Source organism: Kogia breviceps, chromosome 7 (genome assembly GCF_026419965.1).
Source record: "Kogia breviceps isolate mKogBre1 chromosome 7, mKogBre1 haplotype 1, whole genome shotgun sequence".
NCBI lineage: Eukaryota > Metazoa > Chordata > Mammalia > Artiodactyla > Physeteridae > Kogia > Kogia breviceps.
The window spans coordinates 12,570,299-12,708,195 of record NC_081316.1 but is presented as its reverse complement, the minus strand read 5'-3'; the positions used below and the strand labels follow the sequence as shown (position 1 = coordinate 12,708,195).

General features: G+C 52.0%; 6 protein-coding genes and 1 long non-coding RNA gene across 13 annotated transcripts in view; 2 read left to right on the top strand and 5 right to left on the bottom strand.

Moving 5' to 3' along the window:
* The window catches only part of LOC131760485 (pepsin A-like), a 9,467-nt gene extending 4,176 nt beyond the window's left edge, over positions 1-5,291 (bottom strand). The window contains exons 1-5 of the mRNA XM_059070510.2: positions 5,113-5,291; positions 4,505-4,664; positions 2,117-2,234; positions 1,536-1,654; positions 632-831 (exon numbers count right to left, since the gene is read on the bottom strand). Coding sequence (XP_058926493.1) covers positions 632-831; positions 1,536-1,654; positions 2,117-2,234; positions 4,505-4,664; positions 5,113-5,168 — 653 coding nt within the window. The 5' untranslated portion in view covers positions 5,169-5,291. The remainder of the gene's footprint in view (positions 1-631; positions 832-1,535; positions 1,655-2,116; positions 2,235-4,504; positions 4,665-5,112) is intronic.
* Positions 5,292-28,026: 22,735 nt separating this feature from the next.
* LOC136794467 (uncharacterized) lies at positions 28,027-76,720 on the top strand. Of its 2 annotated transcripts, XR_010841259.1 has the most exons (9): positions 28,027-28,103; positions 38,796-38,881; positions 42,284-42,393; positions 54,411-54,496; positions 57,435-57,544; positions 69,609-69,694; positions 70,714-70,886; positions 72,451-72,571; positions 76,093-76,720. It is a non-coding gene; the product is annotated as an uncharacterized lncRNA (long non-coding RNA). The 2 variants fall into 2 exon arrangements; XR_010841258.1 differs by lacking the exons at positions 28,027-28,103; positions 38,796-38,881; positions 42,284-42,393 and adding an exon at positions 43,555-43,762.
* On the bottom strand, positions 28,231-43,373 carry LOC131760481 (pregnancy-associated glycoprotein 2-like). Of its 2 annotated transcripts, XM_067037347.1 has the most exons (10): positions 43,275-43,373; positions 39,204-39,314; positions 36,029-36,179; positions 34,483-34,600; positions 34,269-34,387; positions 32,841-33,034; positions 32,034-32,150; positions 30,401-30,542; positions 30,211-30,309; positions 28,231-28,540 (listed from the first exon to the last, which is right to left on the bottom strand). In XM_067037347.1, the coding sequence occupies exons 3-10, from the start codon at positions 36,152-36,154 to the stop codon at positions 28,388-28,390; spliced, it is 1,068 nt and encodes a 355-aa protein (XP_066893448.1). In that variant the 5' UTR covers positions 36,155-36,179; positions 39,204-39,314; positions 43,275-43,373; the 3' UTR covers positions 28,231-28,387. The 2 variants fall into 2 exon arrangements, with proteins under 2 accessions (XP_066893448.1, XP_066893449.1); XM_067037348.1 differs by lacking the exons at positions 39,204-39,314; positions 43,275-43,373 and adding an exon at positions 38,738-38,981.
* On the bottom strand, positions 43,899-54,784 carry LOC131760482 (pregnancy-associated glycoprotein 2-like). 2 transcript variants are annotated; one of them, XM_067037346.1, is made up of 9 exons: positions 54,353-54,490; positions 51,261-51,411; positions 49,949-50,066; positions 49,735-49,853; positions 48,301-48,494; positions 47,476-47,592; positions 45,845-45,986; positions 45,659-45,757; positions 43,899-44,199 (listed from the first exon to the last, which is right to left on the bottom strand). In XM_067037346.1, the coding sequence occupies exons 2-9, from the start codon at positions 51,384-51,386 to the stop codon at positions 44,047-44,049; spliced, it is 1,068 nt and encodes a 355-aa protein (XP_066893447.1). In that variant the 5' UTR covers positions 51,387-51,411; positions 54,353-54,490; the 3' UTR covers positions 43,899-44,046. The 2 variants fall into 2 exon arrangements, with proteins under 2 accessions (XP_066893447.1, XP_066893446.1); XM_067037345.1 differs by lacking the exon at positions 54,353-54,490 and adding an exon at positions 54,747-54,784 and having other exon boundaries at positions 43,937-44,199.
* Positions 59,046-73,222, bottom strand: LOC131760514 (pregnancy-associated glycoprotein 2-like). The gene is made up of 10 exons (XM_067037344.1): positions 73,178-73,222; positions 69,945-70,055; positions 66,447-66,597; positions 65,134-65,251; positions 64,920-65,038; positions 63,476-63,669; positions 62,651-62,767; positions 60,995-61,136; positions 60,809-60,907; positions 59,046-59,346 (listed from the first exon to the last, which is right to left on the bottom strand). Exons 3-10 carry the CDS (start codon positions 66,570-66,572, stop codon positions 59,194-59,196), a joined length of 1,068 nt encoding a protein of 355 aa, XP_066893445.1. The 5' UTR covers positions 66,573-66,597; positions 69,945-70,055; positions 73,178-73,222; the 3' UTR covers positions 59,046-59,193.
* Positions 76,721-84,001: 7,281 nt separating the features above from the next.
* Positions 84,002-114,281, top strand: VPS37C (VPS37C subunit of ESCRT-I). Of its 3 annotated transcripts, XM_067037342.1 has the most exons (6): positions 84,045-84,333; positions 92,537-92,717; positions 106,467-106,565; positions 110,153-110,324; positions 111,070-111,152; positions 111,957-114,281. In XM_067037342.1, the coding sequence occupies exons 2-6, from the start codon at positions 92,706-92,708 to the stop codon at positions 112,644-112,646; spliced, it is 1,056 nt and encodes a 351-aa protein (XP_066893443.1). In that variant the 5' UTR covers positions 84,045-84,333; positions 92,537-92,705; the 3' UTR covers positions 112,647-114,281. The 3 variants fall into 3 exon arrangements, with proteins under 3 accessions (XP_058926486.1, XP_066893443.1, XP_066893444.1); XM_059070503.2 differs by lacking the exon at positions 92,537-92,717 and having other exon boundaries at positions 84,002-84,333; XM_067037343.1 differs by lacking the exon at positions 92,537-92,717 and having other exon boundaries at positions 84,296-84,333; positions 106,467-107,207; positions 107,315-110,324.
* A 4,877-nt stretch (positions 114,282-119,158) lies between these two features.
* The window catches only part of CD5 (CD5 molecule), a 21,910-nt gene continuing 3,171 nt past the window's right edge, over positions 119,159-137,897 (bottom strand). Inside the window, exons 2-11 of one of the 2 annotated variants that reach the window (XM_067037341.1) lie at positions 128,981-129,028; positions 126,719-127,030; positions 126,177-126,239; positions 125,625-125,957; positions 123,302-123,595; positions 122,519-122,644; positions 121,744-121,797; positions 120,860-120,979; positions 120,234-120,325; positions 119,159-119,634 (exon numbers count right to left, since the gene is read on the bottom strand). In XM_067037341.1, coding sequence (XP_066893442.1) covers positions 120,237-120,325; positions 120,860-120,979; positions 121,744-121,797; positions 122,519-122,644; positions 123,302-123,595; positions 125,625-125,957; positions 126,177-126,239; positions 126,719-127,030; positions 128,981-129,028 — 1,439 coding nt within the window. In that variant the 3' untranslated portion in view covers positions 119,159-119,634; positions 120,234-120,236. Of the gene's footprint in view, positions 119,792-120,233; positions 120,326-120,859; positions 120,980-121,743; positions 121,798-122,518; positions 122,645-123,301; positions 123,596-125,624; positions 125,958-126,176; positions 126,240-126,718; positions 127,031-128,980; positions 129,029-137,897 lie in introns of both variants that reach the window. The other variant, XM_059070479.2, reaches the window with a different exon arrangement.

Here is a 137,897-nt window from a genome sequence, read left to right as displayed (position 1 = left end):
GTCCGGAGCCTGTGCTCCGCAACGGGAGAGGCCACAGCAGTGAGAGGCCCGCGTACCGCAAAAAAAAAAAAAAAAAAAAAAGAGAAGGATGTGAATGTCAGAGGAAAATTGAGTGTCTTGGGAAAGTCGAGGACACACCCTCAGACATTCTGGCATAAACTTCTACTCAGCCAAAATCAAGACTTTGTTATTCCTTATTCTTAGAATTAACTCATAGTCACACCTGGAACCTAGATTTTGTTAACTAATGAAAGAAACTTGCTTTCATCATTTAAAAGTTTCACTGTTCAAGATGTAAGTCCCAATCAAATCTTCTTTTCAGTTTTTGCTACGGACTTTTGGCCCCAATTTTAAGTGGCTTCACGTTAAATGGTGGTCTTCAGGAGAGCAAATGGCTAATGATATTTGACTTGGGTAAGGCAAGGAGACGAAGACTCTCGCTAGTAAAATAAGACGAATGAGGATGGTTCATCAGAGAGGAATTCGGCACCGTTCTCTCCAAAGATATACCTTAGAGAGCCTTAGACATTGACCTTTCCAATTCCCGCCTTGCCAAGACTCTCTCCAGCCCACCCAGCCTTCGACAGCCCCCCGCTGGACCAGGTGACCGCAACTTCCTTGCCTAACTTACTTGCTCAGGTAGACGGAGAAGAGGTCTTGGGAAACCAGACCCTGGTTCCACATGTTGTCAAAAACAGGGGTGGCCCCGGAGGAGGAGATGCTGGGGTAGGCCAGACCCAGGATGCCGTCGAAGGCAGCGTAGTACAGGGAGGAGCCGGGCTCTGTCTCGCTCAGGCCAAAGATCTGGTTGGTGTCGGAGAGGCCTGCAACCTGGGTGGGGAAACCAAGATGTTCGTGATCGGCTTGTGCTGGCTGAGCAGTGCGGGGTGCCGGCCCCGGGCCCAGAGCATCCCTGGTTCATTTCGTGTAGGACTTGGCTTCCGGGGCATCAGGCTGGAAGGAGAGGGGAGGGATCATCCCTGGGAATGCTTGTCATTCCACTGGAGGTAACAGTCGAGGCTGATCTCCAGATGGGCTCCGTCTGCCGCTTGGTGTGAGAATTTGCTGCCGAACAGATGGTCACCGTGTGTTTGTGTTTCTGAAGATCGGATGCAAAGCAGACCCCAGGCAAATCAGAGCCCTTGACCCCTGCTGTGCCCTGGAAAATGGGGGTGCTTGTGGAGATTTTGTGACTCGAGGGGGCTCTGGGTTGGGGGGAAGGAGGAAGAAGAGGAGGTGCTAAACGAGAACTGAGGCATTTTCTCCCTTCTCGCTGCCCCCTCCATAGCATTCAACTTGGGTGACTCTGAGGGTGGCTTCTGGCTCCAGGCACCCACCCCCTTACCACCGCTGCGTCTCCGTTAGAAATGTCTGTGGTGTCTCTGCCACTTTCCGCATGCCCCAGTCAGGTTCCTTTTGGGATCACCGAGACCCGTATTGCTCGAATGAGCTGGTGCGGGGGCGGGGCGTGTGCCGTCCCTGGAAGCTGGCCCCAGGGCCGGGCAGGATGAGGCGCTGGCCAGCGGGTGGCTCACCTGGACGGTGTCGTATCCAAGGACGCCTGTCATGCTGCCTGTGCCATAGGCGATGGAGACCGTATTGTTGGTGCCCTTGAAGGTGGAGGACTTCTGAGGGTTGAAGCGGTTGTGGTTGCCTGTGGGCAAGAAGAGACATTGTCAAACTTCAAAAGCTGAGCCAGAGTCACGGGCTGGGGGCGTCTTCCCCGGTGGGTGTCTTGGTTCTGGGCGGGGCTTTGGAGGAGAAAGTTAACTCATCTGGCTGACCATCGCACTGACTGAAGGCCCTCCTGAGGACCCCCCAGCTTAACGCCGAGTGGAGCAGGCCCACAGCTGCCCACGGTGACGTGCAGCTTCACGCTCTCTCTGCCGTTGGACTGAAGTTTCTGAGGCCTGGAACCTCATGTGATTCACCCCTTCACCTCCCAGGGCACCTAAGCCTAGTGCTTGGCACATAGTAAGTGCTCAGTGAGTGCCTGTTGAGTGGATCCCTGAGGGACTCCAGCAGGCTTGAAATCGGACCTAGTTGAGGCCCCTGAGTGTTCAGGGCTCCTAGGTGACTTGGTGCTGGGGGCCCAGAGAGGGCAGGGGGCACTCACTGCAGGCACGGCTGGAGCAGTAGATGGAGGGCACCCACAGGTTGGAGGAGCCGGTGTCAAAAATGACGGTGAAGTGCTGGGGGGGGGTCCCGATGCCGATGGTGCCGAAGTACTCCATCTGCCAGGGTGGGGACAGCATAGCTCAGGGACTGGGGACTCCACAGCCTGGCCTCCCCAGGGACTGTCTCTGGGTCATCTCGGCCACCTCCCCCCTTCCCCTTCACTGGCCTCCTTGCCTTTGTCTCTCCCTCCAGTGTCTCCATCCTTTAAGGCCCAGCCTGGTCTCCCCTCCTCCTTGAAGTCTTCCCCTATTGCTCTCCCGTCACCCACTGACTATTCTCTCCCAAGCCGCGTTAACACCCAATAATCATCTGCTGTCCCCTCTTGCCTGGAGTGTCTTAGTCTTGCCGTCCTAGAGAATGTACCCTCTCGGACAGCAGTGGAACCTTACAGCACCCAGCCGAGTAAATGCTTGAGCGCTTTTTCGTTAAGTTGTTGAAGGGGAGATAAACAAGTCACCCACCTAAAGGTGGAGACCCCTTGAGGTATCTTATTCCTAAATCTAGGTGCGTACAATGGGTTTCAAGAAAGGGTGTCCTCAGGCTTTTTATTCTTAGTGGCAGCATTTCTCCCTTGCCAGCGCTGTCCCAGCCACTTTGATGACCAGTTCATTCCCATCTCAGGGCCTTTGCACTTGCTATTCCTTGTGCTAGGAAAATGTTTATTCTAGATCTTCTCATCAATCCTTCTGTGCTCTAGTGAAATGTCACCTGCACCAGGAGGCCCTCCCTGACTACTATATCTGAATTGGCCCCTGCCCCATTCTTCTTCTTCCCCTTACTCGAATTAATTGTTTTTTCTTTGTGGCACTTGTCATTACCTGGAATTATCTTACATGCTTATTCGTCTTCCCCTCTAGAATATAAGCTCCAGGATCTTTGCTCAGTCACCACTGTTTCCCCAGCTCCTGGCAGAGAGCCTCTGACACAGGGTAGGCACTTCATAAATATTTGTTAAGTGAATAAAGGGGCTAACATTATCAAGCTTTGAACAAGCTCTTACCAAGGGCCAGGCCCTGTGCTAAGCACTCCACAAACAAACAAACAAACGAAAAAACCCCAAGCCTATGTTATCGCGTGAATTACTTGAAACAAGCCTCTGATGGTAGATAGTAATGGTTCTGTCTTACAGACGAGGCAGCTGAGTCTCACTCAGAGAATTTAAATGACTTGCCCAAGGTCCCATGGCTCAGAAGCCTTAGACCCTAGATTTGCTCCAGGTCTGGCAAATTTCACAGGCTAAGCTCTTAACGAGAGGCAGCGTTGCTTCCTAACCTTGGCCTTCACACAGGGGTCACACTCTCTACTGAAGGGATTTGCGCCCCAAACAGAAGAGTCCAAGTGATCTTCCTGAAATTCCCTAGTTCAAAGGATGGCGGTGGCACTTAGATGCAGACCCTTATCCCAGACTCTGGTCTGGCTCCGCCCACTGACCCCCGCAGACCTCGCTTTGAAAATGGACACTGGGGGCTTCCCTGGTGGCTCAGTGGGTAAGAGTCCGCCTGCCGATTCAGGGGACACGGGTTCGAGGCCCGGTCCGGGAGGATCCCACACACCGCAGAGCAACTAAGCCTGTGCGCCACAACTACTGAGCCTGTGCTCTAGAGCCCGCGAGCCACAACTACTGAAGCCTGCATGCCTAGAGCCTGTGCTCCGCGACAAGAGAAGCCACCACAATGAGAAGCCCCTGCTCGCCAACACCCGGAGAAAAGACTGCACGCAGCAACGAAGACCCAATGAAGCCAAAAATAAAAAAATAATAAATTAAAAAAAAAAAAAATGAAAAGAAAATGGACACTGGCTTCCTTTCCTCAAATACACTCTGCTCCCCAGCGTCACAGGGTCCAGTGCAAGGTGTCCCACTCTCTGGGGCCCTCTCCTGTCCTCTTGGAACCCCCGGTGTCTCTTCATTGCTCCAAAGAGGTGTCCCTGCCCACCACCTGCAATACACTCAGTGTGTCACATTCACTGCGCGGCCTCAGCCTGCTTGTCCTTGTTATGCTTTGTGAGGCTCTCCTGCTAGACTGTGGGCTCCCCGAGGTTCATTCACGGCTGCTTCTCTGGGCCCAGCACAGTGCCTGACACACAAAAGGTGCTCCATCCTTGTAAGCACCGGATGAATGAATGAATGAATGAATGAATGAGAGCACCAACTCTGACCGTGAGTTTTCCTGCCCTCCCTGTGCCTCTGAGATCCAGGGAGCAGATCCCCGGGTTACTGCTGCCTGGGGGCTTGGAGCGCTGGCCCATCTTCCCAGACCCCTGGGACACCCCTTCTCTCCACTGGCCCAAGTCCTTGGAGCCGGCCCACTGCCTGCCATGCACTCACATCCAGGTAGTTCTGAAGGGGCTGGTCGGACATCAAGGTGGTGGCCTCCGAGGGGAAGTACTTGCTGCCTATGTTGTACTGGTGATGCCGCAGGAAGTCCTTCAGCTGGCCGTTCTCGATCAGGTTCTGCCTCAAGGACTTCTTTCTGGTGAGCGAGACCCTGTGGCAGAGCATTTGCAAACAGGTGGGTTGGAGGAAGAAGAGTAATTAGCCAAGGGGCCTGCTCGTAGGGTGCCGTGGAAGGCCTGGAAGGAAAAGAAAGCCGGCTCAAGAGCCGAAGAAGGGAGTCGCGAGGGGAGTTGCTCCCGTTGGGGGCACAGTAATGCAGAGAGGGTACGCGGTTGCCCAAAGTTACCTGGCCCAGTGCTGGAGCTGCGGACCCAGCCCGGGCTGGACTGGAGGGTCTGGGCTGTTAACCACGTCTGCCGTGTTGTGTCCCCCCCAGGTGAGCAGAGAAAGGAGGCTTGGGACGGTTGGAGAGAGAGGAGGAAGGGAAGAGGAGAAACACGGGGGTGGGGAGGGGGGGGAAGAAAAAGGCAGTGGGAAGGGCGGCAAAGGGAAATAGCCCCGGGGAGCTGCTCTTGGTGCAGCGCGTCCCCCAGACTCACTTGTAGGAGGTGCACTCGGAGAGCACCGTCAAGGTGAGCAGCAGCAGCCACTTCATGGTTCTTCCTGGCTCCCAAGACTCCGGAGAAGGGAAGATGGGAAGGGGTACAGCAGCAGGAAGGAGCCGCTCTTTATATACAGCTCAAGTGCTCAGGCATGGCCTTATCAGCCGCTAAACGTCACTCTTTACCCTCGCCCCAAACAGAAAGTTTCCTGATAAGATTGTCCCTGCCCTGAGCCATGTTCTGGGAAGTTTCCAGTTGAGTAGCTTTCCACTGTAACCACATCCTGGGTTGGGATGGCCCTGCAGAAAGCAAGAGGCGAAGTGGCGGCTTATTTCTTAAATAACAGAATGCATCCAAATTTGACAAGTTGAATATTTTGACGAAATTGGTCCCAAGTGCACTTAACATTGAACAGATGTCAAAGGAGCTCCAGCCACCCTGATTTGTCCTGATGGGACAGACAGCTGGGATTCGCGGAGAGCAGCAGTCGTTTCAGTGACAGGCTGTGTCCCTGGAGCTGCTTTCCTCAAGCATGTTCATAGGTCCGTAGTTTGGGACTCGGGACACATCTCCCCATGGAAATGTCATTATATGGGGTTGCTGGATGTCTAACTAGCTTATGGGCCTTATTTTGCTCTTGCTTCTCATGGCTGTTGGGCTGAGTCTTGGGAAAGTGGTGTGTACAGTACAGAGGAAGGGATGGAGTGGAGAGGGAACGGAAGAATGCTTCTTTTCCTGGAGGAAGCAAACTTGAAACAGGCCGCGTTCGTCTTTGGAATCTGTGCCCCTCACTTTCTGCGCCCCCTTCTTCTACCCTCTACTGCTCCTCTCCTACACTCTCAGTTACTCAAAGCCTCGTCCTTTGAGACCCCATCTGGGTCTGACTCCCAAGTGCTCCGTGCTTAACTGGGCTGAATGAATCAGCTGCAGTGAGCAAAGCGATCTGGGAAAATTCATACTAGGGTGTGAATGACTTAGAAAAGTTTTCTCTCTCTCTCTCTCTCTCTCTTTTATTTTTGGCTGTGGCACGTGGCATGTGGGATCTTAGTTCCCTGATCAGAGATCGAACCCATCCTCCCTGCTTTCCAACCCAATGGATTCTTCCCTTTTGTGGGGTTTATTCAGTGGACAAAGTGGAGTGAGAACTTCTATTCAGGAATTGTGGCGGAGGGGGGTATGCAGGAGGGAGGTCGCCAGTAGGTGGCGAGACCTGCCTGCAGATTTTGTTCTGAGATCGTATTCCCTGGGCCACCCCTGGTTTTTCCAACATTGGGAGACACAGATTCTATAAAAGCTCCAAATTTCTCCCAGTGCTTCTGGATGAGTACGGAGGGGTGGAGAGTGTGGATCAAGTTTGGGACCAGTGGTGGTTAGTACAAAGCATCTTTGCATTTCAAACTCACCCATTAAGACGTCTTTGTGCCCCAAATGCGGATCCTTGACCCGTGTTTTCCATTTTCACATCTTTTCATGCCTGATGGTCCTAAAGACGCCTGCCTAGGTCCTGGGAGCCGCAGATGGAAAGCCTGGCTCAAGGGTCCCTCCTGGAGGGTGGAGGGAGGGGCATGTGCTGGGGGCTCTCCGGGGCCTTCAAAGGTACGTGGTGTCTCACGCTGGGCATTGGATACATGGGCGCTCATCATGATTCTTTACACTTTATATATATATGTTATGCATATATGAAATTGTCCATGATACTTAAAAAAAAATAAAGGTGGATCTGCATACTTTCCAACCTAGAAATGGAGGCATCTGAGGTTGGGTGGAGTAGGGAGGGTCAAGGAACCCTCCGGATTGAGATGGGGGGCATGAACCATGAAGAACATTACGTGTGTTTTATTCATCTTTCATCTCCCTCAGTGAGTTATCTGGTGCGTCAAGTGTTCAACATAGTGTTTTAATTAATCCCATGTAAACTCGGCTCAGTTAAGAGCGACTTGGGTCCCCATTTTACAGATGAGGAAAGTGAGGGCCAGAGAAGTTGCCCCACTCGCCTGAGGTGACACAGGTAAGAAGTGGTTGAACGGGGGCTTGGATCCGGGTCTCTGTCACTCCCTGTGCCTGCTCCCTTATGTACCCATGGACTGAGATGTACTGGAGGCTGTGGAAGAATCTCAGGAAGAACCCTGGCTCCAGCGGGTTCTGGGTTTGAATCCCAGCACTGCCTCTGAATAGCTGCAAGACCCAGGACTGGTGACCCAGTCTCCGAGGGACTCAGTTTTCTCATCAGTAAAAGGGAGATAAATAGTACCATCAATTCCATGGAATTGTTGTGAGGATTAAACACAGAGCGCTCACCAGCCGTACACATACAGCGGCTAAAATGAAGGGTACTGATGAGGGAGCTGAGCAAGTAGAACTTTTCTCTACTGCAGGTGGGAAGGCGAGGTGGTACGGCCACTTTGGAGAACAGTTTAGCAGTTTATTTAATTTCATTAATTAATTAATTAATTTATTTATTTTTGGCTGTGTTGGGTCTTCGTTTCTGTGCGAGGGCTTTCTCTAGTTGCGCCGAGCGGGGGCCACTCTTTATCGCGGTGCGCGGGCCTCTCACTGTCGCGGCCTCTCCTGTCGCGGAGCACAGGCTCCGGACGCGCAGGCGCAGTAGTTGCGGCGCACGGGCCCAGTTGCTCCGCGGCACGTGGGATCTTCCCGGACCAGGGCTCGAACCCGTGTCCCCTGCGTCGGCGGGCGGATTCTCAACCACTGCGCCACCAGGGAAGCCCCAGCAGTTTCTTTTTAAAAATATTTTTATTTTTCAAATGTTTTATTTATTTATTTAAAACATTATTTATTTATTTATTTGCTTTTTAGCAGTTTCTTATTAAGTCAACATGTACCTACCATGTGGCCCAGAAACTCCCCCTCTTTGGTATTTACTGAAAAGAAATGAAGAACGTATGTCCCCACGAAGACCTGGACCCAAATGTTGATAACGGCTTTTTTCATAATTGCCCCAAACTGGAAACAACTGGATGTCAGTCCGCTGGTCCGGGGATAAGTGAACAGTGTGTGGCCAACGATGGAGGACCATCGGCCATAGAAACAGATGAACTACGGGATGAATCTCACGGGTGTTTTGCTGAGTGAAAGAGGCCAGACGCAAAGGCTACATGTGTAGGATTCTATTTATATGCCATTCTGGAAAAGGCAAAGTAATGGGAACAGAAAACAGGTCAGTGGTTTCTAGGGGCCGGGGTCAGAGTAGGAGACTGACGACAGGGGGGGATGGGGGAACTTTGTGGGGGGATAAAAATAGTCTCTCTCTAGATTGAACACCTGAAGAGGTAAATGTCACTCAGTGACAATAGCCCAGACACCCCTGGCTTTACAGCAGGTGAAATGCTCAGCCACTGATGGCCACACAGTAGGAGCGAAGGCAAAATTGTGTGCTAGGCTCTGCCCAAGGCTGTGGAGGCCTCGGAGGGGACACACTGGATTCATTTCAAGTGAAATGATGTAATCTGACTAAAGAGAACGAAAAAGAAAAGAACAACCAGTCATCATTGCTGCTTGCATTTTGGTCCTTTGAACCATGACTAAAAGCTGTCCACGCTCCGTGTCTCGTGGCAGGGGTGACAAGGTTGGCAGGCGGAGGAGAAGCTCCAAGAAGCTGGGTGGGGACTGTGAACGTTTCTCAGAGCCCTGGGTGCTGGGCCATCCAGATGGGCTCTTTCATTCTATCCCGGCGGTAAGGGTGGGGTGACCAGAGTCCATCTAGGAGGGGTGCTCCCCTGGGCATCCTGGAGCTGGCTAGCGGTGCTTGGAGCCCCAAATTAGGCATCAGTTTGTGGGGGGCTGCTTGTCTGTGGGACCCACACGGGAATTTTGGATAGAGGAGAAGCAGACTCCCAAGCAGACTCCTCAGGCAGTAACCTGCAGGACGCATGCACACATTCATTCAACACCTGTTTATTTTGTACCTGCTCTGTTCTGGGTACGCATGTTCTAGTTGCTGGGGGTGCATCCATGAGGAAGATGGAGCTAGGTAGGCCCTGCCCTCGAGGAGTTTGTGGTCAGCTCAGGAGAGGACAGAGGGGGAGGCCCCTTTCCTTTCCACCTGGAGAGGCCTTTGGGTCACACTAATGGGAAGCCCTAATGGGACTGGTGAAGATTCTGAAGTTTGGGGAGAACTTCATAAGTGGGAGGCTGACTCGCTTGATGTCACCAATTCCCAGTATATGGCCGACTCTATGGTGGCCCCCAATTATCCTCACCTCCTGGTATTCATGCCTCTTGTAAGCCCCTCCCCTTGAACGTATGCAAGACCTGTGACTTGCTTCTCATCAATAAAATATGGCCAAGCAGATGGGGTGTCACTTTTGGGATTGCATTATGTGAGATTGTTACTTGGGTCTTGCCCACAGACTCTTTGTGTAGACTTTCTCCCTTGCTGGCTCTGAATAAGCAAGCTGCCCTATGAGGAGGCCCACATGGCAAGGAACAGAGGGTGACCTCCAGCCTCCAGCCAGCGAGGAACCGACGGCCCCAGTCTGACCACCCCCAAGAAACTGAACCCTGCCAATGACCCTGTGAGCCTAGAAGATGACCTTCTCGAGCTTCAGATGAGACCACATCCCTGGCCGACACCTTGACTGCAGCCTTATCAGAGGCCCTGAAACAGAGGACCCAGCCAAACAAGGCCTGGATCCCTGACTCACAAAGACGCTGAGATAATAAATGTGAGTTGGATTCCTGACCCACAAAAATGCTGAGATAATACATGTGAGGTGTTTAAAGTTGCTAACTTTGTGTTAATTTGTCACCAGCAATGGAAAGCGAATACAGGACTAGAAACCTCCTAGAAAACTCCACAAAGAGCCACCTGGCTGCCTCATGCTCTTCTCCATTTGGGGGCCATTTCACTGTTCTGCAAGGTGGTTTTCTGCTCAGGCAATACAAGTGACCTGAGAAGGAGGGAGTTGACATCGTTGGTCTGCTTTTCTGAGTGCTTTGAGATACATGATCTTTTGAAAATGTATTATTCCTGCACTATCCCCATTGACACAGTTCAGAAGAGTAAGTGATCAGTGGAGGTTCACATAACTAAGTAGTGACACAGGCAGGACTAGAACCCGGGTCTTAGAAGGCTCTGGTCTTGGGAGGCTCTTGTCCCGGGCCGGGCTCTGTAGCCACACGCACCCACCTGGTTTCTGTCCGTTGGTTAGAGTGTACAATTCTGTGACGGCCGCTGCCCATCACAGCTCAGGGGCACTCAGAGAAGCCATCCTATCCAGTCCCCAGAGGAACTCTTGGGAGGGAAGTTGGAATCCTGGCTCTGGGACTCTAGGAGAATTCTTCATGAGGTCTGATGCCAGCCGGGGCTGATCCGTGACTGCCAGCAGGGAAACCACATAATCTCATTGTACCAGACTGGCTTGGCAGAGAGATTAGATAGCAACATTGACTTTGCCATTAGCCTTACCTGGCACTTGGCTTTGAGGGGCCTTGGGAACTGCACTGCTAATGCATGGTACCCCCCGCCAAGGGCACAGGTGTTCAGAAATGTTCCGTGAACATATCAAATCAAGCAGTGGAAGGAAATCTAAAGAAGTGAATCATGGCAAGGCTGGGATGGAACATTAAGCAAGATAAGTGTTACTGAGCGGGTCTGAGAGGCCTTGCGACGGCTGGTCCCCTGCGAGCTTTCAGTCAGGGTCTCACTCCAGGCAGGTGGTCCTCCAACAACACAGAGAACATTTTGTCACTCCCCAGTCCCAGATCTGTGGAGTTTCTCCAGGTTTTAAAAATTAAAATTTTAATTAAGGACATTTGGGGGCCCAGTTATTGCAAATAATGTATGTTCACTGCAGATATTTATAGGTTAATAAAAGTTTTTAAATGACTCAACTCCACTACCCAGAGCTGTCCACCATTAATGTCGTAAGTGAATATATTTACTTCCTTACAAAAATGAGGCCATACTATACCGTATACATTGTTTTACAACCTGATGTTTATTTATTTATATTCCAGTTTTATTGAGATGTAATTGACATAGAGCCCTGCCTAAGTGTAAGGTGTACAGCATAATGATTTGACGTACATGCATCATTAAATGATGACCACCGTAAATTTAATGAACATCCATCTTCTCATATAGATAGAAAATTCAAGAAATAGAAAAAAACTTTTTTCTTGTGATGAGAACTCTTGGGATTTACTCTCTTAACAGCTTTCATACATAACATACAGCAGTGCTAATTAAATTGATCAAGTTGTACATTACATCCTTAGTACTTATTTATCTTATAACTGGAAGTTTGTACCTTTTGACTGCATTCATCCAAGTCTCCTTTCCCCTAATCCCACCTCTGGAAACCACAAATCTGATCTCTTTTTCTATGAGTTTGTTTCTTTGTTTTTGAAGTATAATTGATCTACAGCACTATGTTATTTCCTGTTACACACGGTGCTTCGGTATTTCTATACATTTCAAAATGATCAGCACAATAAGTCTGGTTACAGTATGTCACCATACAAATATATTATATAATTATTGACTGTATTTCCCACACTGCACATTTCACACCTGTGACTCATTTATTTTGTAACTGGAAGTTTGTACCTCTTAATCTCTCTCACCTATATCTTTCCTTCTCCCACCCTGCTCTTGTCTCATGACTACCTGTTTGTTCTCTGTATCTATGACTCTCCCTCTGTTTTGTTACGTTTGTTCATTTGTTTCATTTTTTAGATTCCACATATAAATGAAATCATACAATATTTGTCTTTCTCTGTTTCACTTATTTCACTAAGCATAATACCCTCTAGGTCTGTCCATGTTGTTGCAGATGGCAAGAATTCCTTCTTTTTTATAGTGGAGTAATATTCCATTGTGTGTGTGTGTGTGTAAATATATATATGTCACATCTTTTTTTTTTTTTTTTTTTTTTTGCGTTACGCGGGCCTCTCACTGCTGCGGCCTCTCCCGTTGCGGAGCACAGGCTCCGGACGCGCAGGCCCAGCGGCCATGGCTCACGGGCCCAGCCGCTCCGCGGCACGTGGGATCTTCCCGGACCGGGGCACGAACCCGTGTCCCCTGCATCGGCAGGCGGACTCTCAACCACCGCGCCACCAGGGAAGCCCCTGTCACATCTTCTTTATCCATTCACCTATTGATGGGCCCTTAGGTTGCTTCCGTATCTTGGTGATTGTAAATAATGCTGAAGTGAACATAGGGGTGCATATATTTACTGATTTCTTAAGTTCAAATGCATTTTAGCAGCCATGCATTTTACTCCCCACCACATGTCTACTGTTTTTGACATCATATTTTACATCTTTTTGTTTTGCGTATCCCTTAATTACTTATTGCAGCTATAGATGATTTTATTACTTTTGTCTTTTAACCTTCCTACTAGTTTTAAATGTGATTGATTTACTACCTTTACTGTATAATTGCCTTTACTAATGAGATTTTTCCTTGTGTAATTCTCATGTTTCTAGTTGTGGCCTTTTCTTTTTCGCTTAGAGAAGTCCCCTTAACATTTCTTATAAAGCTGGTTTCGTGGTGCTGAACTCTCTTGGCTCTTGTTTGTCTGTAAAACTTTTGATCTCTCCATCAAATCTGAATGAAAGCCTTGCCAAGTAGAATATTCTTGGTTGTAGGTTTTCCCCTTTCATCACTTTAAATATATTATAGCACTCCCTTCTGCCGCAGAGTTTCTGCTGAAATGTCAGTTGATAGCCCTATGGGCGTTCCCTTGTATATTAAGTTGTTGCTTTTCCTTTGCTGCTTTTAATATTCTCTCTTTATCTTCAATCTTTGCCATTTTAATTACAGTGTGTATTGGTGTGGTCCTCTTTGGGTTGATTCTGTTTGGGACTCTGTGCTTCCTGGACTTGGATGACTTTCCTTTGCCAGGTGAAGGAAGTTTTCAGCTATTATGCCTTTTTTTTTGTTTGTTTGTTTTGTTTTTTTTTTTGTCTGCGTTGGGTCTTCGGCGCTGTGCACAGGCTTCCTCTAGTTGCAGCAAGCGGGGGCTACTCTTTGTTGTGGTGAGTGGGCTTCTCATTGCGGTGGCTTCTCTTGTTGCGGAGTATGGGCTATAGGCGTGCGGGCTTCAGTAGTTGCAGCACACAGGCTCAGTAGTTCCAACAAGTGGGCCCTAGAGTGCGCAGGCTTCAGTAGTTGTGGTATATGGGCTCAGTCGTCATGGCACGTGGGCTCTAGGGCATGCAGGCTTCAGTAGCTGTGGTGTGCGGGCTCAGTAGTTGTGGCACACAGGCTTAATTTCTCCGTGGCGTGTGGGATCTTCCAGAACCAGGGATCAAACCGGTGTCCTCTGCATTGGCAGGCAGATTATTGACCACTACCCACCAGGGAAGTCCCTATTATGTCTTTATATATGTTCTCTGCCCCCTTCTCTCTCTCTTCTCCTTCTGAGACCCCTATAATGGGAATATTAGTGTGCTCGATATTGTCCCTTGAACTCTCCTTATTTGTTTATTTATTTAAAATTTTATATTTTATATTTATTTATTTATTTTTGGCTGCATTGGGTCTTTGTTGCTGCGTGTGTATCTCTAGTTGCAGCAAGCAGGGGCTACTCTTTGTTGCAGTGTGTGGGCTTCTCACTGCGGTGGCTTCTCTTGTTGCGGAGCACAGGCTCTAGGTGCGCGGGCTTAGTTGCTCTGCAGCATGTGGGATCTTCCTGGACCAGGGCTTGAACCTGTGTCCCTTGCATTGGCAGGTGGATTTTTTTTTTTTTTTTTTTTTTTTTTTTTTTTTTTTTTTTTCGGTACGCAGGCCTCTCACTGTTGTGGCCTCTCCCGTTGTGGAGCGCAGGCTCCGGATGCACAGGCTCAGCGGCCATGGCTCACGGGCCCAGCCGCTCCGCGGCACGTGGGATCTTCCCGGACCGGGGCACGAACCCGTGTCCCCTGCATCGGCAGGCGGACTCTCAACCACTGCGCCACCAGGGAAGTCCCTCCTCATTTCTTTTCATTCTTTTTTCTGTTAAGCTTCAGTCATTTCCACTACTCTCTCTTCCAGCTCACTGATCTACTCCTCTGTATCATTTACTCTACGGTTGATTCCTTCTCGTGTAGTTTTCATTTCAGTTATTGAATTCTTCATCTCTGTTTGGTGCTTCTTTATATTTTCTAACTCTTTGTTACAAACGTCTAACTTCTCAGTCTGTTCATCCAATCTTCTCTCAGTTTCTTGGATTATCATTATGATCATTACTTTGAACTCTTTATTGGGTAGGTTGCCTATCTACTCTTCACTTAGTTCTTCTTCTGGGGCTTCATCTTGTTCCTTCATCTGGAATGTATTCTTCTGTCTCTTCATTTGGCCTAATTTGTTATTTTTATTTCTATGTATTTGGTAGGTTGGGTACATTTTCCAACGTTGGAGAAGTGACCCTCTGTAGAGGACGTCCTATGCGTCCCAGCAGTGCCCTGCCCTATAGTCCCAGAGTTATATGCTCTAGGGGTGCCCTCTATTTGGGCTGCGTGGGTCCTTCTGTTGTGGTGAGCTGACTACTGTGGGTGATCTGGTAGGTGTGGATGACCCCCAGTCTAGTTGGCTGCCTGGCTCTGCCTTGTGCAGAGACTGCTGGCCCCTGGTAGGCGGGGCCAGGTCACAAGGCTGCTGGCTGCAGGGCCCTGGAGGTCCCAGGGCTAATGCTGGCCTGCTGGTGGTCAGAGCCAGGTTCCTGGGTCTCTGGTGGCAGGGGCCTGGGGGTCCCAGAGCTGATATCAGCCCACTGGTGGGTGGGGCTGGATCCTGCGGCAGCTGGTTGAGGGACCCAAGGTGTCCTAGAGCTGGTGGGCGGGGCCAAGGCCCAGGGGATCCTAGGGCTGGTACCCACCCACTGGTAGGTGAGGCTGGGGCCTGGGGCTAATGCCAGCCCAGTGGTGGGTGAAGCTGGGTCTTGGAGTTTCTGCCTACAAGGTCAGGGGGTTCCAGGGCTGGCGTCAGCCTGCTGGTGGGTGGAGCTGAGGCCCAGGGGGTCCAGGGGTCAATGCTGGCTCACTGGTGGGCAAAGCTGGGTCCCAGGGTCTGGCTGCAGGGCCCTGGGGGTCCTGGGGCTAGTGCTAGCATACTGGTGTGCAGGGCCAGGTCTTGGACTATCTGGTGGACAGGGCTGTGTCCCAGGGTGGCTGTAGCCTCAGAGGGTCTCAAGGCAGCATGCCTGCTGGTGGGTGGGGGTGTGTCTCCAACTGGCTAGTGCAACCTGATTTTAAAAGAAAAACGAAGTGTTCATGTATTTTCCAAGTGATTCCTTAAAAGTTTACATCATCATTTTTTAAACTTAAAATATAATAGGCACACAGAACAATGCATGTCATAGGGAATAGCCTGATGAATTTTCACAAATCTATCCATGTAACCGCTATACAGATCAGGAAACAGAATGTTACAAGTACAAAAAGCTCCCCCAGGCTCCCTTCCAGTTACAAACCCAGCCCCCAGAACCAAGTGTAATCACTGCTCTAACTTCAAACAGCAAAGATTACTTTGGCCTATTTTTGTACTTTAGATAAACGGCACCATGTAGCAAGCATGCTCGTGTGTCCAGCTTCTTTGCTCAATATTATGTTTGTGGGATTCACGCCAGTATTGTGTATAGGTACAGATCGGTTATTTTCACTGCTGTATATATTTTTCCATTGTGTAAATATACATTATATTTTCTCTCTTCTCTGGTTGATGGGCATTTGGGTAGCTTCCAGTGTGGAGTTCTTAGGAATAGTGCTGCTAAGAGCATTCTAGTACATGCCTTTTGGTGAACATATGCATGCATTTCTGTTGGGTATAGACCCAGGAGTGGAACTGTTGGAGCACAGGGTAGGCAGATGTTTAGCTTTAGCAGAAACTGCTAAACAGTTTTCCAAAGTGCTGTCATTTTGTACTCCCACCAGCAGCGTATGAAAGTCCCACTCGCTCCACGTCCTCAGCAATACTTGGTACGTTGGTCATTTTAATATTAGCTGTTCTAGTGGGTATAAGGACGTAGCCTCTTGTAGTTTTTTTTTTGTGTGTGTGGTACGCGGGCCTCTCACTGCTGCGGCCTCTCCCGTTGAGGAGCACAGGCTCCGGACGTGCAGGCTCAGCGGCCATGGCTCACGGGCCCAGCCGCTGCACGGCACGTGGCATCTTCCTGGACTGGGGCACGAACCCGTGTCCCCTGCATCGGCAGGCGGACTCTCAACCACTGCGCCACCAGGGAAGCCCTCTCTTATAGTTTTTGTGTGTGTGTGTGTGTGTGTTTACGCGGGCCTCTCACTGTTGTGGCCTCTCCCGTTGCGGAGCACAGGCTCCGGACGCGCAGGCTCAGCGGCCATGGCTCACGGGCCCAGCCGCTCCGCGGCACGTGGGATCTTCCCGGATCGGGGCACGAACCCGTGTCCCCTGCGTCGGCAGGCGGACTCCCAACCACTGCGCCACCAGGGAAGCCCTCTCTTGTAGTTTTGATCTGCATTTCCTGATGAATAGTAACGTTAAGCACCTTGTCACGTGCTTATCGGCTCTTTGTATGTCTTCTTTTAGGAAGTATCTGCTCAAGTCTTTTGCCCATTGAAAAAAAATTAGGGTGTTTGTCTTTTATTACAATTTGTAGGAGTTTTCAACAGAAATTTAATTTGTTAGGAGAAAAAGATCTTTTCCTAAAACATTACGTGCACGTGATGCCATTAAAGAAAAAGGAGGGCAACTGGGCCGCTCAGGCCGCAGAGGGGATGAAGACCCACCAGCCCCACAAGACGTCTCTGTGGAACCCTTGGGAACCAAAGGAACACAGTTTGAAAACCCCAGCGCAGTCCATCTCCCTGGGGCAGGTGGAACAAAGCCCCTTCCACCCAGACAAGTCACCGGGACAAGGAGGCAGATGAGAGCCAGTGGCAGTAAGGCATAGGTGCCTGGGAGCACGATAGTGGCTAACATCTATAAAGGCACCCGTGTGATGTGAATTAAGTCCCATCTCAACAACGCTAGGGAGTAGGTACTCTGGTTTTAATGATGGGGTCCAGAGAGGTTCAGTAACTTGTTAAAGGGTTACACAGCCGGCAGGGGCAGAGCTGGGGTTCAAACCCAGGCTGTCTGGTTCCTGAGTCCACACTGTGCCTCTTTCGCTGCCTCTTAGAACGTGGCATCCCGGGAAGACACACACACACACACACACACACACACACGCCCAGTTTCAGAGCTCCCAAAGCCCATCGTGGGGTCCAGCCTTGAGCAAATGGAGTTGTTGACCGTGGATGAGGCGACATACAGGTCGTGAGCTCTGCTCCATGAGAGGTATGTAAGCAGAGGCTGAGATGCCATCTAGCAGCTGGTGCAGAATACATATTCCATACAGATTAATTGAGTGAATGAATGAATGAGGTTCCCCCTGGGGACAGCAGGAGGCTGCTCGCCTTCAGGGGCAAGGACCACGGGGAGCGCGGACCCTCCTGAGCTTTGTTAAGCCCAGCTCTGTGGGTCCTTGAGTAGGGGGGCACGGGCCACTGTGGTCCAAGCTCTTGAGGACAGGCAGGAAGCTGAGAGGAAGCAGTAGTTCCTGGGGCAGGAATATACCCACGCAGAGTCCAGGGGAGGGAAAGGCATAGCCAGAGCCTCAACCCCAACCTCCCACGACCAGGCTGCTCGGCCTTCAGAAAGGGTTCTGACACTCGCTTTGGGTAAAATGCAAGAGAAGTCCTTGGGGGAGGCAGAAATTTGAGAGTGGGCCGAGCAAGGGTTAACTGGATGCAGACAAGGAAATGTTTGGAACCTGGGAGTGGGCTGGCGGGGGATGGAGTTATTAACCAGGGTACGGAAAATTCCTGAGAACTGGAGCGTAACCAAGGAATTGGCTTGAAGTCCCACAGCGGGGACAAAGGGATTCCCAGAAGACCCCCGCTGCCCCCCGCAGCCCCTCACTCCTCCTCACTGCGCCTCCTCTGAGCTGGACCTGCCCAGGGCTGCAGCACGAACCCGCTGGAGATGGTGGCCTGGGTGAACCCCACTTGGGGACGGAGGTCAAGGTTCGTCCTGCTGAAAATTGGGCCTCACCCCACCGGCCCCCATCTCCTTTGTTCTCCGTATCTCTAACGCCACATTGCTCCCTGGTGAGCGCAGCTCTGGGACCCGATCCTCTATGCATTTTCTGATCCAATCTGATTTGATGGAGGCCCTGTTCTCTCTCGAGATGACCTGGGTCCTGGCTTCTGACTGGTATCTTTATCATGTTTGGTTACAGCGGAGGGAGCTGGGTGTGACGGGGGCGGGGGGGTGGGGTGGGGGAGGTGGGTATTTAATGCGTTGCTGCTCCAGATGGACAAAGCCATTCTTAAAGCAGCCGGGCGACCCAGCCCTCCCTGCCCAAAGGGCCTGCGGCAGCAGCAGCTTCAGGCGACTTCACGCCTTGGCTGATTTGGGGGATGTGGCCGCAGTTGAAGTGGAAGGCTTTGCCATCTTCTCGCGCCCTCCTGCCTGCCTTGCATCACCCACCGTGGCCGGGTTCCTGAGCACCCAGACGCCTCACGATTCCTTTGCCTTGTTCATCTCTTCATTCATTCATTCATTCATTCATTCCACATGCGAGGCAGTAAGCTCGATAGAGGTGAATCAGCTGTGAACTTTGCCCTTAATGGGTTCACATCTGAATGGGAGGAATAAGACCCATTTGAAAATCATTGTAAGACAGAAAATGACAGTACTAGTTAACTAGAGCAGGATACTGAAAAGAGACAAAGTGCTATGGGTCATTTAGAAAAAGGAGCTCACTTCCAGGGTGCACCCAGGAGGCTGCTGTGGAGGAGGAGGCATTTGATCTATCTTAATAATGTTTGGACTGGAAGTTAAAATCCCCTGGGGGAATCACATTTTCACAGGGATCTGGACTTGGCACACGTTGGGCTAACGGTTGAGCATCAAACACCCCAGCTGACCCTGTGGAAGGAGCTTTGGACCGCTAGGAAATGTAGAGGAGGGCTCTGAGCCTGGCTGGAGGCTCCGAAATCAGATGGCTGGTGTACAAGCGACAGCAGCCCCGCAAGTTTTCGCAGCAGGAGGCGGACCTGTGTTATGGGGAGTGGAGCCCTAGGCCTGCCTCCTCTGGCCCCTTTGCCCCAGGCCACGGCCCCCATGGTTGGCTCAGGTAAGGCTGTAGGCAGACCTCTACCAATGGATCATACGGGCAGGGGTGGTGGATGGAGGGAGGGGAGGTGCCACAGTCCCAGTTCAATGCTGAGAGCTGTGACTTGGGCTGGAACAGCTTGCCTTCCAGTCTTCCCGTAGGTCAGCCTGGGCCATTTGACTTCTAGTGGGCGGCACCCTCCCTGGCCTCTGGGCCTTGACACGTGCTGTTCCCCTCTGAATGCGCTTCTCTCTCCTCACCTGGTAGAGGGGTCAGAGTCCTTGCAGGAAACAGACTGGCCCCCCAGAGGTTTGACTGAAGAGACTTAGGGAGGGGCTGTGTACAGGGGTGGCGAGCAGGGTGACCCCAAAGAGGGATGCTGAGGAGCACAGGAGCCAGCGGCCCTGGGAGCGGGGAGGGGCCAGGGAGGGAACAGCATCACCAGATCCGGGGGTTCTTAAATATCTGTTGATTTATTTGGCTGCGCCGGGGCTTAGTTGCAGCATGCATGTGGGATCTAGTTCCCCGACCAGGGATAAAACCCAGGCCCCCTGCATTGGGAGCGTGGAGTCTTAGCCACTGGACCACCAGGGAAGCCCCAGAACCTGGGGTTCTGAAGGCAGAGGGCTGCAGGCGCTGGGGTCACAGAGCACAGGAGTGAGTGTCTGTGCCCTCCCCACCTTCCGATCTCGATCTCGGCTAGGGCTTCTAGGCCCACCCTAGGGGCCTGTGGGCAGCCTCCTGGGCTCTGAGCAGGGCAGATCCCTGAGAAAGAATCTGGAGGTCAAGGGAAAAAAGGGCCCCTGCTAGCTCCCATCTCCCTTAGGTTTTAGCACCATCCCCCTCTGCTGTCCCGTCCCCCAGCACTACGCACTTGTGGCCTGACCACACGCAGTGGACTGTGAACCCGGGACAGGGACGGGGTCTTCCTAGCCTTTCATGGCAGCACCTGCTCCGGCCTGGCCCAGAGCGTGGAGAATGTAACGACGGAGCTGATAAACAGGGGTCGGGCCTTGGTTCAGCTCCTGCCTCCTTGTCAGTGACCTTGAGCGACCTTTCTGTGAGCCTCACGGCCCTCATTTCTAAAATGGGCATTAAAGCCTAGCCTGGGGCTTCCCTGGCGGCGCAGTGGCTGAGAGTCCACCTGCCGACGCAGGGGACACGGGTTCGTGCCCCCGTCCGGGAGGATCCCACATGCCGCGGAGCGGCTGGGCCCGTGAGCCGTGGCCGCTGCGCCTGCGCGTCCGGAGCCTGTGCTCTGCAACGGGAGAGGCCACAGCGGTGAGAGGCCCGCGCACCGCAAAAACAAAAACAAAAACAAAAACCTAGCCTGTTGGGTCATTGATAGAATGAAATAGGTCCATAGTTGGCAATAGAAAAATGTAGGGCCCTTCTCTCCTCACTTCTGTTGTGGGAAGGGAAGAAATGTGACCTTGTTATGGTCAGAGCACTAGAACTACATTATGAGAGGTGAAATCATTCATAACTTCCCCTTCCTAAGGTCATTTTTCTTTGTTAATTTTTAAATTAAAAAAATTTTCTTGACAAGTAGTTGATTTACAATGTTGTGTTAATTTCTGCTGTACAGCAAAGTGGCCCATATATATATATATATATATTCTTTTTCATATTCTTTTCCATTGTGGTTTATCACAGGTATTGAATAGAGTCCCCTGTGCTCTACAGTAGGACATTGTTCTTTATCCATCCCATATATAATAGTTGGCATCTGCTAATCCCACACTCCCAGTCCTTCCCTCCCCCACCCACCTCCCCCTCGGCAACCACAAGTCTCTATGCCTGTGAGTCCGTTTCTGTTTCGTGGATAAGTTCACTTGTGTTGTCTTTTAGATTCCACATATAAGTGATATCATATGGTATTTGTCTTTCTGTTAAGGTAAATCTTTTCTTTTTTGAATATTCCCTTCATTATCTTTTTGTTGGCAGGAAACATCTAAAATTTTAGAAAAACTTTTTATTTTTTAAAGTTTTTTGTCCATACCACGTGGCATGTGGGATCCTAGTTCCCCGACCAGGGATCGAACCTGTGCCCTCTGCAGTGCAAGTGCGGAGTCTTAACCACTGGACCGCCAGGGAAGTGCCTAAAAAAACCTTTTTGTTTTGAAAATATTTCAAATCTACAGAAAAATTACAAGAATAGGGCCACAAACTCCCGTATATACTTTACCCAGATTCACCCATTATTGACATTTTACCATATTTACTCTCTCTGTGCACGCGCGCGCGTGCACACACACACAGAGAGTTACTACGTTTTGCTCAGATAATCTGAGTCAGTTGTAGACATCATGACCTTTCCTCCTGATCTTTAGTGTGATTCTCCAAAGAACAAAGACATTTGCTTACAGAACCATAGTTTCAGGAAATTTAACACCAATGCAACACTATTATCTAATACATGGCACACATTCAGATTCTGTCAATTGTCCTAAAATTGTCCCTTTTAGTGATTTTTCTGCTCCAGGATTTTACCCAGGGTCACATATGATTTTTGGTTATCTCGTCACTTCACTCCTCTTCAGTCTGGAATGGCTCCTCAGCCTGTATTTGTTCCCGATGCTGACAGTTTTGAAAAGTGCAGGCCACTTTTGTAGAACGTCGCTTGGTTTGGGGTTGTTTGATGTTGTCTTACCATTAGATTCAGGCTATGTGTTTTTTTAGCAGGAATATCATAGAAGCAATGCTGTGTCCTTCTCAGTGCATCATATCAGGAGGCACATGATGTTGATTTGTCCCTTTACTGGTGACATTAACTTTGATTACTTGGTGAAGGTGGTGTCTCCCACCAAACTTCTCCACTGCAGTTATTGGGTTGTAATTATGAAGGTATTGAGCAGGGAGATACTATGAGAATGTATAAGTAACCTGTGGCCCATCTAATGTTCACCCGAAGTTTAAGCAGCCATTGCGGATTTCTGCCTGAATCAATGATTGAAATGATGCTTGTAGAGTTGTAATTTTCTGTTGTTTCTTTTACATTTCAGTTATTTATTTATTTTAGTTTTTGGGCTGTGCCATGCAGGATGCGGGATCTTAGTTCTCTGACCAGGGATCATACCCATGCCCCCTTCAGTGGAAGCATGGAGTCTTAACCACTGGACCGCCAGGGAAGTCCGTACATTTTTCACATTGTCATTCTTTGGTAAGGAAGAGATTTCCTTTCATCTTATTTATTTATTTGTTTATTTATCCGTTTATATTTATTGATCGGTATGGACTCACAGGTTCTTGTTTTAGTCAGTGAGTTATAATCCATTATTATCATTATTTATTTTCATGCTGAAATTTCCCATATCTGGCCCACGGGAGTCCCTTAAGCTGACTCCTGTATTCTCTGGACACGTCTCAGGGTTTTTGTGTGTTTATTGGTGTTATTGGCTGAATCATGTCCCCCACCCCCCAACAAATTCATATGTTGAAGTCCTAACCCCCAGTACTTCTGAATGACTGTATTTGGAGGTAGAGATGATTAAGATTAAATGAGGTCACCAGGGTGGACCCTAATCCAATCTGACAGGTGTCATAAGAAGGGGAGATTAAGACACAGACACCCACAGAGGAAACACCCTATGAAAACACAGGGAGAAGACTGCTGTCTACAGGCCAAGGAGAGAGACCTTAGAAGAGACAACCCTGCAGACACCCTGGTCTCGGACTTCCAGCCTCCAGATCTGTGAGGAAATAAATGTCTGTTGTTTAAGGCACCCAGTCTGTGGTATCTGGTATCGGCCCATGCGGACTGATGCAAAGATAAAGAAATAAATGATATAGTGTGTGAAATGGTAACGTGGGAGGAAAGTGAAAGCAAGGGAGGGGGCAGGGAGGGTTGACATTTTAGATAGAGGAGGGGTCATTTGCCTATTGATCTGAAGGAGGTGAGGAAAGGAGTGTAAGTGTGTTTGTGAACCGAGATTCAGGCTGCAAATCTATGGCCATAGTCCACACTCATCACTTGAAGAGCCAGGAGCTGATTCCTCTGGGTGATAATTTCCCTGATGTTAGACTCTAGGGTGGTTTCCAACTTTTACTGGTATAAATCAAATCCCTGGGACAATATTTATAGCTAAATATATATATTTGGAATCCATTTGTCAGAGTGTGATTATCAGGTCTAAATGTGGGAGAGTTGATGTGACAGTGGTTTCATGTTGCTAAATAGCCTTTACAAGTATCAGTAGTTGGAATCAATGGGCAGGTCCCCCGGCAGAGTGGTAAGAACTTGCGGAATGTGTCTGCAATATCCATCTCGGCCACTAGATGTCAGTGCTTCACCACCCGTTCCAGGATGCTTTTTCTATGGGAATCAATTTGCTCCCTCAGGCAACTCCAGCAAAGAGAAGGTCCTCTCTTTGTCGGAAGCCTCTGTCTTTTATAGAATAATGCTCAGCTTTCCCCTGATCTTAAACGCCATTCCTGAAAAACCTAAGACAAGTATAAGATAAGGGGAAAAACTGCCCATATTGCTACCATCTGTATATAACCACTGTTACACACATGTGGTCCTTCTCTGGTGTACGAGTGAAGGAATAACAGCTCATGATACTGTGTGTCAGGCATTGTCCTAAAGGTTTTCTATAGATATTAACGTAATCCTCACTATAGCTCTAGAAGGGTTAGGGACTATTCTTTCCTGTATATCTATATATCTGTCTGATTGAGTTGTATTTCAAATATCATGATTTTTACCATTTGAGGTGTACAGTTTAGTGGTTTTTCATATATTCATGAAATTGTACATCCATCATCATGATTTAAATTTAGAACATTTTCAGCACCCCAGAAAGAAACCCTGCACATATTGGCAGTCAAACTCTACTCCCTTCCCTCCAATTAGAAAGGACTATTCAGGGCTTCCCTTCCCTGGTGGCGCAGTGGTTAAGAATCCGCCTGCCGATGCAGGGAACACGGGTTCGAGCCCTGGTCCAGGAAGATCCCACATGCCGCGGAGCAACTAAGCCTGTGCGCCACAACTACTGAGCCTGTGCTCTAGAGCCCTCGAGCCACAACGACTGAGCCAGTGTGCCATAACTACTGAAGCCCGTGTGCTTAGGGCCCGTGCTTTGCAACAAGAGAAGCCACCACAATGAGAAGCCCGCGCACCACAACGAAGAATAGTCCCCGCTCACTGCAACTAGAGAAAGCCCACATGCAGCAAGGAAGACCCAACACAGCCATAAATAAATACATAAAGAAATAAATTTATAAAAATAAAATAAATAAATTGCATTTCTCTGATTTAAAAAAAGACTACTCATTTTTTAAAAGGTATTTATGTGTTTATTTATTTGTTGTAGTAATAACATGTAACATGAGATCTACTGTCTTAACAAAATGTCAAGTGCACAATACAGTATTGTTAATGATAGGCACCAAGCTGTACAGCAGATCTCTAGAACTTACTCAGCTTGTGTAACTGAAACTTCAAACCAGATGAATAGCAACTCCACATTTCCCCCATCCCTGACCCCTGACAACCATCATTTTACTCTCTGCTTCTATGAGTTTGACTATTTGAGACACCTTGTATGGGTGGCATCATACTGTACTCCCCCTTCTGTATTTGTCTGCTTATCTCACTGAGCATAACGTCCTCAAGTTTCATCTATGTTGTTGAAAATGGCAAGATTTCCTTCTTTTTTAAAGGCTCAATAATATTCCATTCTATATCTCTACCACATTTCCTTTATCCATTCAACTGTTGATGGAGCTAAGTTGTTTCCACATCTTGGCTATTGTGAATGATGTTGCAACGCACATGACAGGACAAATATCCCCTTGAGATCATGGTGTTAAGTTTTTGGAACACATACCCAGAAGTGGGATTGCTGGATCAAAGAGTAATTCTCTTTTTAAGTTTCTGAGGAACCTCCATTCTGTTTTCCAGCGGCTACACCATTTCACATCCCCGCCAACAGTGTACAGGGTTCCACGTCCTCGACAACACCTGTTATCTTTTGTTTTTTGATAATGACCATCCTGATAGATGGGAGATGGTATGTCATTGTCATTTGATTTGTATTTTCTTGATGATGAGTGAGGGAGGAACTATCCTTACCCCAAACTTACAGGATGGGAAACTGATGTCCAGAGATGAACTGGTAGGTCATCTACCAGTCACATGACTGGTAGGGGTCAGAGGTGGGATTTGAACCCAGGCAGAAAAGCTCCCGGATGTACATGCCTGGCGAGTACGCTGCACTGTCTTCCACGTGGTTAGCAAACCTGGGATCAGGCTGTTTTGTATTCTGTTCTTTTTTCTCAATGTCATACTGGAATGATTTCTCATAACATTAAATATTCTGCTGAAACACAATTTTAAGGCGGTTGGTTGCATGATGGCCTATCTATGCTGTGGACAGTTTATGTTTAATGGGCCTGGGATGCCCCCAATTTTCCCTTTTGTAGGCGACTCTGAGGGCTACACCCCTGCTTATTTATGTTTGAAGGTGCTTCTGATGATCGCTTTAGCATAAACCTTAGATGCAAAATTACTGGGACAAAGACCATACATCTTTTAAGAACAAGTCGTTCCAGAAAGAGTGTTCCAATTTAGACTCTTTCAAGACGGTTCAAGATCTACCTTTTTCCTGTTTTTTCCACCTTTTCTCTCACCGGTGGCTATAAATCTCTTTGGTCTGCATTGGGTAAAGGATAAAAGTGGAAGGTGGGGCAAGATTGTTGCTTTCAAGATCAGACTTTGGGACTTCCCTTGGAGGTCCAGTGGTTAAGAGTCCACAATTCCAAGGCAGGCAATGTGGGTTTGATCCATTGTTGGGGAACTAAGATCCCACATGCTATGCAGCACGGACAAAAAAATATAAATAAAATTAAAAAGTTGATGAAGATCAGAATTTATCCTCATGTTGGTAGCACAGGCTACAAACATAGAGCCTCAGGAACAGTGGGCTCATTAACAGACACAGCTCCAGCCCTGGGCTTAGGCTCATCTAGGGAAGCAGAGCCTGACTTTTTCTGATTCATATTACGGCAGTAAGCCACGCTGACACCATATGTCTCCTGACACGGATGCAGCAGCGCGTTCCAGTGGAAGCATCTACCAATTCATCCATTCATTTATTCAACATGTATTTATTGAGGGCCTACCATGTGCCTGTAACCAGTACTGGAGCCGGAAGATTGGAGGAGACTTCCTTCATCTGTACAATGGGGGTCATGCCCCGCAGGGGCTCATGGGGAGACAGTGAAATGGCATATGTAATTAACCAGAGCTCTTATTCTTACTCTTATTGGTAGTTTCTCGTCAATAGAGACATTGCTTATGGTTCCATGAAAACCACTTGGAAAATGAGTTTGACAAACTGTTCACTTGAGTCTCCATTAAGCCCAGTGCATGATATTTACTGTCTAAAAAAAAAAGCCATTTCTGCTCTCACCTTTTCCCCCTTTATCAGCTCTGCAACCAGTCCTCTTTCACCCACCTCAAGCCGATCATAATCCAGTGCCATCCCAGAGGGACCAGGCACACGTAATCGTGGACCTACGGCAGATCTGCACAGAGAAGGTAACTGCAAGGCTTAGGGGTGTGTTTCAGGGTGGGGAGACAAGACGGAAGTTAATGCCCCGCTCTCGCCCTACTGCATCTGCATCCTTTCCCTGGTCCCTGAAGAGGAAACTCCTCACTCCTCTGGCCCCTACCCACACCTGTGTTGTTTTCTCCGTCTGGCCCTCCCCATCGGGGGTTGTCTCTTTATCTGTCTCCATGAATCGGTGGTGGGTTCCTAACCCAGCCCTCTATCCCTGGGGTCCACCACAGCACCTGGCACATAGTAGGTGCTCAGTAAATCTGTCCCGAATGAAAAGATGAGGAAGGAAGGGAGTCGTCCCTTTCGCTGATTGGTTTTGCCCGAGTAAAGGCCCATAGTGTGCGTTGCGTCGGGTGTGTTTTCCTCCGTGTTTGTTCTTTCCTGCTCCTTCTCTCATGTGGGTCTCCCTCCACCTCTCACCCCTGCTGTCCCCAGCCTGGGCCTCTGCTTCCACGTAGGAAGAAGTGATGCTTCCACTCCAAATGTGCCAAACCATGGCAGCTCGAACCAGTGGTTTGTAGCTCTGCCCCTGGAGGGAGCTCAGAAAGGCCGAAGGCTGAGTGCGTCCTGGGGCCCTTTTACAGGCGTGGCATCCTCCCCAGCAGCCTTGGAGGCCACGGGAAGGAGCCTGCTGGGCCCTCGAGGGGCGGGCATGGCTCGGGGATCCGCACGGCCCGTCACTTGCGAAGTGGGACTGGAAAGGACACTGCAGGTGTGGGTGGCAGAGAGCTGGTGACTGGGGTGGGGGACAAGGGGGAACCATCCAGCTTCAAGGGCCTCACCCAGAACCCCCCTGGAGCAGAAGGCCACTGCCAAAGGTCCTGTGAGATGGGAAGAGTAGAATCTATTTTTATTACCCGTTACCGTCGCTCCGAATGAGGAGGGGGCGGAGTTGGTGGGGGCCGTCACAACTGGTCCGCCGCCTAGAACACCCCCGCCACTTCCTTCGCGGCTGCCTCGCCCCAGCTGCAGTCACGTGTTGCCGGAGGAGACGGTCAGTCACGTTGGGCAGGGCCACGTGATCAAGTAAAGCCAATCATAGTACCCCCAAGCCCCCCGCCAGGATGGTTGGTCCAGGGCTGGACACGTGATCTGAGGTGGACCAATCAGAGGCCTCTTTGGTATCCGGAAGTTTTTCTGAGCTTCTTTCTTTAGGGATTAGACGCGTTAGGGATATATGTGTAGAAGTGTGAGGAAAGAAAGTTGTCAGGCTCAGAGAATCAAACATGAGAGACGGGAAAGAGTGAGGGAGAGGAGGGAGCTGATGGCTGCTGATTTCTTGGGTCCAGTCACTGAGATCTTTGCATCTGCTGTGGTTCCTGTGTCCCGGATCCCGAGCGTCCTTCCCGTAAGTCTCCCCTTTCCGTGAAGCCAGTTGGAGTTTGGCTCCTCTCACTTGTGGTTCTGACTAGGTTCTAGATCCTGCCCGATTATGATGCACCTCCCCGACCCAAACAGAGGCACCCATTTGTATTAGCACCATTGAGAACGGAAACTTTTATTCTTTGCTGAGAATGGGGATTTGCAGAGCACCAAACACAGTCCACCGCCACCCCTGGGTGGGAGTGCCCTACGTGTGAGCGAGTGTGTGTTTGGAGGGGGCCTGATTGATTGCTGAAGCGGCCCCAGCCTTTACACTGCGGGAGCCAGGCCAACCCTGTTGTTTCCCTGATCGTAAGCCGAGAAATACAGCCTCAGGAAGACGTCGCCCAGGATCCAGGTCTCCGACCGGCTTACGTTCTCTGTGCCCCCTGCCAAGCTGCTGAGGCAGAGGCCTTGAAGGCTCTGGGGGAGACGGAAATGCACACCAGTCAGCCTGAGCCCTTACCTGCCACCCTCTCGGCATCCAGAGCCGGCAGCTTCTTAGTTTTATTTCCCTCCTTTGGTAAGAACCAAGTGGCTCTCTCAGCAGCTGCGGAAGTGGGGTGCCCATCCAAGACCAAGAACGGCCAAGACGTGTGGCTGCTGTGAGGGAGGGGGGCTGGGGGAGGGGAGGACTGGGAGTTTGGGATTAGCAGATGCCACGTACTATAGAGAGGATGGATAAACCAAAAGGTCCTACTGTATAGCACAGGGAACTCTATTCAGTATCCCGTGATAAACTGTAGTGGAAAAGAATACAAATACATGTATAACTGAGTCAGTTTGCTGTACAGCAGAAATTCACACCACATTGTCTATCAACTGTACTTGAATACAATTTTAAAGAAGAGAGCAAGAATGGCCTGTAGTTCCCCTCATACTGTGCTGTTTCTTTCCTTCTGACCCATGCTCGCTGTTTTCTCTGCAGGGAATGCCTTTGCTTCTCCCTCTTCCCCAGACCCGTTCTTTTTTTTTTTTTTTTGTGGTATGCGGGCCTCTCACTGCTGTGGCCTCTCCCGTTGCGGAGCACAGGCTCCGGACGCGCAGGCCTAGCGGCCATGGCTCACGGGCTTAGTTGCTTCGCGGCATGTGGGATCTTCCCGGACCAGGGCACGAACCCGTGACCCCTGCATCGGCAGGCGGACCCTCAACCACTGCGCCACCAGGGAAGCCCCAGACCCATTCTTAGAGACTGTGCTCAGCCCCTCTAGGAAGCCTTCCCGGCCCCGCGCTCACCCTCCCTGGCCACTCCAGGCGGGCTTGGGAGACTTACCCTGTGCTCCCCAGTGGAGAGCCAACATCACTCTAATCTGCGCCGGGCAGCCCTTGGCTCCGCCCCCGGGGGTGCCGTTTGCATGGGGTCCAGTGATTTGCCTGGACGCATGCAGGCCTCCTCGGGCCTCCATGAGGCTGGGGGTTTAGAATGACTGAAATTCCCTCTCTTCCTCAAAGCCTTCCTGGAGCCCATCAGCCTCCTCTGAACTCCCATAGGGAGCTGACGTTAAGCCTCAGCCCTGTGTGAGGGCCATGCAGTCACTGTGCACCCTGAATTCCCGCGAGCATGCAGCCTCCCCACAGAGGGGTCTGGTACCCCAACTCACAGAGTGGGAACCGGGGCTTAGCAAGGGGAAGTGGCAGGCGAGGTCTAGGGTAACCATGTCATTTGTCATCCAAACCAGGACACTTTCGAGGTGGGAGGGAGACCGTTAACCATTACGGTGGGACAACACACTGAGACTGTGCCCGCCCCCCCCCCGTCACTGGGCCTATCGAGGGATTGCTCGAGCTGACTTTCCGTGTTCATCCGTGTGAGGGCTCTGGTTGAACGGAAGCTCCTTGAGGGCAGAGGCCCTTAGCATTCCCTTCTCCCTGTGCCTCGCACCAGGCCGGCACGGGGTGGTGTCCCATTGATTTCAGGATGATGGAAGTCCTAGACTGCCCCTTACTCTCAAGTGGTTGGTTTTGTGGGAGGCACTGGCCCAGCCACAGGGGCTCTGCGGCATCTGCAATGGTGTGGCATGGCCTGCACAGGGCCCCCGCCTGCAAGCAGGAGCCCAAGGGTTCCTGCAATTCCACCAGGGTTGGCCCTTCACCTTTCTGATGTAGGCTTGAGGGGGCACTGGGTAGTCCTTGCCGTTGATGGTGAAGACGATACTAGGCAGGCTAGCCACAGAGCTACATGAAACCGCAAACTGTTAGAGAAAGAGGGAGAGAGAGGGGTTGGCCCAGGAGCTCCCTGGTGTGTGGAGAGCCCCGGGGTGACCCTGTGGCAGGACCCTTCACCTCGTGACCGACGGGGCTGGCGCTGATGAGCATCTGGATGGCAGTGATCAGTTTGCTTGGGCCAAGCAAGAACGAGGTCCCAGTATCCAAAATGCCCTCGCAGCCGTGGAGACAACCAAAAACCACACCGTTCATGGTGATGCTGAGAGACAGTGGGACAAAGTGGACACCACGATCACCCTGAAGTCTCCCCCCACCACTTCTCCCCTCCCTGACTGTCTCCCTTCAGCTCATGCCCTGACTCTGTTTTCCTTTGCTCTGGTCACCTAAGCTTCGTTGACTTCCTTTCAGTTCCTGAATGCATCGGGCTCTTTGGTGCCTCAGGGCCTTGGCATGTGCTGGTCGCCCTTCCTAGAAAACCCCCATCCCCTTTGTCTAGCTAATTTCTCCTCATCTTCCAGGTTCCAGCTCACTTGTCACTTTTTCAGGGAATTCTTCCTCCCCAGACTAGATCAGGCTCCTGTCTTGGTCACTCTCTGTAGACTCTTCCTCATTTCTATCATGTACTGAAGTAGAAATTCATTATTATGTGTGTGACTCGTTTCATGTACGTCTGCCTTACTAGATGTAAGGGCAAGTTGTAGCCTCAGTGCCTCTCTCAAGTGCCTAGCACACAGCGGATGCACAATGTATGTTTGTTGAATGAATGAATGAATGAAAAAATGGATGAGGAACAACCAGAGCCCTGTATGTGCTGTGTGGCCAATAATGGGTCCACCCACACAGTGAAGATGGAGGTTCTCTGGGGCAGAGGATGCTGAGAGTAGGGGTGCCCTGGGAGAGGCTGTCTCCCAGCATGGTCCACTCACGCAGCTCAGACACTGAGGCCCCTGGTCAGGCGATGCCTGAGCTAGCCCAGGGGCCTCCAAAGGACACGTAAGCTTTTGTCTGAGGGTATCACTCAGAATCCCGTCAATTATTGTCCCTTGCTCTCAGGCCACTCCTGGATCCCTGCTTCCTGATTATCTCTGTCACAGCCCCTGCCCTACTGTGTGCCCGGGATGGGGGGTGGTGGCTCCGGGTGGTGGGAGTGTGTCTTTGTATGAGTTGCTTTCAGGTCTCAAGAATGCAGCCAACCTCTCTCCACTGCCCGGGAGCTTCTCCCTAAGGAAACCAGTTTTCCTGGCTTGTCCAGGACTTTCCCTGTTTTGAAACTGGTAGTTTTGTGTAGTGAGAACTCCCTCGGTCCCGGGTAACCCTAGACAGTTGGTCAGCTTATCACAACCCTGTTCAGCTGGTGAAATCCTGCCTGATCCTCTTGTCACTGCACTTTGGGGTCTTCAAAGCTTGCTCCCTGCCTCACAGCGTGGTGGCTGCAGCCGTCTCGGGCTGCACACGTCTCTCTGAACCCTGTTCAGGACCCTGGTCAGAGCCCTGGTCAGGGGCCTGGAGTGATTATGAACCAACCCATGGGTGGTGTGTGTACCTGTGTGTCTGTGTGTGTGTCTGTGTGTGTGTGTCTGTGTGTGTGTCTGTGCCTGTTTACATGTGTGCCTAGGTGTGTGTTTATACATGTGTCTTTTGGGGGGGAGCGTATGTCTGTGTGAGTGCGTGTCTGCGTTGTGTGTCTGCACGTGTCCGTGTGCACGTGTGGGAGCGTCGCTTGAGGTGGCCCTCAGAGGGGCAGGCTTACCGGCTCATGGTTATCTGCCAGTAGTGGGTTCGGGACACTGGTATCCACTGGAGCTCTCCTTTGTGGTAGCGGTGGTCCACCCCGCCAAGCATCACCACGCTCCCATTCTCCTTCTGGCTGAGGAGAGAAGGAAGGGTGAGGGCTCCTTGTAGGAGAATAACGGCAGGCACTGTCTGAGGGCTGTGCTTCTCCGCCCGTGCGAGGCACTGCTAGGAGCCCCATGTTACACAGACGGAAATCGAGGCCCGGAGGGATTGAGGACCTGTCCGAGGTCGGTCAGCGACTAATGAGTGTGTGTGACCTGTGCCCGCCACGGGGCCTCCCCCTCAGCAGGTCCCTGCGCCCCTGCTCTCCCTGTCTTGAATTTCCTAACACTCTCTGAACCAGACGCCCCACGTTTTCATTTCGCACTGGCGCCTGCGAATCGTGCAGCCGCTTCTGGGCTCCCGGTGAAATGTTAGGAGGAAAGCTTCCCGCCGTCGCTCTCCTTCCTTCCATATCAGATCCATCAGCACATCCCGTTGCCTTTTCCTCCAACCTGCATCCTGACCCCTCCCACCGCTCCCGCTCCTCCCTTCACACCCCCTGGACCAAGCTGCTGCCCCTGAGCCCTGGGTGAGCATGGCCGCGTTCCCATGAAACTTTTCTTACAAAAACCAGGGGCGGGGCCACATGTGGGGGCGGGGCCACAGTCATCCCGGGCTAGACTGTCTCTCAGGAAACTTCTGGATCAGGTAGACTACAACTTTTCACGCACCTGAAAGCATCTTACAGCTGACGTAGAGCGCTTGTCCCGTTCAGACTTACGTGCTCAAGTAGAAGGCAAAGACAGGCTGAATAATTTGGCCTCGTCTCTTCAGGTTGTCGAAGACGGGGGTGGTCCCTTGGATGGCGAGGCTGCGGTAGCCCAAGCCCAGGATGCCATCGAAGGGTGCGTGTTCCATCCCAAACTGTGACTGGCTCAGGGCAAACGGCTGGACCACATCGACCAGCTTCCCGATCTGTGGGAGAAGAGAATGTCCCCACATAAAGGTTTGGGAAGTGGGGCGGGGGCTGGGTTGGGATGGAGATGCCATGAGCACCACAGAGAGGAACTGAGGCCTGGCCGTGCCCTGGGTTGACCTCAGATGGTTAGACCAAGCTGGGACTGGAATTTGGGTTCCACTGGTGCAGGGCTGTGGCTTTTAACCAACACCTGCCCTTCCTGCAAACAGTATCGGAAGTGAGTCAAATTCGCGTCATGCCTTCTGTGCTGGTGGGGAAACTGAGGCTCAGGACGGGACCAAATGGTTCCCACTTGAGGACCAAGTGAGCAGAGAGCTGGATAGTCTTCTCTTTGGCATCACTATGATCTGATGAGCGAAATGGACTGAGTTCATTGCAGTGCATCATGGTTTTTGCATCTGCCCAGGAAGACAGAAGCCCATTTTACAATGTCGCTGCCAGGGTTCTTATGAATATTCTGCCTGGGAAACACGCTTTGGGGATGTGTTTGCGTGTGCGTGTGTGTGTGTGTGTGTGTGACAGAGAGAGAGAGAGAGAGAGAGAGAGAGAGAGAGAGAACTCAGGCCCTTTGGGGGATGCAGGCCATACTTTTTATTAGACACTCAAAGGCCCCCTCTTACGGCCCCCCCCTTATCAGGCCCCTCCCACATCTGTGGCCCCCTGCTTTCCCTGTCCGGATTCCCGAAGCCCTCAGTTTCCCTCAAGGGCCCAAGATCAGTTTTATCCTCTCCCCAAATACCGCACACCAGCCTGAATCCTGACTGGCCAGCCCAGCTCCACCGTTTTTCTGATGCCTGACCTTGGCGAGGCCCTGGCTTTCTGCACCTCAGTTCCCTCATCTGTATAATGGAGCTAATCATAGCACTGGCTGTGTGGGGTTGCTGCAGGATTAAACGAGTTGTTACCATGAAAGTACCTAGCACGGTCTGAGGATATAAGAGTGGGTGCTTTTTTCCCCTCTCTCCCTGCTCCCAGCCAAACGAACCTGGAGCTGCTCATGGGCAAAGCAGCTGCAAATCCACACCCCAAGCCACTCTCTGGGTCAGCCATTCTGGGAGTTTGTGTGTCAGCAGGGACGCTGTCTCCCAAGGGACACAGCACTGTGGGGTGGGTGGCCAGCCACTCGGGGACTTTGGGAAAGACGGGCCCTGCCAGTTGGCCCTGCATCTGTTTTGTAAGCTGCGGTTGCTCCCAGGGCCAGCCCTGACTCGACTTCTGGTTTCCAGTTACCCGAACAGTGTCGTAGCCAAGAAATCCAACCATCCTCCCGGAGCCGTAGGTGAGGTCGACGGGCATGCCCGAGAGCCGGAAGGTGGTGGACTTGAAAGGATTGAAGACCTTGTGTGTATCTGCGGACACAAGAGATGTGTTCCCGTCGGGTGCCAGGGACGGAGAAGGGGGTGGGAGGGGGAGTACACGATGGGCGGGGGGTGCAGGTACTCACGGCAGGGGGCACTGTCGCAGTAGGTGGAGGGCACCCACAGGTCAGCTGAGCCGGTGTCAAACACGACCTTGAACTGCTGAGGGGGCGTTCCAATGGTGATGTTGCCGACATAGGCTAGCTACAGGGGCCGGGGAGGGGTGCTGTGGTCAGGCCTGGTCGCCCTGGCCGCCCGCGATTCCCAGAATGCTGCTTCCCTCGAGGTGTCCTCTGTCTCCTAAGATCACTTTCTAACCGCCCCACCTCACAGCCTCTGCTCAGACCGGTGCCTTCATTTGATTTTTTTCTTTTTTTTCTCCATGCGAGCTCTTAGATCCCTGACCAGGGATGAAACCCGGTCCTCCTGCAGTGGAAGCGCAGAGTCTTAAGCACTGCACCTCCAGGCGAGTCCTGGTGCGTTCATTTGAGAAGCTCTCCAGTCTCCCCTTTAAGGCCCAGCCTGTTTCTTTCTCCAGTTGACCCTCCTAGGTCACCCCAGGCCACCTCCTCTAAGCTCAGACCATGTCCTATCACCACCACGCTGCTGGCCCTTTTATTTGACATGTATTTACTCTTTGCCTATCACTCAGGCTGTCCTTCCTATGCATTCTTTTCTTTTTTGTGGGGGCGGGGTACGCGGGACTCTCACTGTTGTGGCCTCTCCCATTGCGGAGCACAGGCTCCGGATGCGCAGGCGCAGCGGCCATGGCTAACGAGCCCGGCCGCTCCGCGGCGTGTGGGATCTTCCCGGACCGGGGCACGAACCCGTGTCCCCTGCATCGGCAGGCGGATTCTCAACCACTGCGCCACCAGGGAAGCCCTTGTCCTATGCATTGTTGATGAAGAGATGAGACTTTTTCTTAAAATCAATAACAATAACCATAGTGTTAGATTTTTATGGTGTCACAGGCCATAGGGGCTCAGTAACTTTTTACTGGTGTCCTTCTTGGATCTGCGGAGGCTGACCTTTGTCTGCCTGGGGTTTCATTCTTGATTTGCAGTTGCCTTTATTTTTTTTTATTTTTATTTTTATTTTTTTTGCGGTATGCGGGCCTCTCACTGTTGTGGCCTCTCCCATTGCGGAGCACAGGCTCCGGACGCGCAGGCCCAGCGGCCATGGCTCACGGGCTTAGTTGCTCCGCGGCATGTGGGATCTTCCCGGACCAGGGCACGAACCCGTGTCTCCTGCATCGGCAGGCGGACTCTCAACCACTGCGCCACCAGGGAAGCCCTGCAGTTGGCTTTATGATCAGGCATGGCTCACCTTTCATCTGTAACTCAGTGGCCCACCTGGTTCAGGAGGAACCGTCTCCCTCAAACTAGTGACATATCTTTGGCAAGAAACGGATGTTCACCTGCCACCTGGTCATTGCTGGGCCCAGTTACCACCGACCAAGAGTCGAGGATGAGAGTGCCTTCTTCTCTGGGAATGGGGTCCCTATTCCCCAGTGTTTCTGCTTCCTGCAGGAGCCCTAGCCTCAACACACCGCCTGGTGCCACCAGATGAACCCCAGTGCCCGGCCAGAGCGCCACGGGGCGCTGTAGAGTGCCATCCGCCCAACTCACTCACATCCAGGTAGTTCTTCAGGGGATGAAGAGACAATTTCGGGTCATGAGCGACATTCTGGGACCTGTCGTCATTGTTCATCGCCAGGAAGTTTGTCAGCAAGTTTTTTTCCCTGAGGGTTTCTCTCATGGTCTTGGTCTTTGTTAGAGGGATTCTTTCACCGAGCATTGGGAAAAGGAAACAGAGAAGGGGCAGCAATCAGCTGTGTTATAGTATGACTGTCATTCCTTGCATTGTAATGGCACTGTGTATTTTCCAGGCATTTTTTATGAGTGTCCTCTCATTATCAGGACGCTACGCAAAGGCGATGGCAAATACCTAGATTTGAACACAGGTACTGTTGTGTAAACTTGGGTAAACCATATAACCATTTGGAGTCTCAGTTTCCCCATCGGTAGGTAAAAACGTGGAATATAATAACCCCCATCGCCCGTATAGAATGCTTTGGGTATTAAGTGAGATGATGTATGTAATGTACCTGATACGCAAGAAGTGTCAGCAATGACAGCCATTCCCATTGCTATTGCATCCGAATGTATCTTTTTCAAAGAAGTTCTGGGAAGGAATCTGAAGGGGGATCATTATCCTCTTTTTACAGGCGAGGAATTTTAAATGCAGGGAGTTTGTGACTTGGCTGTGGTCACACTGCCTGTTAGAGGTAAATCCGCCTAGAAGTAGCCTTCCAGATCTTTCTTCAGGGCTCAAGCAGAAGAGAGGGGTGAGAGAGGAAGCCAGGAGATGGGGAAATATTAGGGAAATTAAGAAGCTAGAGAAGCAAGGAAGAGTCAAAGTAGAAAAACAAAACTAAAACAAAAACGAAAACTCAGAGAGTTCTACGTGCACAGAGACATCCAAGGAGGAGGGAGAGATAAAAGAGAGAGATACAGAGATGAATATACAGACACATACACACAGAAATGGAGAGAGAGCAGAGAGAAGACCTAGAAGCAATCACAGGAAAATGCCGTTCATAGGACCACACTTACAGTTGCACAGGTTGTGCACTGAGCAATTCCAAGGAGTGCCATTTTCACATAAGTCACGATGTGACTGGCACCCCCAGAGTTGTGCAGCCCTGCAGGCCTACCCCAAGACCCTTGGGCCCCACGTTGCCCATGGCAAGGTACTCATCAATAAGTGAGAGTTGAACTTCAAGACTGTCAGGGAATGATTACATTCCCTTGTAACCCTGATGGGTGGAAGAATAAGAGGACAAGGAAAACCCCAGAAAGAGAGATGATGCCACTTACGGTCCCCGTACTTACACAACTAGGCACTCAGAGAGGGCCACCAGCCCAAGGATCCCAAGCCACTTCATGCTTCTTTCCTGCGCCCAAGTACTCAGGAAAGAGTGAGTTCTGAGCATGCAGTGGTGGCCAAGGGCTCCTAGTTATATATGCTCTGACATGCCCTAATTGTCCCCTTTAGGCCATTAATGGATCTGATTAGAAATACGAACCAGTCGATAAAATCTTTACCTCCATCAGTGTCTGTGGGGAGTGGAATTGGAAAATTCTCAGAATACAGAGATTTCTACCGTAATCTCTTCCTTGGGGCTTGGCTGAAAAACCAAACTAAACTGCACGGACTAAGAGTGGGGAGACTGTTGCCGACTTGGAGATAAAACACTGCTAATAACGTGATAAAAGTAAATGCTAGGGGCCATGCTTGGGGACATTCACGATCTCATGTGGTTTTCTGAGCAACTTCATGAAGCATGTGTTGCTGTCCTCAGGTGGAGAGGAGATTGCTAGGAGGAAAAGAGTTCAAATGGCAAAGTGAAGACTTTAGGGGCAGCCCAGTGACATACGAATGGCTTTACGTAGTGGGACGGATGGCACAGATCAGGGGCACCTAGGATGTTAATCTGCATCAAAGATCTGGGCTAGAGTAGTATTACAATTGCACAGTTTCACTGTTGAGAGAAATGTGATACATGCATCCACAAGATGCTTTATATCGTCCAACAAACCTACACGGAGGACCCTGTGTGCTTGGGTGTAGATCAGATGCTGGAAAGTCAAAGTCAAGTAAGACACAGGAGGTCCTTATCTTCAGGGAGCTAGCAGTCTTGGGCAGTTCTCACAAACTCATGACCCAGGAGGCAAGAAAAATGAATGGAAGGGCTGGGTGGGCATCAGCGAATCGGGGCAGCCCACGCCCTACCACAGGGGGCAGTCTCTCCTCGGCTCCCACCAGTGGCTGCCATCCTGGAGAGCAGGCTGGTTGGCAAGTTTTCAAGCGAAGTCAGAAGTCTGGATATTTATTTTTAGTCTGGTAAAATTCCCTGATTTTAAATGTTAGCGACTATTTTTTTTGTTTTTTCAAAAAACATAGTGTGAGCCAAACCTCAAACAACTAACTGTGTGCTGGATTCAGCCTGCAGGCTGTGCAGGGTTTTATTTCTGGCCTAGAGGTGGGAGTAGAGAGGGGGTTCAATTCATGTTGTTCGAATGAGTAAGAGACCGAATGCATCTGAACCATGTTAATTTCCCTTCCTTTCGTAAAGAAAGATGACCAGGGTCACATAAACCAATGAATTTAATAATGTCCACTTGCTGAGCATCTGATATAATTCCCCACTGGATCCATGCCTTGAAACATTTTCTCTACGGAACCAAGCATGCAAAGAACTAACTTCTGTCTTATCAGTCAGAGAAGACAAAAAAGACCACTCAGAGCTCCTGCTCAGCCTGAGATGAACAGGGTTACCTGTTAAACTGTTATTCCAGCCGAAGCAAAGATGATGGAGTTTTATGCTTCCTTCCAGGATTCCCAAGACCTGGGTGTTCCTGCGTGAGATCCATCCAGGCCTGTCCCTTGGGTAGAACAACGGGAGGCTGGCCTGGTCACCAGGTGGGTGATAGATTGGGTGCTGCGTCTTCCTACTCATTTCTGCACATTGTTAAAATTCAGTTTTGGTGGTTCAGTCCCTACGGAGGGGATCTGACGGCAACTAGCAAGTGAACACACACTATAGCATTTAGCTCGGCAATTCTACTTCTAGGGATCTATCCCAAAGACACACTGGCAAAAATACAGAAAGACATATGTACAAGCCATTCACTACAACACTGTTTGTAAAAGGAAAAGATTAGAAACTTAGAAAAAATATATATATATAAAAAAAGACAAAGATAAAAAAAGTAAAAAAAAAAAAAAAAGATTAGAAACTTACCTGTAGTGACCATGCACGAGGGGGAGTGTTCAATAAGGCACCGGGCATCTGAACAACCAGGCATAATGCAGATGGAGAGAGGCGTGGAATGGGTGAGATCTTCGGGGTGTACTGTTTAGTTTATAAAAAAGGGGAACCAGAAAAGTGCTTATAGTTTGTTACTTTTACATACACATATATGTCTATTTTCAATAAGAAAGAGTTGAAGAATAAACCAAAAACTAAAAAAAAAATTGTAATTTATGGGGGAGCAGCAGGGACGGAACTGTGATTTTTCATCTTTTAGTTTGACTTTGCAACCACGTAAATGTGTTACAGAATCAAAAAAGAGATAAACAAACACATTTGTCGAAATTGAGAACTAGGACAAATGAGCCAAATTCTATCAAGTTGGTGACCTAGCCGCACAGAAGAAAACATTACTTAAGTGGCTTTAAAATACAGAATTTTGACCTACATTCAGAGTGGGATATCTTCTAAGGACAAAGACAAACAAACAAAAACACCCTCCCTCCAAAACAAAATCAAAACCAAAAAACCAAAGAAATCTGAAACTATATCCAACACCTTATTGTTGGTGATATTGCTACTGTTATTTTGAAAGTATCTTATGTATGTTACAGGTTAAAGCAAGCAAGTAAATAACGCCAATGTTGCTATGAAGCAAGACTTTCAGTGGAAGAGAGAAAACATGTTTATGTATAAAACAAAAAGCTTAAGTAAAACCTTGCAGTCTGAAAACTTGAATTGGAAGTATCAGTTTGTACCGATTAATTATTTTCCTTTTTAAAGAAAATCTGTGCTTCCTGGCGCTGCCCTCGGAAAAGCCTAGAAGCAATGGCAACTTGATAACAGTGACTCACTGACTATCCCGAGGACTAGCTTGTGGCCTCTAAACACCATTTGCCACCAGAGGATCTAGAGATTCTTGAAGAGATGCTTGATTTCAGGGCTGGGCCGAGAAATGCACAAGATAAGCGTGGGAATGTTGCAGGACCAGAAAGGTGAGCGCCTGCACAGATCACCAGGGGCCGCACAAAAAGTTCAGGAATCCAGATAAAGAGGCCAGAGTGGGACAATTTTAGCATCACATCAAATCGACTGAAACAAAATTAAATATATAAAAAACCATGACTGGGACTTCCCTGGTGGCTCAGTGTATAAGACTCCGTGCTCTCAATGCAGGGGGCCTGGGTTTGATCCCTGGTCAGGGAACTAGGTCCCACATACCACAACTAAGAGTTCGCATGCCGCAACTAAAGATCCTGCATGCCGCACTGGGAATCCTGAGTGCCGCAACTAAGGCCCGGCACGGCCAAATAACTAAATATAATTTTTGAAAGGCTGAATAATATTCCATTCTATGTCTCTTCCACATTTCCTTTATCCATTCAACTGTTGATGGAGCTAAGTTGTTTCCACATCTTGGCTATTGTGAATGATGTTGCAACGTACGTGACAGGACAAATATCCCCTTGAGATCATGGTGTTAAGTTTTTGGAACACATACCCAGAAGTGGGATTGCTGGATCAAAGAGTAATTCTCTTTTTAAGTTTCTGAGGAACCTCCATTCTGTTTTCCAGCGGCTACACCATTTCACATCCCCGCCAACAGTGTACAGGGTTCCACGTCCTCGACAACACCTGTTATCTTTTGTTTTTTGATAATGACCATCCTGATAGATGGGAGATGGTATGTCATTGTCATTTGATTTGTATTTTCTTGATGATGAGTGAGGGAGGAACTATCCTTACCCCAAACTTACAGGATGGGAAACTGATGTCCAGAGATGAACTGGTAGGTCATCTACCAGTCACATGACTGGTAGGGGTCAGAGGTGGGATTTGAACCCAGGCAGAAAAGCTCCCGGATGTACATGCCTGGCGAGTACGCTGCACTGTCTTCCACGTGGTTAGCAAACCTGGGATCAGGCTGATTTGTATTCTGTTCTTTTTTCTCAATGTCATACTGGAATGATTTCTCATAACATTAAATATTCTGCTGAAACACAATTTTAAGGCGGTTGGTTGCATGATGGCCTATCTATGCTGTGGACACTTTATGTTTAACGGGCCTGGGATGCCCCCAATTTTCCCTTTTGTAGGCGACTCTGAGGGCTACACCCCTGCTTATTTATGTTTGAAGGTGCTTCTGATCATCGCTTTAGCACAAACCTTAGATGCAAAATTACTGGGACAAAGACCATACATCTTTTAAGAACAACTCGTTCCAAAAAGAGTGTTCCAATTTACACTCTTTCAAGAAGTGTTTAAGATCTATCTTTCCCTGTTTTTTCTCTCACCGGTGGCTATAAATCTCTTTGGTCTGCATTGGGTAAAGGACAAAAGTGGAAGGTCGGGGAAGATTGTTGCTTCGAAGGTCAGACTTTGGGACTTAGCTGGCGGTCCAGTGGTTCAGATTCCACACTTCCAATGCAGGGGACATGGGTATGACCCTGGTTGGGGAATTAAGATCCCACATGCTATGCAGCACCGACAAAAAAATATAAATAAAATTAAAAAGTTGATGAAGATCAGAATTTATCCTCATGTTGGTGGCACAGGCTACAAATATAGAGCCTCAGGAACAGTGGGTTCATTAACACACAGCTCCAGCCCTGGCCTTAGGCTCATCTAGGGAAGCAGAGCCTGACTTTTTCTGATTCATATTACGGCAGTAAGCCATGCTGACACCATATGTCTCCCGACACGGATGCAGCAGCGCGTTCCAGTGGAAGCATCTACCAATTCATCCATTCATTTATTCAACATGTATTTATTGAGGGCCTACCATGTGCCTGTAACCAGTACTGGAGCCGGAAGATTGGAGGAGACTTCCTTCATCTGTACAATGGGGGTCATGCCCCGCAGGGGCTCATGGGGAGACAGTGAAATGGCATATGTAATTAACCAGAGCTCTTATTCTTACTCTTATTGGTAGTTTCTCATCAATAGAGACATTGCTTATGGTTCCATGAAGACCACTTGGAAAATGAGTTTGACAAACTGTTCACTTGAGTCTCCATTACTGTCTAAAAAAAAAAAGCCATTTCTGCTCTCACCTTTTCCCCCTTTATCAGCTCTGCAACCAGTCCTCTTTCACCCACCTCAAGCCGATCATAATCCAGTGCCATCCCAGAGGGACCAGGCACACGTAACCGTGGACATACGGCAGATCTGCACAGAGAAGGTAACTGCGAGGCTTAGGGGTGTGTTTCAGGGTGGGGAGACAAGACGGAAGTTAATGCCCCCCTCTCGCCCTACTGCGCATCTGCATCCTTTCCCTGGTCTCTAAAGAGGACACTCCTCACTCCTCTGGCCCCTACCCACACCTGTGTTGTTTTCTCCGTCTGGCCCTCCCCATCGGGGGTTGTCTCTTTATCTGTCTCCATGAATCGGTGGTGGGTTCCTAACCCAGCCCTCTATCCCTGGGGTCCACCACAGCACCTGGCACATAGTAGGTGCTCAGTAAATCTGTCCCGAATGAAAAGATGAGGAAGGAAGGGAGTCGTCCCTTTCGCTGATTGGTCTTGCCCGAGTAAAGGCCCATAGTGTGCGTTGCGTCGGGTGTGTTTTCCTCCGTGTTTGTTCTTTCCTGCTCCTTCTCTCATGTGGGTCTCCCTCCACCTCTGACCCCTGCTGTCCCCAGCCTGGGCCTCTGCTTCCACGTAGGAAGAAGTGATGCTTCCACTCCAAATGTGCCAAACCATGGCAGCTCGAACCAGTGGTTTGTAGCTCTGCCCCTGGAGGGAGCTCGGAAAGGCTGAAGGCTGAGTGCGCCCTGGGGCCCCTTTACAGGCGTGGCATCCTCCCCAGCAGCCTTGGAGGCCACGGGAAGGAGCCTGCTGGGCCCTCGAGGGGCGGGCATGGCTCGGGGATCCGCACGGCCCGTCACTTGCGAAGTGGGACTGGAAAGGACACTGCAGGTGTGGGTGGCAGAGAGCTGGTGACTGGGGTGGGGAACAAGGGGGAACCATCCAGCTTCAAGGGCCTCACCCAGAACCCCCCTGGAGCAGAAGGCCACTGCCAAAGGTCCTGTGAGATGGGAAGAGTAGAATCTATTTTTATTACCCGTTACCGTCGCTCCGAATGAGGAGGGGGCGGAGTTGGTGGGGGCCGTCACAACTGGTCCGCCGCCTAGAACACCCCCGCCACTTCCTTCGCGGCTGCCTCGCCCCAGCTGCAGTCACGTGTTGCCGGAGGAGACGGTCAGTCACGTTGGGCAGGGCCACGTGATCAAGTAAAGCCAATCATAGTACCCCCAAGCCCCCCGCCAGCATGGTTGGTCCGGGGCTGGACACGTGATCTGAGGTGGACCAATCAGAGGCCTCTTTGGCATCCGGAAGTTTTTCTGTGCTTTCTTTAGGGATTAGACGCGTTAGGGATATATGTGTAGAAGTGTGAGGAAAGAAAGTTGTCAGGCTCAGAGAATCAAAGATGAGAGACGGGAAAGAGTGAGGGAGAGGAGGGAGCTGACGGCTGCTGATTTCTTGGGTCCAGTCACTGAGATCTTTGCATCTGCTGTGGTTCCTGTGTCTCGGATCCCGAGCGTCCTTCCCGTAAGTCTCCCCTTTCCGTGAAGCCAGTTGGAGTTTGGCTCCTCTCACTTGTGGTTCTGACTAGGTTCTAGATCCTGCCCGATTATGATGCACCTCCCCGACCCAAACAGAGGCACCCATTTGTATTAGCACCGTTGAGAACGGAAACTTTTATTCTTTGCTGAGAATGGGGCTTTGCAGAGCACCAAACACAGTCCACCGCCACCCCTGGGTGGGAGTGCCCTACGTGTGAGCGAGTGTGTGTTTGGAGGGGGCCTGATTGATTGCTGAAGCGGCCCCAGCCTTTACACTGCGGGAGCCAGGCCAACCCTGTTGTTTCCCCGATCGTAAACCGAGAAATACAGCCTCAGGAAGACGTCGCCCAGGATCCAGGTCTCCGACTGGCGTAAGTTCTCTGTGCCCCCTGCCAGGGTGCTGAGGCAGAGGCCCCGAGGGCTCTGGGAGAGACGGAAATGCACACCAGTCAGCTTGAGCCCTTACCTGCCACCCTCTCGGCATACAGAGCCGGCAGCTTACTTTTATTTCCCTCCTTTGGTAAAAACCAAGTGGCTCTCTCAGCAGCTGCGGAAGTGGGGTGCCCATCCAAGACCAAGAACGGCCAAGACGTGTGGCTGCCGTGAGGGAGGGGGGCTGGGGGAGGGGAGGACTGGGAGTTTGGGATTAGCAGATGCCACGTACTATAGAGAGGATGGATAAACCAAAAGGTCCTACTGTATAGCACAGGGAACTCTATTCAGTATCCCGTGATAAACTGTAGTGGAAAAGAATAAGGAAAAGAATACAAATACATGTATAACTGAGTCAGTTTGCTGTACAGCAGAAATTCACAGCACATTGTCTATCAACTGTACTTGAATACAATTGTAAAGAAGAGAGCAAGAATGGCCTGTAGTTCCCCTCATACTGTGCTGTTTCTTTCCTTCTGACCCATGCTCTCTGTTTTCTCTGCAGGGAATGCCTTTGCTTCTCCCTCTTCCCCAGACCTGTTCTTAGAGACTGTGCTCAGCCCCTCTAGGAAGCCTTCCCGGCCCCGCGCTCACCCTCCCTGGCCACTCCAGGCGGGGTTGGGAGACTTACCCTGTGCTCCCCAGTGGAGAGCCAACATCACTCTAATCTGCGCCGGGCACCCCTTGGCTCCGCCCCCGGGGGTGCCGTTTGCATGGGGTCCAGTGATTTGCCTGGACGCATGCAGGCCTCCTCGGGCCTCCATGAGGCTGGGGGTTTAGAATGACTGAAATTCCCTCTCTTCCTCAAAGCCTTCCTGGAGCCCATCAGCCTCCTCTGAACTCCCATAGGGAGCTGACGTTAAGCCTCAGCCCTGTGTGAGGGCCATGCAGTCACTGTGCACCCTGAATTCCCGCGAGCATGCAGCCTCCCCACAGAGGGGTCTGGTACCCCAACTCACAGAGTGGGAACCGGGGATTAGCAAGGGGAAGTGGCAGGCGAGGTCTAGGGTAACCATGTCATTTGTCATCCAAACCAGGACACTTTCGAGGTGGGAGGGGGACCGTTAACCATTACGGTGGGACAACACACTGAGACTGTACCCCCCACCCCCCGTCACTGGGCCTATCGAGGGATTGCTCGAGCTGACTTTCCGTGTTCATCCGTGTGAGGGCTCTGGTTGAACGGAAGCTCCTTGAGGGCAGAGGCCCTTAGCGTTCCCTTCTCCCTGTGCCTCGCACCAGGCCGGCACGGGGTGGTGTCCCATTGATTTCAGGATGATGGAAGTCCTAGACTGCTCCTTACTCTCCAGTGGTTGGTTTTGTGGGAGGCACTGGCCCAGCCACAGGGGCTCTGCGGCATCTGCAATGGTGTGGCATGGCCTGCACAGGGCCCCCGCCTGCAAGCAGGAGCCCAAGGGTTCCTGCAATTCCACCAGGGTTGGCCCTTCACCTTTCTGATGTAGGCTTGAGGGGGCACTGGGTAGTCCTTGCCGTTGATGGTGAAGACGATAGTAGGCAGGCGAGCCACAGAGCTACATGAAACCGCATACTGTTAGAGAAAGAGGGAGAGGGGTTGGCCCAGGAGCTCCCTGGTGTGTGGAGAGCCCCGGGGTGACCCTGTGGCAGGACCCTTCACCTCGTGATTGACAAGTCTGGTGCCGATGAGCCTCCGCATGGTGTTGATCAGTCTACTTGGGCCAACTATGTACGAGGTCCCAGTATCCACAATGGCCTGGCAGCCGCGGAAACAACCGAAAACCACTTTGTTCATGGTGATGCTGAAAGATAATTGGACAACGTGGTCACTAGGATCACTTGAAGTCTCCTCGTACGACTGCCCCCCTCCCTGACTGTCTCCCTTCAGCTCATGCCCTGACTCTGTTTTCCTTTGCTCTGGTCACCTAAGCTTCGTTGACTTCCTTTCAGTTCCTGAATGCATCGGGCTCTTTGGTGCCTCAGGGCCTTGGCATGTGCTGGTCACCCTTCCTAGAAAACCCCCATCCCCTTTGTCTAGCTAATTTCTCCTCATCTTCCAGGTTCCAGCTCACTTGTCACTTTTTCAGGGAATTCTTCCTCCCCAGACTAGATCAGGCTCCTGTCTTGGTCACTCTCTGTAGACTCTTCCTCATTTCTATCATGTACTGAGGTGGAAATTCATTATTATGTGTGTGACTCGTTTCATGTACGTCTGCCTTACTAGATGTAAGGGCAAGTTGTAGCCTTAGTGCCTCTCTCAAGTGCCTAGCACACAGCGGATGCACAATGTATGTTTGTTGAATGAATGAATGAATGAAAAAATGGATGAGGAACAACCAGAGCCCTGTATGTGCTGTGTGGCCAATAATGGGTCCACCCACACAGTGAAGATGGAGGTTCTCTGGGGCAGAGGATGCTGAGAGTAGGGGTGTCGGAGACACAGGCTGCCCTGGGAGAGGCTGTCTCCCAGCGTGGTCCACTCACGCAGCTCAGACACTGAGGCCCCTGGTCAGGCGACGCCTGAGCTAGCCCAGGGGCCTCCAAAGGACACGTAAGCTTTTGTCTGAGGGTATCACTCAGAATCCCGTCAATTATTGTCCCTTGCTCTCAGGCCACTCCTGGATCCCGGCTTCCTGATTATCTCTGTCACAACCCCTGCCCTACTGTGTGCCCGGGATGGGGGGTGGTGGCTCCGGGTGGTGGGAGTGTGTCTTTGTATGAGTTGCTTTCAGGTCTCAAGAATGCAGCCAACCTCTCTCCACTGCCCGGGAGCTTCTCCCTAAGGAAACCAGTTTTCCTGGCTTGTCCAGGACTTTCCCTGTTTTGAAACTGGTGGTTTTGTGTAGTGAGAACTCCCTCGGTCCCGGGTAACCCTAGACAGTTGGTCAGCTTATCACAACCCTGTTCAGCTGGTGAAATCCTGCCTGATCCTCTTGTCACTGCACTTTGGGGTCTTCAAAGCTTGCTCCCTGCCTCACAGCGTGGTGGCTGCAGCCGTCTTGGGCTGCACACGTCTCTCTGAACCCTGTTCAGGACCCTGGTCAGAGCCCTGGTCAGGGGCCTGGAGTGATTATGAACCAACCCATGGGTGGTGTGTGTACCTGTGTGTCTGTGTGTGTGTCTGTGCCTGTTTACATGTGTGCCTAGGCGTGTGTTTATACATGTGTCTTTTGGGGGGGAGCGTATGTCTGTGTGTGTGAGTGCGTGTCTGCGTTTAGTTGTGTGTCTGCACGTGTCTGTGTGCACGTGTGGGAGCGTCGCTTGAGGTGGCCCTCAGAGGGGGAGGCTTACCGGCTCATGGTTATCTGCCAGTAGTGGTTTCCGGACACTGGTATCCACTGGAGCTCTCCTTTGTGGTAGCGGTGGTCCACCCCGCCAAGCATCACCACGCTCCCATTCTCCTTCTGGCTGAGGAGAGAAGGAAGGGCGAGGGCTCCTTGTAGGAGAATAACGGCAGGCACTGTCTGAGGGCTGTGCTTCTCCGCCCGTGCGAGGCACTGCTAGGAGCCCCATGTTACACAGACGGAAATCGAGGCCCGGAGGGATTGAGGACCTGTCCGAGGTCGGTCAGCGACTAATGAGTGTGTGTGACCTGTGCCCGCCACGGGGCCTCCCCCTCAGCAGGTCCCTGCGCCCCTGCTCTCCCTGTCTTGAATTTCCTAATACTCTCTGAACCAGAGGCCCCACGTTTTCATTTCGCACTGGCGCCTGCGAATCGTGTAGCCGCTTCTGGGCTCCCGGTGAAATGTTAGGAGGAAAGCTTCCCGCCGTCGCTCTCCTTCCTTCCATATCAGATCCATCAGCACATCCCGTTGCCTTTTCCTCCAACCTGCATCCTGACCCCTCCCACCTCTCTCGCTCCTCCCTTCACACCCCCTGGACCGAGCTGCTGCCCCTGAGCCCTGGGTGAGCATGGCTGCGTTCCCATGAAACTTTTCTTACAAAAACCAGGGGCGGGGCCACATGTGGGGGCGGGGCCACATGTGGGGGCGGGGCCACAGCCATCCCGGGCTAGACTGTCTCTCAGGAAACTTCTGGATCAGGTAGACTACAACTTTTCACGCACCTGAAAGCATCTTACAGCTGACGTAGAGCGCTTGTCCCGTTCAGACTTACGTGCTCAAGTAGAAGGCAAAGACAGGCTGAGGAATGAGGCCTCGTCTCCTCAGGGTGTCGAAGATGGGGGTGGTCCCTTGGATGGCGAGGCTGGGGTAGGCCAAGCCCAGCATGCCATCGAAGGGTGCGTGTTCCATCCCAAACTGTGACTGGCTCAGGGCAAACGGCTGGCCCATATCGATAAGTTTCCCGATCTGTGGGAGAAGAGAATGTCCCCACATAAAGGTTTGGGAAGTGGGGCGGGGGCTGGGTTGAGATGGAGATGCCATGAGCACCACAGAGAGGAACTGAGGCCTGGCTGTGCCCTGGGTTGACCTCAGATGGTTAGACCAAGCTGGGACTGGAATTTGGGTTCCACTGGTGCGGGGCTGTGGCTTTTAACCAACACCTGCCCTTCCTGCAAACAGTATCTGAAGTGAGTCAAATTCGCCTCATGCCTTCTGTGCTGGTGGGGAAACTGAGGCTCAGGACGGGACCAAATGGTTCCCACTTGAGGACCAAGTGAGCAGAGAGCTGGATAGTCTTCTCTTTGGCATCACTATGATCTGATGAGCGAAATGGACTGAGTTCATTGCAGTGCATCATGGTTTCTGCATCTGCCCAGGAAGACAGAAGCCCATTTTACAATGTCGCTGCCAGGGTTCTTATGAATATTCTGCCTGGGAAACACGCTTTGGGGATGTGTTTGCGTGTGCGTGTGTGTGTGTGTGTGACAGAGAGAGAGAGAGAGAGAGAGAGAGAGAGAGAGAGAGAGAGAGAGAACTCAGGCCCTTTGGGGGATGCAGGCCATACTTTTTATTAGATACTCAAAGGCCCCCTCTTACGGCCCCCCCCTTATCAGGCCCCTCCCACATCTGCGGCCCCCTGCTTTCCCTGTCCGGATTCCCGAAGCCCTCAGTTTCCCTCAAGGGCCCAAGATCAGTTTTATCCTCTTCCCAAATACCGCACACCTGCCTGAATCCTGACTGGCCAGCCCAGCTCCACCGTTTTTCTGATGCCTGACCTTGGCGAGGCCCTGGCTTTCTGCACCTCAGTTCCCTCATCTGTATAATGGAGCTAATCATAGCACTGGCTGTGTGGGGTTGCTGCAGGATTAAACGAGTTGTTACCATGAAAGTACCTAGCACGGTCTGAGGATATAAGAGTGGGTGCTTTTTTCCCCTCTCTCCCTGCTCCCAGCCAAACGAACCTGGAGCTGCTCATGGGCAAAGCAGCTGCAAATCCACACCCCAAGCCACTCTCTGGGTCAGCCATTCTGGGAGTTTGTGTGTCCGCAGGGACGCTGTCTCCCAAGGGACACAGCACTGTGGGGTGGGTGGCCAGCCACTCGGGGACTTTGGGAAAGACGGGCCCTGCCAGTTGGCCCTGCATCTGTTTTGTAAGCTGCGGTTGCTCCCAGGGCCAGCCCTGACTCGACTTCTGGTTTCCAGTTACCCGAACAGTGTCGTAGCCAAGAAATCCAACCATCCTCCCGGAGCCGTAGGTGAGGTCGACGTGCTGGGCCGAGGGCCGGAAGGTGGTGGACTTGTGAGGGTTGAAGACCTCGTGTGTACCTGTGGACATAAGAGATGTGTTCCTGTCGGGTGCCAAGGACGGAGAAGGGGGTGGGAGGGGGAGTACAAGATGGGCGGGGGGTGCAGGTACTCACGGCAGGGGGCACTGCTGCAGTAGATGGAGGGCACCCACAGGTTACCCGAGCCAGTGTCAAAGAGGACCTTGAACTGCTGAGGGGGCGTTCCAATGGTGATGTCGCCGAAATAGGCTAGCTACAGGGGCCGGGGAGGGGTGCTGTGGTCAGGCCTGGTCGCCCTGGCCACCCTCGATTCCCAGAATGCTGCTTCCCTTGAGGTGTCCTGTGTCTCCTGAGATCACTTTCCAACCACCCCACCTCACAGCCTCTGCTCAGACCGGTGCCTTCATTTGATTTTTTTCTTTTTTTTTTTTTTCCATGCGAGCTCTTAGTTCCCTGACCGGGGATCGAACCCGGTCCCTCTGCAGTGGAAGCGCAGAGTCTTAAGCACTGCACCTCCAGGCGAGTCCCGGTGCGTTCACTTGAGAAGCTCTCCAGTCTCCCCTTTAAGGCCCAGCCTGTTTCTTTCTCCAGTTGGCCCTCCTAGGTCACCCCAGGCCACCTCCTCTAAGCTCAGACCGTGTCCTATCACCACCACGCTGCTGGCCCTTTTATTTGACATGTATTTACTCTTTGCCTATCACTCAGGCTGTCCTTCCTATGCATTCTTTTCTTTTTTTGGGGGGAGGGGTACGCGGGCCTCTCACTGTTGTGGCCTCTGCCGTTGCGGAGCACAGACTCCGGACGCGCAGGCGCAGCGGCCATGGCTCACGAGCCCAGCCGCTCCGGCGGCACGCGGGATCCTCCCAATCTGGGGCACGAGCCCGTGTTCCCCGCATCGGCAGGCAGACTCCCAACCACTGCGCCACCAGGGAAGCCCTCCTATGCATTCTTGATGAAGAGACGAGACCTTTTCTTAAAATCAATAACAATAACCATAGTGTTAGATTTTTATGGTGTCACAGGCCATAGGGGCTCAGTAACTTTTTACTGGTGTCCTTCTTGGATCTGCGGAGGCTGACCTTTGTCTGCCTGGGGTTTCATTCTTGATTTGCAGTTGGCTTTATGATCAGGCATGGCTCACCTTTCATCTGTAACTCAGTGGCCCACCTGGTTCAGGAGGAACCGTCTCCCTCAAAGTGGTGACATATCTTTGGCAAGAAACGGATGTTCACCTGCCACCTGGTCATTGCTGGGCCCAGTTACCACCGACCAAGAGTCGAGGATGAGAGTGCCTTCTTCTCTGGGAATGGGGTCCCTATTCCCCAGTGTTTCTGCTTCCTGCAGGAGCCCTAGCCTCAACACACCGCCTGGTGCCACCAGATGAACCCCAGTGCCCGGCCAGAGCGCCACGGGGCGCTGTAGAGTGCCATCCGCCCAACTCACTCACATCCAGGTAGTTCCTCAGGGGATGAAGAGACAATTTCCGGACACGAGGGAAATTCTGCAACCTGTAGTCAGTGTTCATCGCCAGGAAGTTTGTCAGCAAGTTTTTTTCCCTGAGGGTTTCTCTCATGGTCTTGGTCTTTGTTAGAGGGATTCTTTCACCGAGCATTGGGAAAAGGAAACAGAGAAGGGGCAGCAATCAGCTGTGTTATAGTATGACTGTCATTCCTTGCATTGTAATGGCACTGTGTATTTTCCAGGCATTTTTTATGAGTGTCCTCTCATTATCAGGATGCTACGCAAAGGCGATGGCAAATACCTAGATTTGAACACAGGTACTGTTGTGTAAACATGGGTAAGCCATATAACCATTTGGAGTCTCAGTTTCCCCATCGGTAGGTAAAAACGTGGAATATAATAACCCCCATCGCCCGTATAGAATGCTTTGGGTATTAAGTGAGATGATGTATGTAATGTACCTGATACGCAAGAAGTGTCAGCAATGACAGCCATTCCCATTGCTATTGCATCCGAATGTATCTTTTTCAAAGAAGTTCTGGGAAGGAATCTGAAGGGGGATCATTATCCTCTTTTTACAGGCGAGGAATTTGAAATGCAGGGAGTTTGTGACTTGGCTGTGGTCACACTGCCTGTTAGAGGTAAATCCGCCTAGAAGTAGCCTTCCAGATCTTTCTCCAAGGCTCAAGCAGAAGAGAGGGGTGAGAGAGGAAGCCAGGAGATGGGGAAATATTAGGGAAATTAAGAAGCTAGAGAAGCAAGGAAGAGTCAAAATAGAAAAACAAAACTAAAACAAAAACGAAAACTCAGAGAGTTCTACGTGCACAGAGACATCCAAGGAGGAGGGAGAGATAAAAGAGAGAGATACAGAGATGAATATACAGACACATACACACAGAAATGGAGAGAGAGCAGAGAGAAGACCTAGAAGCAATCACAGGAAAATGCCGTTCATAGGACCACACTTACAGTTGCACAGGTTGTGCACTGAGCAATTCCAAGGAGTGCCATTTTCACATAAGTCACGATGTGACTGGCACCCCCAGAGTTGTGCAGCCCTGCAGGCCTACCCCAAGACCCTTGGGCCCCACGTTGCCCATGGCAAGGTACTCATCAATAAGTGAGAGTTGAACTTCAAGACTGTCAGGGAATGATTACATTCCCTTGTAACCCTGATGGGTGGAAGAATAAGAGGACAAGGAAAACCCCAGAAAGAGAGATGATGCCACTTACGGTCCCCGTACTTACACGACTAGGCACTCAGAGAGGGCCACCAGCCCAAGGATCCCAAGCCACTTCATGCTTCTTTCCTGCGCCCAAGTACTCAGGAAAGAGTGAGTTCTGAGCATGCAGTGGTGGCCAAGGGCTCCTAGTTATATATGCTCTGACATGCTCTAATTGTCCCCTTTAGGCCACTAATGGATCTGATCAGAAATATGAAGCTCTCGATAAAATCTTTACCTCCATCAGTGTCTGTGGGGAGTGGAATTGGAAAATTCTCAGAATACAGAGATTTCTACTGTAATCTCTGCGGATTGGCTGAAAAACCAAACTGAACTGCACGGACTAACTAAGAGTGGGGAGACTGTTGCCAACTTGGAAAGAAAACACTGTTAATAACGTGATAAAAGTAAATACTACTAGAGGCCATGCTTGACATTCGTGATCTAACGTGGTCTTTCGAGCAACTTCATGAGGTATCATTGCTGTCCTCAGGTGGAGAGGAGATTGCTAGGAGGAAAAGAGTTCAAATGGCAAAGTGAAGACTTTAGGAGCAGTCCAGTGACGTACAAGTGGCTTTAGGTAGTGGGACAGATGGCACAGTTCAGGGGCACCTATGCTGCCAATATGCATTAAAGGTCTGGGCTAGGGGCTTCCATGGTGGCGCAGTGGTTAAGAATCCGCCTGCCGGTGCAGGGGACACAGGTTCGAGCCCTGGTCCGGGAAGATCCCACATGCCGTGGAGCAACTAAGCCTGTGCGCCATAACTACTGAGCCTGTGCTCTAGAGCCCACGAGCCACAACTACTGAGCCCATGTGACACAACTACTGATGCCTGCGTGCCTAGAGCCCGTGCTCCGCAACAAGAGAAGCCAGCACAGTGAGAAGCCCGCGCACCGCAACGAAGAGTAGCCCCTGCTCGCCACAACTAGAGAAAAGCCCGTGCGCAGCAACGAAGACCCAATGCAGCCAAAAATAAATAAATAAAATAAAATAAATTTATAAGCAAAAAAAAAAAAAAGGTCTGGGCTAGAGTAGTGTTACAATTACACAGTTTCCCTATTGGGAGAAATGTGATGCATGCATCCACAAGATACTTTATATCGTCCAACAAACATACACGGAGGACCCTGTGTGCTTGGGTGTAGGTCAGATGCTGGAAAGTCAAAGTCAAGGAAGACACAGGAGGTCCTTATCTTCAGGGAGCTAGCAGTCTTGGGCAGTTCTCACAAACTCATGACCCAGGAGGCAAGAAAAATGAATGGAAGGGCTGGGTGGGCATCAGCGAATCGGGGCAGCCCACGCCCTACCACAGGGGGCAGTCTCTCCTCGGCTCCCACCAGCGGCTGCCATCCTGGAGAGCAGGCTGGTTGGCAAGTTTTCAAGCGAAGTCAGAAGTCTGGATATTTATTTTTAGTCTGGTAAAATTCCCTGATTTTAAATGTTAGCGACTATTTTTTTTTTTGTTTTTTCAAAAAACATAGTGTGAGCCAAACCTCAAACAACTAACTGTGCTGGATTCAGCCTGCAGGCTGTGCAGGGTTTTATTTCTGGCCTAGAGGTGGGAGTAGAGAGGGGGTTCAATTCATGTTGTTCGAATGAGTAAGAGACCGAATGCATCTGAACCATGTTAATTTCCCTTCCTTTCGTAAAGAAAGATGACCAGGGTCACATAAACCAATGAATTTAATAATGTCCACTTGCTGAGCATCTGATATAATTCCCCACTGGATCCATGCCTTGAAACATTTTCTCTACGGAACCAAGCATGCAAAGAACTAACTTCTGTCTTATCAGTCAGAGAAGACAAAAAAGACCACTCAGAGCTCCTGCTCAGCCTGAGATGAACAGGGTTACCTGTTAAACTGTTATTCCAGCCGAAGCAAAGATGATGGAGTTTTATGCTTCCTTCCAGGATTCCCAAGACCTGGGTGTTCCTGCGTGAGATCCATCCAGGCCTGTCCCTTGGGTAGAACAACGGGAGGCTGGCCTGGTCACCAGGTGGGTGATAGATTGGGTGCTGCATCTTCCTACTCATTTCTGCACATTGTTAAAATTCAGTTTTGGTGGTTCAGTCCCTACGGAGGGGATCTGACGGCAACTAGCAAGTGAACACACACTATAGCATTTAGCTCGGCAATTCTACTTCTAGGGATCTATCCCAAAGACACACTGGCAAAAATACAGAAAGACACATGTACGAGCCATTCACTGCAACACTGTTAGTAAAAGCAAAAGATTAGAAACTTACCTGTAGTGACCATCCACGAGGGGGAGTGTTCAATAAGGCACCGGGCATCTGAACCACCAGGCATAATGCAGATGGAGAGAGGCGTGGAATGGGTGAGATCTTCGGGGTGTACTGTTTAGTTTTTAAAAAAGGGGAACCAGAAAAGTGCTTATAGTTTGTTACTTTTACATACACATATATGTCTATTTTCAATAAGAAAGAGTTGAAGAATAAACCAAAAACTACAGGTTAAGGCAAGTAAGTAAATAATGCTAATGTTGCTATGAAGCAAGACTTTCAGTGGAAGAGAGAAAAGATGTTTATGTATAAAAAAAAAAAAGCTTAAGTAAAACCTTGCAGTCTGAAAACTTGAATTGGAAGTATCAGTTTGTACCGATTAATTATTTCCCTTTTAAAAGAAAATCTGTGCTTCCTGGCGCTGCCCTCGGAAAAGCCTAGAAGCAATGGCAACTTGATAACAGTGACTCACTGACTATCCCGAGGACTAGCTTGTGGCCTCTAAACACCATTTCCCACCAGAGGATCTAGAGATTCTTGAAGAGATGTTTGATTTCAGGGCTGGGCCGAGAAATGCACAAGATAAGCGTGGGAATGTTGCAGGACCAGAAAGGTGAGCGCCTGCACACATCACCAGGGGCCGCACAAAAAGTTCAGGAATCCATATAAAGAGGCCAAAGTGGGACAATTTTAGCATCACGTCAAATCGACTGAAACAAAATTAAATATATAAAAAACCATGACTGGGACTTCCCTGGTGGCTCAGTGTATAAGACTCCGTGCTCTCAATGCAGGGGGCCTGGGTTTGATCCCTGGTCAGGGAACTAGGTCCCACATACCACAACTAAGAGTTCGCATGATGCAACTAAAGATCCTGCATGCCGCACTGGGAATCCTGAGTGCCGCAACGAAGGCCCGGCACGGCCAAATAACTAAATATAATTTTTGAAAGGCTGAATAATATTCCATTCTATGTCTCTTCCACATTTCCTTTATCCATTCAACTGTTGATGGAGCTAAGTTGTTTCCACATCTTGGCTATTGTGAATGATGTTGCAACGCACATGACAGGACAAATATCCCCTTGAGATCATGGTGTTAAGTTTTTGGAACACATACCCAGAAGTGGGATTGCTGGATCAAAGAGTAATTCTCTTTTTAAGTTTCTGAGGAACCTCCATTCTGTTTTCCAGCGGCTACACCATTTCACATCCCCGCCAACAGTGTACAGGGTTCCACGTCCTCGACAACACCTGTTATCTTTTGTTTTTTGATAATGACCATCCTGATAGATGGGAGATGGTATGTCATTGTCATTTGATTTGTATTTTCTTGATGATGAGTGAGGGAGGAACTATCCTTACCCCAAACTTACAGGATGGGAAACTGATGTCCAGAGATGAACTGGTAGGTCATCTACCAGTCACATGACTGGTAGGGGTCAGAGGTGGGATTTGAACCCAGGCAGAAAAGCTCCCGGATGTACATGCCTGGCGAGTACGCTGCACTGTCTTCCACGTGGTTAGCAAACCTGGGATCAGGCTGATTTGTATTCTGTTCTTTTTTCTCAATGTCATACTGGAATGATTTCTCATAACATTAAATATTCTGCTGAAACACAATTTTAAGGCGGTTGGTTGCATGATGGCCTATCTATGCTGTGGACACTTTATGTTTAACGGGCCTGGGATGCCCCCAATTTTCCCTTTTGTAGGCGACTCTGAGGGCTACACCCCTGCTTATTTATGTTTGAAGGTGCTTCTGATCATCGCTTTAGCACAAACCTTAGATGCAAAATTACTGGGACAAAGACCATACATCTTTTAAGAACAAGTCGTTCCAAAAAGAGTGTTCCAATTTACACTCTTTCAAGAAGTGTTTAAGATCTATCTTTCCCTGTTTTTTCTCTCACCGGTGGCTATAAATCTCTTTGGTCTGCATTGGGTAAAGGACAAAAGTGGAAGGTCGGGGAAGATTGTTGCTTCGAAGGTCAGACTTTGGGACTTAGCTGGCGGTCCAGTGGTTCAGATTCCACCCTTCCAATGCAGGGGACATGGGTATGACCCTGGTTGGGGAATTAAGATCCCACATGCTATGCAGCACGGACAAAAAAATATAAATAAAATTAAAAAGTTGATGAAGATCAGAATTTATCCTCATGTTGGTAGCACAGGCTACAAACATAGAGCCTCAGGAACAGTGGGCTCATTAACAGACACAGCTCCAGCCCTGGCCTTAGGCTCATCTAGGGAAGCAGAGCCTGACTTTTTCTGATTCATATTACGGCAGTAAGCCATGCTGACACCACATGTCTCCCGACACGGATGCAGCAGCGCGTTCCAGTGGAAGCATCTACCAATTCATCCATTCATTTATTCAACATGTATTTATTGAGGGCCTACCATGTGCCTGTAACCAGTACTGGAGCCGGAAGATTGGAGGAGACTTCCTTCATCTGTACAATGGGGGTCATGCCCCGCAGGGGCTCATGGGGAGACAGTGAAATGGCATATGTAATTAACCAGAGCTCTTATTCTTACTCTTATTGGTAGTTTCTCGCCAATAGAGACATTGCTTATGGTTCCATGAAGACCACTTGGAAAATGAGTTTGACAAACTGTTCACTTGAGTCTCCATTACTGTCTAAAAAAAAAAAGCCATTTCTGCTCTCACCTTTTCCCCCTTTATCAGCTCTGCAACCAGTCCTCTTTCACCCACCTCAAGCCGATCATAATCCAGTGCCATCCCAGAGGGACCAGGCACACGTAACCGTGGACATACGGCAGATCTGCACAGAGAAGGTAACTGCAAGGCTTAGGGGTGTGTTTCAAGGTGGGGAGACAAGACGGAAGTTAATGCCCCCCTCTCGCCCTACTGCATCCTTTCCCTGGTCCCTGAAGAGGACACTCCTCACTCCTCTGGCCCCTACCCACACCTGTGTTGTTTTCTCCGTCTGGCCCTCCCCATTGGGGGTTGTCTCTTTATCTGTCTCCATGAATCGGTGGTGGGTTCCTAACCCAGCCCTCTATCCCTGGGGTCCACCACAGCACCTGGCACATAGTAGGTGCTCAGTAAATCTGTCCCGAATGAAAAGATGAGGAAGGAAGGGAGTCGTCCCTTTCGCTGATTGGTCTTGCCCGAGTAAAGGCCCATTGTGTGCGTTGCGTCGGGTGTGTTTTCCTCCGTGTTTGTTCTTTCCTGCTCCTTCTCTCATGTGGGTCTCCCTCCACCTCTGACCCCTGCTGTCCCCAGCCTGGGCCTCTGCTTCCACGTAGGAAGAAGTGATGCTTCCACTCCAAATGTGCCAAACCATGGCAGCTCTAACCAGTGGTTTGTAGCTCTGCCCCTGGAGGGAGCTCAGAAAGGCTGAAGGCTGAGTGCGCCCTGGGACCCTTTTACAGGCGTGGCATCCTCCCCAGCAGCCTTGGAGGCCACGGGAAGGAGCCTGCTGGGGCCTCGAGGGGTGGGCATGGCTCGGGGATCCGCACGGCCCGTCACTTGCGAAGTGGGACTGGAAAGGACACTGCAGGTGTGCGTGGCAGAGAGCTGGTGACTGGGGTGGGGGACAAGGGGGAACCATCCAGCTTCAAGGGCCTCACCCAGAACCCCCCTGGAGCAGAAGGCCACTGCCAAAGGTCCTGTGAGATGGGAAGAGTAGAATCTATTTTTATTACCCGTTACCGTCGCTCCGAATGAGGAGGGGGCGGAGTTGGTGGGGGCCGTCACAACTGGTCTCCTGCCTAGAACACCCCCGCCACTTCCTTCGCGGCTGCCTCGCCCCAGCTGCAGTCACGTGTTGCCGGAGGAGACGGTCAGTCACGTTGCGCAGGGCCACGTGATCAAGTAAAGCCAATCATAGTACCCCCAAGCCCCCCGCCAGGATGGTTGGTCCAGGGCTGGACACGTGATCTGAGGTGGACCAATCAGAGGCCTCTTTGGTATCCGGAAGTTTTTCTGAGCTTCTTTCTTTAGGGATTAGACGCGTTAGGGATATATGTGTAGAAGTGTGAGGAAAGAAAGTTGTCAGGCTCAGAGAATCAAAGATGAGAGACGGGAAAGAGTGAGGGAGAGGAGGGAGCTGATGGCTGCTGATTTCTTGGGTCCAGTCACTGAGATCTTTGCATCTGCTGTGGTTCCTGTGTCCCGGATCCCGAGCGTCCTTCCCGTTAAGTCTCCCCTTTCCGTGAAGCCAGTTGGAGTTTGGCTCCTCTCACTTGTGGTTCTGACTAGGTTCTAGATCCTGCCCGATTATGATGCACCTCCCCGACCCAAACAGAGGCACCCATTTGTATTAGCACCGTTGAGAACGGAAACTTTTATTCTTTGCTGAGATTGGGGATTTGCAGAGCACCAAACACAGTCCACCGCCACCCCTGGGTGGGAGTGCCCTACGTGTGAGCGAGTGTGTGTTTGGAGGGGGCCTGATTGATTGCTGAAGCGGCCCCAGCCTTTACACTGCGGGAGCCAGGCCAACCCTGTTGTTTCCCCGATCGTAAACCGAGAAATACAGCCTCAGGAAGACGTCGCCCAGGATCCAGGTCTCCGACCGGCTTAAGCTCTCTGTGCCCCCTGCCAAGCTGCTGAGGCAGAAGCCCCGACGGCTCTGGGAGAGACGGAAATGCACACCAGTCAGCCTGAGCCCTTACCTGCCACCCTCTCGGCATCCAGAGCCGGCAGCTTCTTAGTTTTATTTCCCTCCTTTGGTAAGAACCAAGTGGCTCTCTCAGCAGCTGCGGAAGTGGGGTGCCCATCCAAGACCAAGAACGGCCAAGACGTGTGGCTGCCGTGAGGGAGGGGGGCTGGGGGAGGGGAGGACTGGGAGTTTGGGATTAGCAGATGCCACGTACTATAGAGAGGATGGATAAACCAAAAGGTCCTACTGTATAGCACAGGGAACTCTATTCAGTATCCCGTGATAAACTGTAGTGGAAAAGAATAAGGAAAAGAATACAAATGCATGTATAACTGAGTCAGTTTGCTGTACAGCAGAAATTCACAGCACATTGTCTATCAACTGTACTTGAATACAATTGTAAAGAAGAGAGCAAGAATGGCCTGTAGTTCCCCTCATACTGTGCTGTTTCTTTCCTTCTGACCCATGCTCTCTGTTTTCTCTGCAGGGAATGCCTTTGCTTCTCCCTCTTCCCCAGACCTGTTCTTAGAGACTGTGCTCAGCCCCTCTAGGAAGCCTTCCCGGCCCCGCGCTCACCCTCCCTGGCCACTCCAGGCGGGCTTGGGAGACTTACCCTGTGCTCCCCGGTGGAGAGCCAACATCACTCTAATCTGTGCCGGGCACCCCTTGGCTCCGCCCCCGGGGGTGCCGTTTGCATGGGGTCCAGTGATTTGCCTGGACGCATGCAGGCCTCCTCGGGCCTCCATGAGGCTGGGGGTTTAGAATGACTGAAATTCCCTCTCTTCCTCAAAGCCTTCCTGGAGCCCATCAGCCTCCTCTGAACTCCCATAGGGAGCTGACGTTAAGCCTCAGCCCTGTGTGAGGGCCATGCAGTCACTGTGCACCCTGAATTCCCGCGAGCATGCAGCCTCCCCACAGAGGGGTCTGGTACCCCAACTCACAGAGTGGGAACCGGGGCTTAGCAAGGGGAAGTGGCAGGCGAGGTCTAGGGTAACCATGTCATTTGTCATCCAAACCAGGACACTTTCGAGGTGGGAGGGGGACCGTTAACCATTACGGTGGGACAACACACTGAGACTGTGCCCCCCACCCCCCGTCACTGGGCCTATCGAGGGATTGCTCGAGCTGACTTTCCGTGTTCATCCGTGTGAGGGCTCTGGTTGAACGGAAGCTCCTTGAGGGCAGAGGCCCTTAGCGTTCCCTTCTCCCTGTGCCTCGCACCAGGCCGGCACGGGGTGCTGTCCCATTGATTTCAGGATGATGGAAGTCCTAGACTGCCCCTTACTCTCAAGTGGTTGGTTTTGTGGGAGGCACTGGCCCAGCCACAGGGGCTCTGCGGCATCTGCAATGGTGTGGCATGGCCTGCACAGGGCCCCCGCCTGCAAGCAGGAGCCCAAGGGTTCCTGCAATTCCACCAGGGTTGGCCCTTCACCTTTCTGATGTAGGCTTGAGGGGGCACTCGGTAGTCCTTGCCATTGATGGTGAAGACGATAGTAGGCAGGCGAGCCACAGAGCTACATGAAACCGCAAACTGTTAGAGAAAGAGGGAGAGGGGTTGGCCCAGGAGCTCCCTGGTGTGTGGAGAGCCCCGGGGTGACCCTGTGGCAGGACCCTTCACCTCGTGATTGATAAATCTGGCTCCGATGTGCCTCCGCATGACGCTGATCAGTGTACTTGGGCCAAATAGGAACGAGGTCCCGGTATCCACAATGGCCTGGCAGCCGCGGAAACAACCAAAAACCATACCATTCATGGTGATCCTGAAAGATAATTGGACAACGTGGTCACTAGGATCACTTGAAGTCTCCCCGTACGACTGTCCCGCTCCCTGACTGTCTCCCTTCAGCTCATGCCCTGACTCTGTTTTCCTTTGCTCTGGTCACCTAAGCTTCGTTGACTTCCTTTCAGTTCCTGAATGCATCGGGCTCTTTGGTGCCTCAGGGCCTTGGCATGTGCTGGTCGCCCTTCCTAGAAAACCCCCATCCCCTTTGTCTAGCTAATTTCTCCTCATCTTCCAGGTTCCAGCTCACTTGTCACTTTTTCAGGGAATTCTTCCTCCCCAGACTAGATCAGGCTCCTGTCTTGGTCACTCTCTGTAGACTCTTCCTCATTTCTATCATGTACTGAGGTGGAAATTCATTATTATGTGTGTGACTCGTCTCATGTACGTCTGCCTTACTAGATGTAAGGGCAAGTTGTAGCCTCAGTGCCTCTCTCAAGTGCCTAGCACACAGCGGATGCACAATGTATGTTTGTTGAATGAATGAATGAATGAATGAAAAAATGGATGAGGAACAACCAGAGCCCTGTATGTGCTGTGTGGCTAATAATGGGTCCACCCACACAGTGAAGATAGAGGTTCTCTGGGGCAGAGGATGCTGAGAGTAGGGGTGTCGGAGACACAGGCTGCCCTGGGAGAGGCTGTCTCCCAGCGTGGTCCACTCACGCAGCTCAGACACTGAGGCCCCTGGTCAGGCGACGCCTGAGCTAGCCCAGGGGCCTCCAAAGGACACGTAAGCTTTTGTCTGAGGGTATCACTCAGAATCCCGTCAATTATTGTCCCTTGCTCTCAGGCCACTCCTGGATCCCGGCTTCCTGATTATCTCTGTCACAGCCCCTGCCCCACTGTGTGCCCGGGATGGGGGGTGGTGGCTCCGGGTGGTGGGAGTGTGTCTTTGTATGAGTTGCTTTCAGGTCTCAAGAATGCAGCCAACCTCTCTCCACTGCCCGGGAGCTTCTCCCTAAGGAAACCAGTTTTCCTGGCTTGTCCAGGACTTTCCCTGTTTTGAAACTGGTAGTTTTGTGTAGTGAGAACTCCCTCGGTCCCGGGTAACCCTAGACAGTTGGTCAACTTATCACAACCCTGTTCAGCTGGTGAAATCCTGCCTGATCCTCTTGTCATTGCACTTTGGGGTCTTCAAAGCTTGCTCCCTGCCTCACAGCGTGGTGGCTGCAGCCGTCTCGGGCTGCACACGTCTCTCTGAACCCTGTTCAGGACCCTGGTCAGAGCCCTGGTCAGGGGCCTGGAGTGATTATGAACCAACCCATGGGTGGTGTGTGTACCTGTGTGTCTGTGTGTGTGTCTGTGTGTGTGTGTCTGTGTGTGTGTCTGTGCCTGTTTACATGTGTGCCTAGGCGTGTGTTTATACATGTGTCCTTGGGGGTGGAGCGTATGTCTGTGTCTGTGAGTGCGTGTCTGCGTTGTGTGTCTGCACGTGTCCGTGTGCACGTGTGGGAGCGTCGCTTGAGGTGGCCCTCAGAGGGGGAGGCTTACCGGCTCATGGTTATCTGCCAGTAGTGGGTTCGGGACACTGGTATCCACTGGAGCTCTCCTTTGTGGTAGCGGTGGTCCACCCCGCCAAGCATCACCACGCTCCCATTCTCCTTCTGGCTGAGGAGAGAAGGAAGGGCGAGGGCTCCTTGTAGGAGAATAACGGCAGGCACTGTCTGAGGGCTGTGCTTCTCCGCCCGTGCGAGGCACTGCTAGGGGCCCCATGTTACACAGACGGAAATCGAGGCCCGGAGGGATTGAGGACCTGTCCGAGGTCGGTCAGCGACTAATGAGTGTGTGTGACCTGTGCCCGCCATGGGGCCTCCCCCTCAGCAGGTCCCTGCGCCCCTGCTCTCCCTGTCTTGAATTTCCTAATACTCTCTGAACCAGACGCCCCACGTTTTCATTTCGCACTGGCGCCTGCGAATCGTGTAGCCGCTTCTGGGCTCCCGGTGAAATGTTAGGAGGAAAGCTTCGCGCCGTCGCTCTCCTTCCTTCCATATCAGATCCATCAGCACATCCCGTTGCCTTTTCCTCCAACCTCCATCCTGACCCCTCCCACCGCTCTCGCTCCTCCCTTCACACCCCCTGGACCAAGCTGCTGCCCCTGAGCCCTGGGTGAGCATGGCTGCGTTCCCATGAAACTTTTCTTACAAAAACCAGGGGCGGGGCCACATGTGGGGGCGGGGCCACATGTGGGGGCGGGGCCACAGCCATCCCGGGCTAGACTGTCTCTCAGGAAACTTCTGGATCAGGTAGACTACAACTTTTCACGCACCTGAAAGCGTCTTACAGCTGACGTAGAGCGCTTGTCCCGTTCAGACTTACGTGCTCAAGTAGAAGGCAAAGACAGGCTGAGGAATGAGGCCTCGTTTCCTCAGGGTGTCGAAGATGGGGGTGGTCCCTTGGAGGGCGAGGCTGGGGTAGCCCAAGCCCAGCATGCCATCGAAGGGTGCGTGTTCCATCCCAAACTGTAACTGGCTCAGGGCAAACGGCTGGCCCATATCGATAAGTTTCCCGATCTGTGGGAGAAGAGAATGTCCCCACATAAAGGTTTGGGAAGTGGGGCGGGGGCTGGGTTGGGATGGAGATGCCATGAGCACCGCAGAGAGGAACTGAGGCCTGGCCGTGCCCTGGGTTGACCTCAGATGGTTAGACCAAGCTGGGACTGGAATTTGGGTTCCATTGGTGCGGGGCTGTGGCTTTTAACCAACACCTGCCCTTCCTGCAAACAGTATCTGAAGTGAGTCAAATTCGCCTCATGCCTTCTGTGCTGGTGGGGAAACTGAGGCTCAGGACGGGACCAAATGGTTCCCACTTGAGGACCAAGTGAGCAGAGAGCTGGATAGTCTTCTCTTTGGCATCACTATGATCTGATGAGCGAAATGGACTGAGTTCATTGCAGTGCATCATGGTTTCTGCATCTGCCCAGGAAGACAGAAGCCCATTTTACAATGTCGCTGCCAGGGTTCTTATGAATATTCTGCCTGGGAAACACGCTTTGGGGATGTGTTTGCGTGTGCGTGTGTGTGTGTGTGTGTGACAGAGAGAGAGAGAGAGAGAGAGAGAGAGAGAGAGAGAGAGAGAGAGAGGGAGAGAACTCAGGCCCTTTGGGGGATGCAGGCCATACTTTTTATTAGACACTCAAAGGCCCCCTCTTACGGCCCCCCCCTTATCAGGCCCCTCCCACATCTGCGGCCCCCTGCTTTCCCTGTCCGGATTCCCGAAGCCCTCAGTTTCCCTCAAGGGCCGAAGATCAGTTTTATCCTCTCCCCAAATACCGCACACCAGCATGAATCCTGACTGGCCAGCCCAGCTCCACCGTTTTTCTGATGCCTGACCTTGGCGAGGCCCTGGCTTTCTGCACCTCAGTTCCCTCATCTGTATAATGGAGCTAATCATAGCACTTGCTGTGTGGGGTTGCTGCAGGATTAAACGAGTTGTTACCATGAAAGTACCTAGCACGGTCTGAGGATATAAGAGTGGGTGCTTTTTTCCCCCCTCTCCCTGCTCCCAGCCAAACGAACCTGGAGCTGCTCATGGGCAAAGCAGCTGCAAATCCACACCCCAAGCCACTCTCTGGGTCAGCCATTCTGGGAGTTTGTGTGTCAGCAGGGACGCTGTCTCCCAAGGGACACAGCACTGTGGGGTGGGTGGCCAGCCACTCGGGGACTTTGGGAAAGACGGGCCCTCCCAGTTGGCCTTGCATCTGTTTTGTAAGCTGCGGTTGCTCCCAGGGCCAGCCCTGACTCGACTTCTGGTTTCCAGTTACCCGAACAGTGTCGTAGCCAAGAAATCCAACCATCCTCCCGGAGCCGTAGGTGAGGTCGACGTGCCGGCCCGAGGGCCGGAAGGTGGTGGACTTGTGAGGGTTGAATACCTTGTGTGTACCTGTGGACACAAGAGATGTGTTCCCGTCGGGTGCCAGGGACGGAGAAGGGGGTGGTAGGGGGAGTACAAGATGGGCGGGGGGTGCAGGTACTCACGGCAGGAGGCACTGCTGCAGTAGGTGGAGGGCACCCACAGGTCACCTGAGCCGGTGTCAAAGAGGACCTTGAACTGCTGAGGGGGCGTTCCAATGGTGATGTTGCCGACATAGGCTAGCTACAGGGGCCGGGGAGGGGTGCTGTGGTCAGGTCTGGTCGCCCTGGCCACCCTCGATTCCCAGAATGCTGCTTCCCTTGAGGTGTCCTGTGTCTCCTGAGATCACTTTCCAACCACCCCACCTCACAGCCTCTGCTCAGACCGGTGCCTTCATTTGATTTTTTTCTTTTTTTTTTTTTTTCCATGCGAGCTCTTAGTTCTCTGACCGGGGATCGAACCCGGTCCCTCTGCAGTGGAAGCGCAGAGTCTTAAGCACTGCACCTCCAGGCGAGTCCCGGTGCGTTCACTTGGGAAGCTCTCCAGTCTCCCTTTTAAGGCCCAGCCTGTTTCTTTCTCCAGTTGGCCCTCCTAGGTCACCCCAGGCCACCTCCTCTAAGCTCAGACCGTGTCCTATCACCACCACGCTGCTGGCCCTTTTATTTGACATGTATTTACTCTTTGCCTATCACTCAGGCTGTCCTTCCTATGCATTCTTTTCTTTTTTTGGGGGGAGGGGTACGCGGGCCTCTCACTGTTGCGGCCTCTCCCGCCGTGGAGCACAGGCTCCTGACGCGCAGGTGCAGCGGCCATGGCTCACGAGCCCAGCCGCTCCGGCGGCACGCGGGATCCTCCCAGACTGGGGCACGAGCCCGTGTTCCCCGCATCGGCAGGCAGACTCCCAACCACTGCGCCACCAGGGAAGCCCTCCTATGCATTCTTGATGAAGAGACGAGACCTTTTCTTAAAATCAATAACAATAACCATAGTGTTAGATTTTTATGGTGTCACAGGCCATAGGGGCTCAGTAACTTTTTACTGGTGTCCTTCTTGGATCTGCGGAGGCTGACCTTTGTCTGCCTGGGGTTTCATTCTTGATTTGCAGTTGGCTTTATGATCAGGCATGGCTCACCTTTCATCTGTAACTCAGTGGCCCACCTGGTTCAGGAGGAACCGTCTCCCTCAAACTAGTGACATATCTTTGGCAAGAAACGGATGTTCACCTGCCACCTGGTCATTGCTGGGCCCAGTTACCACCGACCAAGAGTCGAGGATGAGAGTGCCTTCTTCTCTGGGAATGGGGTCCCTATTCCCCAGTGTTTCTGCTTCCTGCAGGAGCCCTAGCCTCAACACACCGCCTGGTGCCACCAGATGAACCCCAGTGCCCGGCCAGAGCGCCACGGGGCGCTGTAGAGTGCCATCCACCCAACTCACTCACATCCAGGTAGTTCTTCAGGGGATGAAGAGACAATTTCCGGACACGAGGGAAATTCTGCAACCTGTAGTCAGTGTTCATCGCCAGGAAGTTTGTCAGCAAGTTTTTTTCCCTGAGGGTTTCTCTCATGGTCTTGGTCTTTGTTAGAGGGATTCTTTCACCGAGCATTGGGAAAAGGAAACGGAGAAGGGGCAGCAATCAGCTGTGTTATAGTATGACTGTCATTCCTTGCATTGTAATGGCACTGTGTATTTTCCAGGCATTTTTTATGAGTGTCCTCTCATTATCAGGACGCTACGCAAAGGCGATGGCAAATACCTAGATTTGAACACAGGTACTGTTGTGTAAACATGGGTAAGCCATATAACCATTTGGAGTCTCAGTTTCCCCATCGGTAGGGAAAAAGGTAGCATATAACTCCCATCGCCCGTATAGAATGCTTTGGGTATTAAGTGAGATGATGTATGTAATGTACCTGATACGTAAGAAGTGTCAGAAATGACAGCCATTCCCATTGCTATTGCATCCGAATGTACCTTTTTCAAAGAAGTTCTGGGAAGGAATCTGAAGGGGGATCATTATCCTCTTTTTACAGGCGAGGAATTTGAAATGCAGGGAGTTTGTGACTTGGCTGTGGTCACACTGCCTGTTAGAGGTAAATCCGCCTAGAAGTAGCCTTCCAGATCTTTCTCCAAGGCTCAAGCAGAAGAGAGGGGTGAGAGAGGAAGCCAGGAGATGGGGAAATATTAGGGAAATTAAGAAGCTAGAGAAGCAAGGAAGAGTCAAAATAGAAAAACAAAACTAAAACAAAAACGAAAACTCAGAGAGTTCTACGTGCACAGAGACATCCAAAGAGGATGGAGAGATAAAAGAGAGAGAAACAGAGGTGAATATACAGACACATACACACAGAAATGGAGAGAGAGCAGAGAGAAGACCTAGAAGCAATCACAGGAAAATGCCGTTCATAGGACCACACTTACAGTTGCACAGGTTGTGCACTGAGCAATTCCAAGGAGTGCCATTTTCACATAAGTCACGATGTGACTTTCACCCCCAGAGTTGTGCAGCCCTGCAGGCCTACCCCAAGACCCTTGGGCCCCACGTTGCCCATGGCAAGGTACTCATCAATAAGTGAGAGTTGAACTTCAAGACTGTCAGGGAATGATTACATTCCCTTGTAACCCTGATGGGTGGAAGAATAAGAGGACAAGGAAAACCCCAGAAAGAGAGATGATGCCACTTACGGTCCCCGTACTTACACGACTAGGCACTCAGAGAGGGCCACCAGCCCAAGGATCCCAAGCCACTTCATGCTTCTTTCCTGCGCCCAAGTACTCAGGAAAGAGTGAGTTCTGAGCATGCAGTGGTGGCCAAGGGCTCCTAGTTATATATGCTCTGACATGCTCTAATTGTCCCCTTTAGGCCACTAATGGATCTGATCAGAAATATGAAGCTCTCGATAAAATCTTTACCTCCATCAGTGTCTGTGGGGGAGTGGAATTGGAAAATTCTCAGAATACAGAGATTTCTCCTGTAATCTCTTCTTTGCGGATTGGCTGAAAAACCAAACTGAACTGCACGGACTAACTAAGAGTGGGGAGACTGTTGCCAACTTGGAAAGAAAACACTGTTAATAACGTGATAAAAGTGAATACTACTAGAGGCCATGCTTGACATTCGTGATCTAACGTGGTCTTTCGAGCAACTTCATGAGGTGTGCATTGCTGTCCTCAGGTGGAGAGGAGATTGCTAGGAGGAAAAGAGTTCAAATGGCAAAGTGAAGACTTTAGGAGCAGTCCAGTGACGTACAAGTGGCTTTAGGTAGTGGGACAGATGGCACAGTTCAGGGGCACCTATGCTGCCAATATGCATTAAAGGTCTGGGCTAGGGGCTTCCATGGTGGCACAGTGGTTAAGAATCCGCCTGCCAGTGCAGGGGACACGGGTTCGAGCCCTGGTTTGGGAAGATCCCACATGCCGTGGAGCAACTAAGCCTGTGCGCCATAACTACTGAGCCTGTGCTCTAGAGCCCACGAGCCACAACTACTGAGCCCATGTGCCACAACTACTGATGCCTGCGTGCCTAGAGCCTGTGCTCCGCAACAAGAGAAGCCAGCACAGTGAGAAGCCCGCGCACCGCAACGAAGAGTAGCCCCTGCTCGCCACAACTAGAGAAAAGCCCGTGCGCAGCAACGAAGACCCAATGCAGCCAAAAATAAATAAATAAAATAAAATAAATTTATAAGCAAAAAAAAAAAGGTCTGGGCTGAGTAGTGTTACAATTACACAGTTTCACTATTGGGAGAAATGTGATGCATGCATCCACAAGATACTTTATATCGTCCAACAAACATACACGGAGGACCCTGTGTGCTTGGGTGTAGGTCAGATGCTGGAAAGTCAAAGTCAAGTAAGACACAGGAGGTCCTTATCTTCAGGGAGCTAGCAGTCTTGGGCAGTTCTCACAAACTCATGACCCAGGAGGCAAGAAAAATGAATGGAAGGGCTGGGTGGGCATCAGTGAATCGGGGCAGCCCACGCCCTACCACAGGGGGCAGTCTCTCCTCGGCTCCCACCAGCGGCTGCCATCCTGGAGAGCAGGCTGGTTGGCAAGTTTTCAAGCGAAGTCAGAAGTCTGGATATTTATTTTTAGTCTGGTAAAATTCCCTGATTTTAAATGTTAGCGACTATTTTTTTTTTGTTTTTTCAAAAAACATAGTGTGAGCCAAACCTCAAACAACTAACTGTGTGCTGGATTCAGCCTGCAGGCTGTGCAGGGTTTTATTTCTGGCCTAGAGGTGGGAGTAGAGCGGGGACAGAGAGGGGGTTCAATTCATGTTGTTCGAATGAGTAAGAGACCGAATGCATCTTAACCATGTTAATTTCCCTTCCTTTCGTAAAGAAAGATGACCAGGGTCACATAAACCAATGAATTTAATAATGTCCACTTGCTGAGCATCTGATATAATTCCCCACTGGATCCATGCCTTGAAACATTTTCTCTACGGAACCAAGCATGCAAAGAACTAACTTCTGTCTTATCAGTCAGAGAAGACAAAAAAGACCACTCAGAGCTCCTGCTCAGCCTGAGATGAACAGGGTTACCTGTTAAACTGTTATTCCAGCCGAAGCAAAGATGCTGGAGTTTTATGCTTCCTTCCAGGATTCCCAAGACCTGGGTGTTCCTGCGTGAGATCCATCCAGGCCTGTCCCTTGGGTAGAACAACGGGAGGCTGGCCTGGTCACCAGGTGGGTGATAGATTGGGTGCTGCGTCTTCCTACTCATTTCTGCACATTGTTAAAATTCAGTTTTGGTGGTTCAGTCCCTACGGAGGGGATCTGACGGCAACTAGCAAGTGAACACACACTATAGCATTTAGCTCGGCAATTCTACTTCTAGGGATCTATCCCAAAGACACACTGGCAAAAATACAGAAAGACACATGTACAAGCCATTCACTGCAACACTGTTAGTAAAAGCAAAAGATTAGAAACTTACCTGTAGTGACCATCCACGAGGGGGAGTGTTCAATAAGGCACAGGGCATCTGAACCACCAGGCATAATGCAGATGGAGAGAGGCGTGGAATGGGTGAGATCTTCGGGGTGTACTGTTTAGTTTTTAAAAAAGGAGAACCAGAAAAGTGCTTATAGTTTGTTACTTTTACATACACATATATGTCTATTTTCAATAAAACTAAAAAAAATCGTAATTTATGGGGGAGGGGCAGGGACGGAAGTGAGATTTTTCTTGTTTTATAGTTTGACTTTGCAACCATGTAAATATGTTACAGAATTTAAAAATACATAAATAAACACATCTGTCAAAATTGAGAACTAAGACAAATGAGCCTAATTCTATCGAGTTGCTGACCTAGCTGCACACAACAAAACATTACTTAAGTTGCTTTACAATGCAGAATTTTGACCTACATTCGGAGTGGGATATGTCCTAAGGACAAAGACAAAAAAACAAACAAAAACACCCTCCCTCCAACACCAAACCAAATACAAAAAACCAAAGAAATCTGAAACTATATCCAACACCTTATTGTTGGTGATATTGCTACTGTTATTTTGAAAGTATCTTATGTATGTTACAGGTTAAGTAAATAATGCTAATGTTGTTATGAAGCAAGACTTTCAGTGGAAGAGAGAAAAGATGTTTATGTATAAAACAAAAAAGCTTAAGTAAAACCCTGCGGTCTTAAAACTTGAATTGGAAGTATAAGTTTGTACCAATTAATTGTTTTCCTTTTTTTTTTAAAGAAAATCTCTACTTTCTGGGTCCGACCAGTGAAAAGCCTAGAAGCAATGGCAACTTGATAACCGTGACTATCCTGAGGCCTAGCCTGTGGCCTCTAAACACCATTTCCCACCTTAGGACAGGGAGATTCTTAAGGAGATGGTTAATTTCAGGGCTGGGCCAAGAAATGCACAAGGTAAGCCTGGGAATCTTGAAGGTTCAGAAAGTTGAGGGCCTTCAAAGACCACCAGGGGCCGCACAAAAGTTTAGGAATCCATATGAAGAGGCCAAAAGTGGGATAATTTTAATATCACATCAAATCGATGGAAACAAATTCAATATATAAAAAGCCGTGACTACTGGAGCAGTGGATAAGACTCCATGCTCCCAATGCAGGGGGCCTGGGTTCGATTCCTGGTTAGGGAACTAGATCCCACATGCATGTCACAACTAAGGAGACTGCATGCCGCAACTAAGGATCCCGCCTCCCACAACTAAGACCCTGTGCCACCAAAAAAAAAAAAAAAAAAAAAAAATAGCCATGAGTTCGAAGTAGTAATATACAACATCTAGTTTGTCACTGTGACAGATTGCCAATGCGCTAACTATTGTGAACACTGAAAGAGGAAAATAATCATCCATATGTATGCTATTATTTATTTATTTATATATTTTTTTGTATGCTATTTTTGTATGAAGCATATTTCCTGTAACTACAAGTAGTCGATGAAGGACTATTCATTTTAATTGACGAATTCCAGTAATTAAATTCAGAAGAAATGGTAGAATCAGGAAACCACTGTTTTGGAACATCCTAATGAAACAATGGATCTAGGCAAAGATCATCAATGGATGCTAAAACCATAAGATGAAAGGTCGAAGGGGAAGTTTATAATGGATGGATGAGTTTGGCAACAACAGGACCCACTGATCATCTCAACGTCTATCAAAGTGGGGCAACTAGAAATTATGAGCCTCTTGATGTGATGCCATAAGAAATATATGGAATTTATGTATGAAATACTCGAATAAAAAGTTTTGAACTCAAGTCTAGATTTAACTACCAGTCTTCAGGGAAATACATAGATAAAGGAACAGAGAAGCAATCCTCTAAACCCAATACTTGGGAATTCTATAGGACAAACAACCCCACCTCCTCCCGCTTTTTAAACAAATAAATGGCATAAAAATGGGGCGGGGGAGAGACTTATTTATTAAAAGACTTAAAAGACAACAACCAAATGCAACATGTGTGTCCATTCTCTAGATCCTGATCTGAATAAACAAACTGTTAAAAGGCATTGTTTTGAGAGGATTGGGGAAATTTTAATATGGACTGGATAGTAGACGTTACTTTTGTTTGGAACAAAATAGCATTGTGGTTATGTGTATTTTGTGACATGGTAATCTCTTCCTTAAAATCCTCTGGCAAAAATGAGTAAATAGTAAAAGAAATGTTAAAGTGAAGGTTTAGATTAAAAAAAAAAAAAAAGATTTGTGTAGTTGCTATGGATTGAATTGTGTCTGCCCCCTAATTCATAAGTTGACTCCCTAACTCCCAATGTGATGGAATTAGAAGGTAGGGCCTTTGGGAGGTACTTAGGTTGAGATGGGGTCTTAAGGGTTCGGGCCCTCCTGACGGGATTAGCACCTTTATAAGAAGAGCCACCAGAGAGCTTCCTCTCTCTCTTTCTCTCTCATTCTTCCTCTCCCTCCCTCCTTCCCTTCCTCCCTCTCCCCTACCACATGTGAGGACACAGCAAGAAGAGAAGAGTCTGCTAGCCAAGAAGAGGGTCCCCACCAGGAACCCAATTGGCTGGCACCTTGATCTGGACCTCTAGCCTCCAGTCTACAACAGCCTGGGCTGACTAAGACAGTAAGGTAATTCTTGATGCCGAGTGATGAAACACAGGGTTCATGATACGATCCTTTTTTATTTTTGTTAGGTTTGAAATCTTTTTGTAATAAGTTTAAAAAAACTTCCATTGGGAAGTTTCTGTCTTTAGTGATACGCTGAGGGGCCCAAGAAAAGCAGACTTGGACAGGCCCCCACCGGCTGAGTGGTGGGAGTCCCACCTGCTTATTACCCCAGCTCTTCTTGTGTGATCTGCTTATTACCCCAGCTCTTCTCGTGTGATCTGCTTATTACCCCAGCTCTTCTCGTGTGATCTGATCATCACCAACCCCCCGCCCCACACTCTGGGCCGCTTGGTCATCCAGCTGGACGCTTTGACGAGCCAGGTCAGGGCCTGGAGGTAGAAGGCATGAAGACATTTTTAGAAAAAAGTGGACTGGGCCTCCCCCTCCCTGGGGGGAGTGCCATCTGCAGGTGAAGGATAGCACTTAGGGAGGGAGGGAGCCAAGGAGCGAGGCTGTGGGGATATTTGGAAGGGAAGGAAGGAGGGATTCACAACCGAGTAACCGAGAGGAAGACAGCTTGCTTAGGACCCAGAAAGGAAGAAGCACCGAGAAAAGAATGGTACCTACCAGAGGTCCAGATCCACCTGGGTCTTCCGGTAAGACTTGTTGGAGGTCACGATCTTCCTGCTGGAATTCCTGCTCTGGACATGGAGGTGATAGAGCCATACTCCCTGCTGGCGAGCCCTGGGAAGAAGGACAGCCACACCCAGGGGCCCTTTGATTACACTCTAGCTGTTGGCATCATCCCAAGCTGGACAGCAAAACGGCAGCTCATCCAGAGCATTTAAAATAATGTCTCATTTATCTTAACCTTCCTGGCATGTCTTGTACCCAGAGTTCCTTTAGGAGAGGCGATTCCTCAGCCTAACTTGGGTTTCTGCTGAAGTCTACAACCTTCCCAGTCGGTAACTTTTGCCTTGTCACTAACTGATCTCGCCCCACGGAACCCGAGTGGAGGAACGTTCCAGTGGGCATGGCCCCTAAGGTCCCGCAGCTCACAGCAGCTGTGTGCCAACTGGCCTGCCACCCCCCGTTCTGTCCAGCATTGCCGGACATCGCCGGGCAGTCACGGCACCTTGACTACCAGACGTGGCCTCGGCATCCTGGGCAATGGGCACCTCTCAGCCACTTGTCCACTAGTTGGCGTTGACCTTCAGTCTGGAACAACTGCTCTGGAGCAAGTCTAGTCTCCCCAAACCCAGAGATGGGGAAACAAGCCTGGGGTGTATGACTTACCCAAAGGCTGCAGGCAAGTTAATGAATCGTTGGGACCCAGGGCCTCTGGTTCGCAGGCTGGGAGAGCTCCGAGCAGGGAAAGATCGGAGAAAGCTCAATTACAATCCACTGCCGGGAAGCTCTCAGAAGTCTGCAGGTGCCAGAGCGGAAGTCCTGTCCCCTTCTTCCTCAAGTCTGGCTCCGCTTCTGTCACCAGACCTGCCACTGTAGGAGGAGGAGAGCAGTACTGGGAACTGGCTCTGCTGGGTGCCAGGCAGAGTGGGGGCACCCCCAGCTGCGGTGGCACCGGCAGGCAGTCGTACAAATAACGCCCGACTCACGCCCAGCTCAGCAGCCCTAGGCCTCCTGCTCCTTGTTCACACAACACAGCCCCTCGCGAGATTGGGTAATCTTGACCGCTTTCCCAGGGAGGAGCACTTTCTGCTCAGCCCTTTGGCAACTTAGATGCAACGTCTTACTCCTTCTTCAGGGAACACGTGGCTGAGCGAGGCTGGGCATGCTCAGACAAGCTTGGATTCGAGGGACTTGTCCCCTCTTTGGTGCTCAGAAAGACCTTGGAGCTTCGAAGGCCTCGACGGGGGAATGAAACCACTCCTGTTCTGTGGGGACTTTGCTGTATGGATCTGGTTGGAGAAAAAGGACAGATGCACAGGGCAAGGCTAGGCATCCCTGGGAACCAACTGACTGTGAGTTGAGCTCCAGCCACCAGGCTTCAGGGTCAGGTGCTGATACTGGCCCCCACGGCCACCTCTCGAGAAGGAATGGAGGAAACAGGTTTTGCCCAGAGAGCGGTGTGGTCTGGGGACACCGTGATCACACAGGAGAAGGTTAGACGGGAGCGTTTACTTGCCTCTTGGCTCTATCAGTGCCCTGGGGGTTCCGCCAAGGAGGACAAGCAAACGGAGGGGGTCAGAGTCACTGGTGGTACCCCTGGCACCTGATGCCCCTGGTGATAGCTGTCTCGTCTGCACAGCCCCGGGCCCAGAGCTGACTCAGCCCCATGACAGCTCTGGGGGTTCCCTTCTGGAGAGGAGGGAGAGGGCTCGCTGCTGGTAACTCACAAGTGAAGTGTGTGTGATGAGGTTGTGTTTGGTGACCTGTGGCCTAGGTCCAACCGTGAAGGAAGATTGAGGGTGCAGAAGTAACCATTAATTAAGCTTGGTTACCTTGGGCCTTTGCAATGGCTATTTCCCCCATCTGGAATGTTCTTCTCTCAGCTCTTTTCATGGCTGGCTCCTTCTCAACATCTAGTGTCATTTCATGTGTGTCCCCCCCCCCCTCCCACAGAGAGGCCTTCCCTGACCACTGCATTCTCCCAGGCACAGAGCCTGATCCATTCGAGGAGCTCATAGACACTGACTGCATTTCCCGTGGCTTTTCATGGGCACCTGAGAGCTTGAGAGTGTCCCCAATTTACAGATGAGGAAACTGAGGTTGAGAGCGGTTAAGCATCTCCCTGGGGCACACAGGGCCTGTGAGTGGTAGAGCCAAGATTTGAATCCAGGTCTGTCTGACTGCAAATTCCCGCCGCTCTTTAGTCCTGGGCTTGGGGGACCAGGAAGTGATGCAGAGGAGACGAGAGTGTTGGGGATGGAGGGGGTAACTGGGAAAGGATCTCATCTACTGGGAAATATTCATTCTTTCAGTGAACCCTTCTTCACGGTGCTCTGAGCCAAAGCCAGAAAATGCTCGCTGCGTAGATGGAGCCTGGAGGGCAGGGACAGCGTGTGGACTGTGCCGAGAACACAGATGCTGGGCCCAGGGGGAAGGTGGCCTGAAGCCTAGTTCATGATCTTCTGCCACAAGCCAGTCCCCTTGGGAGATTGTCCATCTGGAGGGCCAGCTTTTTCTGAATGGGCTAGCAGGGGCCTTGTAGTTTAGGAAACAAAACTTCAGAAAAGAAATGCGACCTGGCTGTAACGGAGACATGCTCCTGGCGTCCTGGGAAGTAGATGCCTAATGTTGCCTTGGGTGGAAAGTTAGGAAGCCTTCCTGGTGGAGGTGGCAACTGAGCTGTGTCTCGATGGATAAAAGGACTTTGCTGAGTGGGTGTGGGGAGGAGGGAATGCCCATCAAAGAGGGCAGCACTGGCATTGTACTGGACTCCAGGGATTGTCAGTCACCTGGCAAGCTTAGCCCTAAGGGATACATTACATTAGTCTGGGCAATATGGGCCGTAACAAGCAATGCTCAATTTAAAAATAATTAACGTTTTTCTCTTACTCTCTCTGTCTGTCCATCATAAGTTGTCTGGGGCTCTGATTGGAGACATCTTCTCCCCGGGATGCAGACTGATGGAGACGTCACTGTCTGCAATGTCACTGTTTGTTGCGGCAGGAGGCAGGGAGTGTGACAATTCATGTGCTGACTATCGTGAGTGAAAAGTGTTGCCCGCCATATCAGTAAACGAAGGATGCTGCAGCCATCAAGCCATCACATTACAGCTGCCCCCAATGGTGAGTCTTGAGGGAACTCAGGATGGAAAGAGGTTGCCACCATCGAGCCCTCAGCTACTGCAGCCAGCCTCCAAGGGTGCACCTAGAGGGGACTCAGGAGGAGAAAAAAACAGGATACTTGCCCCTAGATAGCTAAGGTGCAGATCAAAGGAATGATTTCAGTGAGTCCAGACTCTTGCATCTTCCCGTACATCAAAAAGCACAAAATTCCTTAACTTGAGATGTTTGGTTTCCTTTAATGAACAGTAATCCTTTGATGTTCCAACTACCTGGTTTTTGTTGCAAAAACTCCCGTATATCCTGGCTCCTCCTGTACCTCTTCAGAGCGGCCCCTCTGAGACATCTGAGAGGCTGCCTTCTGGGCTTGAAGTCCTCAGAAAGTCTGCCAAATAAAACAGAATTCTCAACTTTTAGGTTATGCTTTTTTTTTTTTTTTTCAGTCGACACAATCAAAGCATTTGCCAGGAGTGACCTGTGTCACTGCTACCTGCATTTCAGGGGTGTAAACAAGCCATATGGCCACACTGAATTTTGAGGGAGTATGGAAGTGTAATCCAGCATGAGTGTAGGACAGAGACCTGAAAATCTGCACAACAGCACTAACAATGCACAGGACAATGTAGACAAGGAGAACCAAGAGCAGGTCCCAGGGTCGGGGTGGGGGCTTGAGTACCATGTTGGAGAGCATGGGCTTTATCCTGTGGACGACGGGGATCTTTGAGTAGGTGAGTGAAATGTTAGACTGCAGAGAATGGAGGAGAAAAAGGGAAAGAGAGGCTAAAACATCAGAAGGATGTAAGAGATGAGAGACATTAAGAGGAAGGAAGTAGATTAAAAAAAAAAAAAAAAAAACCCAGAAGCTGTAGAAATGAGGCAGGGGGAACATTTGGACACTGAGTGAAGGTCATGGCTGCCAGCTGCCAACCCTCCCTTTTGGTGGAAGGAAGGAGGGTGGACAGATATTTTGGAGGGTTGTTTGTGCTGGAGAGTCAAGACTTTGGTGGGGGCAGAAGGAACTACCTCAAGACTCTCAAAGTTTTTCCTGAACACAAAAGACTAACCTTACTCTATGGTGAACTTTCAGAGCAGAACAAGGACAAAGGTTAAATGGGAAGAAGGCAGATTTAACTTTAATTTGATAACAACTTCTGTCTTTAAGTTACCATTGTTATTCCAACTGTTTGCCAAGCACCTTGCAGAGATGTGTGTGTGTGTGTGTGTGTGTGTGTGTGTGTGTGTGTGTGTGTGTGTGTGTGTGATGTTTGGAAATGTTAATTTCCTTCCCGTTCTCCAAGCGGCAGGAAAGAAGGAACGGAAAGGTAATACTCTAGGCCAGGAGGAGGGTGGTAGTTAGAAGCTTTGTGGTGTTCTAGAACTACACTGAAGGAAGCTCCCACCCCTGCTGGAGTTTGGAAGGTGAAGTTAAAAGGGGACATAGGCAGAAAGAGGAAGTACCAGGATGCAAAGGAGGAGGAAGCTCTCTCCAGGGAAAGGGGGGTGATCCACACCGAGGCTCGAGGCTCGTTCTCCTCCTGTCACGTCTGAGTGATGGGGCAGAACTTCTGACCAGAGGTCGGTGGGTACTGTAGTCTGATCACTGAGCATGTGGCCTTCAGAGGAGCTGGTGTGACCCCCCCCTAGGACTGGTCCTTGCTCCAGCCCAGGCCTTGGGAGGGGCACCTCTCTGACCTGCCCAGAGACAGAGGGCACTGGTATGTCATCTGGTGGCTGGGGGTTCTGATGGTGACACCACAGTGTCTGCACAAACACACCCCCCTTCGTTTTTTTCTTTTGACACCACAATAGTCTGGAAATCTCAAAGGATTCTATGGAGGAGTGAAAAGAGTAGGATATAAGTTCTCTCTGGCCTGGAGGGGAGAGAAAATTGAACTTCAGTTAAAGATAAAGGGATATGACGTGGCTTACAAAATAAGGATGAGCAGAGCATAGCACTTAAGAATGCAGTGCTTCGGGGCTTCCCCGGTGGCGCAGTGGTGGAGAGTCCGCCTGCCGATGCAGGGGACGCGGGTTCGAGGCCCCGTCCGGGAGGATCCCACACGCCGCGGAGCGGCTGGGCCCGTGAGCCGTGGCCGCTGAGCCTGCGCGTCTGGAGCCTGTGCTCCGCAACGGGAGAGGCCACGACAGTGAGAGGCCCGCGTACCGAGAAAAAAAAAAAAAAAAGAATGCAGTGCTGGAGCCAGAGGGCCTGGGTTTAAATCCCAGCTTGGCCATCTACTGGCTGTGTGACCTTGACAAGTTACTTACTCTGTTTGTGCCTTACTTCCCCCATATTTAAATAGGGGATAATAACAGAACCAAATGAGTTAATATGTGTAGGGTGCTTCGATTCATGGTAAGTGCTCTATGAGTTTTATATAAAGTTGTCGACTGAACAAAAAAAGCACGATGTGAGAGTTGTGAGTTAAGTTTTATTGGGGGCAAAGTGAGGACTATAGCCTGGGAGACAGCCTCTCAGATAAGCTCTGAGGAACCTTGCCGGAGAGGTGTGTGGGGGGAGGACGTTAGTACGGACGTGATTTTGGTGAAGGGGGTCCGTGCAGCCAAGCGCACATTTTGGCAGAGACCTGCTGCAAGTCAGGAGAAGATTGCTGCAAGTCACGAGGAGCAGGTGTCTCCGTTAATGATTTTAGTGCTTTTCTAGATATGCGAAGAGGCAAGAAATCGGGCTCATAAAATCTTTTCCTAAAAATATTTATCTGAAGGCTTGTTCTGTCAGTTTTCCCAGAGCACAGAGTGCCTCGCTCCTGAGCTCCACCCTGACCTCCTTTCAGGGGGTGTTGAAGGTCAGCGACTTCAGTGGCTAGTGGCGCCATCCTTGTGGTGCCAGATGGCGAGTGACCATTTTTAGGTGGCAGAGGTAAGCATGTATTTTGGACTCAAGTTCGTACCTGTTGCACCTGCTTTATGTGGGGAGCTTGTCCGGGATTTAGGAGCTGCCTCAGTGTCATGTAATGATTTGAGGGCACATCTGGCTCCATCTCTGGCTTTGCAGATGAGGAATCAAGGCCGAGAGAGCAGAAGAAACTTGGCCAAAGTCCCTCTAGGCCAAGGAATTTAGTGACACAACAGGGGCTGGAGCTCAAGCAAGTCGGAGTCATGAGTCAGCCTCTTGCCACCTGTGCGATCGCCGTGCGGGGCTGTCCAGCCCTGGGATGAATGGGCTGCTTTGTGGGCCTCCAGGCCTGAGTGGGAGCCAGCAGAGGCGGTCTGACCTCCAGCTGGTCTGGGGCCTGCTTGGAAGAAAGGCCATTTTTTCCTTCTGACATTTAGCTGTCCTGAGGGCTCGGGGAGCTTTGTTTGACCTCCTGGAGCCTTACCACAGCTGATGCCAAGGTCAATGGGGATGAAAGTGGGGGGCGGCTGCAGTGTGACACCAAAGGGGACCCAAACTAGAGATGGAGCCTGGACTGTCTTCACTAAATGCTTTATCAACAATCACACCAGTTCCTGCATCTTGCTCTTAAAAAACTTGTGCGTGTGTGCATATGCGTGTGTGTGTGTGTGTGTGTGTGTGTGTGTGTGTGTGTTGGGATGGGGTGGGGTGGGGTGGGCAGGGATTTAAATGCCATGGTGAGATGCTCTCCACTGGGGTGAAATGCACCACTGCTCCAGCTGGTGGCTCATCCAGTCTTCGAAAACAAATTTATGGTTACCAAAGAGGAAAGGTGGTGGCAGGGGGAGGGATAAATTGAGAGATTGGGATTAACATATACACACTACTATATATAAAATAGATAATCAACAATGACCTACTGTATAGCACAGGGAACTCTACTCAATATTCTGTAATAACCTATACAGGAAAAGAATCTAAAAAAGAATGGGTACATGTATATGTATAACTGAATCACTTTGCTGTACATCTGAAACTAACACAATATTGTAACTCAACTATACTCCGATATAAAATAAAAATTCAATTTAAAAAAAAAGAAAAGGCTTCCCTGGTGGCGCAGTGGTTAAGAATCCGCCTGCCAATGCAGGGGACACGGGTTCAAGCCCTGGTCTGGGAAGATCCCACATGCCGCTGAGCAACTAAGCCCGTGCGCCACAACTACTGAGCCTGCGCTCTAGAGCCCACGAGCCACAACTACTGAAGTCTGCACGCCCTAGAGCCCGTGCTCTGCAACAAGAGAAGCCACCGCAATGAGAAGCCCGCGCACCGCAGCGAAGAGTAGCCCCCGCTCAGTGCAACTAGAGAAAGCCCCCGCGCAGCAACGAAGACCCAACGCAGCCAAAAATAAACAAAATTAATTAATTAATTTTAAAAAAAGAAAGAAAAAAAATGTAAAGATTTCCTTTAGAGACCAGAGGGGCTCTTTCCCCTCGAGGGATTCCTGATGTGATGCTGGAGAGGGCAGAGCGGGTGCAGAACACCTTGACATTATCTGTGATTGCATTTTCCCCAGCTTTGGTGTGCTTTTGCTTCTAGTGGCCCCTTTGACTTGGAGGAGCTAATACAAGGGCCCCTAGACACTGTGTGGCCGTTAGTTGAAGGCTGAGAGGTAGGGGCCTGTGGGAGTGGGAGAGCCTTGGGTTAGGGCATTTTGAAGCCACAACTTACATTCCAGAGTTTGCTGGGGGAGCAGGCTGGAGCTTCCCTCTCCAAGACTTAAATGAAATCACATCCAGGCTTGGTTTCATCCCTTTTCCTATTCTTGCTTCCTCTGTGCCCTCAATGGTTTCTCTGGGAGCAACTTTGAAATAAATCACTTGTACATGAAAACCTCGCATCATGTGCTACTTCTGGGGAGGCTGACCTAAGATGATCCCTTCTTTAGGCAACCCACTGAGACCCCGACTGATACAGGTTCCCCTCCCAAGTGTTCCTAGAGCACCTTGAAGCTGTCCCTACAATGTGGCTTTGCCCTTGCTTGATTTTCTGAAATCCACACTAGACCACGTGTTCCAGAGGGCAGGAATCGCACGTGACTCACTTTTAAGTCCATGTCAGTAGACCTTGTCTGACTGAATTGGGGGTTATACATACCACATGGCCAAACTTCTTTCGAAAACTGCTTTTCCAACTCAGTTCCCAAATCTCTCTCAATATCTTAGCTTCTTAAATATCTTGTCTTTGTTACCTCACATTCTGACCTACCTGTCTGCCATCCTTACTTTTGTTCACATCACTTCTCCATCCAGTCCACCAGCATAATGAAATCCAGTACTGAGGAGCTAATCAAACACTTTTTAGAAGAAGTGGGTAGAAACACAATGACCATTTCTACTTTAACATTTTTTGTTCCTGATCAAGGTCATCTGAAGGACTGAGATGTCTCGGAATAGTGAGATCCCTTGTTTCCTCTAAAATCCCAACCAAGAATGTAACTTCCTTGATGCTGGAGATGGTGTGTTTACTTTTGTATCCACAGGTCTTAGCAGTACAGGTATTCAGTGAATGTATGTGGAATGGATGAACAAGAGAAGAGAGTAAGGAGCTGCCTTCTCTTTCTCTCTCGTTTTTTGCATGTATGAAAATGAATGGATGACACTGGGTATAATCGAGGCATGGTATATGGGGACATAGGTGCAAGTGATAGGGGACCAGGATCAAAGGGGGTGGGACTATAGCCAGCGGAAGCTGAAAAGAGCCAGAGTGGAAAATAGGGAGAAACAAGGTAGGAAGATCAACTTTTTCTAATGCCACCTGCCTCAGATGACTTGAATCTCCTGGCATGTTCCCCCCACCCCCTCCTTTGCCCTAATTCTCTATCTTTAGTTATTCAGAAGGGCCAGCATCACCCTCCCCCTGCCCCACCCTAAGATGACTTGGCAGTGACCCAGTTGATTCAGAGAGCAGTTTGTCATTTCCTCTCCACACCCTCATGGAATCACTGTGTCTATCACATTCACAAGTTATTACTGTCGTTGTTTTAGGAGTTTCTAGGATCTGCATAAAGAGATGTATAAAATAGTCTTTGCCTGTCCTTATAGAAGTTGCTATCTAGAGGGAGTGAATGTTCAATTACAGAAAAATGTAGTAAATGCTAAGGAAGGAAAAAAATGTTGGGTGTTTGAAGAACATACAAGGGTGGACACTTACCCAGTCTTGTGGGTACAAGAAGGGGCTTTCCAAAAGTGGAGTCTAAGACCTAAAGGATGTGAGTGATAGGAAACCTAAAACAACAGTGGTTTACAAAGGTGGTTTATTTCCCTTTCCTATAAAAATCCAGAGGTGGGCATCCAGCAGTGTCACGGGGCATGGGGTTCCATGGTGTCAGGACTCAAGCTCCTTCTATTTTGTTGTGTGGTCAGGTATGGCCTCTCGTCTCATGGTTGCCTCATGGTTCAAGATGACTACTCTAGCTCCAGCCATTGCACCCACATTCCATGGTCCAACACCATACCAGTAAGTGAAAGGACTGCTGAAAATAAACTCAAGCTAATCCGTCAGTAGGGTCTTCTAATTTTTTACCCACAAATACAGGATTAAAAATTATATAGCACAAAAGGGTTTATAACAAAAGGTTAAGCTCATCTGCCCTGGCCCTCCCCATCCTCTAGAAACAGTTTCAGCCCAGCTTTCTGGCAGCTGCTGTCAATGGGAGCCACTCTGACATTATGTTTAAAGTGAAATGTTTGTAAAACCAGCCATGGCACCCCTCAAGAGTTATTGGTGTCTCAGAAGGGTCAGTACCTTGACACTGCTTTCCTCACTGATCCCTTCCGTGGTCTAACAGGTGACCTCTCGTTGGAGAAGAGTGATCACCTGACCCAGTGGCCGTTAATTCTTAGGAGGCCTGGCAGCCTATGAGGAGGCAAGACAGAGTAAACTCTGCCCAATAGGGGCAACGGTGATTATCTTAGCCAATCAGATCCACTCTCTAGAATTTGAAATAGAAATTTGAGACTACTGGAAGAGTGTTAACACAAAAAAGAACAGAGTCAAATAAAAAGAATGAGACCTAGAATATTGCTGTTCCTGTCACTATCACCAACTGGGATTTTATTGTTATGTGACCCAATAATTTCCATTTTGCAGAAGCTGTTTGAGTTGGGTTTCTGTTACTAGAGACGATGGTCTTAATTCAACATCCAAATAAGGTTTTGAATTTGGGTGGCACGGTTTCCTTGGTCTAAGAAGCTCTCGTTCTGGCGTCCCATTTTTACAAAGCTGCAATTTATGGACGCTGCTGAAAGGCAAACAGGGAATGGGCTTCATCTCCAGGCCTGGTTGTCCAGTACAAACTGCCTAGAGAAGAGAGCGCTAGCATCAGGGCCTTGCTTCCAGGCACCGGCCTCGTGATTCTGCGCAAGTGAGGATGTTTAGGCCATCTGTTATTTTTAAAGCACTAGCCATACAGAATGGACTAAATGTTAACCTAGGGCCTCGGGAAACAGCTTACTTTTCGGGAAGCTACTCAAGTGTTGTTTTGAGGAGCCCGCCAGTCAGTTCCAGACTGACAGCCACTGCTGTCTGCCAGGGGACACTTAGGACTGTGATAACTCCAGTCCCGGCGTGGGAGTTCCGCAGTCTGAGCTCAGACCATCTAGGGAGTCCCTCGGTGCTGGGATTCCATTTGTTTCCTTTTGGGTCCCCTTTGGGCCAGTTTGAGCAGCGCCCCCGAAACCGAGCTCTGTTGGGAAAGGAGACCCTCTCCCGCCCACCAGAAAATCAGCAGACGCTTGCGCAGGCGCACTCGCACAGGGCAGCTTGGGTTCCGCCCAATGGGCGGTGTCCCTTCTTGGGGCGGGGCAATGGCCTGCCGGGGGCGGGCGTCCACCACGCGCTGGAGGGATCTCGTGGGCCTTCCCGTGGGTGTGGTCCCGGGGGGCAGCGAGAGTGTGTGCCGGGGGGACGGGAGGACAGTGTCGGGGTGAATCAGAGGCCCCCGGCGCGCACAACGTGCTGCGGGACGAGTGGCGTGGGCCCCAGCTCCCAGCGCCCGGACGTTGGAGGGGGGGGTCACATCCGGCGGGAGGGGGCGGGCCTCGTGGACCCCGGAAGTGTGGGCTCCGGCTACGGTTTAACCCGCGACGGCGGTGGCGGCGACGGCGGCGGCAGGGGTAGGTGAGAGGGGCCCGGGGAGGGGCAAGGACGAGGATGGGGGCGGCGCTGGTAGTTGCTCCCGGCGCGCCTCCGCCTGCCCGCCTCACCTGGCAGGGGCTGGTGATTGGGCGCGAGGGGCGCGTGACTCCAGAGGAGGGCCGGCGCCCCTGCCCCTCGCAGTGGGAGGGAGGGAAGGAGGGAGGCGTTGCGTGAGCTCCTCGCGCAGGTCGCGCCTCCAGCAACCCCCCACCTTTCACCCTCCACCCCGTACTTGAGCATCCTGCTGGTCACACTTCTGGTGACGTTAGAGCCAGTTTGCCCATTGTATAGGCGGGGAAAGAAGCCTAAGAGTGGGGTCTGACTTGCCAGAGGGAGTCCACCGGCAGAATGGGGTCTGAGGGACGCTCTGGTCTTTTAACTCTCAGGGCTATGCCCTTTCTTCAGGGCAGTGAGGTTGTGGCTTTTCAGCCCTGATTCTGTTCTTATCCTTTATTCTGGACCGGGACTTGGGCTGCCCAGCATCACCGACCACTCCCTAGTTCTGGGCCTGCTGGGTGCAAAGGTCATTGGTGTTTGTGAATCTCCGGCGTGTGCCTGGTTCCTCCTGAATTTAGAGGGCAGTGAGACTAGTCAGTGCTTTTCTCAGCCATACGATGTCTGGGCTCACTCACCCTGGGAATGTCCACTCTTAGCTCTGGAAACTTCAAAAACTCACTTCACTTCAGCAATATCCCAGTAATACTGTTGCTGACTCAGGCCTTTTCCACCCTCTTCATTGGCTCCCTGCCTCTTACCCAGGAGTCCCATTTCCTACTGCTGTACCCAAGATGCTGCCACCTGACTGTCAGGCTGTGACTGTCAGTCCTGGAGGTGGAAGTGGTAGTGACCAAGGGATCTGAAAAGGAAAGACTTTCTTTGGCTGTTGTCCAAAGCTGCGACCCTGTACAGGCCTGAACTCTGGTTTTGGATGAGAGTGAGGACTTGGAGTGAAATACCGGACCCTGAAGTGAGAGTTCTGGGCAGTCATAATGTCCAGAAAAGCTTTTTTCCTAGATTATCTGAGAAATCTGGCATGGTGCCTTTGTAGTTTCCATTAGGTAGAAATTTTTCTTTGTAGATTTCACCTGGGTAGCTTCTGGTGGCTGTGTTTTTTTGTGTTTGTTTGTTTGTTTTTAAGGTAGCAAAAGCTCTGATTTCTTTCTTGGGTGCCATGTGCTATCGGCAGTGTTCTGGGGGCTTTGTGAACATACTGGATTCTGGGAACACTCAAGGTAGGTGGTGAGCCCATTTTGCAGATGAAGTAAGTGGATAGTAGGGATGTTAGGTAGGGTGCTACAGCCAGTAAATGGCCAAGTTGGGATTTTTAACCCGTCAGTCTTATTTCCAAGCTAATGTATTTGCTGGATGTTAAGAATCATCTGTGATGCTTGTTAGAGATACAGAGCCTCACCTCTGGATATTCTTGCTTCGATTCTGGAGAGGGACCCAAGAATTTGTATTTTTGACACTTGCACTGGGTGATCGTACCGTAAGGCAAGTTTGGGAAGCACTGCCTTAAGGTGTTTGTAGATTTGCTGAGCTTGGAAGTGAAATTATTTCTAAGGCTTCTTGTTATTTTTTTGCTTATTGCTGTGTAATTTGCTAATCTGCCGTTAAAGGGGCATCGGGGTAGCTAGCTGTATGAATCATCTCTTGAACACTGTTGGCCAGTCCTAGTAGGGTTTTTCCAGACTGACCTAATCAGGTCAGCAAAGACCTTGTTTTAATCCGATTGGATCTCTGTTCGGAAATTCTTTTAGTTTCTCCTCAGAGTCTGGAGTTTTCAGAAGGTTCCAGTTCGTTCCTGGATAGTGGCCCCTTGACAGAGAGATCTCTGTAAAGGCAAAGGTCTGTGAGGTTTGGGGAGCTTTAAAGGCATGTTTATTTAGCAGGTGTTTCCTCCACTGCATTTCTCTCCCCTTTCACTGGTTTATGTCAAAGGCGTGAGCAAATACCAAACAGCTTTGTTTATTGTGATTTAGCTGGGGCTGACAAGTGGAGTCCCTGGGGCTTAGGATGGGCCAGACAGGGGAGGAGAGGGGACACTGAACCATGGAAGTCAAACAGATAACCCAGGTCAGTTATGCCTAGCATTGAAGACACGTTAAGTACTGCTAATTTATCTGCTCCCTCCTGGGAAGAATTAGAAGTAGTGAAAGAGGCAAAGTCAACATTATGCTGTTACTTTATTCTTCCTCTGTCCAGCGAACATTGATTTCTAGTTTAATTTCTTTGTAAACAAAGGATGTACTTTGTATGCTTTGAATCGTTTTAATTTACTGTTCCATACATAAACATTTTGGGGTGTTATGCTCTTTTGATGAATTGACCTCCTTTATCATGAAATGACCCTTTTAATCTCTGATAGTAATCTTTGCTCTGAAATCTGCTTTGTCTTGTTTTAATATAGCTAATCCAACTTAAAAAAAATTTAGGGCTAATGGATTGATATCCAGAATATTTGAAGAATTCCTACAACTCAACAGTGAAAAAACAAACAACCTGATTAAAGTGGGCAAAGGTCTTGAATAGACATTTCTTCAAAGAAGGTGTACGGATGGCCAGTAAGCACATGAAGATACTCAACATGACTAGTCATTAGGGAAATGTGAACCAAAATGACAATGAAATACCAACCACTCCACACCCATTAGAATAACTCTTGTTAAAAAAACCCAAAACACCAGAGGTATTGGCAAAGATGTGGAGAAATTGGAACCCTTATTTATATTACTGGTGGGAATGTAAAGTGTGCAGCTGCTGTGGAAAACAGTATGGCAATTCCTCAAAAAATTAAAGATAGAATTACAGTATGATCTAGCAATTCCAGTTCTGGGTATACACCCTAAAGAAGTATAAGCAGAGACTCAAACAGATATTTGTACACCAATGTTTCTGGCAGCATTATTCACAGTAACCGAAAGGTAGAAGCAACCCAAGGGTCCACTGACGGATGAATGGGTAAACAAAATGTGATACATGCATACAACAGAATATTATTCAACTTTAAAAAGGAAGGAAATTTTTGACAACATGGATGAAACTTGAAGAAATAATGCCAAGTGGAACAAGTCAGTCACAAAGGCATAAATATTGCATGATTCCTCTTATATAAGGTTCCTAGAGTAGTTAAATTTATAGAGACAGGAAGAAAGATGGTTGCCCAAGGCTGGGGGAAGGGAGGAATGGAAGTTAACGTTTCATGGGTACAAAGTTTCAGTCTGAGATAATGACAAAGTTCTGGAGGTAGATGGTCGTGATGGTTGTGCAACACTGTGAACGTATTTAATGTCACAAAACTGTACACTTAACATGTTTAAAGTGGTAAATTTTATGTATGTTTTACCACAATTTAAAAAAATTGATAGGGATTTTAAAAAATTAGTGTGGTATATCTCTTTACATCTTTTTACTTTTGGACTATTTGTGTCTTTATTTTTAAAGTGGGTTTCTTGTAGGCAGCATATAGATGAGTTTTGCATTTTGTGAAATCCAGTCTTAAAAATTCTGCCTTTTAATTGGGATGTTGAAACCATTTACATTTAATGTGATTATTAGTGTAGTTGGGTTTAACTCTCAAGGTCCTTCTACTCTGCCATCTTGCTCCAGACTGTAAGTTTTAATTTAACACGAGCATGTCCCTTGGGCTGTTTCCTTGCAGTTCCCTCTGACAGCCGTGCTCTGAGCCCAAGATGTGCTCTGAGTCTACTTGTTGGGTAGACATGCTGTCAGAGGGTCCTCGGTGGGGTGCAGTTGCCTGAGGGGCAGGCCTTGAATCTGAGACACATGGGGTGCTGGGCGCTGGGCCCTGGGGCTCCATCTCTGCTCTGGAGTGCAGTGTATTGGGGATCTGCTTGCCTCCAGGGCCCAGGTTACGTCTCCTACCCAGGTTTCCGTCTGAAGGGTTAACAACGCTAGCTGGGTTTAATTTTATCATCTTCCTGCTTGTCTTCAATCTGTTCCATTTTCTTTCTTCCCGTGTCGCTTTTTTCCTGACCTCCCTGGGACTGAGCAGTTTTTATGATTCCATTTAATTTCCTTTGTTAGTTTATTTGCTGTAACCGTAACTGTTTTTTTTTTAAAGTGGTTGCTTGGGAATTCCCTGGTGGTCCAGTGGTTAGGACTTGGCACCTTCACTGCCGTGACTCGGGTTCAATCCCTGGTCGGGGAACTAAGATCTGGCAAGCTGTGTGGTGCAACCAAAAAAAAAATAATAATAAATAAATGAAAAGAAAAGAAAAAGAAAAAGAGTGGTTGCTTTAAGATTCGTAGCGCGCATCTTTTTTTCCCCACTTTATTGTGCTTCACTTTTTTTGCGCTTTGCAGATACTGTGGTTTTTTGTTTTTCTTTTTTAAATAAATTAAAGGTCTGTGGCAATCCCACATCAAACAAATCTTGTTGGCACCGCTTTTCCAACAGCGTTTGCTCACTCCATGTCTCTGTGTCACATTTCGGTAGTTCTCGCAATGTTTCAAAGTTTTCCATTTTTATTATATTGGTCATGGTGATCTGTGCTCAGTGATTTTTGATGTTAGTACTGCAAAAGATTATGACCCACTGAAGGCTCAGATGATGGTTAGCAATTTTTTAGCAATAAAGCATTTTTAATTAAAATTATCTATTTTATATATAATATCGGCCGCTATTCTTGATCACTTCAGGCAGGAGGGGAATTCTTTTTTTTAAACATCTTTATTGAAATATAATTGCTTTACAATGGTGTGTTAGTTTCTGCTGTATAACAAAGTGAATCTGCTATATATATACATATATCCCCATATCTCTTCCCTCTTGTGTCTCCCTCCCACATAGTATGCATCTTTAACCTGTCACAGTCTACCGTCAAGTGATCTTGTACATCACTTTACACTAACAATAGTATACTCTCATTTCCTCCCTCCTGGCCTTTATGCTGTTGTTGTCACACGTTTCACTTCTATGTGTGTTATAAATCCTGCAATACATTATTACTGTTTTTGCTTTAAACAGTGAGTTATTTTGTAAAGAGGTTAAAAAGAAAGGAAAAGCTCTTTTATATTTACTTTTTAATATATATTACATGTTTATCATTTCCAGTGCTCTTTATTCCTCTCTGTAGATCCAGACTTCCACTTCGTTTTACATTCCTTCTGACTTGAGGACTTTTAAAAAACATTTCTTATTCTGCTGGTCTGTTGGTAATGAATTCTTTTAGCTTTTGGATGTCTTGGATGTCTGAGAAAGTCTTTATTTTGTCTTTTTTTTTTTTTTTTTTTTTTTTTGCGGTATGCGGGCCTCTCACTGTTGTGGCCTCTCCCGTTGCGGAGCACAGGCTCCGGACGCGCAGGCCTAGCGGCCATGGCTCACAGGCTTAGCTGCTCCGCGGCATGTGGGATCTTCCCGGACCAGGGCACGAACCCGTGTCTCCTGCATCGGCAGGCGGATTCTCAACCACTGCGCCACCAGGGAAGCCCTGTCTTTGTTTTTGAAAGATATTTTTCCTGGATATAAAATTCTAAGTCAGTTATTTTCCCTTCAACATTCTAAGATGTGGTTCCAGTGTCTTCTGTCTTACAGTGTTCTATGAGTAATCCACTGTTGTTCTTATTTTTTTTTTCTTCTATTCTTATGTGTCTTTTTTCCTTACGGCTACTTTTCTTTTACTACTGGTTTTAAACAATTTAATTATGATGTGCCCTGGTGTAGTTTTCATATTTCTTGTGCTTGGGTTAATTGAGTTTTTGGATCTGTGGGTTTAAAACTTTCATCAAATTTGAAAACTTTTCAGCTAGTAATTCATCAGGTATTTTCTCTATTCTCTTCTCTCTCTCTTCTTTGGGGACTCCAGTTACATGTATTTTAGGATGCTTAAAGTTGTTCCACAGCTCTCTGATTCTCAATTTATTTTTCCCCCATCTTTTTTTTTTTTTAATTTGTGTTTTGTTTTGTGTAGTTTCTATTGCTCTTTATTTAAGTTCACTGATCTTTTCTTCTTTAGTGTCTAATCTGTTGTTATTTCCATCTGGTATACTTTTTATCTCAGACATTTGTAGTTTCCATTTCTAGAAGTTTGATTTGGGTCTTTTGTATATTTTCCATGTCTCAACTTAACATTCTCAATCTTCTTTAGCATCTTGAATATATGGAATACGGTTGTAGTAACCATTTTAGTGTCCTTGTCTGCTAATTTTGTTATCTGTATTTTTTTTAAAATTTATTTATTTAGTTTTGGCTGTGTTGGGTCTCTGTTTCTGTGTGAGGGCTTTCTCCAGTTGTGGCGAGCAGGGGCCACTCTTCATCGTGGTGCACGGGCCTCTCACTGTCATGGCCTCTCATGGAGTGCAGGCTCCAGACGTGCAGGCTCGGTAGTTGTGGCTCACGGGCTTAGTTGCTCCACGGCATGTGGGATCTTCCCAGACCAGGGCTCGAACCCGTGTCCCCTGCATTGGCAGGTGGATTCTCAACCACTGTGCCACCAGGGAAGCCCGTTATCTGTATTTTTGAGTCTGTTTTACTGATTGATTTGTTTCCTCATTATGGATCATATTTTCTTGCTTCTTTGTATGTCTGGTAATTTTTGATTGGATGTCAGATGTTGCGAATTTTACCCTGTTGGGTGCTGAATATTTTTGCATTTTTATAAATATTCTTGGCATTGTTTGGGGACACTGTTAAGTTACTTGGAAACAGTTTGATCCTTTGATGCTTCACTGTTAAGCTTTGTTAGCTGGGACCCGACCAGCCTTTAGACCAGGGTTAATTTTACCCACTACCAAGGCACTACCCTTTTCAGTACTCTGCTGATGTCCCGTGAGTTAGGAGGTATTTCCACTCTGGTGAGTGGGGACACAGATTAGTCTTGGCTCAGTTTGAGGCCCAGGGATTGTTCCCTCTAATCCTGACCAGTGCTGTAAACACTCAGCAGAAAACTGGAGGGGGACCCCCTGCAGATTTCCAGAGTTCACTGGCGGGGCGGCATAGCTCTCTCCTCCCTGGTATTTGACCCTGTGAACTCTGGCTACCTTGGCCTCCCTAGAGTCCCAACTCTCTCTTCCCAACTTGGGGAGACTGTCAGGCTCTGCCTGGGTACCCCCTCCCTGTGCCATGGCCTGAAAACTCTCTCTAGACAGTAAGTTGGGGCAATTGTAGAGCTCACCTCGTTTGTTCCCCGCTCCCATCCCCCGCTCCCACCCAGGAATCCGTCCTCTGCTGCCAGATAGCCAATGTCTGAAAACTGTTGTTTCATTGATCTTTTCTCGTTTGTAGTTGTTTGAGGCAGGAGAGTAAATCTGGTCCCTGTTCCTCTTAGTTTGCCAAAGAGTGGAGGTTCCCGTGCAGTCAGCACTTGCTGAGCACCTTGTGTGTGCTAGGCGTTGACCTCGGTCCTGGGACGCAGACATGAGTGAGATGTGCACTGGGCCCTTGGGGAGCTCCCAGTCTCGCTGGAGAAACATGCAGATTCCTACGCAGCTGCCTGGTACTTACAGGGCACAGTGGGAGGGCAGGACGAAGTCTTTGGGAGAAGGAGCAAGGAATGCTTCCCAGAGAGCTGACAGTGAAGGATCAGCAGGCATTTTCAAACGAGAGAAGGTGCAGGAAGGAAACTTTAGGAAGAGGGAATTGGAAGAGCAAAGGCTGCCGCAGAGCTGGGAGCTCCCAGAGGGCGGGGTCCTTGTTGTATTGATCTTTATAGATGTGGAATATTTGTCAGGTGATTGAAAGCATGTTGTTTGTTCTGGGAATAGGTAGAACAGAGAGAGCCAGGATGAAGTCTGCAGCCTATGGGGGAGAGGAGGGAGGTCTAGCTGGAGGGAGAGGCTCGGGGTCTGCTGGTGCAGGGCCTTGTAGGCCAAGCCAAGGAGCACAAGATTTTGAACATGATCCTAAACACTGGTTTGTTTTGTTTTTTGGCTTCATCAGGTCTTAGTTGCAGCACGTGGGATCTTTCGTTGCGGCATGGGCTCCTCATTGGGGAGCACGGGCTCCTCTCTAGTTGTGGTGCGTGGGCTCCAGAGCACGTAGGCTCTGTAGTTGAGGCATGTGAGCTCAGTTGCGGTGCGTGGGCTTGGTTGCCCGATGGCATGTGGGATCTTAGTTCCCCGACCAGGAATTGAACCCATGTCCCCTGCATTGGAAGGTGGATTCTTAACCACTGGACCACCAGTGAAGTCCCAAACACTGGGTTTTTTTTTTTTTTAAAGTTTTCAGCAGGGTGCAAGAGCTCTGATCGACTGCGTTCTCTGGAGATCACTGGGGGATGTGGAAGAGGGCTGAAGAGGGCTGAGTCTGCTAGAACCAGGCAGGCAGCTGCTGGAGAGGCTGGCTTGTGGTGGACGTTCTGCACCAGGATGGAAGCGAGTCCAGAGCTGAATGCGGCCGCTGGTACGGCATTGCCACCTCTAGCCTGTTTGACGATAGCCTTTGTATAGATTGCTGCCTGAGTCCAGAGTAGATTTGAGGAGGCTCGGGCCTGGTTTCTCCTTTTCTGTGGCTACACTGTTGCCCCCAACACACCTGCCTGCCTCTGCTGGAGCCAGAAGTTCGTAGGGTCAGACATCGCTGGCAGGGGTAGGGTCCGGAGCTGCCCCACTTTATACTAGCCTAGGATGGCCCCAGATCAGCGAGAAAATAGAGTCTCATCATCTCGGACTTGGAACAGACACGCTTGAGTGACCCCATACAGACTCCTGTTATTTGTCCTGAGTGTGTCTTTGGCTTGACCTTAATCTTGATCCTTCCTTAAGGATGCTTGAAGCTATTTGGTCAGCTTGATCTGCCCATTAGAAAGTGTGGGGTGGGGCGGAGGAGGAACAAATGGAAGTTCAGTGGGAAGAAGCTTGGGATGGTCTTCTTTTCAAGTCAGAGCCGGGGACCAGACAATGAGGAGGCTTCTCTAAGTGGCTGGGTTGTGTTTTACCGTCAGGAAGTGTCGGGAGCAGGCTGCTTGTTAGATGACCTGTTTCTTGACCATCGTCTTGATTGAAGCTGAGTGCTGTTGACCAGAGTTATATCCAGCCCTCTGAGTTCCGTCGCTCTGTTGACTGATGTGGTCTCTGGAGGAATCTTAAGTTTTCTCTCCTTAGTGTCCGTGTGGGAAGGGCTTGAGTTGCAGAGGTAGGAATGGGCTGAGTGTGTGAGCTTAGCCACGGTGAGGAGAATCCTGACCCTTTATTGAGCCCAGCCTGAGAGCCGGGCGTTAGACTTCCTGGGCACTAACTCATTTCATCCTTATAAAAGTCCTCTGTTACTGAAGAGACCGATGTATGGAGAGATTAAGTAAGCTGCCTCTGCCCTTTCTTGCTTCGTCTCGCAAAGACTTGCCCTGCCCTGTGCTCTGTGAGTACATGTAGCATTTACTACGCAGAGCCCTCCTTCCCTCCCTCTTTGCCCTGCTGGTGAGGCCTCACAGCTGCTGGTGAGACGTCACTGCTGGAGGAGGGGGGCTTGGGCAGGGGGTGGGGCGGGGGTGTTGGGATTAGCAGAGGTGAGGGGTTAGGGCAGTGGTTTTTCCAGCTGCCTTCTGGCAAGGTGCCTCGGGGGCCCCCTTGAGGTCAAGGGGAAGACTGAGCTGGGAGAGGAGGGCTCTCCCCCTACCCCTTCGCCCAGAGCATGGCCTCTGTGATCTGTTCTGCGCGCTGGGGGTTTGAAAAGTTTCGGAAAACAACAGGAGTGGGTACACCAGGCAAGTGGGAAAAGAGGACGGCGGCGGCAGGTCCTGACAGCACGGCAGGCCAGGCTTAGAGGGCTCCCAGCTGGAGGGTCAGGGTGGGGGGAGACAAGCAGAAGAGGGAGGGAGGGAAGAGATGGCTATAGCTTCAGGGAAGGTTGGAGGGAGTTGGAAGCAGTGTTTTTAAAAAAAATGAATCCAGAGGTGCCTGGCATATTAGAGGGGCGAAGACCCACTTGGAGTTTGTGGAAGGGCCGGGATGGAGGCACCTAAAAGACATTGGAGCAACGACTAGATAAAACCTGGTGGTGGACATCAGAGGTGAGGGAGATGGCCTGGAGAGTTAGAAGTTAGGGTGAGAAGCTTGAGGGTGCTGATGGAAGTGGAGGTTGGGAGGGGAGCCTAGTTTGAGAAGAAAAAAGGTGATGAGTGTGCCCCCTGCACTTGGCTCGGTAAACAGCTCATCATTCCTGGGTCTTTTCACTTGGGGGCCTGCCTCTGGGAAAAGAGGTGTCAGGTGGAGTTATTCAGTGAACGGGAGGAGGATTCGCTCAAGTAAATATCAATGTAAAGATGATACTTTCCTTCCAAAAACCTTGTCCCGAGAGATTGTACAGCCCTCCCGTAGATGGGCCCCCTTATATTTGTGGCCCTTTGTTCAGATTGGTCTGGAGCCCGTTTCAGAAAGCCACACCCTTTGCTTGCCTCTGGGACCTGTTCTTTCAGAGTCTCCCCCCCCACCTCCCCAGGCCTGACTGGGTGCCCGGCAGCATTTTACAACGATAAGTTTTAAAAAGGTGTGAGAATGTACCAATTGATGCTACCTAGCACTTGCTTAGTGGTTTTCCTAGCACCTCCAGAAGGTTTCGTGTTTATTTCTTGTTCAGTCCTCATAACCAGCCCATGAGTTTGGTAGAGTTAGTCCCATTCTACCGATAAGAAGCAGAGTTAGGAGGCTGAATAACTTTCCCAAGGTCATGTAGCTAGTAAAAGGTCAAGCTGGGGTCTGAATCCAGAGTATTGGGCTCTCAAGCCCTGAACTCTTTGCACTGCTTTTCACATTGTCTTAACTGTTCAGCATTGGGGGCTATGGAGGGAGCTCCAACTCCAATCCCAACTCCAGAAATTCCTTAGAAAGAATGAAAGCCAACGAAGCCTCCCTTCTGGAGCATACACACCAACTTTTCAGATTGTTGGGGCAGGTTAATTCAACGGTGTGTTGGGCCAGGTGAGAAGCACATGATGGTTGGTTTGCTTTTATCAACTCCTGTGGGAAGTTCGGTGACTGAAGGCTTGGTTACTTGATCGCGTGGCTGGAATCATCTTGGGAAAAGAAAAAGAGATCAGGTCAACACGTATTTCCTCATTAAGCAGCGGGCTTTGAAAGGTTTCTAAGGCAACCACAGGTGTTTCTGACAAGAGGGGTGGGATGGGGCCAGTTCCCTATAACATGTGCAGATCGAACTGTGCAGGTTGCTATGGTAACAGCTTCTTATGCTACGGGTAGGGAGATGTGGGAAACTTACAAGAAACCAAAGGCCTTGGCAGCTCTCCTTGCAGTGTGATTTCAGGCTTGAAGTAGCTGGCAGGGAAAGGTTGGCTGGTAATGGAGAGGAGGGGAGTGATTGGAGCCAGTGCTTTAGCTCCTGGTGGAGTCAGGAAAACGGAAGCACCTGGCTCAGTCACAGTTCCGTGTCATGGTTCAGCGGGAGCGGTCATTTTGCTTGACTCAGTATTGAGCCCCGGGGGTGTCAGGAGTGGCCTCTAATCATCGGATTGCTCCCCCGCCCAGGAGGCAGAATAATTAATACTTGTTGAGGGCGCAGGAGCTTGCAAAGCCCTCTCAGGGCCGTTTGCTCATCCCAGGCGCACGCGCCATCCTCAGGGTGGGATTGTCACCAAGGTGCCCATTTTCCCGATGAGGAAACTGAAGTTACGGGACTCGCTCAAAGTCACACAGCTAAAAAGCTGAGGAGCCAAAACGCAAACCCAGGGCGTCCGTCCTCAAATTCTGTGTGTTTCTTTTTTTTTTGCGGTACGCGGGCCTCTCACTGTTGTGGCCTCTCCCGCTGCGGAGCACAGGCTCCGGACGCGCAGGCTCAGCGGCCACGGCTCACGGGCCCAGCCGCTCCGCGGCACGTGGGATCTCCCCGGACCGGGGCGCGAACCCGCGTCCCCTGCATCGGCAGGCGGACTCGCAACCACTGCGCCACCAGGGAAGCCTATTCTGTGTGTTTCTACTCTGCGCTCAGCCAGGAGAGAGCTGGCACTCGTTGTTTTAGGCAGAAGCAAGGGACAAGTGGTGCTGCAAGGCATCTCTAGGACCTTAACTCTGACCTGAGCACCCTCACACTGAGAAAATGCTGCCTTTTGCTTTCAGTCTCCACTTTTTTTTTTTTTTTTTTTTTCTGAGTTTATCCTTGCGTAGGATCTGATATCAGTTGAAACTATTTGTTGTTGAGCTGAACAGTCCCGGGATAGATCCCTGTTGAGCAAGAGCCATCAGTGCCTTGCTTTCTTTTCCACCTGTTGAGGTCCGATCTGGGGGGCCGTCCTGAGGTGGGCGCTCGCCAGCATGCTCTCCCCACCGGGACATTCTGCAGCCTCCCCCTCGGGGAGTGGAGAGGGACGGCACGGCTCTGGCCTGGATCCACTAGGGGTGGTGGAGTCACCTCTGGGCCTCACTATCTTCCACTAGATCGTGTTCACCGTGTCCGAGCTATGTGGAGCTTGATTTCATCAAGATAGAGCAGTGGAAAGAAGTCGAGGCCAAGAGACGCAAGCAGCGGGGGCCGGTGGCTGGAGACTTCGCATCCCCTCCCAGTGGTGTGTGGCTTCCCAAGGCCCAGGGGCTGCACCTGGAAACTGCCTCCTTGCTTCTGGCTGGCGCCGCTCTAGCTATGTCAACCCCCCGCACGGTGCTCTGTGACAGAAGGTGGGCCCCAGGACACCTGAGAAATGTCTGTCACCTGCCCCCTCCCCTCCCCCCACCCCTTCTGTGGAATCTCTCCTCCCCGCGTGTGTCTCTCATGGTGGGTATGGTGTTGATTTCAGGTGACAAACCACAGCCCACCCTGTGTTTGCTACAACTTTGAATTGGTTACTGAAATTTAAAAGTGGGGCGATGTCTCAGTGATCTGGATTTTTAGCCTCCCTTGGAGACTCGGCAGGTCTGGCAATGCTGGACCCACCCTCCCACCTGCAGGAGGTGCCTAAGCTGGGCTGGAGCCCGTGCTTTCAGGAGACACGGTGTCTGACATGCCTGCCTGCCTGTGTAGGCATCTGGGTTTGTGACCTCTGTGGAGGTGAAAGCTGCAGAGGAGACAAAAGAAAGGAAGGAAGGAAGGAAGAAAAGACAGAAGAAGAGAAAGAAGGAAAGAAACTAGGAAAAGAAAAGGAAATGGGAAGGAAATCTAAAAAAGAGGGGATACGTGTATATGCATAACTGATTCGCTTTGCTGTACAGCAGAAACTAACAACATTGTAAAGCAACTATACGCCAGTAAAAATTAATGAAAAAAAAAAAAAAAGAAAAGAAAGTTTTTTTCCCAGGGGTTGTTAGTGAGGAAACGGTGATGCGTTTTCTCTTCTTGGTGGAGGGAACGCAGATTAACATCTGCTCGTTTCCCACCTCGGTCCCGGTCTCATCTCCTTAGAGTTGGTGGTGTCGCCCCACAAAGAGCTGTTGTCTCTATACCTGTGAATGCCGTGCAGCTGCCTCCCCCTTCTCAGCCCTCCTCACCCCGCCTCCGGCCTTGAGCATCTGCAGTGGCTCCCACGACGGCGACGGCCCAGCCGTCGCCTGCCCCCGACCTTCTGATTCCTGTCCCAGCACGAATGGCTCCAGCGACGAGGACCTGTGGGCTTCTCACGCTCCCAGCCCTCAGAGTTGACCCCCTCCCCACTTCTCACTCTGCTCTCACCTGGATTCACCATGATTTGCTGTGAAGTGTTTCATTTTTTAAAACCAAACTGAGTTCCTAGAGAGTTAGCATCAGGTTTTTTTTTGGTTTTTTTGCGGTACGCGGGCCTCTCACTGTTGTGGCCTCTCCCGTTGCGGAGCAAAGGCTCCGGACGTGCAGGCCCAGCGGCCATGGCTCACGGGCCCAGCCGCTCCGCGGCATGTGGGATCTTCCCGGACCGAGGCACGAACCCGTGTCCCCTGCATCGGCAGGCGGACTCTCAACCACTGCGCCACCAGGGAAGCCCTAGCATCAGTTTTTCCATAAGGCTGTGTCTGGCACATAGTAAGAAGTCAGTAAATATTTATTTCCATCCCTCTGCTCCTATTTATCCTTCCTCCCTTTATCTGGGGCCTTGCCCTGTTCTTGGTGTATAGTAATTGCTCATTAAATGTTTATTCAGTGAAGCAGGAAGAAATGAATGAAGGCTGAAAAAGTAGAAGCAGCCCCGTCCTCATATCCCTGTGTCTCACCCACCCTCTGACTGCCTGGTTCTCTCCCTGCCTCTGGCTGTTTTTCTGCAAGCATTACCCAGCGCTGCCTGTGTGCCGCCTCCGCCGGGCCCTGGAAATTCAAAGGTGAACGAGAATTCTCCTTGCCTTCAAGGGGCTTGCTTCTCCTCACTTCGACTCTTCTCCCCGGGGGCAGACCCCGGGTGCCACCCGAGAAGTACCCGTCATCCTCCTGGGCACCGTGGTAACTAGGAGGGGATCCAGCTCAGGGCCTGAGTGCCCAGGGCTGAGGTCGTTGGACTTGTCAGGCCTCCAGAAACAAAAGTGTATGGACTCTGCATCCCTAAATAGCTTCGCCGTAACCCCCCAGTTCTCTATACTTGGTGGCATCCCTGGTGGTCGTGGCCACTTTGAGAAGCTCTGGTTTGGACTTTTTTCTGCCACCTCGGATGATCCAGAAGCAGAACACTGACGGCAACAGATGCCCACACTTTGGGGACACCTGCTTTATGGGCCTTGGGCAGAATACTGTCCTGTTCTCACCGCCCCCAGCCCCCCAACCTGTTTTTCACATTATGAGAAGCGCTGTTGCTCACAGCCTCAGGCCTCATCCTTGGGTGACCCAGGATCAGGTGATGTCTGTGGACTTCTGGAAGAAAGGCACCCGTAGCTTCCAGGGGTGGACAGTGCTGTGATAAGACTCGTGAGGTGGAACCTGCCCACTCCTCGGGCCTGAGATGTTGTCAGCGGGCACAGATGTGAGCCACCCCCCCCACCCCCCCCGGAGGCAGGCACCGAGGAGGGCCCAGGTGATCGGTGACTTGCACGGGCCTGTAATCTCTGCATCTTGGATGACCTTATAACTAAACTCTACCCTCATCGCTCCCCTGTGTCGTTTGTGAAATCAAAATGCCCGAGACGGGAAGGGACGCTGGCCTCCGGTGGTTCGACCCCAACAGTTTGTAGGACCTTGGGCAATACCCTTACTGTTTCTCTCTGGCTTTCATTTCATCTCTGAAGTAGGGGTGGTTGTGCCCTGTGTTCACTTCACTTAACTAGGCTGATTATAGAAATTAATGGGAGAGTTTGCAAAGGGCTTTGAGCTGTGGGACCGTCAGGGTCCCATTTGACAAGTCAGGAAGATTGAGTGGGGCGCACTTGGGTGCGGGATCCTGGGCACACCTGTTCCAGAAGAAACGGGGACGTGTGGCTCTTCCACGTGGCAGCAGCCTCTCGTGGGGGCAGCGTGAGTGGAGGCGGCTGGGTGGGCAGAGCCTGAGGGAAGGAGCAGTGGGCCGGGTCAGGGCTCCTGGCTCTGCTGTCCCCTCTCTTGCCTCCGTGGGCAAGTTACATGCCGCTCTACCTTAATTCCACCACCTGTGAAACGGGCATCGTAGAATCGAGAGGGATGTTGAGTTAGAAACCAGAAAAGGTGGAATAAGAAGAAAAGCACTACAGCCCACAGCCCACCGTGGCCGAGTACATTTCACCCGAAAACTCACTATATGGAAAGAGGTCCGCTTCCAGTAGTATCGAGGACTTTGGAATATGCAGGCTGATCTTGATCATGACCTGCATGAAATGAAGGTATTTCATACCTGAAGTTCTTGAGGCATTTCAAACATGCATGGCCTGCTTTGAAGTCTGCAATGAAAGGGAATTGACACAGGAGAGAGGCTCTTTATGACCACAGGGCTGAGATGGTCTGTCTTTCTGTATTTGAGAGCAGCCCTCTTTCCCAATCAGGGAATGGCAGAGATTGTCATCCCAGAAGGGTGAGGAATGCCAGGTTCAAGGCTTTGGCGCATACCAGCAGAACGGAGTCCTCTTCCCTGGCCAGGGGGCCCGATCCAGGGAGATCACGGTCTAATTAGGGGAGCTGTGGGTTTCATTCCTTGCCCGTTTGGGGTGAGTTCTCGCTGTCTAAATGACACGTGATTATCCAGATCACCAGGTAGATAGATGTTTCAGGGATTTTTGCTGTGAGGAGTTAATTTTTTTCTAAACAACAGTTCGTTTCTTTTCTTTCTCTTTTTTAAAAAAATATTTATGTATTTATTTATTTTTTGGCTGTGTCGGGTCTTCATCGCGGCTTGTGGGGTCTTTCATTGTGGTGCACGGGCTTAGTTGCCTCGCGGTGCGTGGGATCTTAGTTCCCGGACCACGGATCGAACTGTCATCCCCTGTGTTGCAAGACCGATTCTTAACCACCGGACCACCAGGGAGGTCCCACCACGGGGCGTTTAAAGGCATCAAACAGAACCAGGTGTGGGGCTTCAGCTGGCAGAGGAGCGTTATCATTTGGACCGCTGGTTGGAGGGGAAGGCATCTCGGGGTGTAGTGGGGTCACACGCTTCAGCACACCCTGGAATCGTCTGGGGGTGCCCCCTTGCTCATTTATTTCGTGACTGGCCACCATTCTTGATTGAACACAGGGAAGTCTCCTTTCTTGCTGAGCATCTGCAGTGACCTGTTACCAGACTTGGATGAGTTACATCCTTGCCGCTGCCCCTGTCCTTGTGGAAGCAACGGCCTCACACAGGTTTTAGCTACATCGGGGACTTTGTGTGACCTGGGACTCTGAGGCCCAGGGGGAAGGCTCGGCAGCTCTGTCTTCACAGACACACCTGCGAACGCCCACGTGCACTGCAAGTTCCGGAAGGACGGACGTGCACACCAGACGCACAGAGGCAGCAGTGCTGCCCTTTGCTCGGCCCCATTAGTACAGCAGTTCAGTATGTTGTAAAATACTTGCAAGTTTTATAAACATTTTGTTTTGGTGACTTTAATCAAAACGTTTCCCTTTTGGCGGTCGGGGGGTGGTGCGGAAAAGTGGCTTGTGAAGACAAGCCTGTCAGGGAAGCCAGGCCCCTCGCGGGGCTCCATGGTGGTTCCCACATCAGCACCTCCTGTGCGGTCAGGTGAGCTCCCCGGGCCTCCTGGGCTGAGAGGCCCAGCGTGCACCCCCTCGGCCTCTCCCTGCCTTGGCCGGCACGCGGCGCGGCTCTCCCGGCCTGCTTGAAGCCTGATGCCGTGGCGGCCGTGCTCGTCGCGTGGATCGCCCCGCGCAGGTGGCAGAGCTTGGGCTGTGCTCTCCAGGCTGTAGCCCCTACGTTCTGCTGGTCAGTCTGGACACGGTGGCGGCCTCACCTGGTGGCGCTCAATGTCAGGCTGTAGGCACCTGCAGGGTGGCGCATGTGGGGTCCTGGCGGAGACTTGGTAGAAACGGCACAGGGGGACTGAGCCCCCGATTCTCATTCTGCCTCTGCGGGGACTCCTTGACAAGTCCCTTCCTCTCCGGGGTCTTTGCTTTTCCTCTGTCGGGCGAGGCGACACCCACCTGAGTGCCCTCAGAGAGGAAGGGGCAAAAGGATGACAGGTGCTGAACTAGCTGGACACCGGAAGCCTGGTAAAAAGGAAAACGTCATTGAAAGTTAAATTAGTTAAATTATTATGCTAAGTGAAACAAGTCAGGCAGAGAAAGACAAGTACCGTATGATTTCACTTACGTGTGGAATCTGAAAAACAAATGAACAAGCCTGACAAAACAGAAACAGAGACGTAGATACGGAGAGCAAACAGGTGGCTACCAGAGGCGGGGGTGTGTTGCGGGGAGGAGAGGAATAGGTGGGGGAGACTAAGGTACAGACTTGCAGCTGCAGAATAAACGAGTCACCGAGTATCAGGTGTACAGCGTGGGGGGATGTAGTCAATAACTAAGTAGTATCTGTGTACGGTGACTGAGTGTAACTAGACTCACCCTGCTGATCTTTGTGAAATGCACGGAAGGGAGTTACTGTGTTGTGTAATAGGACTAACCGTGTTGTAGGTCAGTTATATTCAAAAAGGAACAAGCATACAAGTAAACTCATAGAAAAAGAGATTCGTGGTTACTAGAGGCAGGGGGTCGGGGAGGGGGAACTGGATGAAGGCAGACGCAAAACACAGACTCTCGCCATTATAAGATAAGCAGGTACTAGGGGTGAGAAATAGATCGTGCTGAATATAATTTGTAACAATTTTATAGGTTTTTACTTACAAAAATGTAACTTATAGAGGCAACATGATAAGTATGATGAGCCCTGTATGTTATAGATGAAGGTTGTTGAGGGAAAATCCTGAGCGTTCTCATCATGCACAAAAATTGTTTTTCCCGTTTTTAAAATTTTATGCCTGTAGGAGATGATGGATGTTCCCTAAACTTATTATGGTCATCGTGTCGTGATGTATGAAAGTCGAATCATTATGCTGTACACCTTAAACTTACACAGGGCTGTGTGTCAGTTATATGTCAACAAAACTGGAAAGAAAGAAGGGAAGGAAGGAAGGTGAGAAGCTTCCTGGACTCGTTAAGGCACTGCCACTTCCTGGCCTGGTGACCTCGGGCACCTCCCAGAGCCTCGTCTGTGAGGTTGGGTAATAGCGAGACTCGCTGTGTGACATGGGTTTGAGGGTCCTGGTAACGGCAAAGACCTACGCAGTGCTCACTGCGTTCCAGGTGCTGCCGTCTTACAGGTGGAGAAACTGAGGCACAAACAGATTAAGTAACACACCTAGTAAGTGGCAGGACCAGGCTTCAAATCCAGGCAGTCTGGCTCCAGAGTCCATTCTCCGGACATCTAGGCCAGCGGTTCTCAAAGTGTGTTCCAGGGACCCCTGGAGGGGGGAAATCTCTGAGACCCTGTCTGGCCACCTATGAGGTCAGAACAGTTTCCACAACCTAAGACGTTATTTTCCTTTTTACTCTCTTTCTCAAACGAGTACACGGGGGAGTTTTCAGAGGGTTCACCACACGACATCCTTCTGATGGCTAGTGTGTGTGCCTTCAGACTGTGTTTTAAAAATCTCTCACTTTTAATTTCGATACATATATCAATAGCTAAAATGCACAGAAATGAAAACTCTCTGGGGTCCTCCGTAATGTCGGGAGTGACAGGTGTCCTGAGACCAAAAGGTGTGCCATCGGCTCTTGAGGCTGTGCTGCCTTAAAGGTGGTCTCATTCAGCATGGATGTGGTAAGTGGCCGGGGAGAGTTGGGGCCCGTCCCGGGGAATCGCGGCTCTGCGTGGGGCCCTCCCACTGGGTGTGTGGTGGGCACGTCTGGGCCTCCCGGGGCCCTCGCAGATGGCACTGCTGAGCGCGCCGTTTGTGTGAGGCCGGCCAGCTGCCCAGCCTGGAGCTTCCATCCTCAGTCCAGGGGTGTGTCTGTGCTCAGCCCGGCTGTGGGAAGGGGCAGACACCCTTCTGTGGCAGATCCCGCTCTGGGTGGAGCCAGGATGGGTGCCGTCGAGGCCCAGCAAGTTTGGGCTGTGTTGGAGGCCTCAGTAACAAATAAGTGACTTCTGTGGTGTTGGAGCCTTTTGCCAGCATTTGTTCTGGGCCAGGCCTCACGCTGGCCAGAGCTTTGCCTGTGTCGACCGTGGCCCAAACCCATTTTACAGATGAGGAGCCTGAGGCTCAGGGTGGGTCCACTGTGCAGGGCCCCACAGTGGCAAGTGGCAGGGCTCAGGACCCAGATGAGGTGAGTCTGACCGAGTCCAGGCCCCTGATGTTCCAGATCTTCGGAATGTTTCTCGTTTCCTCCTGCGCGTCCAGCTCGTGGTGGACTCACTGGGTTTGTGGTGTAATAGAGCGGGCCTCCCGGCTTCTGCTCCTTCCCCAGGCCCCTGCGGTCTGCTGTGCCCCGGCCCCAACCTTCAGCCCAGGGGTTTTGGGAGCAGCAGAGTGAGGTGCAGACAGAGTGCAGAATTTTGACTCTGGCACTTGTAACCTTTCTGATCCCCACCTGCCAGTGGGGCAGTGCTGCCCCCTCGCAGGAGTAGGAGAGACAGCGCGTGTAAAGCTCTCGCTGCAGTGCTCAGCAACCAGTGGCCTCCGCTTCACACGACTGGCAACGAGCTGTCGTCTTGCTCAGAATCTGGCCCCGGATCAGCTGCATCAGCATCCCTGGGAGAGCTTCTGGATTTCTGGGCCCAACCCTGGCCTACGACACAGGGCTCTGAGGGTGGGGCTGGGGCACCTGCATTCTCAGCAAGTGTCCCCCCAGGTTTAGGTGCCCATCGAAGCTTGGCATTCCTTGTCTTGGAGGTTGCGGGGAGGTGACATTCAACCCTCAGTAGGTAACAGAAAGTGGGGGTGACCCTGTTTGGGTAGCTCTTTATCAGTAGGGTGACCACGGAATTTGTTGTCTAACCCGGGACACTTTTTATTTTTTTTCTGGCCACGCCGTGCAGTAGGTGGGATCTTAGTTCCCCAGCCAGGGATTGAACTCACACCCCCAGCAGTGGAAGCGAGGAGTCTTAACCACTGGACCGCCAGGGAAGTCCTGGGACACTTTTGAGCGTGAAAAGGGGCACCTTTTATAGCTCCACCGGGACATGAGGGGTAAACCCGGGCCTTCCTGACAAATGGGGTCGTGTGGTCTCTGTTTATTGGTTTCTCCTTCATCTTTCTGCCGCCCTGGGAGATGCCTTCCCTTACTAGTCCAGACGAGGAAGCAGGCCTGGAGGTCACCTCTGGCTGCACAGCCATAACCCTGGGCCTCGATTCCACGGGGACCCCTCGGCCCAGTCGTCACTCCCGCTGAGCCCTGGCGCCAGGGGTGGGGGGCTCTGGGTTTCTGTAGTGTTGGCATCGTCGGAAGATTGACAGAGCCTCTGTGATGAGAAGTGAGCAGCTATGAGATGCACGTTAGGAAAGATAGACACAGGTGAAAGGAGACGATCCTGCCAGCAGAAGGGAAGCGAGTCCTGGTGCTTCCTGTTCTTGCCGGGGCTCCGTCCTGGGGCCTGGCTGTGACCCCTGTGTCACACAGACGTCAGTCGGTGTTCCTCTGGGCAGAGCGACGGGGAGAGGACTGCTGAAACCAGCTCTTCTGTCAAAAGCAGGCGTCCCATTCACCTCGGTCGATTTCTTTTCCTTCTGGTGGCTGTAGGGCCAACTTGGTGGTGATTTTTTTGTCCTTCTCTGACGAGGGCACGCATGGGACAGTCTGTTTTGTTTTGTTTTTTTAAAAACGAAATTTATTTATTTATTTTTGGCTGCGTTGGGTCTTCGTTGCTGCGCGCGGGCTTTCTCTAGTTCCCACGAGCGGGGGCTACTCTTCATTGCAGTGCGAGGGCTTCTCGTTGCAGTGGCTCCTCTTCTTGTGGAGCACGGGCTCTAGGCACGCGGGCTTCAGTAGTTGTGGCACGCGGGCTGCAGTAGTTGTGGCACGCGGGCTTCAGTAGTTGTGGCACGCGGGCTGCAGTAGTTGTGGCACACGGGCTTCAGTAGTTGTGGCACGCAGGCTCAGTAGTTGTGGCACGCGGGCTCAGCAGTTGTGGCTCGCGGGCTCTAGAGCGCAGGCTCAGTAGTTGTGGCGCACGGGCCTCGTTGCTCCGCGGCATGTGGGATCTTCCCGGACCGGGGCTCGAACCCGTGTCCCCTGCATCGGCAGGCGGGCTCTCAACCACTGCGCCACCAGGGAAGTCCTGACAGTCTGTGTTTGTGCCACGTGGAGTGGATGGCTGTTGCAGAGAATGCCTGAGGGAAACCCAAGGTGGTCGGTGCACGCTAAACATAACTGCCGGGGAGGCTCCTGAGCCTGTGATGTTAAAGCCAGCGAAGCCCCCATGTGGAGGGTGGGTGTGTTTAGGGTTCAGGCAGAAATGGACACCTCCCAGAGTGTGTGCTGGCATCAGGGCTCACAGGCGGCCTTGGGCCAAGTTGAGCCTCTGTCCCTGGCTGTCAGCGTCCCTCCTCCTGCCTTTGCCCTCTGCTCCTTGGGGAGCTTCATCTGGCGCCGCCAGGAATCATGGTTTTGCCTCTGCCTGCCCAGTGCCTCCGTGTAGCCTGCTGTTCATGGTTTGGGTGGAGGAGCAGCTTCTTGGGCTCCCTGGGGACGGGGATGGTCAGGGTGGCCGGACTCTGACCCTCCTGGGTTCTCCCTGTGGAGTGCAGGCGTCGTTGGGAAACCCCAGTTGCTCCTTTGACGGGTGATGCATATGGGCTTGGGGGTCCTTCCCCCGAGCAGCCCCTTCCTCACTTCAGTGTCGTTCTGTGCTCCCAGGGAAAGATGGAGACCCTGAAAGACAAGACCCTGGAGGAGCTGGAGGAGATGCAGAATGACCCGGCGGCCATCGACCGGCTGGCCCAAGACTTCCCGGAGGTAGAGGAAGGCTGTCATGGGGCCAAGGATAGCAGATGGGACTGAGGCCCTTCTTGTTTAAATTGAATTTCATTAATTTTTATTGGAGTACAGTTGCTTTACAATCTTGTGGTAGTTTCTGCTGTACAGCGAAGTGAGTCAGCGATACATAGACATATATCCCCTCTTTTATGGATTTCCTTCGCGTTTAGGTCACCACAGAGCACTGAGTAGAGTTCCCTGTGCTGTACAGTAGGTTCTCGTTAGCTGTCTATTTCATACATAGTGGTGTGTGTACGTCAGTCCCAGTCTCCCAGTTCGTCCCAGCCCTGAGGCCCTTCTTAAGGACACTGGCTTGTTGGTGGTTTGGGCCGAGTTTATCTGCCTGTCCTGTGGCCTTCACCCTGGCCAGGCAGAGGAGGCCCTGTGGTCTCAGTCTAGTTCCTGGGCCCCCTGGGAGTTCCGGGGGTGCAGTGCCAGGAAGTCCAGGGCACCCGGTGCCTTCGGGGACCTGCGTGCCCCAGGGGCCCCCCACACTGTTGCTCCAGCTGGATTTGGAGGTGGTTTCTGAAAGCGCTGGTACCGTTTTGTAACCACCTTTCCCCAACCACCCTGCCTGGCCCTGCGTCTCCGGGAGGAGCCCCATTCTGGGGCGGGGATTAGGCTCATCTCCTGTTTAATCCCTTCCCTATCATAACAGACACCTAACCGTCTCAGTTCCTATCATGGTCCTGTCTCCAGGAGGAGCCCCGTTCTGGGGCAGGGATTAGGCTCATCTCCTGTTTAATCCCTTCCCTATCATAACAGACACCTAACCGTCTCAGTTCCTAATCATGGTCCTCACGGGAATAAAACAGCCCTTCTGAATGTGCAGAGCTTTACACTTTATAAACGGCTCTCCCCACCCTTTCCGTCGCCTTGACCCCGTGACTCCCCTGCGAGGTCGGAAAGGTCAGGTGACCAGATGTGGCCACAGAGCTGGATGTGCCCACGGTCACTCCTTGAGTGGCCGCAGCCTGTCCAGGGCTCTGCACGCTGCCGCCTCCCGCCCCCGACGCTTGGGAGACGCGCACACAAGTAATGCCGAGCTCCTTGGTTGGCCTTGGGAATGTGTTTGCATTTTTGCTGGTGATTGGGCGTGGTGTGTCTCTTCTGCACATCCACTGTATCTGACCCCAGAAAGGGGAAGCCTCGCCAGCCGCCTTCTCCTGCCCTCACGGACCACTTCCCTCCCCGTGAGGGGTTGTGCAGCCCGCAGCCCGGACGTGGCCCTTGCTCCTTCCGGAAGGGCGCGCTGGCCACTCCCACCACCCACTCCCTGCCAGGAGCAGCCTTTGCCGGGGCTGGAGGGCGCGGAGCGCAGGGCGTGGATGTGGTACGACCCGGCTGCCCCAAGCTCCTCTGGCGAGGGCGTGAGCAAGGCTCGTCTTGGTTAAGCCCCAAGGCCACCTCTCCAGGTGGGTGAGGCCGTGAGCTGAGCCAGGGACCGGCCCCTGAGCTGCCGCACCCCCTTGTCTAACACGCGGTAAAGCACCAAGTGCTTCTCGAATCTGCCACGAGCACAGTGTGCTGGGAACTGCAAGGCCTGCTCTCAAAGGGCCCAGAGCTTTGTAGCAACAGGCCGAATTACATAACTGTACAGAATTTGTTGACTTCCGAGCTGGACAGGCTGACGGAAGGTGTGGCGAAGCGCAGTGACGGGAAACGCAGGCAGAAACAACGTCCTGGCCAAGAGGCAAGTTGCGTTTTGTGGAGTGCAGCCGGGCCCGGCTCATCGACGTGAGCTCTCCGAGGGGAAGAACTCTCACGGGACCGAGGGAACAGGGAAGGCGGGCGAGCTCCCTAGACGTTCACACCCCGTGGACTAGGTTCCTCCCGCGGGCCGTAAGATGCTGATTGAGTCGCCGAGAGATGGGAGCTCTTTGAGTTTGGGGTGTGGACTTTGCTCGGAGAAAAGAGTAGGGGACCTGTCTCCCCGTGGAAGAGTGTGAATATCGGGGTCTGCTGGCGGGGTGCTTGAACTGTCTTATTGACCTATTATAATAGGGGTCAGGGGCTTCATAGTGAACCCCTAATGGAGAAAGATTTGGGGGAGGCTCCGGGGAAAGGGGCAGAAACGGGTAGGACCGGGTTTAGGGGAAAGTGACACGGCCTAGATTTACTGGTTAAGATCCAGGGAAGAAGGCAGTGGAGGTATGCAGAGGACGTGTCCACTGAGGATCTGGGGCCCCCCAAGGGGCAGCTGAGCAGAGGCCCCCTGCTCTGTGCCCGACACGTAAGACAAGGAAAGCTCTCACGGCTGACGGGAGTGAGACGGGAACTCCGCAGTGTGGGCGTCCCTGCGTCAGGGCGCTTGCTCCGCGGCTCCAGAGGGTACTGGCGGCAGCAAGGCAGCCCACCCAGGAGCGGGGGCAGACCTGAGAGGCCGGGGCCAGGCCCCGTGACCTCTGGTAGCCGTGGCCTCTCTTTCCAGTCTGGAGCGTGGGGAACAGGCTCCAGGCCCACCACAGAGCGCAGCGCTCGAGGCCCCGCGGCTGGGGACCGGCAGGATCGCAGCCCCCGGCAGCCCCTCCTGCAGGACGCCCGTGGCCTTCCTGCATCTGACTGGGGACCAGCCAGTCAGGCTTGGCTCGCCACGTGCCGACCGTGGTGGAGAAGCTGCCCAGCGGCTCCCGCGTGGAAGCTGCTCTTGCCAAGCTGTGCCCGGAGCCCTGCTGTGGGTGCTGGTGCCACTGGTGAGGCTGGCGTCCCCGTTCCCTCAGGGGTGTGGGTCTCACTCTCTGCCCTCCTGTCAGCAAAGAGGACTCCCTGACGAATGGACGGGGCTTCAGGTCAGAGCGGGTCTGGGAAGGGTCCCCGAGGCTGCCGCCTCACCGGCTGGTGACAGCAAAGGACCTGGCCGAGGGGAAAGTGCTGCTCAGCTTGGGGACATGCCTCCAGTGGGGGCACATCCAGGCGCAAAGGTTGGCACCAGTGCCTCGGGGGCCACGGGTCGCCTGTGCTGCTGGGAGTCCTCGGCTGGTCCTGGGGACTCCCCTGCAGTTCTTGGGGGCCTCTCTTTAGCTCATCTGAGCAGCTTCTCTGTAGGACACACCTGTGGAGGAGGCAGGGACAGGTCTGTCTGGAGTCGGTGTCACGGGCTGGCCCTGGCGTTCTCACTCCTCACACTAACTTCATTTGGGGGCTTCGTTGCTTGTCTGGCCTGTGGTCTGGTCTGGGCCGCATCAGTGCACCTCAGAGGAGGTCTCTTGACTCTGAATCCCGGGGACAAGTGGTTGGGACTTGGTCCCTTCCCTCCTAGGAAGGCTCTGACTTTCTCCGCCCCCCTCCCTGGAGCTCTGCACAGCCCACGGGGGGTCTCCTCCCGCCCTTCACGTGGCCCTTCGCGTGCACCCACCACGTAGGCTGTGGGGTTAAGGATTCGGTGAGGTGTCTGGTTTGGAGTGCCTTGCTCAGAGTTTGAACCTGGGTCCGTCTGACTCTAGTTGGGGGCTGAGCGTTGCCCGGCTGCCCCATGGTGAGTGACGGGTCCCGGAAGCCCCAGGTCCAGCCCCCCGCGAGCTGAGTGGTGGCGGGCGGGTCTCACGGTCAAGTGTCCTGCTCTGTAGGTCCAGGACCTGCAGCTGGAGCGGGAGATGGCGCTGGCCACCAACCGGAGCCTGGCCGAGCAGAACCTGGGGCTCCAGGGTCCCCTGGAGATGGGCCGCTCGAACCTCTCGGACAAGTACCAGGAGCTCCGGAAGCTGGTGGAGCGGTGCCAGGGGCAGAAGGCGAAGCTGGGTAGGCGACCGGCCCCGGGAGCGTGCGCTGGGGGGCCTCTGTCCGCTCAGGGTCCCCACTCCTGGCGGGGCTGGGGCAGCTGCTGGAGTCACGTGGAAGGACAGATTCCCTCTCCCTCCCCAGGACAGGAAGGGGCCAGCAGTTTCTGTGGGTCACCACGTCCCCAGCCCTGGCTAAGTGCTTTAACAGCCGTCTAAGGGTAGGTACTGTCCTCATTCTCATGGCCTAGATGAGAGGAGTGAGGCTCAGGGAGATGCAGGGATGTGGCTAGGGCTGCACAGCTGCGTAGAGGCGGAGTTGGGATTTGAATCCACAGAGCCTGCGTCCCGAGCCGCTGCTGGCCACTCAGCCAGCCCCGCTCTGGTGAGTTGTGGAGCTGGACCGGGCTCTCTGTGTCCCAACCTGCTGTCTGTGAAGGTGAGGGGCTGTCCTGGTCCTGATGGTGGGGGACTTGACGTTCAGGCAGACGAAGTAACTCCCTGAGAGGAAGAACAGGATTGGGGGGTGGGGGTGCGTGGGCCCCGAAGCCTGAGGTCTCTTGCTTCCTGGGCTGGCGTGGATGGGCTCAGCTGAGCTCCTCTCTGCTCAGGAAGGGAACCAGCCGAAAGGGGCTCTGCCGCGGACCCCGGGGCGGTGGCTGGGCCCCCAGCACACAGGGCCCTCAGAGAGCCTTGCAGGAACCTTGGCCGCCACCACGGAAGCCCGAGGCACTTTTGAAATGTCAACGTTTCTGCCCTTCTTCCAGAGAAATTTACCTCGGCACTGCAGTTCGGGGCCTTGCTGGACCTTCTGCGGATAGAAAGCATGAAGATCGAAGAAGAGTCTGAGGTGAGGTGGCCGTTGACACCCCCTCTTCTTGAATAGTTGGCCCCTGGAGCAGGAGCCCTCGTCCTGAGTACCAGTGTCTGCAGGGCGTGGGAGCAGGGCTTTAGTCAAGGGCAGCGGTGAAAGGCACCTCCACCGGGGTCCCAGGGGAGGCCCTTTTGGGTGCAGAGAACAGGAACTCAGCGTCACTGGCTGAAGCAGAAATGGGCAACAGACAGCACAGCTGCGGGGCAGCTGGCAGGCCTGGGTGGGAGGGCAGTGCAGTAGGAGCCCTCGAGGGCTGAAGCCAGGCCCCCAGCCCCTCCCCTCTCCTGGGGCTGCCGGGTCTCTCTCTTCTGCTTCCCTCTGGGCCTCTCTGCGCTCTCCTGCGGGCAGACTGGCTCTCTCCACATGTCCGTGCTCCGGGTGGAAGATGCTTCCAGGTCCCACAGGCCGTGGGCTGGGCCGTGCTGGTGACCGGGGGCCAGTGTTCATCTGGCCCGGGGACACACTGTGCAGCAGCTGCTGTGAGCCTGGCACGGTGCCGGCGGGGTGGGGATGGCGGTGGCCATGACGGGTGGTCCCCGCCCTCTGGGAGCGGATGTCCTGGTGAGGGAGACAGAATAAACAAACACACGCTTGTATAATGTATCAGCAGTGAGAAGGGCCATAGCGAGAAATTCCCAAAGCGGGGGGCGGGCCAGAGAAGACAGGCAGCTCCTGAGCCTGGCTGGGGTGGGAGGGCCGCAGCGGACCTCTGGCCCAGGGGTATTCAGGTGGCCTCGATCCCGGCAGACCCCTGTTGCCACTGGAGCTTATGTCTTCCAGGCCATGGCAGAGAAGTTCCTGGAGGGCGAGGTGCCCTTGGACACGTTTCTGGAGAACTTCTCCTCCATGAGGATGCTGTCCCATCTGCGCCGGGTTCGCGTGGAGAAGCTCCAGGATGTGATGAGGAAGCCCGGGGCCTCCCTGGAGCTGGCTGGGGACGCCCCTCCTCCCCGCCCGCCTCCCCCGTCTCTCCCGGGCCCCCAGGCGACGCCCCCTGTGGCCGAAGATCAGCAGCCGCCGGAGGGCCCTCCCTACCCGTTGCCCTACAGCCCCTCCCCAGGCTTGCCCGTGGGCCCTGCCGCCCAAGGGGCGCTCCCGCCGGCCCCGTTCCCTGTGTTGTCCCAGCCCTCTTTTTCCTACAGCAGGCCTCTGGGTCCCCTGTACCCATCAGCCCAACCAGGACCCAGGGCTGCCGCGGGCTACTCCTGGTCCCCACAGAGGAGCACGCCACCCCGGCCGGCCTATCCCATGGCCACCGCTGGTGCCTCCGGCCCTGGGTACCCCGTGGCGGGGGGCCGGGCCCCCGGACCCGGTTATCCTCAACAGCCCCCCTACCTCTCAACAGGAGGAAAACCTCCGTACCCAACGCAGCCCCAGCCCTCAGGCCCCCTTCAGTTGCCCTGTCCCCCTGGGCCTGCCCCTCCCTATGGGTTTCCACTGCCTCAGCGTCCTGCCTGGCCTGGGTATTAGGCACGGTCCTGGCTCTTGGCCCTTCCCTACTTGCACCTGTACCACAACCTTTGGCCCAGCCCCTGCTGAGATTCGAGGTTCAACTGGAAGTGGAGTTGGCTCCCCGTGGACTTGTGTCACGCGTGGGGGCCTGGAGGGACCCGGCTGGGAGCGCGCAGGCCTGGCAGGGCACCAGGCGGTGTGGCCGGCTTGGCTGTGCCAGATGCTCCCAGTGCTTGCTGGCCTCCTGGGGGAAGGGCGCGCCTGGTTCCGGTGACTGGCTTTGGCTTTCCTGGTTCTCACCGGGCAGGGTGTTCGGTCTTCTCTGTGGGTGCCCGGTTGGGGTGCCCGGGCGCATGCGTTTGTGGACATCTCCTTGTGGCGGCACTCGCTCACGGACGTCTGAACCAAAGGTGGAGTTGTCTCAGTGACGGGCTGGCTGGCTGGCCCCTGCTCACCCCCACCCTCTCCTCTGGGATTTGGCACGTTCGACCGAGGTACCCATGCTAAGGGATGCAGCTCTCTGTGTCTCTTGGGTCCATTCAAGGATGGCCTGCCCCACGCACCCACCATGGCAGGGTTGGATCGGGGCCGAGAACAGAGTTAGGAAAAACACTTAATGATTTTTAAGTCACGCGAAACCATAATTGAACTCCGATAGGCTGACGTCAGTTAAGCCTGTCCTGTGTTCTGGTTTGAACGACAGCAGCAGAGCCGGTGCCGTGAGCGGGCCGGGGATTGTGGAGGAGGACCGCAGCCCTTGCTCGCCCCGGTTGGAGGACCCGGGGGCTGCCTCGGACCCTCTGGCTGGAGGAGGCCCAGGAGGCTGCGGCCGCTTCGGGAGCTCATTTAGGAGTGGAGGGGCGAGTCACCTCCCTGGCCACCTCTCTTGTCTGGCGTCCCCTGCTTCCGGTTGACTTCTGAGGCCCACCCCATCTGTCCGCTCCCTTAGTGCCTTGAATCTCGTTCACAGCAGCCCTCACTTCGTCCCCTTCCTTTGGCTGCCTGGTGTAACTCTTCCCTCCCCCCAAAAGCCCTGCTAAGAGAGACATCAGAAGATACCCTAACAGTTTCTTCCCACGTGGTGCTTTGTAAAACGCCATCACTACGTCGGAGTCGTTTCTTTGCCTCTCTCTTGTCTTCAGAATGTATAGGGCAGGGATTGTGACTCCGAGCCCCGTGCAGCCCCCAGCACGCTGGGGATATTCAGCACATTCAGTAATAAAAATGACAATAGTCCAAAGGGGGCTGTGTGATGGATAAAGCATCACCTTGGTTGCTGCAGATGTGAACCAGGTCTCAAGGGCAGACTCTGGAGCTGCTATCTGTTAGGAAGTCATATGTGCCTTGACTTGTCCACTACTCAAGTACCCAGCATCCGGTGGGCCTGGGGTGCTGGGGGCCAACGAGGAAACTCGACCTTCTGGTGCCTGCCTCCCTCCCCGACCTGCGTGCCATCAGTGGGTGTGTGCGACAAGATGCTCGATTAGCCCTGTCGGTCCCTGACCAGCTGTGCTCGCTTCTCCTAAGTTATTTATACAGAGAAATCACTAATGGACTCTACTGGTTCGAGGGCTCCTGAACCGGATGAACGATCGCCGGTATGTTTGTATTATATAATTAATGGCCATAATAAACTTGGACGAGTTAAAAAAAGTAGTGTTGTGGTTCCAGGGAATTTGAGAAGTGAAGGCGTGGCTGCCAGCAGGGGGCATTGATTTTGTCGACTGAAAGAAAAAGGCACAGCGTAAGACGCGTGGATTTCAGTATTTTTTTGGAGACCTTCCTGCGGACTGCTGCCTGGGGAACAACCCCTCAGCAGCTCTGAGAAACTGCTCCAAGGAGTTAGCGGGAGAGGCCAGTAGGATAGACATGATTTCGGCTGGGGAGTAGGTGCAACCAGGCACCTCTAGGTGTCACCCTAGAGTCGTTTCAGCTCTGCTGTGTGTCCCCGTTTCTCCCTCTGGCAGCGTGGGCACACAGAGCCCTGGATGGCCAATCCCTATGTGTGGGTCCCCTGGATGAGCTAGTTTTTTAAATTAATGAGTGGCTTTCCCTACGGGGCTGCTGCACGGCATGAGGATTCGCCGTCACCGCTTCCGTAAATTTCTCAGTTCCCTGAGAAAGTCGTAACTGGCCGGGTAAGAGCCGTGTCTGTTTTTGGAGCCGAAAGCTCTCATCTGGTGTCTTCGCTTTTGTCCTGACAAACCCTGTTAAATTGCCAATTTGATGAAAGACGTCAGGCGGGTCTCCTACCTAATCGCCCAGTCAGAACCTTCCCGGTGTCTTTCACCCGGGTAGTTTTCTGAGTGTCTTTCAACTGAGCACTTTCTCTGTATCTTGCAACTGAGAAGTCAGGTACCTTTTTTATCTACTACCGAATGGAACTCAGGATTGCCAGCCAAGACGGGAGCTCTGAGGCTCAGGAGAGACTCACCCAGTCGTCTGGACTCACTGAGGAGGCAGAAGGCACAAGGGGCCCTCGTTGGTACCAGGGCTCCAGATCCTTGGAGAGTTCAGGTGAAGGAGAGAAGTCTGCTCTGGGTCCCTTCGTGGTCACCAAAACTGTCAAGTGAAAGAGCTGTGGGTTTCAGTTTTATTGAGGGACCTTACTATATATGGACTGTTGCCCAGGAAACAGCCACTCGGTAGCTCTGAGAAGCCAGTATAGATATGATTTTGGCTAAGGAGTGTATGCAGTCAAGCACACATCTTGGTAAAAAATGACTGCTAGTTGCGAGGATCCGATGTCTCAGTTAAAGATTTGAGTGCTTTTCTATGCATGGGAAGGTGCAAGAATCTGGGTTCATTAAAATTTTTTCCTGAGGTATCTCTATCTCAGGAGCTTGTTTTTCCGAAGCACAAGTGCCTTTTTGTTTTTTCATCCTGAATGCATTTCAGGGTGCACTGTCCATCAGCGACTGCGCTGGCTAATGACTTGATCCTTGTAGAACTGAATGGTGGGCAACGTTCTTTGTTTCGCGATTTCTTCTGTAGCCTCCAGGCCTCTTTGGTTCATGTTCACAAAGCCCCATCTTTCTGAATGTTGTTTCTCGAGCTGCTGCCCTCCCCTGCCCCTTCACTCCCGGGGCCTGGCTCTTACAGCATTTCCCTTTCCACTTTTGCCCCGTTTTTTTTCCATCTGAGGCATTTCTGCGCTGGAGCCTGCACATTTGCCTTGTCCTGGGTGGAGAGCTTGGGCGGTGCAAGGCCACAGAGCCCCACTAGGGGGCATGCGAGCCTCAGCGGAGCACAGATGGGGCCCCATTCTTGCCACCTGCTGGGCTGACCGGGACTGTCAGCTTGTCGAGGAAGGAGCCCCAGCTCGGGTTCGAATCTTCGCATCCGGTTTCTGAACGCGGGTAGAGGGGCAGCAGGCTGCTAAACTGGCTTTGGAGCCAAGTGGTTTCCTGCCTTACCCAGCCTGCCTCCCTCTCCAGCTCCCCCTGAGCTCAGCTGCTCCTCACGAGGCCTGGGAGGGCGTCGTCTTCTTTCAGCAGGAAGGGCAGCTTCAGGGGAGTCGGGAGACCAGGTTTCTAATGGACCCCTGAGTCAGCCCTTCTGTTTCCTTCCCTGCAAGGTGACGAGGGCAGGCTGCCTGTGGACGATGCCCAGAGATGCTGAGAATCACCAGCATTGAATGCTCAGCGGGGCCGCCGCTTGTGTTAACCTTTGATGTGCGTCCTCTCAGCCGCCCTTCAACCCCCAAGTTTAAACAAGGGGAGGAGACTGCAGAGTGGGTAGTTCAGCGGGTCACTCAGCCTGGGGAAGTGGGGACAAGACTCGCACCTGCTCTGATCTGGCTGCAGGGGATCCTCTGAGATGCCACTGTGGTACCAGAAATCATCAGGCTTCAAGAGGCCACAGTCCTGAGAAAAGCTTGGGTAATCTATGCTGCGAATCCCCTTGGGCTCTGGTCGCAGGGTTACTGCCCTTTGCCCCCTCCTGAACTCTGACCTTGCCTTGAAAGCGTATCGGGCTGAGGACGCCGGACACCAGGGAGAGCTAGGAGACCCCTGGACTTTGTAGGAAGAAGCTGAAAATCTCACGGGCTGGGGGAGGGGGCACGATCAAGTCGGTGCTTTGGGTTGGTCCCAGAGTGGCGGTCGGGGGTTCCAGGGGCCGAAGAGAGGAAGCACCACTTTCTTTTTTTTTTTTTTTTTTTTTTTTTGCGGTACGCGGGCCTCTCACTGTTGTGGCCTCTCCCGTTGCGGAGCACAGGCTCCGGACGCGCAGGCCTAGCGGCCATGGCTCACGGGCTTAGTTGCTCCGCGGCATGTGGGATCTTCCCGGACCAGGGCACGAACCCGTGTCTCCTGCATCGGCAGGCGGATTCTCAACCACTGGAAGCACCACTTTCTAAGCAGCTCGGCGGAGAGCTGCTCTCGCTGGTCACTCAGGGCGCCACCCCTGCTGCTCTTACCTCTCCCTCTCCCCGGGCCCTCCCCACCCCTTCCTCCCTGACCTGCACCCGCCACATGAAATCACTGGGCGTCCTCTGCCAGACCGCAGTGGGCTTCTTGCTGCCTTGTGGGCTGCACGGGGACAGACCCTAAGTGTCAAGTTCAGAGCCTCACAGAGATTCCTAGCGCGGTGAGAAGGACACTTAGATGCAGCGAGGCCGTTTGAAATGCCCTTTCAGTGCCACTCGGTACTCCCAGACCCTAGCGGCGTGACAGCTTTGCAGCTAGACCTGGCCCTTGGTAGTGCGAGTGAGCTTTCCTTTTGGGGTCCCCAGTCTCCTTGACTTAACATGCAGAGAACGTGCTAGAATCAGGTTGCCCGTGAGGGTCAGGTAGGCAACAGGATTCGGGGGAGTGGGCGGGGCAGATGAGTGCTGCCCTCTCTGGCTGAGGTAGAGGGTGTATCCTCTGCTCTGCTCTGGGCTGGGGGTGGAGGGGTTGGGGGCCCGCAGGCTGGAACGTGGCCCCCGGGGTGGGCCCGGGTCACAGTAGGGCATCCTCTGCGGCTGAGGGAGACCGGGCTGGGTCTGCCCACCGAGGCTGGAACTTGACAAAGGTGCCTCCGAGGCTGAGGTAGTTCCTATTCAGTTGCTGACCCAAACATCTTTCTGGAAATGCATCACCCAAGCCCACCACCACTTGCAAAACAGTTTTGTGGAGAGACTTGCTGCTCAACGCAGCTCTTTTTTGGGGGTGGTATGTTTTTAAGTAGGCCGTGGTGGCTGTGAGGCCACTGAATGGTGGCCAGACTAGAGATTAAAGAGCTTTTATCCGGAAAGGGGCTGGTGAGAGACAGTTGGTGCCTCGGGCCCTTTGCCCCTCCCTGGGAGCAGCCTCCCGGTTTCCTTTTTTTTTTTTTTTTGCGGTACGTGGGTACGTGGGCCTCTCACTGTCGTGACCCCTCCCGTTGCGGAGCTCAGGCTCCGGACGCGCAGGCTCAGCGGCCACGGCTCACGGGCCCAGCCGCTCCGCAGCACGTGGGATCTTCCCGGACCGGGGCACGAACCCGCGTCCCCTGCATCGGCAGGCGGACTCTCAACCACTGCGCCACCAGGGAAGCCCCCAGTTCCCTTTTGAGGAGCCCCTTCAGTATAGGAATCTCTGCCAGGTGACTCCAGGTACCCAGTGACTAGGTGTCCCTGTTTCTGGATTCCCTGCACGGTCAGGGGCAGAGCCACACCCTGGGCTCTCTCGGGACAGAGTCCTGAGCAGGGGGTGGGTGAGAGGTCGGTTGGAGGGTGTCAGTGGGGGCAGAGGGCTGGCCAGGCTCCTCTGGCACGCTTGTGCCCCTCCAGCTCCCCGACTCTGTGAGCACCCCCTCATCCCCACCGTATCCTTCTAGGAACTTCCTTTTGCTCTTCCAGAGTTGCTTCTGTGGCCTGGACCATTGATATCTCCCAGTGGATATGGGGCCAAATCGAGTGGAGAAAGGCCCCAGCCCCGAGATGTCTTCTCAGGGCCCAGGGAGGCCTGGCCAGTCCTCTCCCTTCACTAGATCCTTAAGTTACGAGTCAGATGTCCTCCTCTGGCTCGTTGTTAAGGAAACCCAGGCACTGCAGGATTTAGGTATGTGTCTAGGCTTGCCGGGGAGTCGAGGGGACTATTTCAGTTAAGGGAATTACTTAACCCACAGGAATGTTCAGTCCTGGTCTCTTACTCTCAGGTTACAAGGTTAACTGATTGGCTGAAATGACTTGAGCTTTGGACTTTCAATAGCCCTGTGAACCCAAATCCCAAATCGGCGAGGATTTACTAGGTACCCACTTTGTGCAGGGTCCTGAGGTGGCACTGGTGCCCTTTGGGCTTGACAGCCAGTGGTCCCTGCTCTCGGTCAAGTGAGGGGCTGCGAGGGGAGGGGGCACAGATTGAGGGCTGGTGATGAGGCTCTGGGTCAGGCAGCCACACGGGCTGGCTGGTGGCTGCTGTGCTGTGCTAGGCGGTCCTGTGTCAGGGTTGCACCTTCTGACCATGAGGCTGCAGAGCCCCTCGCCCTCTGCTAGGTGCCCCTTCCCAATGGCACCCCCAGAGGGATCCACAGGGGTGGACCCTGGATTGAGGAGGCCGGGCAATCTAGTTGTCAGGAAGCAGAAAAATCATTATTTACAAAGAACATATTAAAAATGCACGAGAGAAATCAGCCTTTGCCTCCCACCACCCGCAAGGTGTGAGCATCCTTGGGGGTCCTCATGAGTCAGAGTTGGAGAAGAGAGCTGAGTCCCACAGGTGGGGGAGGGGGCTGCCCGGGTCTGCACCCCGTGTCTCTCTGCTTGGGAGGGATGTTTGCTTCGGGGCTCTGCCCTTTCGCAGCTTCCACACCTGGCGGGGGGGGGTGGCCAGCTGAGCTGCGTTGGGGTCTTCGCCTGGGCTGGTGAAGATGTAGAGAGATGTCCGAGCTGGCCTGCCTCTGCAGGGCAGTAGGATGTGTTGGAAAGTCACGTCCACGGTCCTGCCGGGCAAGGACTTGGACATTGTTTTCCAAGCAGTGACTTCAGAGTATTCTCAGGACAAAAGGTCTGGCTCTCGATGTTTGCTCCCGGGTCCCGGTTCTGTGTGGTGAGAAGGAAGTGTGTCGGCGGAGGAAGTTTCATACTCTGGAGATGGTTCAGGGAGGTGGGGGACAGGCCCGAAGCCCCCAGCCCAATGTCAGGGCTAGCGGCTTCTCCTTCCTGCTGCTGTAAGTCCATCAGGATACTCTCAGGGGTGCTTTTTTAACAAAATCGAGGTACAGTTGATTTACAATATTATGTTAGTTTCAGGTGTACAACATAGTGATTCAAAATGCTTATAGATTATACTCCATTTATAGTTATTATAAAATACTGGCTATGTTCTCTGTGCTGTACAATACATCCCCCTAGCTTATTTCTTTTATACGTAGTAGCTTGTACCTATTAAACTTCCCCTACCCTTAGGGGCTCTTTCATGTAGCCTTCTGAGATGGAGTTTAAGGTCCACGACCCCTCGGCTCAAATGGCCAGATCGGCTCCCGTCACCGAAATTGCTGATGCTTACTCTTTTCCTTTACGAGAGTCTAGATGCTCCTCCCCCCGCCCCCCACCCGGGTCATGGACGGCCAGGGTGAGCAGAGGTGAGGAACCAGGCGGCTGGTGCCTATCCCCAGGACTCTGGCGGGCGCCAGGCTCACCTTTTACAGCCTCTGAGCCCCGTGCAGATCATAGTCACTGTCAGAGGAGTTATCGGGCTGGGTGGAGACGCGATGCAGGGCCCCTTCCAGAGCTGTGGAAAGAAAGGAGGCCATTTGAGCAGGGGTTTCCCTCCAGGCTACACAGAGAGAGCCCCTCAGAGCCAAGAGCCCCGCGGGGGCTGGAAGATCACAGAGGCTTTCTGAGCTGGTGGCTCAACAGCCCTGAAACTGTTGTGATCAGATCAGCTAGTGTCCTCTAATGATGCTGAAAGCCGGGCTCCCTGCGGCTTAATTGTCAGCGCCAGCCGGGGAGCACTCGATCCAGGGCTCTGCGGGCCACTGATGGATGCTCTGTTCTGCCTCCGAGGGATCCGAGGGGCCTCATTTACTGAGAAACAGGTCCTTTAGGTCACAGCGGTGCTGGGGTTAATGACATCCTGGCACATTCTTCTCTCTAGCCCAGTGGCCCGTTAAGGCTGTATCCCTTCCGTACCCTGCCGTGACCGGCTGTCAAAGGGGCCTTTTGATCTTCTGCCCCCTGCTCAGCCTCCCTGCTTTCTCCAGGCAATCATGTGACCCTCTGCTCGGCCCTGCCGGCATTCCTAGCGGCGCCAGCTGGTGCTTACCTGGAAAAGCTGAGATTTGGGAGTTCCTGGGAGGCTGACTGTACTCGTTCTCCAGGTGGGAGGCCGTGGGGTTCTCAGCCTGGGACCGGACAGTCACCGTGTGGTTGCGATGGAAAGACACTGAGCAGGTGTGGGAGACAGTGTCATTAGACGCGAGGCTCTGTCCTCCTCCTCCCCAACAGGGGCCCGTCTCGAATTTCCTGTTCCCATTGTGTAACGCGTGGGTGGGGGCCAAGGGCCCCCTGAGCTCCTTCAGTGCGTCCCTTTTTCCCTTTCTTCCCGGGGAGGCTCATCCTAGCAGGGCTCAGGCTTTTAGAGCAGCTTTGGGTTGGCTGGCGGGCAGGCCATCAGTCAGTCAGTTATCCAACATTTATCAAGCAGGGAATTGGAACACGAGCGATAGGGCAGCTATGGTCCCTGCCCTCCTGGAACGGAGGGTCTTTATATTGTAAGAAAGACTTGACAACACAGAGCCTTCTTGAAGGCATTGGCCCTTGACGCATAAAGTCGGGGAGAAGGTGGAGTAGAGGCAGGAGGAGGGCTGCGGTTCTACCCGCAAAGGGGGCTCTGGCTGTGGCCAGAAGGAGAGAGGATGGAGACCAGGGGTGGGGACAGGGCCGGCTGCATCAAAATGTCTTAAAACTGGCCTTGTAAAGTTGTTCCCTGATAAAGACATTCCGTGCTAAATCTAGCTCGGACGGCCCTTCTTAACATACGTCCGCCTTGGAGATGAACCACGCAAAAATGCCCGTCCTGAAGTAAAGAACCGCGTCTAGCTTTGCTTAACTCACTGATTTCCCGGGACCCTCCTCCCCGGCCTCCTTCCTGAGTCCCGTGGCTACCGGCCTGGGCTGAGGCAGGATCCTGCCTCCGGGGCTACTTACTGTTCTGGTTCATTCCCGTCGGGCCAATCCACTGGCGCTGCTTCTTCTGGCGGACTGGGTGACAGACAGGAAAGGCACATGGGGTGGGGGAGGGGGAGGGGGGGTTGAGACGGGAGTAGGCGGGTGGGGGGGGGGCGGGAGCCAGGGAAGGAGGGAGGAGGCGGCAGGTGCATGCTGAGGGGCCGGTTCTCCAGGAGGAACCACCGCGGGGTGTTTAGAACCAGAATTAAGACCTGGGAGGGCACCAGGGACCCAGCCATCACTGCCCACCTCTGGCAGCGGGCAGCCTCTCTAATCTCACACCCTTGTCTCCGAATGATTCCCTCCCGGCTTCTGCAAGGCCGGGATGGTACCCACTACGTTCACAGGGTCTGCGGTCGCCCACTTGTTGCATGAGGAAACCAGAGCTCAGGGAGGAAGCGGTTCGATTAGCTGCTGAGTGGTGGAGCCGGCCTGGGACACGTGTCTTCTGGGGTCAGACCCTCTGGACCCAGCACAGTCTAAAGAATGCCCAGAGCCTCCCTCTGGGCTGGAGTGGGTCCCAGCTGGGCCCCGGATGTGGGCGAAGCAGTGATTTCCCTGGCTTTCTGTTTGGTACTTGGTGCGGAGGAGGGCCGGTGGGCGGGAGAGGGGCAGGGCTGGGTGGTGAAGCAGAGGTGCTCCCAGCCGGCTTTCTGGAGGCGGGAACCCTCCTCTGTGGGGCTCGTGGGCCACCCGTCCAGTCTCCCCCACGCAGGGGCTTGAAAGGGAGGAGGTTCGGGGCACCCACACCTACGTTTCTTCGCCAGCTTCTTGTAGGCGAGAGGGCCACACACGACCAGCAGCGCTGCCACAAGCACGAGGGCTAGGATGATACTCGTCACTGTACCTGCACCCAGGCCCGCTGGGCTTGTGTTCTGGCCTGCAGGAGGCAGAGTTAAGTCAGTCCCAGCCTGGAGGCATCAAAGCTGTCCGTTCAGAGGGCAGCTCCTGGCTGGCTGGCTTCCCCCAGTAATCCACCAGCATGTGCAGAAGGCAGTGTTCTGTCTCCCATCTCTCCACCCATCTCTGAAATTCTCTGCTACCCGTTCATTCATCCACCATTTACTATCTGACAGTTGATCATCCGGCTATCGTCTGCCCCTCCTGTGATCAACTCTTTTAAGTTTCCACCATTTTCCAGTTACTTACGAGTGATCACCTTGCCATCATAGACAAATAGCCATCCATCCATTCATCTCTCTCTTTTCTGTGTTAGTCAGTTAGCATTAATGTGGCAGACATGCACCCCTCTCCCTTGCTTTTCTATTTTCCATCTGCAAGAGCAGCTGACGGAATGAGAGTTCTGTTGTTCATTAGCTGCCTGACGGCGACGGCCAGTCTCCTATCTATGGTCCGTGCTCCCTGCTGTCTGAGCACTCTTGTCCCCTCTCCCCTCATCCGTCGTCCCTCTCCATCCTTTCCTAGGGCTCTCTCTTTAGTTCCTGGGGCCTGTTCTTCAGAAATGTGCCCACTGACTGAGTCTTAGAAGGGAAATCCGGAACTGCCCGCCACCCACCATGGGCCGGGCCCAACTCACAGGTGACAAACACTCTCTTGCAGTGGGACTTTTTCTGCAGAAGCTGGTGGCACTGGGACAGCTTCCCCGGGGGACAGAAGAACCCCCCGGAGGTCTTCTCGCCGGTGTCCAGCAGCTGGAAGGAGCTGACGTTGCCGCACTGCTGCTCCCGGCACACGTCCTCCCACCTCGCCGTGCCCTTGGCCGAGGAGCTGTCGCACAGGGCGTCCCACTGCTTGCCCTGGCGCACCTCCACGGAGCCTTCACACGTGCCACTGCCCCCCACTAGGCGGCTCTGCACCTTGGGCTGGAAATCTGGGGGGGAAAGCAGTGGGAGGTGAGGTGGCGGGCTCGGCGGGAGCTCCCTGGGCCCCAGGGCTGCATGACTGGCCGCTGGGACCCCGTGACCCTGGCAAAGTGGGGGCCCTGGCAGGGCCCGGCTCTCGGGGGTCTGGGTACCATGTGGGACTGCCTTCCTTTCTTCTGCCTTTCCCTTCTTCTGGCATTTGCCCCATCAAGCCCTGTCCCTGGCGCCTCTGGGCAGCTGCAACGGCTTGGGCACGTTCGCTGAAGAGGCTGGCAGGGTGGCAGCGCCCGTCAGCGGCCAGCAGCAGGGAGTCGTCCCCCACCCAGCTGGCATTAAGAGAAGAGGAGTGGGGAAATAGGCTCCACCTGGGTCCGCTTCCCTCTTTGAAATGTCCTCGCGTCCTCTCGCTGCTCCTTGAGAGCTGGGAGGGCTTTTCAGAGAGGGGAAACTGAGGCCCGGGGGTGGGAAATACCTCCTGCTCTGAGTCCTGGAGGTTCGCAGGTGGCACTGAATCCAGGAATCCTGCTGCCCAGGCCTCAAGCCTGGAGGGACCAACTTTCATAAAAGGGCCTGGTCCAACAGAAACTGATTTGCTTCCGCCTATCAGCGTTGGGCCTGGAGGCCCACATGTGCTCGAGTTAGAGCGAGTTGTGACCTCAGCAGCTTTGGCCAGTTTCTATAGCAACATCCACCTTCAAAGGTCTAGTAACTCTTCTATTTAGAAAAAAAAAAAAAAAATTCAAAGGCAAGACTTCCGGGTATGGTTTTTGCAAGTTGTAGCCTACAGGAGGGCTCCTAGCAGAGGGGCGGCTGGCCCTGAGAGCCAGCCAGATTTTTCCATCAGGCCAAGAGATCCCTGGGGGCTGCTTCTGCCTGGAGGGGGCAGCATCTTTCTAATTCACACCGTGTGTCCAGTGGTTTGGGGGCTATCCTGCCTGCAGGATAGCCCAGTGGGCCAGAGCAAATGCTTCCCAGATGTGTGCACATGAGTCCCTGAGACTTTGCTGAAAGGCAGATCCTGATTAGCAGGTGGAGGGTGGGGCCTGGGAGTCTGCATTTCTAACCAGCCAAAGGAAGCCAATGCTGCTGGTCCAGGACCACACCTGGAGGAGCCAAGGCTTACACGACAGGCTCTGGAGCGATGCTGCTTGAGGGGAAACCCCAGCTAGTGCTCTGTGATACTGAGTAAGAAATGTAACCTCTCTGAGCCTCAGCTTCCTCATCTGTAAGGTCGGGATAATAATAGCACCCACCTTCTAAGCTCGTTGTGAAAATGAAGGAATGCCCTGAATAGCCCCCAACGTGACGTAAGCACTCAGGAAGTATGAATTCTTAGAGTCTGGACTTCACTAGACCATTTGGTGATGGGAGCCCACTACGTCCCGAGGCTTGCCGTGATTATCCTTATTTTGACCTGTGGTCCCTTTCCCCTCCGTTTCCCCACTGATCCTCGTTTTGGGATCCCCCCAGACCAGCCTCTGGGCTCCTGCCCTCAGCCACACCGGCGTCGCCAGTCTCTTCCGGTTGGTGGCCTGTGATTCGGGAGCCTCCGCAGGAAGCCCTCTGGGGCCCTGCTCTGGCCTTTCTCTACCTGTTGTGCCTCAGGGACCTCCTATGTCTCACCATCGCTCCGACATCATCTGTCCCTGGGATTTATGAACTGCCCTCCGGCAAGCCTGGTCCCCTCCAAGCGCCGCATCCTGCTCGGGCCCTTGACACAAGCCACAGTCCGCCAAACTCACCAGCAGACCATGCCTCCTCCTGTAAGTCCTGCCACTTCCCCGTGTGGCAGCCGAGCCAGCGGTACAGTTGGGCTTGTTCTGCGTTACTTTGCAGAGATGCCTGGGGCATTGGGTGTGAGTGTGGCCTCCCCACCCCATGGCCGCCCTACCTCTTAGAGGCCGACGAGCAGCCCTCCGTGTCCCTTGTGTTCTCCGTAGCGCTAGTGCCCTGTGCTGCATGTAGGGCTTTCGGGAACGCGTGGTGACCGACCGACCACATGGGGGCGCCCGTGAGTCTCGGCCCGGTCCCACTCACCAGAACAGATGAGGCCAAGAGCTTGGCCTCCCGCCTGGGGCTGAACTTTTCTGAAGCACTGCTCTAGCGAGGCACATCTTCTGTTCTGCATCTTCCACCGGATTGGCAAGGGACCTCTCTCTCCTGGCTCTAGTGTCCTGGCTGCCTCGGTCTCCGGCAGAGGCTTCAGGAAAGAGCCACACTGGAGGGCTGCACAGATGAGGTTCCCCAGGTCCTGGATCCCGTCCTGGGACTCGATGCCGACGGTGCCACCCAGGCTGCCGCTGTAGAACTCCACCAGGCCTGCACACCGGAGGCCCCCGGGTCGCGCCACCAGCTGCAGCCTGGGAGGAGCTGGGGAGGTGGGGAGGGACGTGAGTGCTGATGACCAGCAGTGGGGCCCTTCTTACCCTGTGGTTCAAACACACAGACGCTGGCCGAGGTCCCAAATACTGCATGGAACGTGTGCTACAACTTTTCATGCTTATCCGAAATTTAAATGTAACTGAACATCCTGTGTTTTTATTTGCTAAAGCCGACACCCTACCCCCAGGGCCCTCAGAATCCTTTTACCTGTGGGCTCTGGAGTGGTCATGGGCGGGGGGCTCGTGGGAAGAGGTGTTGTCCTCAGTGGCTCTGAAAAGACATGCTCTGGTTAGGGGGGGGGGACGGGACCCTGGGAGGGAGGAGGGAAGAGTAGGGGGTGTGGGGAGAGTTGGGGTCAACGACCGGCCATGTTGAGAAAGACCTGGAACTCATGATGTAAGTACCACGGGCCCCATTAAGCCCACTTGCCCCACACGTTGTGTCTAGGCCTCCTGCGAGGCAGGCAGTGCCGGCCCATTTTACAGTTGGGAAAACAGAGGTTAAGGGGGAGACAATGAAGTTAACCGTTGGCAGAACCAGCTCCTCGACCCTTTCCATCCCCAGACAGGTGCCAGTGCGCCCTCGGTACTCCTCCTCCAGTCCCCCACCAATTTATGTTTCTGAGAGGGTAGTTGTAAATCGGGGACCCCTTCCACCTGCCTGCTCAGGCCCCAGATCACAGGCGTGGGCGGCCTCCTCGGGGCTGGTGCCCAGCCCCAGGGAACCCACGGGGCCAGCTTGTTACCCACCTAAGCAGATCAGGGCCAGAGGGTCCCCCTGGTTTGCCTTGCTGTCGCTGCAGTTGGAGAAGGACCCCAGTTGTCCGCGGCAGGTGATCTGGCTCTGGGGTCGCTTCCCTCTGAAGTGACGGAAGTGGGAGAGGAGCAAGGGCTCCCTGCATCGCAGCTCCTGGCAGAGCTTCCAGGCCTGACCGGGGTCGCCCCGGTGGAACGGGTGCAGGCCCCAGCTCTGGCTGTGCACCGTGTACCACTTGTCCTTGTAGTTGACCTCCAGATGGCCCTGGCACCGCGAGCTGGAGCCGCTTAGCCTCACTGTGAACCCTAGGGGTCAAAGAGGTGGAGGGGGCAGTCAGGCTGGAAAGGGCCCTCCGTGGGGCCTCTCCCTGCACCTCCCCCGTCTGGACCCCACCCCTAGCAAGTTGCCCTCTGCCCACGGGCTGCCTGCTTTGCTCCTCCCGTGAGCTTCATCCTCTGGGACCTTGCAGGGACTTTCCGGAAACTCAGGCTGGCGCTCTTCCCGATCCAGGTGGTCCCTTGAAACCAGGCCAGGAGGATGGGGCTTGAGACCTCAGAGCCCAGGGAACTCGCAGCAGTGAGCGAGGGGCTCTCGGCACCCACCGTCCTGCAGAATCGCCCCTTCCTGGAAATTCTGTTTCAATAGACCCCAGATGGGGCCCGGAGCCTGATTTTTTTTCTCTCTCTCTAACTTTTATTTTATTTTATTCTGTTCATTTTTTAAATTGGAGGCTAGTTGACTTACCATGCTGTGCCAATCTCAGCTGTACAGCAAAGTGACTCAGTTATACACATACAGACATTCTTTATTTAATATTCTTTTCCATGATGATTTATCCCAGGAGATTGGATATAGTTCTCTGTGCTCTACAGTAGGACCTTGTTCTTTACTCATTCTAAATGAAACAGTTTGCATCTACCAACCCTAAACTCCCAGTCCATCCCTCTCCCTCCCCCTTTCCCCCTTGTCTCTAACTTTTTTTTTTTTTTTTGCGGTACGCGGGCCTCTCACTGTTGTGGCCTGTCCCGTTGCGGAGCACAGGCTCCGGACGCGCAGCCTCAGCGGCCATGGCTCACGGGCCCAGCCGCTCCGCGGCACGTGGGATCCTCCCGGACCGGGGCGCGGACCCGTGTCCCCTGCATCGGCAGGCAGACTCTCAACCACTGCGCCACCAGGGAAGCCCATCTCTAACTTTAAAAATCAATTTTATCGAGGTACAATTTACATACAGGGACATGCACTCATTTTCAGGGCCCTTGTTCAATGGAATTTGACAAATGTATACACACCTGCAGCCCCCGCCATGCTCTACACAAAGAGCATGCCCGTCCCCCGGCAGTTCCCCCATGCCTCTTCACAGTCGATTTCCCTGAATCCAGCCTCAGGCAACCACTGATCTGCTTTCTGTCACTAGAGATGAGTTCTGCCTGTTCTCAAACGTTATGTAAGTGGGATTGTACAGCAGAAACAGTCTTGCTCGAGTTTGGAGCTAGGATGCCATTGCAGGATTCCAGGTCCCGGCCCAGGGCCTACCAAGCCCTCTGTGGCCCCTTCTGGTTGCCTGGTAGCTTCATGAGATCCTCTCGCCACATTTGTCCCCAAATACATTCAGCGTGATGTTATCTCAGGAAATGTGAAAAAGAGAGGTCTGTGGTGAAGTGAGTCTGGGAACTGCTGAACCTGAAAACGCTTAACAGAGTTCCTCATCGCAGGACTTCTCAGAGCCTTTACTAGGCCAGTGTCCCCTGTCAGGAGTCTGCAGTGGGTGACGTAGTGTTGCCTACCAACAAGTTCCGTGGAACCCTGTTTGGGAAACACTAGCCTCCAGGATTAAAGTCCAACCTCTAAGGCAAGACACTTCACACACTTTACAATCTGGTGCAGCCTCTCTCTGCAGCCCCAACTGCAAATGTCTCTGGCCAGGGAGCATCTGGCAGGACTGGGCAGGAAAAGGACTTTGCAAGGTGCATTTATGGCCAGTATCTTTTTTGTGCCTGGTGAGTGGGTCATAATAATAATTAGCATGACACCTAGCATTTGTGGGGTGCTTTACAGCCATCTAGGGCATCTATCTGCAAATGGGCCTCTTAAGTGTGCGTGCATGCGTGTATGCGTGTGTAGGGGGTGTGGGCTGCACTCTCTCTGTCTCTCTCTCTCTCTGTAAGGTGGGATTCGCTCCGATGGAGGGATGGCAGGTCCCCCTACAGCCTGGTGGAATCGTTCCATGCCCCGTTCTCCATGTGGCTCTTTCTTACCTTGGTCCTCTAAGTTGAGCCCCCCGAGGCCTCTGAGGCGGCAAGTGACTGCAGAAAGAAGAGAAGAGGGTCAGGAAGGGACGTCTCTCTCCTGCTTTGCCTCACCTCTACTCACAGCCTGATCAATGGCATTTTTGCCTCCAGCCACCGTCATGGGCTTCAGGGGCAGGGATTTTCACACTACACGTGGCAACCCTTAGGCGGGTCGTGAAACCAGTTTAGTGGGTTGCAACCATCAGTGTTCCTTCTTGTTTTAAAACTTTACTTTTTATTTATTTATTTTATTTTTTATTTTTTTGCGGTACACAGGCCTCTCACTGTCGCGGGGCACAGGCTCCGGACGCACAGGCTCAGCGGCCACGGCTCACGGGCCCAGCCGCTCCGCGGCATGTGGGATCTTCCCGGACCGGGGCACGAACCCGAGTCCCCCGCATCGGCAGGCGGACTCTCAACCACTGCGCCACCAGGGAAGCCCCCAAACTTTACTTTTTAAACGAACATGCAGTAAATTGCATTTTCTTTTAGTGCACGATTCTATGAATGTGAACACACACACAGATCTGCATAATCGCCGTAACCATCAAGGCATACAACAGTCCTATCACCCCCCTCCAAATTTCCTCATGCTCTCTCTGTAGTAATATGCAGCCTTGCAACCGTCAATTTTTTAAAAATCATGTAGTAACACAACGATCAATTTTAAAAAAACTGAAATGGACAAGAATAGAGAATGTCAGAATGCATCGTGTTTTGTGAGGATAAGACTCACTTTGTGTGCGTTGGCTGACAATATAAAAACATCCCGAGGGGCTTCCCTGGTGGCGCAGTGGTTGAGAATCCGCCTGCCGATGCAGGAGACACGGGTTCGTGCCCTGGTCCGGGAAGATCCCACATGCCGCGGAGCAACTAAGCCCGTGAGCCATGGCCGCTAGGCCTGCGCGTCCGGAGCCTGTGCTCCGCAACGGGAGAGGCCACAACAGTGAGAGGCCCGCATACCGCAAAAACAAAACAAAACAAAACAAAACAAAACAAAACAAAACATCCCGAGTGTTGCTTTCCATCAAAAAGAGTTTGAACGTCATGGTTCTAGAGAGCTGAGAAGTGAGCCAGAATGGGAACCCAGAACGTTTGTTACTTTCTAGAGTTCCCAAGGCAGGATAAGGATGATAGCAATTTCTCTTTAACAGCTGCCAGCTCCAGAGGAGGCAATCAGAGCTCAGAGAGGCACAGAGGCTTGCCCAAAATCACACGGTCAGCTGGTGAAGGAGCCCAGTGGACTCGGGTCTGGGGGGAACCGGCCTCCCCTCTGTCCTGGCTCCTGCCTGGGTCCTTTCGATAGGAATGTGGGCCATTGGGCAGCCCCGCCTCCTCCCAGCCTCGTCTGACTGTGGAACAGGGCTGGAGGGGTGTCAAAGAGGCCCGTTGTCGGTGGCCGGCTCATGTGTGGCTGGGGCAGAGGTTTGATCTGGGTGGGGACGGGTCGGGTGGCACACCTGTATGGCCCCAGAGCCCACCCTCCATGTTCACTGCCCGGCTTTATCGGTCGTGGAGCAAGTGTTTGGTTTCCATCTGCCCCGGGGCTTGCTTCTCAGTTGGGAGCTGGGGGTGGCATTGGTCAGGGTGAGTACTTTATATAGCAAAGAGTTGTGTTTAAGTTTCTTTTGAGAAGTTGTTGCTGGGTGTAAAAAGTCCCGTTTTTGCCTGAGTGTTCTGAAGCTGGTGGTAGAATTTTAAGGGGAGTCATTACCCACCAGCCTGCCCTCTCCCTCCAACCAAGACTCCTTGTAATTAAGTTGTGGCCTATGGTAAGTTTCTTCCATCTTGGCAAGAGCCCGCCATGGTTGCCCCGGGAGTCCTGGGCCTTGGAAGGGGAAGGCGTTTCTCACACAGTGGGCATGTCGGGTCCAGAGCAGAGGCCTGAGCTCTGGCCTGGGTTGGGAGGGGGTTGGCCAGCTGTCAGTCATCTGATCTATTGCAATGGGCAGGGCAGCCTCAGGAGGACGTGGTGGAGATGCCCATCTAGCTTGGTGAGAGAGGAGACAGGGGACCCTTTGTCCAGCCCTCACCGCTCACCCCCGACCTTCCACTCCTACCTCCCTCTGTCCCAGTTGCCACCATGAATGGGGCTGTATACCTTTAGGGATTCATTTCTTTGGCTAAACCCTGAGGGCACTTATGGGGATAGGGGACCCAAAGACCCACTCTTTGGTACTGAATGTTGCAGGATAGGTTTTCTGGCACTGATGCCTTTCTCTGGGTCTGAGTACCAGCTCTGCCACTTCCTTAGCCCCTGTGAGCCTCAGTTTCATGGTCTGCAGTATGGGAGCAAGAAAGGGACCAGCTTCATAGCGATGTTGTGAAGACGAGATGAAATAATCTGTGCAAAAGACAGCCCACTGCCTTCCTGGCCGGTGTTCAATGCTCAGAGCTGGTGTTGCTGGTTGTGGAGCTGGCTGGGCCCCGGGGCAGGGGTGGGCGGGACTGCAGGCCTGCTGGGTAGTTTTCCCAGGAGCAGGGGTCCCTGTCTGGATGCTTGGAGAGCCAGATCACCGGGCTCGCCACCTCCCTTTCCCACCTGGGACCTCCGCAGTCCCAAAGCCACCACAGTTAACGTCCGTTAACGGCAGCTACCAATTATTGAACACCTACTGTGTACTCAGCACTGGGCGAGGGGTCCTTACGGATATCGTTCATCTTCCACACGGCCCCACAATTTGAGTTGAACATGGTCACAATCTAGCTGTCAGGAGAGGCAAGTGCCCTGTCCTGGGTAACACCGCCAGCAACTGGCAGGGCCTGGATTTGAACTGCGAGCCTGCTTTCCAAACCCATCTCTCTGCTTTCTGCCATCCAGTTGGGCCTCCAAAGCGGACAGATGAGCAGAAATGAACATGACCTTGACCCTGACCCTGGTGCTGGAGTCCCCGGACCCCGAAGCCCCTGGGGACAGGGACTGGGCCTGACCATCCCTGTGGATCTCACACAGAACAGCCAGAGAACATTCTCAGGAAAGACTGCACAACCTGAGAACCAAGAAAAATTCTAAAAAAGAAAATGCTCTGTGGAGAAAAGGCATCTATGCATTCCAGGGCTTTGCCTCCCTCTGAGAGCCTGACTGGCCTCAGGTGAGCAGCGTTTTTTGTCTTGTCCCTCTGTCACTGTCACTGTCACCACCACCATCACCATCACCACCGTCAATAGAGTCACTGTCACCGTCACCACTACCACCGTCATCACCATCAACCACCAATACAGTCACCGTCACCATCACCTCCATCACCACAACCATCATCACCTCCATCACCACCACCATCATCACCTCCATCACCACCACCACCATCACCTCCATCACCACCACCACCTCCATCACCACCACCATCATCATCACCTCCATCACCACCACCATCACCTCCATCACCACCACCACCTCCATCACCACCACCATCATCACCTCCATCACCACCACCACCATCACCTCCATCACCACCACCATCACCTCCATCACCACCACCACCTCCATCACCACCACCATCATCACCTCCATCACCACCACCACCATCACCTCCATCACCACCACCACCTCCATCACCACCACCATCATCACCTCCATCACCACCACCACCATCACCTCCATCACCACCACCATCACCTCCATCACCACCACCACCACCATCACCTCCATCACCACCACCACCATCATCACCTCCATCACCACCACCATCACCTCCATCACCACCACCACCTCCATCACCACCACCATCATCACCTCCATCACCACCACCACCATCACCTCCATCACCACCACCATCACCTCCATCACCACCACCACCTCCATCACCACCACCATCATCACCTCCATCACCACCACCACGATCACCACCACCACCACCACCACCACCACTACCATCATCCACACTCTTATAGTTGTACTTTCTCCTAGGCATTTGTATACATTAATTCTCTCAAACATCACCACAGCTCTGTGAAGTTGGCAGTATTATTTTGATCTCCGTTTTATAGATGAGGGAACAGAGAGATTAACTAACTTGCTAAGCAACTGTTGAAGAGTGGCCCCAGGACTCCAAGCCAGGCCATCTGGCACACAGTCTGTGCTTTTGACCGCTGGGCCAAGCTGCCTCCCTTCCCTTCAGAGGGAAGGCTGCCACGGCCTGCTCCGTGTTTCACCAATTCCTGCATGTTCCCGGCGTGCAAACCTGATGAAAGAGAGTGAACCTGGGATTCCCTTCAGTCAGTGAAACACACCGTGGGAAGACTTGCCATGAGCTTGCTGTGTGATCTTGGCAAGTCACTCGACCTCTCTGGGCTTGGTCTTCTCGTCTGTAAAGTCAGGAGGTTAGCGTCCACCCTCCCTCACCTTCCTTTCGGTTCAAACTTCCATGATCTGTAATCTTCAGCTCCTGATGTAGCTCAGCAGCAGGCAGGCAGGCAGGCGGGCGGGCGTGGGCCGGTGAGATGTGTGACTGACTGCGAGCCTTCCTGGGTGCTGCTTCTTCCTGTCTGTCCAGGGATCCGTTCAGGTTTTGATCGTCCACAACTTATTTTCATTCTTTTAGCTGCTCCTCACAGGGATCAGACCAACATCCTCCTTCCCCTGAACCCTGCTGGCTGTGCTCGGGGTCCCTCTGACCCCCTCCCTGGCTACAGCTTAGCCCAGCCCCTGCGTGCAGCCCGAGGCCCAAGGCTTTGCTGCTGCAGAACCTGTAAACAGAGGCCTGGGGACCCACGATACCAAGAGGGGCAGGAGGCACAGAAACATCCTGCCGTTCCCCAGTCTCTCATCCAACACCACACCCCAAGCAGCTGGGGCCAGGCCCCTTGCCTCCCCTGCCAACCTTTCATTGGAGGCCCCACTATTTAGGGCTTAGACTGGCCAAGCCAGGGAAAGATCAGGGCCCCAAATCCAGAGAAACAGTAGGAAGGCTTTTTCACTCTCCCCATCTCTGCCTTTGCAGAAATTTAACCATTTTGACTCGGCCTGCCCTGATAAGGTCTCAGTGAGGAATAAATGAATTCCTAAAAGAGGCTCTGAGACATTTACGTGCTCAGCCCCTCCTTCCCGTCTCCTCTTGCATCCCCCCTCATTCTGGGTGGTTCTCTCTTTGGCTCCCTGTACAGCAATACTCTGGGCCACGTCAGGCCACAGATGAGTTTTATTTGCTCAGCACAGTGTTATAATTTTTTTCCTGGAGCCCGTTGTTTTGAAAGGTTTCTTTCTGCTTTGTTTCTTTTTCTTTTTTTGGCCTTACCGTGCTGCTTGCAGATCTTAGTTCCCCAATCAGGGATCAAACCTGAGCCCCCCTGCAGTAGAAGCACAGAGTTTTAACCACGGGACCTCCAGGGAAGTCCCTTACTTTTCTTTTAAAAAAAAAAAAAATCCCAAGATCCAGATGTTTTTTTAATTTTTTTAAAAATTTTTGTTATTTTAATTTTTTTTGCGGTATGCGGGCCTCTCACTGTTGTGGTCTCTCCCGCTGCGGAGCACAGGCTCCGGACGCGCAGGCTCAGCGGCCGTGGCTCACGGGCCCAGCCGCTCCGCGGCATGTGGGATCCTCCCGGACCGGGGCACGAACCCGTGTCCCCTGCATCGGCAGGCGGACTCTCAACCACTGCGCCACCAGGGAAGCCCCAGATGTTTTTTAAAAACGATATGCTCTGGCCACGCAGGGCTGTATCCCCATGAGCCCTCAGGGCGGCCTGTTCTGTCCTGGTTTGCCAGCACCCTTGGGGCACCCTACTGTCACCCTGCATCTGGAGAGCCTCAGCTTCAAACACATGATGGTTTCTGCAGCGAAACATATGAATTTTCGCACTAAGTGGGATGTGTCACGATTATAAATAGTCTCCTATTCATTCAGGTCAGGAGTTGCACTGTAAACGTTTGCCAGAAATTTGCAAATTTTGGGGGGTTTTGGAATTGCAGATGGTGGACCTGCATTATAAGTCCCACTTTACAGCAGAGCCACAACTTGGCCCAGGCTGCTGGCTTCAGAGCTTGTACCTTTGATGCCACCTCTGACCCCTACACACTGAGAAACGGAGACAAGAGTGTGGCCTGCCGAGGGTCCGGGGGCCACTGGGACCCCAGGGAGGAGCTGGGACTTTACTGATGATAATGATAGTGACAGCGACCTCTTACCCCATGCAGACCCCAAGGGTTTTTCACGGGAGACCCCGTTTCTTCCCGACAGCCTCAATCAGGGGGGCTGTCATCACTCTGTCTTCCGGATAAGGAGACCGACAGACTGATTTAGTGTGGTTTGGAAGTCTGCTGTTCCATTTATTCCATTAACAGTGATACCCTTTCATAGTCCATAACATTCTCATCAATTTACAGCAAACACAATATGTCAACTGCCTTTGGGGGGCACTCTGGCTTTTCCTTCCCTCATCCTCTGCTGAGAGGCTGACTCGGAAGGCCAAGAACTCTGCTTTTCTGAAACGACTCTCATCAGTGGAGGTGTTAACCTGAATCTGTATCAGGGCTTCAGGGAAACGAAGATCACAAAGGGCCAAAATTCTGTTTCTCCGGTTGAGCACCAGATGAAGTGGTTGTTTTTTGATCAGGAGCCTTTTTATGTGCAAAACTTGTAGAAAATCACACTGGGCTTATGCCAGGAGGAGCCTGGGGGCTGGAGCCTGCAGAAGGAACAGCGGATTCAGGTCTCTAATCTCGCTCACCCAGGGTCTGCGCCGTTGAGCGCTAGTAAGCAGCTTGTGGGCAGAGTGGCCTTCGTATCTGAATTGCAATTCCACGCTCTCCCTGGTGGCCTCGTGTGTCTGATTGAATTTGCGTGAGCTTCACGCCACCGTATGTGACTCCACTGTCACGAGGACAAGGCCTCCTTTCTGTTCGGAGCTTCACATATCCCAAAGCCCGCACAGGGGCTCGTCCTTTCCATGCACAGCCCTGTGAAGAAGGGACCGAGCTCACCCTTATTTTCAGATCAAGAAACCGAGGTTCAGAGAGGCTCAGTGACTTGCCCAAGGTCACACAGCTCGCTGGTGGTAGGACCGGTGCAGAAACTCCATCACCATCACTTGACAGGGCCCCATGACTCTACCACTGGGAGACCCCAGAGCCTTCTCGCCCATGGTACAGAAGGGGGAAACTGAGGCCGGGGAGAGAGAGGGGCTCACTCCGGAGGGGAGTCTGTGGCAGAACAGGGGACCCTTGCCACGTCTGCCAGTTGCCGCCAATCTCCTATCCTGTTTCTACCACATCTCTCCCAGCTGTGCCCCAGGGAGAAGGGAGTATCAGGGTCCCTGTGGGAGCCGTATGGGTCAAGCCCCCCCCAGGGGTACATAACAATGATGAGGGCAGGGGTGGTAACAGTAGTAGTTATAGAGGAGGTGATACAGGGCCACGATTCCCTATCTGCAATTCAAAGTCCAAAACCAAAAGTCTTTTCTGATGCATTTGGCAGGAAGGCATTTGTGCCTTCAGTGTGGGAATTCGGTTTCACTGCAGAAACGGGAATGTGTTTGATTATGGCATGTTGCCCAAGTCTGGAAAATTCTGGGTTCCCAAATGCATCTGGCCAGAGGCTCCAGATAAGGGCTTGTGGACCTGGAGAGGCGAGAGTTCCAGTTTCTCTCCAGGGCACTCTGCCCCCTTTCTCCTCTGCTTGGCCCCTGGGTGCCTTGAGTTCACTGGAGAGAACGCTCTGTGCTCATGGAGGCCTCCACAGCTGCCTTGCCACCAGCCTGTGTGTGACGGCCCGTCTGCCTGCAGCCGTCGTCCTGGGTCCACATAGCATGGTGCAATCACTCATTTCCTACATGTATTTACTCGAATATCATCTTCCCATGAGACCCGCTGCAGCCTCCTGGGCTACGACATGGCCCCCGAGCTCCCAGTCCCTAACCTCACATCACTTGGTGACCTCCTGACATCCATACGGTCATTGATTTGGCTTCTCTCCGTCTGTCTCCCCGTCACACCCCAACTACGATGCTGGATGCACCTGGACAGGAATTTTGATGGTTCACTGCTGCGTCCCCAGCATTTAGAACAGTACCTGACACATAGTAGGTGCTCAATAAATACTTGCTGTCTGAATGAATGAATGAACCAGATTTAATGATAGCAATTATCCTTTGAGATGGGGCACAGTGGTTATCCCCATTTTATAGATGAGAAGGCTGAGTCTCAGAGGGGTGTTCTTGTCATTTGTGAGTGGCCAAGCAGAAATCGAGCCCAGATCTGCGTTGCTCCAAAGCCCCACAGGCCTTCACACATGTCTGCACGCAACACAGGCACACATATAGCAGGTACACACACAGCACACACACACATGCTCACCAGGCACCCACAGGCACCCACATCCATGCACACAGAATAGGTGTTCAGTCAATTTTGTTGGGTGGAGTTGAAGTCCCTCCCTGGTCCCCTGGTCACTGCAGGGAAACCCCTCTGAACTGTAGGCGCTGGTCAGAGTGACCAGAGGGGACAGTGCCAGCCCGTGAGCCCCCAGGTCCCTCTGCTACCCGCTGGGGGTGGGGAAGCTCGGGTTTGCTGGGGGCCTGATTCTTTGCACTCAGAGCCAGCAGGGGCCTCAGCTCTGCAGCTGGGGCCACGGGCCGGATGGCGGGCTCACACCAGGCGTCCCCTCTCCTCTCCTCTACTGTGGATGCCCAGCCCTCCTCGGGCCTGTCCTGCCCATTGCCTTTACCCTTGATGTCCCCTCTGCCTGGGAAACTCCTCCCACTTTTCTCTGCCTGGCTGGTTCCTTCCATCATTCGGGTCTTAGACGAGACATCACCTCCTCAGAGAGGAGCCCCTCAGACTGGGAGCCCCTTCGAACGTGAACTTGGTTAATGAGTCTCAGCCATTGCTGTTTCCTTCGTTGCACTGATCACAATATTTAGAAATTTGTAAATATTTCGGGTGCGCCCT

Bases quoted from the DNA above. Each gene is read 5' to 3' on its own strand.
- VPS37C (XM_067037342.1), top strand. The intron at 110,325-111,069 runs GTAGGCGACCGG...CCCTTCTTCCAG, and splicing joins GGGGCAGAAGGCGAAGCTGG to AGAAATTTACCTCGGCACTG. The intron at 111,153-111,956 runs GTGAGGTGGCCG...TATGTCTTCCAG, and splicing joins AGATCGAAGAAGAGTCTGAG to GCCATGGCAGAGAAGTTCCT.
- LOC131760514 (XM_067037344.1), bottom strand. From the start codon at position 66,572: ATGAGAGAAACCCTCAGGGAAAAAAACTTGCTGACAAACTTCCTGGCG. The intron at 60,908-60,994 runs GTGAAGGGTCCT...TTTCTCTAACAG, and splicing joins CCAGATTTATCAATCACGAG to TTTGCGGTTTCATGTAGCTC. The intron at 59,347-60,808 runs GTGAAGGGCCAA...CGTCTCTCCCAG, and splicing joins CTCAAGCCTACATCAGAAAG to AGCCGTCGGGGCTTCTGCCT.
- LOC131760482 (XM_067037345.1), bottom strand. From the start codon at position 51,386: ATGAGAGAAACCCTCAGGGAAAAAAACTTGCTGACAAACTTCCTGGCG. The intron at 45,987-47,475 runs GTAAGCCTCCCC...ATTATCTTTCAG, and splicing joins TGGCAGATAACCATGAGCCG to CATCACCATGAACAAAGTGG. The intron at 45,758-45,844 runs GTGAAGGGTCCT...TTTCTCTAACAG, and splicing joins CCAGACTTGTCAATCACGAG to TATGCGGTTTCATGTAGCTC.
- LOC131760481 (XM_067037347.1), bottom strand. From the start codon at position 36,154: ATGAGAGAAACCCTCAGGGAAAAAAACTTGCTGACAAACTTCCTGGCG. The intron at 32,151-32,840 runs GTAAGTCTGAAC...TTCTCTCCTCAG, and splicing joins TTTGCCTTCTACTTGAGCAC to CCAGAAGGAGAATGGGAGCG. The intron at 30,310-30,400 runs GTGAAGGGTCCT...TTTCTCTAACAG, and splicing joins CCAGCCCCGTCGGTCACGAG to TTTGCGGTTTCATGTAGCTC.